The sequence below is a fragment of the Sphaerodactylus townsendi genome, linkage group LG05 (genome assembly GCF_021028975.2).
Source record: "Sphaerodactylus townsendi isolate TG3544 linkage group LG05, MPM_Stown_v2.3, whole genome shotgun sequence".
Lineage (NCBI taxonomy): Eukaryota > Metazoa > Chordata > Lepidosauria > Squamata > Sphaerodactylidae > Sphaerodactylus > Sphaerodactylus townsendi.
In genome coordinates this window covers 12,195,681-12,336,140 of record NC_059429.1, presented here as the reverse complement: position 1 = coordinate 12,336,140, position 140,460 = coordinate 12,195,681, and the positions used below count along the sequence as shown (strand labels likewise).

The 140,460-nt window shown below is 51.5% G+C and overlaps 5 protein-coding genes across 5 annotated transcripts; 2 read left to right on the top strand and 3 right to left on the bottom strand.

The window, feature by feature from the left end:
* Positions 1-6,177: 6,177 nt before the first annotated feature.
* Positions 6,178-55,219, top strand: CRLF1 (cytokine receptor like factor 1). The gene is made up of 8 exons (XM_048497776.1): positions 6,178-6,772; positions 32,078-32,356; positions 34,538-34,667; positions 44,018-44,061; positions 44,416-44,573; positions 45,631-45,799; positions 51,696-51,880; positions 54,586-55,219. The coding sequence occupies exons 1-8, from the start codon at positions 6,718-6,720 to the stop codon at positions 54,607-54,609; spliced, it is 1,044 nt and encodes a 347-aa protein (XP_048353733.1). The 5' UTR covers positions 6,178-6,717; the 3' UTR covers positions 54,610-55,219.
* An 11,358-nt stretch (positions 55,220-66,577) lies between these two features.
* On the bottom strand, positions 66,578-80,845 carry REX1BD (required for excision 1-B domain containing). Its single transcript, XM_048497628.1, has 5 exons — positions 80,730-80,845; positions 76,868-76,950; positions 71,020-71,224; positions 68,910-68,998; positions 66,578-67,367 (listed from the first exon to the last, which is right to left on the bottom strand). Exons 1-5 carry the CDS (start codon positions 80,730-80,732, stop codon positions 67,295-67,297), a joined length of 453 nt encoding a protein of 150 aa, XP_048353585.1. The 5' UTR covers positions 80,733-80,845; the 3' UTR covers positions 66,578-67,294.
* A 2,344-nt stretch (positions 80,846-83,189) lies between these two features.
* UBA52 (ubiquitin A-52 residue ribosomal protein fusion product 1) lies at positions 83,190-89,814 on the bottom strand. Its single transcript, XM_048497629.1, has 4 exons — positions 89,661-89,814; positions 87,274-87,360; positions 85,862-85,964; positions 83,190-83,422 (listed from the first exon to the last, which is right to left on the bottom strand). Exons 1-4 carry the CDS (start codon positions 89,761-89,763, stop codon positions 83,329-83,331), a joined length of 387 nt encoding a protein of 128 aa, XP_048353586.1. The 5' UTR covers positions 89,764-89,814; the 3' UTR covers positions 83,190-83,328.
* Positions 89,815-109,106: 19,292 nt separating this feature from the next.
* FKBP8 (FKBP prolyl isomerase 8) lies at positions 109,107-134,771 on the top strand. Its single transcript, XM_048497775.1, has 9 exons — positions 109,107-109,185; positions 110,366-110,416; positions 119,178-119,347; positions 121,753-121,841; positions 124,372-124,589; positions 125,752-125,924; positions 128,773-128,850; positions 132,186-132,323; positions 133,539-134,771. The coding sequence occupies exons 1-9, from the start codon at positions 109,107-109,109 to the stop codon at positions 133,623-133,625; spliced, it is 1,083 nt and encodes a 360-aa protein (XP_048353732.1). The 3' UTR covers positions 133,626-134,771.
* Positions 134,772-139,492: 4,721 nt separating this feature from the next.
* LOC125432602 (heat shock protein 30C-like) lies at positions 139,493-140,434 on the bottom strand. Its single transcript, XM_048496320.1, has one exon. It carries the CDS (start codon positions 140,350-140,352, stop codon positions 139,690-139,692), a length of 663 nt encoding a protein of 220 aa, XP_048352277.1. The 5' UTR covers positions 140,353-140,434; the 3' UTR covers positions 139,493-139,689.
* Positions 140,435-140,460: the final 26 nt, after the last annotated feature.

Genomic DNA, 140,460 nt, shown 5'->3' with positions numbered 1-140,460 from the left:
CCAAGAAGGGGAAGGCTACCGGTTTCTGTGCTGTCTTTCAGGCGCCAGGCTCCTTTCTGAACCCGTTCACACCCCCTCCCGACTCTTCCCTTCCGTAAGCCTCCTGTTCCAAACCACTCCCGAGAACAGCCCTTGTTCCGGCCGTGGATGATTCAGCCCACAAACAGGCCAGTGTCAAAGGGGGCCAGGAAAATAACCACCTCCTGATATTCCCGGCAAGCGGGTGACTCACACAGGACACAATGCCACCCTCCATGGATTGTATGTTTGTGTCTGGGTCGGCATTGCCAAGGTTTCTGATCCCACAAACAATTGTCGCCCCCACGGCCGGCAACTTCTTCATCATCTGTTTCCGGAAAGCTGGGGGCAGTGGGTCGGCTTTTAACATAAAAGGCATTCAAGTTGGCCTGGGCATCACGCTCTCCGGAGAAGAAATCCGGCTGCCTCATCCGCTTCCTGGACTCTCGTGGCTCAGCGGTCAGGGAAGTTGGCTCTGCACATGCTCAGAGGCATGAAAAACCAGTTGTGGAACTACGTTTGAATGAATTCAACGCCGATTAGGGCTTGGGTTAAGACAGAGGAGCGATTGAGGAAAAAGAAGAAGAAGAAGAAGAAGAAGAAGAAGAAGAAGAAGAAGAAGAAGAAGAAGAAGAAGAAGAAGAAGAAGTTCTACATGTTATAAGAAGGGTTTGATTCCCAGCTACATGTTATAAGAAGTGTTCTACATGATATAGAAGTGTTCTACATGAGTTTGGATTTATATCCCCCTTTTCTCTCCTGCAGGAGACTCAAAGAGGCTGACAATCTCCTTGCCCTTCCCCCCTCACAACAAACACCCTGTGAGGTGGGTGGGGCTGAGAGAGCTCCGAGAAGCTGTGACTCGCCCAAGGTCACCCAGCTGGCGTGTGTGGGAGTGCACAGGCTAATCTGAATTCCCCAGAGAAGCCTCCACAGCTCAGGCGGCAGAGCTGGGAATCAAACCCGGTTCCTCCAGATTAGATATGCGAGCTCTTAACCTCCTACGCCACTGCTGCTCCTGGTTCAAATCCCTGGTTCAAACCTCTCTCATTTATGCGGTGGCTCTAGTTCAGTTTTGGCTTCTCAAACTAATCTCCGATATGGATGTGGAGCTGTTAGCTAGACTTACAGGACTGTTGTGAGCAAGATAGTCGCCTTAGAGAGGGATTAGGCATAAAAGGACTGGTCAGTCCATGTCCATTAACTACGAAACCTCCCTGTTTAGGAGCAGTATATCTCTGAATAGCAGTTATGGGGGGACGACAACTAGGGGAGGCTTTGAAATCTGCGCTAACCCCTTGGCATGTCCCCTGGGGCAAGTCCAGAAAGGAGGTGGACCTTCATGGGTACTACTGCTGAAATGCTCCAGATAGACTGCACTTGTGCACAGCTGCCGTATGAAGAGCTTTCTAGCTGCAACAGGGTCCTGGTGTCCATCTGTTCTTTCCTTGCTGGCCGTATTCACTGGCTAAATGAGCTCCCCAGCACTGGACTGCAAATTGAAGGCCAAGGAGAAGCAAGCAGCTTTGCCTGACCTGCTGCCCACACTAAGGCTCCTTCCGCAAACATAAAATAATGCGTTTTCAAACCACTTTCACAACTGTTTGCAAGTGGATTTTGCTATTCCGCACAGCTTCAAGGAGCACTGAAAGCAGTTTGAAAGTGCATTATTCTGCATGTGCCGAATGAGCCTAAGCTTCTGAGTGAGTCGGCTTATATTTTTCAAAATTGGTCTCTTGCGAGTAGGTTTCCTTATTCCCTTGGCAAAAAGAGAACATTGGAGATGTGATCTTCTTGGTTGTTGTTGTTTTTTACCACACAGTCCTGGGCAGTTACTTCAGCCTTAAGCCCACTGATTTCCAGAGGCTTATACCGGAATAGCTGTAAATAAAGTTGCAGTGTTATTAACTCACTAATCAGCCTGTGGCCCCGATTCTAGTGTTGTGAAGGGTTGTGCTCACTGGATTGTGGCCACAGCCTGTGGATCATCTAAACTAGGGGTCTGCAGCCTGCGGCTCTCCAGATGTTCATGGACTACAATTCGCATCAGCCCCTGCAACCTGCGGCTCTCCAGATGTTTATGGACTACAATTCCCAATTGGCCATGCTGGCAGGGGCTGATGGGATTTGTAGTCCATGAACATCTGAAGAGCCGCAGGTTGCAGACCCCTGCACTCAAACATATACACACAGGCAGGAGGGTTAAACACATGTTCATGGTAATGCCATTAAGGAACAGATTTGTGTCAAAAAGTGTTTTAAAGTGTGCCTTGAAAAGCAGTTATTATCTCGGACTGTGCAGGAAGGTGTTCACTCTTGCAATTCAGTTTATGGGCTTCTGGAGCCCTTTTGGTGAACCGTTTTGTCCTGCGGAGACGAGGAAGCCAAGGGAACGATGAAACGAGATGGTATGGGAGGAAAAGAAAAAAGTCGCTCGTATATTTTCCCCAGCACGGATTCTCAGGGCCAGGTATCCGTTGGCTGCAATGCATTTTGCAAATTGCACTGCGTGCCTCTCCGCTTCCTGCCCAGACGGTTGTGCTCCTCGGAATCCTCAAGGAAACATCTCTTGCATCTCTTTTTCTCTCTCTCGGCTCTCTCATGTAGCGGCTCACTGCCGCTCTTCCTTCCAGCTTCAAGGTCTTAATTGAGAGATTCAAAACAGCCTGCCTGGAGAAACATGACAAAGACACATGTAAAGGTTTTTGCAATCCCAGAATCACCCCACCCCACCCTCACCCCTGCAGGTAATTATTCCCTGAAGAGGGTGCCTGTTGCAACTCTGGTGGTACCTCCCCCTGCTGACGTGCAGAGGCGTAACTAGGGAAAATGTAGCCTGGTGCAAAATCTGTTACCTGGCCCCGCCCCCGTATGGGCGGCCGCCCTCCCACACCAAAACCAAACAACTTTTTTTGCGCCAGGTCTTGAAGTCAGTGTGTGGACCCGGGTGGAAGGAGGAGGGGTGTGCGGGTGATTTTCCGCCCCCCGTGTGACTAAATGGCTGCAGCCCGGGGACATTTGGCCCCAAGGAGCAGCAGTGGCATAGGAGGTTAAGAGCTTGCGTATCTAATCTGGAGGAACCGGGTTTGATTCCCAGCTCTGCCTCCTGAGCTGTGGAGGCTTCTCTGGGGAATTCAGATTAGCCTGTGCACTCCCACACACGCCAGCTGGGTGACCTTGGGCTAGTCCCAGTTCTTCGGAGCTCTCTCAGCCCCACCTCCCTCACAGGGTGTTTGTTGTGAGGGGGGAAGGGCAAGGAGATTGTAAGCCCCTTTGAGTCTCCTGCAGGAGAGAAAGGGGGATATAAATCCAAACTCCTCCTCCTCCTCCTCCTCTTCTTCTTCTTCTTCCTCTTCTTCTTCTTCTTCCTCTTCTTCTTCTTCTTCTTCCTCTTCCTCTTCTTCCTCTTCTTCCTCTTCTTCTTCTTCTTCTTCTTCTTCTTCTTCTTCTTCTTCTTCTTCATATGTCTCCCTGGACTGTACGCCCCTGCCGAGGTGTGGAGGAGGGCAAGCATGGGAGAGGGCTTTTTCCGTGATGGCCCCCAGATTCTGGAATATTCTCCCCTTGGAGATTCGCCATTTGCCTACCCTTTATGGGTTTAGGCTCATGGGAAAGACCTTCCTCTTCATCCAGGGGTTTGGTTAGCCTCCCTGGGAATCCCCTCTACAGTTGCTGGTCTAGGGATGGGCGGGACTGGGGGCTATTTTAATGTTATTTTATTGCTGTTTTAATTGTTGTATTTTGCTCATGATGTTTTTATTGTGGTTCTTCTTGTTTTTTTAAATTATTTTGCCAACAATCTACAGAAAAGGAAAAAAAATTAAAAGGGTAACAGAGGAAGTAAACATAGACAAATGTAACGAAGTAAAAGAACTGGAAAAATAGAAAAGGAAAGAAGATATGAAAAAGAGGGAGGAGAGAGGGGAAGGCTACTTCTGGAAGTTCACGGCTCACACAGACTTCCTGATCAGTGGTGGGATCCAAAAATTTTAGCAACAGGTTCCCATGGTGGTGGGATTCAAACTGTGGCGTAGCGCCAATGGGGCTCGGCGGGGCATGACGGGGCGTGGCCGGGCATTCCGGGGGCGTGGCATTCCTGGGCGGGGCTGTGGCAAGGACGCAGCCACTGTGCCAGTTCTTGGGCAGGAAACGAATGCACGCAGGCGCAGGCTGCCACACACGTTGATGCACCTCCTACTAGACTGCTTCAAGTTCTGCGCGCTACTGCTGAGAGGAGGGGCATAACTAAGGCAAAAATCACATGGCAAAATCACCAATTAGTAACCCCCTCTCAGCACACACAAATAATTTGTAACCTACTCTCGGGAACCTGTGAGAACCTGCTGGATCCCACCTCTGTTCCTGATCCTAGGTTTTCTCAAAACTACTGGGTTTATAGCAAGCCGTTTCGAGTCCACCTGTCGAATTTTAGGTCCCCGGAGTCTGAGGAGGTGGCAGCTGAGAGAAAAAAAAACCCTCACTCTACAAGCCAGCAAAATTGCTCCTTCATCAAGAATGGTCAGGAGCACTCAGAAGTTGAACTGGAGTGAAGTCTGATTTTTATTGCTTTTTTAACCTTTGTAAACTGCCTGGAGGCACTAGTATGAGGCAGGGTATAAAAATTATAAATAAACTGCGCAGTTCTTGGATCTGACCTTAGCTCTGTCCAGTCGGGGGGGGAGGGGAAGGGGGACAGTAGCTCTGCATATATCTGTGACAGGTCTTGAGTAGTGGTTAGCATGTCAGACAAGGATTTGGGAGAGCTAAGTTTGAATCCCCGTTCTACCATGGAATCTTGCTGGCTGACCCTAAGCCAGTCACCCCCTTTCAGCCTAATCTAGCTCTCAATAGGGAGAAGGGCAGAATGTAAATGAAGCAAAGTTAAAACAACAACACGTCCACATGCAAAAGTACAGCAGAATGACCCATCCTCAGAGGGAGGTGCCCGCTGTGTCTCAGTATGACTTGCTGCACGTGTCATTCAGCCCACACTGGTGGCAATATTTCTACTGCCAAGAGGTGCAAGTGGATGATCTGGCAACTTGGGATGCAGATATGCAGCCGAATTGCCCACCTTCAGAGGAGATTGCCTGTGGCAACTCTGCATGACTCTGAACTAGCGCCTGGATTGGTGAGTGACTCCAGCAGAAACACAAGGCAATGGTTTCCCCCCAAACTAGCACTCGGGCACACTTTGGAGCAAATCCTTGAGGATCTAACTATGTAGCGTATGTCTTATTTCAAAGGCATGTTACAGTGATCAGCCTTTTGGGTCAAGGGCGTTAGGTTGCATGCAGTTTTAGTCCTTCACTGGGCTACCAGGACTGCTCTCTTCCAGGTACCTGAACCAAAATATATTTTTCTTTGCAAAGCAGGTGACTTTTGGCGTAAAAAATGTTCTGATTTTACACCAAAAACAAGCAAAAATGCATCATCATGTGAGGTCAGCTGCAAAATTGAACAACATGCTAATAATTCTGAAAAACTTAGATATAGTAAGTCACCCCAGCTCCGTCTTCAAGAATGCTCTTGGAAAAATCTCTTTTTGCCTGTACTTAGTCAAGAACAAATTGAATGCTCGTGACTACACGGGCTAAGGAGACTTGCAGAAATCAAGAAGCCTGTGGGACAAATGAAATGGCCGGGCATGCAAGCTTTTGACACACACTCAACCCTTTGGCGGCACTTGCTGAGAAGCCCTGTGTAACTCCCAAACTGGTGCAGCTGAGTCAGTCCCATTTTTAAAAACGATCTGGAGCTAGACATATGAATGCTATCATGCCCATAAAAGCTCTTGGCTCCTGGGCCAACTCCGGACGAGTCCAGACGCTTGGATCATCCGGCTGATTCAGGGGTGTGTGTGAGCTCCCCTCCATTGCTTCTACCCGCATGGAGAAAGTGGGTGGGGGAAACTTTTTAAAGTATTTTTTGAAAGAACATCATGACATCAGCCCCAAAAGCCAAAATGCAACCTACCCACTCAGGCAGTCAAAAAAAAAAAACATTTTTGAAAAAAAAAAGGGGGGGGGATTTTAAAAACAACATACACACACATACAAAAAAGAAACGATCCAGTAACAGCCCAGCCAAATAGCTGAGGAGGTATTTACTACCCTGAGTCAGAAGTGATCTTTTCAGAGTCGTGATTGAGTAACAGGCAAAAGGAGGTCAAAACTGGGAGTGGGGGGGGGATAAGGAATATTTTGGAGAAGGGGAGCTCTTAACTCTGGGGCTCCCCCCCCCCCAGCTAGCAAAGAGGAGCTGGATGGATGGATCACAAGAAGAAGGGAGGGGGTATCTCATTTGAGCAAAGACTTGTTAATTTCAACCTCATCCCCCCCCCCCCCACAAAGCCCAGAGGGGCGGGGAAGGGCAGGGCGGGGCGGGAAGAAAAAGAGGTATTAAGCAACTTGTCAAGTTTGAACAGCACAGACTTGCTTAGGAAATCCCTTGGTTAGTGCTTTCTATTGGAGGGGTTGTTTTTTTTTTGGAAGGGAAAGCTGAGGGACAAAAACCAACAGGAGATTCTGCCCCCCCCCCTCCCCAAATGCTCATGAGAACATACTTAACAGGAGCCTTTTTTGGGGGGAGGGTACAGCAAAGGACCATTGGGAAGGCAGAAGAGGGATCCCTTCTAGAAGAGAAAAAAAAGTATCACTCCCTTTTGGGGGAAAAAAAGGCTTTCTCTTTTTTTCCACTATGATGAAAGTGCTCTTGCTCGGTTTGGCATTGCTGCGGGTGGATTCTCTGATGTGTAAGTAGAACGCTTGGACTCTCTAATCTGTATCTAGATATATGTTTAAATGGGATTCTTTTTAAGAGGAGGGGAAAGGTGGCAAGCAGATGGTGGTGAGGACGGGATGGTGTGAAAGAGAGGATGGGGAGAGAGGCGGGGAGGATGCCAGCCATACGACCGCACGATGGGGATGGGGATTTTTATGGACGTTTTGGGGTGCCAAGAAGGGAAAGCCGTGGTAAAAAAAAGAAAGAAAAGAATTAAAATGATCTTTTAAATTTTAAAAACAAAAACAGCCAAAAAAAGAGAGGGCTCTCTTTTTTTGTTTATTTTTGGAGCAACACACACACACATACACAAAACCACTCAGAAGAAAACTGTTAATTTAAAAAGTTCCTAAAGAACCCAAAGGGGAAAAAGCTCTTTTAAAGAAGGGAGAAGGAGGTGGAAAGAAATCTCAGTCGTGCCCTCGAAACATTCCATAACAACGGGCCAAATAATTAAAATACTTTGCCACCAACAAAGAATGATGAGTGTCTCTCTAAACAAAACACACACACACACACACACACACACATATATACACACACCCATTTTTATTCCTTAAGTAGCTCTGCTTTCTCTTTTAAATGCCTGTAGGGATCGATTTAATCCTCCCGCACTCTTTTTAAAAACTGGAAACCATCTACAAAAATTAGAAAGTTGGGGGGGGGGGGGATGTCCAAAGATTTCGTCCAACTGCAAACATGATAGGCTCTGTATTGTTTAGTGGGAGAAGGGATATATTTTCAAAAGAAATAGATAAGAATGTTTTAAATCTAGAATGGTGTTTTTGGCAAGGGGGGTGCACCAAATCCAGTATGCCTCTCCCCCCCACCCCGGCCCCCAATGACCTATACATTTAATTTTGCTCTCTGGAGACAAACTTTCAAACTTTTTTTTTTTAATGTCAAATTTTGCATGCTGTGTTTTGGGCTTAAGACTGATTTAAGACTGGGCTTAAGACTGACTTGAAATCTGCCCTCCCCCCCCCCCCATTTAAGCATGGCAGAGTTTTGAAAAAGTAGGATTCAGGCATTAAAAGGAGAGACCCCTTTTAAAAAATGGCACTTCTTACATTCCCTTCCACACAATTTTTTTTAAGCAGACTTTGGAACTTTCTGGTGGTCTCAGCTAAAAAAGTTTACTTTGTAAATTAGTCAGGGGGGGGGGGCAGGGAGGTGTTAGTTTTTTAAAAGCAAATAATTTATCTTGGGGAGAAAAGTACTAAGAAAAATGTCCCAGATCCAAGGGAGGTGGGGGTTTGCTCCTGTAAAGCAGTATTTATATATAAAAGCAGAAAGCGAGAGAACAAAAGAATTCACAATTACATGTTACAATAAAACTAGGCACCCCTTCTAGGCAGAGAGAATGTTCTATTCTCTCCACAGATGACCCCCAGAGTATAGTGATGGGGGGTCAAATTCATAAGGGTTTGACTCTTCCTTATGAAGGCTGTAGAATTTATGAAACAAAGGTTGTGTCAATGCAAGTAAGTTGTGGTTTTCTTTGTTATGGGGGTGGGTGGGACGGTGTGTGCTTCAGAGCCAAATCCAAACTATCCTTTACAAACAAGAAATCTTTAATTCAGATTCTTGGGAGTTGATAGATCCCACATTTACTTGAAAGAAAGACATCCCTGGATGTAAGACGACTCCCTTGTAAAAGTTATACACAACAGCAACAAAATTATTGGATGCAGTTATGCCTTGTATGCAAACACAAAGCGACCCCCCCCCCTCTTTTTATACCTGTGAAAAAAACCTAGTCTTCAAAATGCTGTATATGGTGTGTTTTTTTAAGCCACCCTTTTCAAACCTACCCCTTTTTCCTCCAGTCCTTTTTGGAGAAAATTATCCGCCCCTTCGGTCTTTTCAGGTTTGATATCTGTGTTATCTTGTCACGCTTCCCAAAGCCCCACCCCCAAACATCTCTAAATTGGGACCTGCCCAGACTCTTTCATCAGCTGTGGTGGATCTGAGAAGGTGCCCAACGCATTTTCACGAACAGCTTTGAAAAGACTAGGCATTCCAGGGGTATAAAGCACTGTCTTCCCACCCAAACTTTTATTATTCTGCGCCCCCCTCCCGGCAATCGAGAAGGCAAAATAGAAAATAATTCCCTCTGGAAAGTGGACATTTCCCCAGGGATGAATAAAAACTCACATTAAACATCCAGATCATCAATTTTCTTTTTTTTATTACCAACTGAACCCCGTAAGAAAATCTATATCAGTTATCCCCCTGACTGCGGATTAATTCTTCTGTATGACTCCCTGTCCCCAAAGTTTAGATCCCAGTCCAGGACACATTTCTCCATAAAAGACCAAAGAGAAACTGCAGGTTCCGCCGTGTGACAGAGAACGGGGAATCTCCACACCCCAGCCTAAAGAGAGAACCAAACAGACAACCAGTCTCAAAGCCTTCCGTGGAAGAGGGTGTCGAGAATCTACATTCTTACCCCACAGAGGAAACAGCAAACCCATCCATTATTTGGCCTAGCCGGGATGGATGATTGACTTTCTCCTCCCTACTTTACTATTGTAAATGAAAAAATATATTGGAAATATCCTTGACTTTCAGTTTGCACTTTAAAGCAGAAGTAGTCTAACTAACACACACACACACACACACACACACACACACACACACACACACACACACACACACACACACACACACACACACACACCCCCACACACACCCAAACCCAAGTCCACAGTCTTTGCCAGTGGGGACTGAATGGAAAACTCTAGCTTTATGATGCTTTGTGTTGATGGCTGGAGTCTTTGTGGTGGGGCATATTCTACACCACATGGAGAACAAAGTCCAACCCCCCCCCCCCCAAACATCCCAACACAACCTCTCCTTTGTCTCAAGAACAATGGGATGCCTTGATCAAAAGTTTCCAAACAAACACTCCTGCTTTATTCTTCCGAACCCTTTTAAACAATTTTGGAGCTTGGTGATTTTTACCCTCTAAGGCACAGATTCTGTGCAGATAATTCTCTGGCCACAGAGAGAACGTGTCGAATTAGAAGTCAGACCTAATTGGGGCTGGCATTTTGGGGGCCTAACAGGTCTCGACTCGGGATACATTTTCATCTGGGGAAAGAGCTCCGGAGGGATCCGATCCCAGCTTGAGAATTGCTCCTCCCCGGCATCGGGAGTCCGCTTTTATTTGCCAGGGGTGAACATCTTGTGGAGAAAGTGAACATGTGCGTGAGTGCGTGGACCCTGCTCCCCTAAAGAGCTGTAAACACAAATTAGACGTTCGTTCCTGGAGTGAATTTCTTCCATTCCCAGAAGACAGGAGGTGATGGTTGCGAAGGAGATCTTTTTGCTGCCCCCCCCCCCCTCTTCTGGAACAGGAAGTTTATACTTCCTCTGCACGGTGAGAAATTTGTCCGAGGCAATGTTTTCAGAGAGCATGCGATGTGCCGCCAGGCCAAGAAAAACTCCTGCGGCTGCTGAGACGGCTGGACACCCCCCCCGCCCCCCGCCAACCCGGCTGAACAGTCTGTCCCAGGAACACAGTTTCCTAACACTTCACAATGCGGATCTGGAGTGAAACCCAACGCCCGGACAGTGTGGGCTCAGAAACAGCACCTGTGTCCAAATTTCCATGCGCGGCTGGGCCCCACCCGTGGGAATTCAGGCCGAAAGGAGCCTTCCCGCGCCTCTGTCCCTTTGGACCGACTTGTTCCCCTTTCTCCGAGGGGACAGAATAGGAAGCCTCTTTAAAATACGGTTGTGAAGAAACTCTTGTGCCGTGGAGATGCCTAGGCTGAGCAATGCCACGAGCCAGGATAGATTTTCCACCCTCAAGGTGCTTATAGCCTCAATTTCATTGGGAAGGGAAGATAATGCACATGGCAAGTGTACATTCTGAATCGCTGTAGGGGATCATGGCCTAGGCCCCTCCCGCACACGCAAAATAATGCGTTTTCAAACCAATTTCACAAATGTTTGCAAGTGGGTTTTGCCATTCCGCACAGCTTCAAAGAGCACTGAAAGCAGTTTGAAAGTGCATTATTCTGCATGTGCGGAATGAGCCGTTGGCCCTTTCCGCACGGGCCATATACGGCACCCTGGGGACGGCAAAAACGTGCGTTCCCGCCGGCGCGGTGCGAATGGCACCGCCGGGAACACGCTGTTTCCCACATCCCTCTCCCACTCACCTCGTCGCCTTCGTTGCTCTACTGGACTGCTGAGACCCTCCCTTGCTGTCCTTTGACCCCTGGAGGTTGAAGGGCAGCGTGGGCGGGTCTTAGGAATCCAGCAGGGCAACGAAGGTGACGAGGTGAGTGGGGGGGGGCCGCTCGCACGCTCCCGTGCGAATGGCCCCCACCCCTCCACCGGCAGAATTCCTTCCGGTGCAGGGGCGCCCTTTCCGCAGTGCGGAAAGCACTTAGATTCACCAAGGGGAACTATTACATTCTTGTTTTGAAGCTAGTGAGACAGGCCTGTGTTGAGTGCCTCCATCTTGCCAGTGACTATTCTTGCAGGGGTCTGCAACCTGCGGCTCTCCAGATGTTCATGGACTACAATTCCCATCAGCCCCTGCCAGCACGGCCAATTGTCATGCTGGCAGGGGTTGATGGGAATTGTAGTCCATGAACATCTGGAGAGCTGCAGGTTGCAGACCCCCATAGAGCTGTTGGGTCAACCTGCCCACTGGTGGAGGATGGGTGTGTGTGGTTAGGGTGGCCAGATCCAGACTGGGAATCTCCTGGAGATCTGGGGATGGAGCCAGGGGAGGATACAGAGATAAGTGGAGTGAAATGCCACAGAGTCCACCCTCCAAAGTGTTCATTTTCTCCAGGGAAACGGATCTATCTCTGCAGCCTGGAGATTGGCTGTGATTGTGGGGGATCCCCAGGTCCCACCTCGAGGTGCATCCCCAAGGCCCGGGTGTGCAAATCCGTCGTGGCCCCAATAATAAGCAGGGGCTGGGTGCATCAGAAAGACCTATGACATTTAACTCCAGCAGCAGTTTCCATGGACTAGTGCCCTCTTGGAATAAAATGTCATCAGGCTTTAAGACAGGGGCGGGGAATTGTGCCTGGGGCATGCCTTCACCCTTCACCCCTGCCACGCCCCTGCCTGCCCACCCTGGAACACCCCTTCCATGTCCCCGCACAGGCACGTGCCCAGGGTGTCGTGCCCCACCCTGTCCCGTTGGCGCTACGCCACTGCTTTAAGATGCAGCTGGGTTCTTGTTCATTTGATAGATGGGGACTGGGTGCAGAGTGAGTCTGTGACAGGGAGGCCAGATTTGAATGGTGGACGCACACACACACACACACCCGCAGCCGCACCCGCAGCCGCACCCCCGGTCATAGTTTAACTGCAGTGCAGGTGTGTGTATTTTTGCGACTTGTGCCTATACTTCAAGTGCATGTGCTTCGAACAGAAGCCAGCTTCAAGCTTCCAATGCTGTGGTCATTTAGTGTGGTAGTGGACAGTGCCTTCCGGGAGAATCTGAGGTTCTGTGACTGAGGTTTTCCAGGCAAGAGACTAAGAAAGGTAGTTTGTCCGCATAGCCACTCTGGGCTTCCTTGGTGGTCTCCCATGCCAGCTTGTGTAGTGGTTAAGAGCAGGTGGATTCTAATCTGGAGTACCGGGTTTGATTCCCTACTCCTGAGTGGCAGAGGCTTATCTGGTGAACCAGATGTGTTTCCACACTCCTACATTCCTGCTGGGTGACCTTGGGCCTAGTCACAGTTCTTCTCAGCCCCACCTACCTCACAAGGTGTCTGTGGTAGGAAGAGAAAGGAGCTTGTAAGCCACCTTAAGTCTCTTTACAGGAGAGAAAGGGGGATATAAATCCAAACTCCTCCTCCTCCTCCTCCTCCTCCTCCTCTTCTTCTTCTTCTTCTTCTTCTTCCTCTTCTTCTTCTTCTTCCAAATACTAACCAGGGCCGACCCTGCTTAGCTTCCAAGAGCTGACAAGACTATGCTAGCCTGGGCCTTCTAGGCTGGGGCCTGGGTCGTTTACTAGGATGTAAATCCCCTTTGAAACACATGGACTCCATAGGATCCAGCTGCAAAGGGGAAGCTGGCCTGCATTTCTGTTGCCTCAGCATCATAAAAATATCTTCGCATCCCAGACTTTTCAGAGGACAACCTGGGACAGCAACATTAGCCCAGCTGTGTTGCAAAAAAAGGAATGTTATATGCAGTGGTGGGATCCAAAAATTTTAGTAACAGGTTCCCATGGTGGTGGGATTCAAACTGTGGCGTAGTGCCAATGGGGCTGGGTGGGGCATTCCGGGGGCGGGGCATTCCTGGGCGGGGCTGTGGCAAGGACGCAGCCGCTGCGCCAGTCGGGCGGGAAATGAATGTACACAGGCGCAGGCTGCCACGCACGCCGGTGCACCTCCCGCTAGACTGCTTCAAGTTCTGCGTGCTACTGCTGAGAGGAGGGGCGTAACTAAGGCAAAAATCACGTGGCAAAATCACCAATTAGTAACCCCCTCTCGGCACACACAAATAATTAGTAACCTACTCTCGGGAACCTGTGAGAACCTGCTGGATCCCACCTCTGGAGAACTGTTTGTGGCCAGCCCATCCAATTAGGGGCATCTAGGTAACTGGCTAGGGCAGGGCCCCCTAACCCTTTGGAGTCTGTGCACACCTTTGGTATTGTGACACCACTCAATGAGCGCAACCACAAAAATGGCGGCCATAGGAGGCAGCACCAGTTATATGGTGGCCCAGGGAACGCTTTCCTCAAAGCTCTTCGTTTTGCAGTGGGGTTGCTGTGACGCCTCCTCATGTTTCCCTGTTTACACGTGAGGAAGTGCCCCACTGCCTGCTGTGCGGCTTGCCTGTCCCTGCTTTTGTCTTTAAAGATCTTATCGTTTCAACATCGATATTTCTGTGTTATAGCAATATTTCTGTGCTTCTTGCAAAAGCCATCTGTTGATCCTCCGGAAATGCCCCTGAGAAGCGTGTTTGTGTGTGTGTGGGAAACCCCAAAGCAGGGGAAAACATCAGGGTTTCCTTGCTCTCACTAACCGTGGGGTGTTCGGGATCCGCGGCACCATAATACAGAGCGTGCCAGTACAAAAATCTCTGCCCCGGAGGAACCTTTCCCATGCTATGGGGCCGATCAGCAGCGTATAATGGGCCAGGGACTGCCATGGTTTATCCTCAGTTGCGCTGTGAAGATCCCTGTGCTTCCCAAACAACATTTTAAAATATCTGCACAGCCGATCAAATCTCCAATGGGAGCAGCAGTGGCGTAGGAGGTTAAGAGCTCGTGTATCTAATCTGGAGGAACCGGGTTTGATTCCCCGCTCTGCTGCCTGAGCTGTGGTGTTTGTTGTGAGGGGGGAAGGGCAAGGAGATTGTCAGCCCCTTTGAGTCTCCTGCAGGAGAGAAAGGGGGGATATAAATCCAAACTCTTATTCTTGTTAATAACTGCTTTAATTAATCATTGCTTTTCAGTTTTGACAAACAGACAACACAAACTATCTCATTCAGGCGACGGACATGACCAAGTTTCTTCTTGGTCTTGTCAACATTTAACACACTGAGAAGTTCTTACTATACCCATAAAAGCCCCTTGGGGGAAAAAGCACTCCCCCCCCCCCCAATCCATTCCTTCTCCTCCCCACTGGCTATGTTTGGAACATAAAAGGTAGCCCCTTCGGAATATTTGAAGCCTTAATTAAGCATAACCTCCGGACAAGGTATTGCGGGCAGAGGTGGGATCCAGCAGGTTCTCACAGGTTCCCGAGAGTAGGTTACTAATTATTGGTGTGTGCCGAGAGGGGGTTACTAATGGGTGATTTTGCCGCGTGATTTTTGCCTTCGTTACGCCCCTCCTCTCAGCAGTAGCGCGCGGAACTTGAAGCAGTCTAGCAGGAGGTACACCGGCGTGCGTGGCAGCCTGTGCTTGCGTGCATTCGTTTCCCGCCCAAGGACTGGCGCAGCAGCTGCGTCCTTGCCACAGCCCCGCCCAGGAATGCCCCGCCCCCGGAATGCCCAGCCAAATGCTCCCAAAGATGCACTATGTCTTATTTTCAGGGGATGTCTTATTTTTCTGTGTTCTGTTTGTCGGGCATACTTCCAACAAAAACTTTGCTACCTCTTACTTTTGGGGGATGCCTTATATTTCACACTTCAGCAAAACCTCTACTACGTCTTATTTTCAGGGGACGTCTTATATTCGGGGAAACAGGGTACTAATGTTGTAATTCCTACATAAATTCCAGTGGATCATCTTGGCCACTGAGTTGTGTCTCTGGCTCATTTCGCACATGCAGAATAATGCCCTTTCAAACTGCTTTCAGTGCTCTTTGAAGCTGTGCGGAATAGCAAAATCCACTTGCAAACAGTTGTGAAAGTGGTTTGAAAACACATTATTTTGTGTGTGTGGAAGAGGCCTCTGTTTGTACTCAGTTTGGGTGATCTTTTTGCAGCAGCTGAGTACATGATCTACAGTTTTGTCAGCTTCCTTGCACAATCTTCACTTTGCGTCATCTGAGGATTTTTCGATTCTGACCTTAATCATATTTGTTCTAGTGGCTTGCTCTTGAGCAGCTAAAATCAGGAATGCAGTTTCCTTTTCAGAGTTCCAGTTGTTAACCACAGCCAGGTCTTTTCAACGTCCGCCTTGTCCTTGATCTTTTCCAGAAATTGGCCATGCAGAGCTTTGTTGTGCCAGCTTTCAGTTCTCATTTTAATCACGTTTATTCTGTATTCTTGTTTAGTTCTCTGGGCTTTCGGTAAATTCCTGTTCTTCACTTCAGTCAATGCCTGTTCTTGATTTTTCATTCACATAATCAGCCAGTGCGTGTTTCTCCTCCTCCACTGTTTGCTTTACTTGCAGTAAGCCTCTGCCACCAGCTCTCCGGGGAAGGTATAATCTATCAGTATCACTACGTGGGTGTAAGCCATAGTGCATTGTCATAAGCTTCTTTCTATCCAATGCATCTAAATCAGCCTGTGTTCAGTTGATGATTCCTGCAGTGTACCTGACGGCAGGTACGGCCCAGGTGTTGATGGCCTTGATGCGGTGGTGGGATCCAAAAATTTTAGTAACAGGTTCCCATGGTGGTGGGATTCAAACAGTGGCGTAGTGCCAATGGGGCAGGGCGGGGCACGACGGGGGCGTGGCCAGGCATTCCAGGGGCGGGGCATTAATAATTTCCCTGTTACTGTAAAAAACTCTTACTGTAAAAAAAAGTTCCTAATTTTCAGCTGGTATCTTTCTGTCCATAATTTAAACTCATCATAGCAAGTCCTATCGTCTACTGCCAACAGAAACAACTACTTCTCCTCTAATGGACAGCCTGTCAAATACTTAATACTTTCAAATACTTAATTTTGTTTCTAGAAATCAAAAGAAGGATACTTTCCTTAAACAAGGAACTTGACCATATTTCTAAAACATGTTTTTAAAACAGCCCAACAGGGAGAATTATCCCGTTTTCTACCTTCGCTAACCAGCCACATAGGAAACAACAGGACTTTATGATTTTTGGATCTAATGGAATTTCTAGCGGAAAAGCAGACCCAATTAGTAACCCCCTCTCGGCACATACAAATAATTAGTAACCCACTCTCGGGAACTGGTGAGAACCTGCTGGATCCCACCTCTGCCTTGATGGTATTCCCACCATTTAATTTGGATTTCAATATTTTCCTGACCCTCTGGGTGTATTTTCTAATTTTGGTTCCTAGTTGTGCCTGCCATTGGTGGGAACTGTGGAAGTCTTGTTTCAGTTTTTTTTTGCTTTGTGGGATATTCAAGTGGTTGTTTTTGATTTTTTCCTCCCCCTCCCCCCTTTAAAGTCTTAACACTTTTGTTTCTGTGAATCCTTAGCTCTGGAGGATTTACCCCGGTATATATTTGACTGCCCATTGTATTCGGAACTCCGGCTAAATGTTTTGCTGGGATTGTCTCTGGTTTATATCTCTACCCTGACACTGAGAAATTAATATTTTTGTTATCAGATTCCAATGAAGACGTTTCTTATAGAAGGTCTTTGTATAAGGTGACCAGATGGTCACCTTTGTGAACCGGGACCGGTGGGTAGACGGGCACGCGCGCAGCCGCAGGAGCACACGGCCTTCTGGGGCGCTCCCGTTTCCCGCCCTGTCACATGGGAGCGCCCCAGAAGGCCGTGCGCTCCTGCGGCCACGCTCGTGGGAGGCTGCCGCACTGCCTTGCACCCCAGAAGGCAGTGCGGCAGCCTTTCAAAAACCGGGAAACTTGAAAAACCCACAGGACGCGGGACAAATTGTTTTAAGGCGGGACTGTCCCGCCAAAAGCAGGACGTCTGGTCAGCCTATCTTTGTATGCCCTGGCCGCAAAGAAAATAAGGTCCAATGTGATTGCTAAGAGAGCCACTTTCTTAGAGTTGATTTTATTAGTTGTCATGCTTTATTGCTATAGGGAGCCGTGTGGCGTAGTGGTTAAGTGCTTGCACTGCCACTCACACGGCCAGGAGTTCGAGCCCCCTGTGGGTCAGATATCCTGGCAACTGGCTCATGGTCAACTCAGCCATCCCTCCGTTCCTTGGTCGGTAAATGAGTACCTAGCACATAGCTGGGGGGTAAAGAATAGCCAGGGAAAGCAATGGCAAACGACCCCACGAAAACGGTTTGCCTATGAAATCAGTGCTTGCAGTGGTACCCCAGGGTCGAACACGACTGAAGGGGAAACTTTTCCTTTTAATTGCTATATATTTTATTCAAGGTTGTATTTTTTTATTTTTCTATGTCTGCTTACGATGTTTTTTTAGTGTAGTTGTTGGTGTTTTGTAAGGGCCTACAGCGACATACAAACAAATTCATTTGCTCCTCAAAGTCACTGAAACGTAAATTGCTGGTGGGCGGTGGTGGAGAATGGGCCCAGGCACTAGCGCATATGCACTTCAATGCACGCTCAGCTTTCTACAAGTGTGAAGTCTGTTCTTTCACACCCGACAGCCTGAACTGTTGATTTCATCTTTATAGGATAAGTGTGTGTGTGTGTGTGTGTGTGTGTGTGTTTTCCTCTCTGTCTTAAACAGAAAAATAACCCTGTGTTCTGGCTTTGAAATTTGTGGGGGGCAACCTGTTGCCAAGTAAATTAATAAAACCTACCACCAGCAGATTGGAGCCTTCTGAAAAGAGAGAGCAGGCTTGTCATGAAAGCATGAATATGCTAAATTAGTGGTGGCGAACCTATGGTACGGGTGCCAGAGGTGGCACTCAGAGCCCTCTCTGTGGGCACGCTCAAACAGAGTGCCCCCCCCCCCCATGTCTAGGCTGGCTTGGGCCGCTGGGCTCGATTATTAGCATTAAACCTAAGACCTAGTTTTGGGGAAGCAGTGTAGGTAACCCTGTTAAGCGCTGTTAAACCTCTCTGATTTTCATGCGAAGAACTAAAGCGTGATCCTTTACCTAGGAGTAAGCTCGGTTGCTGGCAATGGGGCTTGCTTCTAAGTAAACCCTGCTAGGGTCGTGATTCACCCGTTGGAAGAGTTGCACGGTTGCTTCAAAGCAAAGCCACCAACTTCCACCAAGCTTACTCCCGAGTAACGCACGCCTCGGATCCAACTGTTTTTTCTAAACTAAAACCTCAGTATTCAGGTTAAATTGTCGGGTTGGCACTTTGTGATAAATAAGTGGGTTTTGGGTTGCAATTTGGGCACTCGGTCTCGAAAAGGTTCGCCACCACTGTGCTAAATGGACTCTTTGAGTGGCGTAAGTCTGAAGGCTCGGGTGGTGCGCTCCCGGCCCTAAACCCCAGCGTCGGTCTGTGACAATGTCAGCTTCCGGGTGTCGCCACCATAGAGCTAAGGGGTGGCCGGATACTGACGTGTTTGGTCCCTATGCAGGTGAGGCTGCCCCATTACGTGGCGGAGGGGCCAGCCCGAGGCCACGCCACTCCCTCAAGCTCATTTGCTCCCCCCCCCCCCGCCCAGATGGGGTGTCAGACATATTGGAGGAGATATTTAACTCAGAAGTAATGGCAAACAAGACAAGGCCTATTTTAGATGCCATTAAAGGTTGAATTGAATTGAATTGAATTGGACAAGGCCTATTTAGGCTTAGAAGCAAGGTCTTGGACATACAGGAGGAAACGTTTAGGATTAAAACAATAGGCTGTTAAACTGTGTTTTCAGTCGCTTTGATGTTATTGGCTCTTTCCAGCTGTCTGTGATGCGGAATAATGTTAAAAAACGCAGGGATTGTTACTGTAACTGTTTTTTTTTAAGCAGTGTGATGTTTAGTCTATTATGTTTAGTCCCCCCCCCCCATTTTTTGATCATTTATCAAGGTGCTCTCCCCCACACACAATTAACTGGAAAGATGTTTTGTTTGCAAAGATCTTGGTTAATTGTAACTTAATTGTAACCCTGCAACCACACACCCAAACACCAACTGTTTTCCATAGCTAGTCTTCCCAGCTTCAGGTTGGGAAATTCCCAGTGCTTTCGGGTTTTGGGAGGGGTGAAACCTCAGTGGGGTATAACGCCATACAGTCAGAGGTGGGATCCAGCAGGTTCTCACCAGTTCCCGAGAGTGGGTTACTAATTATTTGTGTGTGCCGAGAGGGGGTGACTAATTGGGTCTGCTTTTCCGTTAGAAATTCCATTAGGTCCAAAAATCATCAAGTCCTGTTGTTTCCTATGTGGCTGGTTAGCGAAGGTAGAAAACGGGACAATTCTCCCTGTTGGGCTGTTTTAAAAATATGTTTTAGTGATATGGTAAAGTTCCTTGTTTAAGGAAAGTATATTTCTTTGGATTTCTAGAAACAAAATTAAGTATTTGAAAGTATGAAGTATTTGACAGGCAGTCAATTAGAGGAGAAGTAGTTGTTTCTGTTGGCAGTAGACGATAGGACTTGCTATAATGAGTTTAAATTATGGACAGAAAGATACCAGCTGGAAATTAGGAACTTTTTTTTTTACAGTAAGAGTTTTTTACAGTAACAGAGAAATTATTAATGCCCTGCCCCCGGAATGCCCAGCCACGCCCCCGTCATGCCCCGCCCAGCCCCATTGGCGCTACGCCACTGTTTGAATCCCACCACCATGGGAACCTGTTACTAAAATGTTTGGATCCCACCACTGCATACAGTCCACTCACTAAAACAGCCATTTGCTCAAGGGGAATTGATCTCTGGAAGTCGTTTGTAATTTTCAGGGCATCTCCAGGCCCCACCTGGAGGTTGGCAAATCTAAGTCACACTGTCCTCTTTCAAGTGTCCTGCTTCCCGGTTCCACGCTCCATCGGCCACAACTTCAAAACCAAATCCTCTTGAAATGATTGTTTCAGTCATCTGCGGATTTAATTGATTTAAGCAATGGGCGCACTTAAATTGGCCGCGATTTCTTTAAACCAGGCAACGGCTTTCATGTTTCCGCCATTGTTTGAGAAGTAAACACAAATGTTATTGTTCTAATAACTGAGCGGTTGCTGAAGTCAAGCCTGTCACATTGTGGTCATGTGTTCCTGCAATCTGCCAAATAATTATTTTTTCTTGCGGGGGGGGGGAAGGAGAGAGAGAAAAAAGCAGGAGGAGAGAGAGAAAAAGTTTGCCATTTCAGTTGTTTGTTTAAAAATCAGGCTTTCTTCATCGCCCTTCCAGCTGTTTTAAACACCAATCATTAAAAAAATGCAATAAAACCCAGCCATTCAAAGGGACAGAATAAATGTTTCCAACACCTTGGAAATGTGGTTTTACTTTTCAGTATTACTTAACACCTGATCAGTAATTTTTTTTTTTTAAATCAGAAAGCCATAAAACGTCTTGCAGGTATACTGGGACAGACCAATATTCCACATCCTGGCTGTCTTTCTCTTTTACTCGCTCCATCCCCCCAAAGCCTCCTGCTTCTTCCTCTCCAATTTGAAAACTTCACACCTTTCCCTTTTAAAACACATGTTGGCTCGGCTGGGCGGATGGGGGGGGGAGGAGAAAGGAAGGGCCGTCACTTTAAAGACATCCAGCCCCTTTGCATGCTGAAGTCAGGGGAAGATGCCTGTTTTCTCGAGTCTCGTTTCCCCGATGGGTCGGATGGACGTGCTTTTCCAGGATCTTGGAATTTTGCACTCTTTGTAAAGCTTTGCGTTCCCTGGCTGTGCAAAACTTGTTTGGGGGCAAGCCCCGATCCCCGAAAACACCCCCTGGCTGCACAGATGCCGCCCTCAGAATGGCTATTGGCTTTCTTGAGGCCCAACGCAGGAACGGTATAACTCAAACGCTATACATACTTTAATATCACAAAGAAAATCACAAAACAAAGCCCGTAACGTGGCTTGCTTGTAATGTACAAACAAGAATCCAACTCAACATCCATCTGTAACAAGAGGCTAGAGAGATTTTTGAAAACATTCTGAACAGGAGAAGCAACTTAGATCCACCCACGTGGAACTAGTGGATATCGTCCTGGATTGGGTTCGGTGTATTTTGCATTTATATTAGGGTGGAATGGGATTCCCTCTCCTGCTGCTCCAGTGATTGCTGGGTCGGATATGCCGAACTGTAGCAATTCTAGGTTTGGTTCCAGGCCCCGTGGCAGCTACGCCATCCCTGTGTTTGTTTTTCCTTTCTTGTGCAAAATGCTCCGTATGCGGGAGGTTTGCGAGGCTGCGTTGGCAGGAGAGAGTTTCCCAAAGAGTTAGAAATATGCATTGAAGGATCCTTCTGAAAATACACTCTGGCCAGATTCCTACATGTTCCCCCATGTGCCTCTTGTTTATTTTTAGGATGCATGTGTATAGAGCTGGAAGTTAATGTCCAATGTGCTTGCGCATGCATAGGAGACAGGAAACGCCAAGGAGCTCATGAAAATTGGGGAGATGGTTTTCAGGACGTAGGCATGCCTGCTCTTGCGTCCGCCTCGAAAATCCAGGACATTTCAATGCACTTTTTTGCATGCGTGAAACACAAGGTGGCAGTTTTGAGAGAGCGCGCATTAGGTTTCTGCATCAGTGGCCGTCCACGCACAAAAGTCGATTTAATCCTGCGCCGCCTCCTTCCTTGCTTTACGTTGCATGTCTGATTTTGATCACGAGCCTTCTTTCCTTCATACTGTCGAAGGCTCGCGTGGCTGGAATCAGCTTGCTGTGGTGGGCAAAACATTAGGAGCCAAAACGATGAGCCACGGCTACTCAGCCTGGAAAGCCCACGACAGCCAGCTGATTCTGGCCATGGAACCCTTCAATCAGAGATGGGATCCAGCAGGTTCTCACAGGTTCCCGAGAGTAGGTTACCAATTATTTGTGTGTGCCGAGAGGGGGTTACTAATTGGTGATTTTGCCACGGGATTTTTGCCTTAGTGACGCCCCTCCTCTCAGCAGTAGCGCGCAGAACTTGAAGCAGTCTAGCAGGAGGTGCACCGGCGTGCGTGGCAGCCTGCGCTTGCGTGCGTTCGTTTCCTGCCCAAGGACTGGTGCAGTGGCTGCGTCCTTGCCACAGCCCCACTCAGGAATGCCCCACCCCCAGAATGCCTGGCCACACCCCCGTCGTGCCCCACCCAGCCCCATTGGTGCTACGCCACAGTTTGAATCCCACCACCATGGGAACCTGTTACTAAAATTTTTGGATCCCACCACTGCCTTCAATGATATGCCAGCCATCAGGGGCGCGCACCATGTTGCCACGTGCCGGCCGGGTCCTCGCGCCTGGCCTCACCCACGGCATGGCAACCTGGCCAGTGCCCAGTGGCTCCCACCAGTGCCAGGGCACCGCTCACCAGTTGAGTTGTTCGCCGCAGCCACAGGCCGGCTTCCGCCCCGCCTAGGGAGGTCGGGGAGGACAGGAGCTAGACTACCACTGCGGTGCCTGCCACAGAGTCCACCAGGTCTGCCCCCTACTGAGCTTCGTAGTCCGGAGGGGCGGGGCTTGGCGGCCTAGGTGGCCGCTGCAGCATCCATTTCAGCTGCTCCCGAGCACCGCTCTCCCCCAGCCTCCCTGCTGGCTCCCATAAGCAGGCAGTGGGAGGGGGGGCATGGGGAGCTGGGCAGGGGAGGGGCACGGGGAGTCGGTTATGTCCCCGGGTACAGTGGTGGGATCCAAAAATTTTAGTAACAGGTTCCCATGGTGGTGGGATTCAAACTGTGGCGTAGCACCAATGGGACTGGGTGGGGCATGGCGGGGGCGGGGGCGTGGCCGGGCATTCCGGGGGCGGGGCATTAATAATTTCTCTGTTACTGTAAAAAACTCTTACTGTAAAAAAAAAAGTTCCTAATTTCCAGCTGGTATCTTTCTGTCCAGAATTTAAACTCATTCTAGCAAGTCCTATCGTCTACTGCCAACAGAAACAACTACTTCTCCTCTAATTGACTGCCTGTCAAATACTTCATACTTTCAAATACTTAATTTTGTTTCTAGAAATCAAAAGAAAGAGACTTTCCTGAAACAAGGAACTTTACCATATTTCTAAAACATGCTTTTAAAACAGCCCAACAGGGAGAATTATCCCGTTTTCTACCTTCGCTAGCCAGCCACATAGGAAACAACAGGACTTTATGATTTTTGGACCTAATGGAATTTCTAACGGAAAAGCGGACCCAATTAGTGACCCCCTCTCGGCACACGCAAATAATTTGGAACCCATTCTCGGGAACTGGTGAGAACCGGCTGGATCCCACCTCTGCCCGGGTGCAATTTAGGCCTTTTACGCCACTGCCAGCCATAGATGTGGGTGAAACATTAGGGACAAAAATGACCAGACAGCCTGAAAAAAAGCAACAGCCCCTTCCTCCCTCCCTCCCAGATCACAAGTGTTGGGCATCTTACTGAATAACTGAAACAGATGCACTTAAAAATGCAAGGTCGCAGCCCACGCTGGCCCCGGTAGATCTTGTTCCCGCTGTTTCCCCTCCTCTCCGTGATCTTCGATAGCAAAGAATCTCAGCAACACAACCATGATTAGATGATGCAGAGAAGGATGAGTCAGGGAAATGTCAGCATTTTGTGGGCCTGGGGGCGAGGGGCGGGGGGAGAAATCTTGTCCTCTGGTGATACTGGAGTTACTCACAAACATTGAATGAACCAAAGGGTTCATTCTACCCCCTCTTCCTCTATGAACCTCCAGTAATCGTCTGAGGCCCTGTTTTATTTGTCCCTGCCATTTCGAGCCAGACAGGTGACGACCCAAGGAAGTAGGTTTCTCAATTAGTTTTGGAACTCTCTCCCCTGGGAGAACAGTCTGTTTCCTTCTATCAGTATCTTACGCAAGCATGTGAAAACTTTTTTGGTTTTGTTCCGCATGCCCCCAGTAATGGTTATTGGCCCTTCTCCATTATTCTGGTGTTATTTGCATCAAACAATCAATCCATCAACCAATCAATCAATCTTTGTTACGGTCATAGACCAGCCTAGACCATCATTAGGTAAATAAGATATTTAAAATTAAAAGGATAAAATATATTAAAACTGTGAATACGTACCTAAAGGTATCTATTGGTAGAAGGAAATTTGGAACACAAAAAAGTATGGGAACGTAATGGGGATGAGGTAAGAGCAGTGGTGGGATCCAGCCGGTTCGCACCACTTCGGCAGAACAGGTTGTTAAAATGGTAAACATTGTAAACAACCAGTTGTTAAATTATTTGAATCCCACCACCGGAACCGGTTGTTAGATTATTTGAATCCCATCACTGGATAAGAGTGTAAAATATTAAAAGGAAACAAGACATATAAGAACAATAAAACTGGCAGAGAAAAGACTATAACTATTAGGTCACAGTACACTCTAGTTGTATGACAACCTTACTATTCATTAAGCCTGTTTTGTAGCACAAACCATCCTGCGACGTGCTTCAAGTTCTGCCACACAAAACCAGGCAGCAATATGGTTTATCAGGATTGGTGTTTGTGGGTTTTTAGATAATTATTTTATCAGTGTGGTTTTTAATTCCTTGAAGGTTTTTACTTTTATGTGCGTTGCCCTGAGGACCCCGATCAAGTGGCAACACCAGAGGTGGGATCCAGCAGGTTCTCACAGGTTCCCGAGAGTAGGTTACTAATTATTTGTGTGTGCCGAGAGGGGGTTACTAATTGGTGATTTTGCCACGTGATTTTTGCCTCAATTACGCCCCTCCTCTCAGCAGTAGCGCGCAGAACTTGAAGAAGTCTAGCAGGAGGTGCACTGGCGTGCGTGGCAGCCTGCGCCTGCGTGCATTCGTTTCCCACCCAAGGACCGGCGCAGCGGCTGTGTCCTTGCCACAGCCCCGCCCCAGAATGCCCCGCCCCGGAATGCCTGGCCACGTCCCCGTTGTGCCCCATCCAGCCCCATTGGCGCTATGCCACAGTTTGAATCCCACCACCATGGGAGCCTGTTACTAAAATTTTTGGATCCCACCACTGGGCAACACAGCATACAAATGTTTTAAATAAATGAATTCCTTGGTGCTTCCGTCTTTGGCCCAGCTTTCTTTACCTGAATCTGATTTCAGTAGTCACTACTTCTGTCCAGTAGCAGTTCTGGGATAGGGAGGAGAGAAGCGGCTCTAGTAGGCGGTGGATTTCTTGTGACAAAGCAATGGCTATTCCTTTGGCCCGGTCTTCCAATCAACTGGCGTTAACAGCGCAATGCTGATAATTTATTTAGCTCTTCTAGAGATCCTCATGTGTTTTGCAATTTGCTTCATCAGGGGATCTAATACAAAATACAATAATAAATTTATTAAAATGCACGGCACGGTTAAAAAAAAGTACTGCATGCAGCCACAGGCCATAACAACACAAGAACGAAAGATATGTGAACAATGCTCACATGTATTGGCAGATAAATTGGTATAATATGTAATTTTAAAAATACAGAGAAAAATGCGAAAAACCCCAGCAATGCAACAATCGGGCGGTATATAAATCAAATAAATCAAATAAATCAAATACATCGGGATCGGGCGGTATATAAATCAAATAAATCAAATAAATCAAATACATCAAATACATCAAATCAATCAATCAATCAATCAATCAATCAATAAATAATAAGACCATCAAAAGTTGCTAATTTACAATGTGATTATTCTTGCTGGAGACATATTTCATGTTTTGATTGCTTGTTTAACTGGCAGTTTTCTAGCTGCCAAGGTGAAAAGGGATACTTTATCAGAGATAAGAAAAATCCGAAGAGAAGAAAAGTTTGGGTTTATAGCCTTCCTTTCTCTCCTGTAAGGAGACTCCAAGGGGTTTGCAAACTCCTCTCCCTTCCCCCCTCACAACAAACACCCTGTGAGGTAGGTGGGGCTGAGAGAGCTCCGAGAAGCTGTGACTAGCCCAAGGTCACCCAGGTGGCGTGTGTTGGAGTGGATCTTAAGGATCTTACGGAGCAGTCTTCAATGAGATTTTCTTTTGCCTGAGACCTTGGAGAGACCTTGCTGATCACAGGAGACAAGGTAGAGCAGTGTTGGTGAACCTATGGCACTCCAGGTGTTCATGGACTACAGTTCCCATCAGCCCCTGCCAGCATGGCCCATTGGGGGTGATGGGAATTGTAGTTCATTAACATCTGGAGTGCCATAGGTTCGCCACCACTGCCCTATGAGGTAGGTGGGGCTGAGAGAGCTCCGAAGAAATGTGACTAGCCCAAGGTCACTCAGCTGTTTCCCCAGATAAACCTCCGCAGCTCAAGTGGCAGAGCGGGGAATCAAACCTGGTTCTCCAGATTTGAGTGCACCAGCTCTTAACCACTACACCACGCTGGTAATGGTCAGAACAGATCCCCAACAAAGCAAATTGCAAAATGCGTAGAGATGTAGAAGAACTAAATAAACTGTCAATCTTGCACCTTACTCTCCTTTGTCTTTTTCTGCCACAACCTTATTTTCTCCTGTCAACAGCATAACTACATTCACCTTCAAAACCTGCCAAACCTGTTGACTAGAAAAGGAGTAGGTTTTTATATCCTGGTTTTCTCTACCTTAAGGAGTCTCACAGTGGCTTACAATCACCTTTCCACTGCACTTCGTGAGATAGGTGGGGCTGAGAGAGTTCTGAGAGAACCTTGGCCACCCCAATGCCACCCAGCAGACTTTATGTGGAGGAGTGTATGCCCTCTGCCCTATTAAAGGGTAGGTTCAGCAATTTAGATAACTCCACAAGGTTATGCAGTTGCAAACTTAATGTGGTTGAAACCCTGACTCACCAACTCTTGCACTGCACCAGATTTGATAACATCAGATCTAAATATACCAACCTACACTTTTTCTTTCAATCTGGGCTGCCTGATCTGATTAGGTTATCTCTATTGTTAGACAACTCGGACCCCGGTCTTTGTGAAGAGGTTGCCAATTTCATTGCGGAGATAGTTGAGAGTTCCCAGCGGAACGTATTTGTTGTGCTCCCCGTGGGGCCTTTTATCTATAAGGCCTTACGCGGCCTGGGGCCTCCATACCTACGGGACCGTCTTACCCCATATGTCCCAAACCGGTCTCTGCGTTCGGCAGAGGCCAATTTACTGGTGATCCCTGGCCCCTCCATAATACGGCTGGCCTCCACCCGGGCCAGAGCCTTTACAGCTCTGGCCCCGGCCTGGTGGAACGCTCTTCCTCCAGCTGTCCGGGCCCTGCGGGATCTCGTTGAGTTCCGCAGGGCCTGCAAGACTGATCTGTTCCACCGGGCCTTTGGGGAGACTAGCCGTTGATAGGGGCCCCCTCCCTCCCTGTTCTTCTCTGACATCATGAAGACCTATCAACCCCCTCTCTGGGGCTTCTGTGGGAATGATAGTAGGCACCATCTGGAATTAAATTATTAATGCTGCATTTTAATAGAGTAAGGTTTATTTTTATCAGAGCCATCCTATTTTATATTTATATTGTATTTTAATTGATTGTGCTCTCTATATTGTTCACCGCCCTGAGCCCTCCGGGGGAGGGCGGTCTATAAACCTAATAAACAAACAAACAAACAAACAAACAAACAAACAAACAAACAAACAAACAAACAAATAAAAAATGTATCCATGCAATTGTTCCTGATTTATGTAACTTTTTCTGACTACGCCAATAAAGGCTTATGGATATAAAGGTGGAGGAGTGGGGAATCGAACCCCATTCTCCAGATGAGAGTCTGCTGCTCTTAACCACCACACTACTGTAGGAAGGGGCAGAATGGGGCAGGCCAGAAGGAGTTATCCTTCCGACAGCTTTCTGGAAAACAAAAGATCCTCTTCATCCTTTCGGTCCCCCCTCTCTAAAACTCGAATTTGCACACCAAGGGAGCAAGAACTTGCCCCCACCTCTCCCCTGATGAGCTGCCTCGAGGGAATACCACGCAGAATTCAATCCAGGCGGCCGTCCTGGATACGTCCGCAGACCAAAGGAATTACCTTAATATTTGGTTGCCCTTTGGCTGAGTGGGACCAGATGTCCAGGATCTCAAGACTTCCCTTCCAACTGCTAGCTAGCGTGCATATTTGCTCGGAAGAGAGGAGGACTCCGTTGGCAGAACAAAGAAGCAAGATGGCCACCTTGCAGCCATTTATGGTGGGGTCTCGGGGGGGGGGGGAAATGGGTGGCTCTTCCCAAATCCTAGGTCAGTTGGTCACCGGTTTGATCAGGGGGTGGGATATCATCAGACTGCTTCTCAAGAGAGATTTGGAATGAAGATCCTACGTTCTCCTCTTATTTCATATGCTGCCACTCTGATTTCTTTCGTGCCCTTTCTCAGGCATTGATGCAAAAGTAAGGTGACCAAACTTTCACCTTTTTAAAGTGGGATGCGCGCGCACGCGGCTGCAGGAGCGCACTGCCTTCTGGGGCGCTCCCCGGTTTCACAGGGTGGGAAACGGGAGCACCCCAGAAGGCAGTGCGGCAGCCTTCCAAAAATCGGGACATTTAAAAAACCCCACGGGATGCGGGACAAATTGGTTAAAAGCGGGACTGTCCCGCCAAAAGCGGGATGTCTGGTCACACTATGCAAAAGCGATGTTGAGAAATGCATTTATTTAATAGGGGGAAATTGGCATGAGGAAAATATTGTGGAGATAAAAATGGTGGGGTTTGTTTCTCACGGGGGAGGGACTGAAATAGGGAATATTTGAATCAAAATAGACAAATTTTTCAAAATTATATCCTGCTGCCCCCTCATCAGGAACCCACAAAGTCATTTACAGCAGCTAAATCCAGCCTCCTCCATAATATTTGGCTCCAATGAGAGGTTTTCTTCTTCGTTTCTTCACGCAATATGAGCAATTCAGCTGTGGTTCATTTGCTGACAGGGATTGATTCCTAAAGCTGCCCTTTCTTTCCTGGCCACCTTATGTATGTCAGTGGTGCTAGATTAATAGTGTAGTTCAAAACGTGGCCATAAATCTTCTCCTGCGTTCATTCACATCTGACCAACCGATGTGTCAAAAGACTGCTTTGAGCCAATCCCTCCTGAACAAAATAAATTGGAATTTGCCCCTCTAGTGTGGGTGGGTGTTAGCGCCATCTGGTGGCAGCTGCTGAAAACACACCTACAATTCTTCTAACAATGGTTGGAATATTGAGGTCCGTTCATGCCAAATGCAATTCATGGTACTGGCAGAGGTGGGATCCAGCAGGTTCTCACCAGTTCCCGAGAGTGGGTTACTAATTATTTGTGTGTGCCGAGAGGGGGTTACTAATTGGGTCTGCTTTTCCGTTAGAAATTCCATTAGGTCCAAAAATCATAAAGTCCTGTTGTTTCCTATGTGGCTGGTTAGCGAAGGTAGAAAATGGGATAATTCTCCCCATTGGGCTGTTTTAAAAACATGTTTTAGAAATATGGTAAAGTTCCTTGTTCAAGGAAAGTATCCTTCTTTTGATTTCTAGAAACAAAATGAAGTATTTGAAAGTATTAAGTATTTGACAGGCAGTCAATTAGAGGAGAAGTAGTTGTTTCTGTTGGCAGTAGACGATAGGACTTGCTATAATGAGTTTAAATTATGGACAGAAAGATACTAGCTGGAAATTAGGAACTTTTTTTTACAGTAAGAGTTTTTTTACAGTAGAAGAGAAATTATTAATGTCCCGCCCCCAGAATGCCCAGCCACGCCTCCATCATGCCCCGCCCAGCCCCATTGGCGCTATACCACTGTTTGAATCCCACCACCATGGGAACCTGTTACTAAAATTTTTGGATTCCACCACTGGGTACTGGCATGGTACCTTGGGAAAAGTGGGATGCTGCACATCCCTGCCCCACCTCCCAAGCAATCCACACATTCAGTTCCGTGCCCCTAAGTCCACTTTCTCCAACAGTTTTCCCAAACCCCAGAAAGGCAACAAGCATCAGGCCTATTGAGGAATCAATCACAATGAAGCTTCCATGATTACAGGAGGAGGAGGAGAGTTACAAACTCCTTCCCTTCCTCTCTCCACAACAGACACCTTGTGAGGCAGGTGGAGTGGAGAGAGTTCAGAGAGAACTGTGACTGGCCCAAGGTCACCCAGCAGGCTTCATGTGTAGGAGCGGGGAAATAAATCCAGGTCGCCAGATTAGCGTCTACCACTTATGCGGAGAAGCAGGGAATCAAACCCAGTTCTCCAGATTAAAGTCCACTGCTCTAAACCATTATGTCATGCTGTTTTTAGAGGCCCCCTGCTTTGGACTGCTGGTTGCTTTGCTTCCCATGACAGCTGGTTGGATACAGTATGCTAGATGATGATGATCCATTAAGGGAGTTGTATACGGTCTTGAATTCCATGACAATCAGAGATCACATTTAATCTGTACCTTAGCTTCATGGACAACCCAAGGACAGTGGCGTAGCGCCAAGGGGACGGGGTGGGTGCGTGATGCACCAAGCACGTGCCAGTGCAGGGGCGTGGTGGGGGCGTTCCAGGGCATGGCGGGGGCATGGCAGGGGCTCAGGATGCGTGTTTGCCCCAGGCGTCATTCTACCTCGCTCTGGCCCTACCCAAGGGGCAAGCACGCATCCTGGGCAAACTACCCAAGGGGCAAACACGCCCGGGGCAAACACGCATCCTGCGCCCCTGCCATGCCCCCGCCATGCCCTGGAACGCCTACTGCTTTGGATATCCTGGTGTTACCAGAAATGGGTGATCCAAAAGCTGGACAGTGGAGCAGTCTTAAGGATTGCTCCTTTGCATGGTGGTTGTAATGAGCTGGTTCTTTCATCTGCCTTCCTCTATGGCATCAGTTTCTCAACCTTTCCATCCCTCTTTGCCCTCGAGCAGTGGCACATAAAAGGGAAGGGAACATATCCACCGAAGCGCACCTACAGCAAAGTAATCACAGAGTCTGCCTTTTCGAAAAAGTATCGTTATAGTCACAAACCTCTGTCCCCTATATTTTATTTTCGAACACTGTTGTGGAATTCTGTTGGCCATAGTTCTACAGACTTAATTCCAGGCAGAATTTTTTTTGCTGTTTGTACCATTATGTGAGTCACTCTACAGTGAATAAAAACAAGAATGTTAAAATGAATTTTAACACAGCTCTGTCCTCCTTGAAGACTTTTAGACATTTTCTTTCCTAGCCTGCTTGCAATTCTTATCCATTTCCATGATGCTATGCAGTAAATAAATTAAAAAGATCGAAGCTTACTGGTCACAGCTATACCCTTTCATCCCAGCCTCAGAAATGCTTACAGCTCTCTGCCTTCTGTGTCATTCCATGATTCCTAATTTAAGACGCTTGGCTTTTAAAAATTATCCTTCCTCTAAGAGAAAAGAAAACGCATCCCTTATCGCTAAGTATGTTACGAGCAGTGGTGGGATCCAAAAATTTTAGTAACAGGTTCCCTCGCCAGCCCCACCTCAGCAAAGGGGGCAGAGGCGTACCTAGGCAAACCTGAGTTGGATACCCCCCATGGGCAGCCACCCCACCACGACCCCCCAAATTTTTTTTGCACCAGGTCATTTCTAAATCATCATCACATTATAGAAAATGCCCCAACTCACAAATCTGAACACAGCAATGGTGAAACACACAGGTTCTTTGATAGAGACTGGTGAGATAAAAGGTACGAAAGGCTGAGAATCAATGAATTGCAGTACCTGAAAGGGATTAACCCAGTTCAGGGAGTTACATTATTAGTCGCAATTGCTATATGGAACCTTGACGTTCAAAGGCAGCAGGCCTCTTGGGGAGGCGAGGGCGTGGAGACGGAAAAGCGGGCCCAATTAGTAACCCCCTCTCGGCACACCCAAATAATTAGTAACCCACTCTTGGGAACTGGCGAGAACCAGCTGGATCCCACCTCTGCTTACGAGGGAGAAAGAGAGGACTGTTTTCAAAATTGCTGGCCACAGATCAGGTGTTGTTTCTTGGGTGCAGCCAAAGAGCAAAGCAAGACTGATCTCCCTTCTTATTTTCCTTTCTCCCTTGCAGACCCAGCGGCCATCTCTCCCCAAGATCCCACTCTCCTCATTGGCTCCTCTCTCACAGCTTCCTGTTCCGTCGCTGCTGACTCGAGCCTGAGAGCCGAGGATCTTTACTGGACTCTAAATGGCCGGCGGCTCCCGGCTGAGACCTATGAGGTCCGCAGCGCCAGGACGCTGAGTGTGACCATCTCCAGTTTGAATGGATCACAGCAGCAGTCGGGGGATAACTTGGTCTGCCACAGCAAGGATGGAGGCATCTTGGCTGGGTCGTGTCTCTATGTAGGATGTACGTTCCGACCGTCACACTCATTCCTTATTTCCTTTCAAAGGAGTAGCCCACCAGGTTTTGGGAGAGATGACCCTGTGGAACTCATTGCTCCAGGATGACGTGATAGCCCGTAGATTAGTGGTGGGAAGTGCCTTCCATTCGGAGCCAACTCGTGGTGACCCTGTACGTTTTTCAAGGCAAAACACTTTCAGAGGTGGTTTGTTCTTGACTTTTTCTCCATAGATTGCTGGGTGATCTCCCACGCAAACACTAACTAGGGCTGACCTGGCCGAGCTTGCAAGGTCTGATGAGGTCAAGCTATATAGGCTGTCTCAGAAAAAAATATGTTAGTAGGCTGTAAATCTCTCCACCACAGAACTCAACATACCAGACCTTCTTTGTTGTGGAATGCTCCGCTTGAGTCCTAGGCCGTTTCTGCAAGGCCAAAAAACAGCCAGAGGTGGGATCCAGCAGGTTCTCACAGGTTCCCGAGAGTAGGTTACTAATTATTTGTGTGTGCCGAGAGGGGGTTACTAATTGGTGATTTTGCCACGTGATTTTTTGCCTTAGTTATGCCCCTCCTCTCAGCAGTAGCGCACAGAACTTGAAGAAGTCTAGCAGGAGGTGCACTATCTGATGATAGTTGTCCAATGAACTCTAAATGCTCTTGTATCAAAGTACCAGGTTCAACAACTATATTCTAATTTATTTTATTTATTTATTTAGAATCAATTTTATATACCGCCGCTCCCCCGAAGGGCTCTGGGCGGTGAACAACATAATCATAACAGTAATAGCATTAAAATCCCAGTTAAAACAGCGAATGTGGAAGCATACCATTTTCTTAACCGCTGCACCTCAACTCACAGTACTCACATCTTTTTTCTGAGATAGAGTATACCCTTGGCCATCCAAGACAGGGGAACTATTAGATTAAATGGCTTTAAAAAAGCATTAGACAGGTTCAGAAATGGCATAATGATTACATGGGATCAGGGGTACTGTTCCATAGATTCTGGACTTAGCGGTCTTCTGCTCCCCCTCCCCCCCCCCGCATTTTAAATGGTAATATGTATGTCTAATGCAAAACTGCAACCTGATTTCCCAAGCCACAGGCTGCAAAGTCCACCCTGACAGCACCATTGAATGGAACCTCTCTGGTCAGAGGCAGTATAGCTTAGAATACGCCTTCGGCAACAGGAAGGGGCAACAGAGAGGGCCTCAAACAAACAAACAAACAAACAAACAAACAAACAAACAAACAAACAAACAAACAAACAAACAAACAAACAAACAAACAAACAAACAAACAAACAAACAAACAAACAAACACCATGCCTTTGGGGGGCATCTTTTTTTGGTTGCCGTGGGAAATGGTATCCTAGATTCAACAAACCTTTGTTCCGATCCAGCAAGATTTGGCCCTTACGCCACAGTAAACCGCAGACTGAATCGGACGATTGACATTGTAGAACTATCGCCTCCAATTGGCAGCAGAAGCCATTTCCAGACTTGAAAACCAAGCTCTGTTTCACTGGAGAAGCTGGGGCCTGGACTTGGGATTTGCTGAGCGGTGGACAATCACACCACGTGTAGGATACCGGGGGGGGGGGGGGGGGAGGGGGAGACATTGCCGTTGGGACTCTGCCACCTTGTTCCAGATCTTTTCGCCGCACTGGAACATTCCATGTGGTCGCCTCTCAGCATACTAGCCTTCCCGTCATTCTTTTCCCAAGCACGGCCCCTCGAGCAGCCCTCTCTGCTTCTGACATCTCTGCATTTACAGCTCATTCAAGGCCTTTAACCGATGAGAGCCCCCCCCGCCCCCCCCGGTCCTGAGTTTATTATGAGATACACCGTTGTAGTCAACAAGAACCCCTTTTTCCCCCAAGAGAAAAGCTATTTTGGCAAGACCCTGGCAAATCACAGTTGTCCGAATCGATAACCGTAAGATGTTTATTGCTGGTTATTTTTAAGACTTGCTTGGTGAAAGAGTCTCGGAATATGGAAACGCCAACTGGGAACGGCATTTTCTCCCGCCCGTCTTGACTGCCGTTCCCTGTAGGGTTGCATTTCAACGTCGGTGCCAAAGGAGTGTTTCTATTTTGAAAAAGCAAAGGGAGTGTTCATTCCATGGGTTTGGGGTTTTTCTCCTCACGCTCCGTTTCAGCGAATATGTTTATCCTTTCGTTCCTCTAGTGCCTCCGGAAAAGCCCACCAACATCTCTTGTTGGTCTAAGAACATGAAAGATCTCACCTGCAAATGGGCACCTGGGACGGAAGGCGAGACCTACCTGCACACGAATTATACCCTCAAGTACAAACTAAGGTGATGCCATGAGGGGAGAGCCAGACTACAGGGATGGAGGGGTGGGGGGTGGGTTTGTTATTAAAAAAGCAATTGATTTGTAAAAAGAGTTGCACCAGGATCCATGCCTGCCCAATAGGTCTATGTTACAAACACAGCCTGCTTTCAGCCTGGAGTGACTACCCCAAAGAAAGAACCGATTCTGCATGTTTAGTTGAAAGACCAGCAAATTGCAGCCAGAAATCTGGGACCTGATACAGAAGGGAGAATAATACAAACATAATACAAAAACAATGCCAAACATCCAAAGCGCTTCATTTGACCATCTTTGTCCAACAATTCTGTCCAGTAGGCTTTTGGGGGAAACTATGATAATCATCCAGTACGAACCAGTGTCTATTATTATTATTTGATTTCACAGCTGCCAGTTCTTTAGCTGGTTATTGACCTTCATTACAATTCGATCCTCACCCAGAGGCGTAGGAAGTTGTATTATTATACTTATACTTTAATAATAATAATAATAATAATAATAATAATAATAATAATAATAATAATAATAATAATAAATATCACAGCTGCCAGTTCTTTAGCTGGTTGTTTGCCTTTCATTACAACTCAAGCTCCACCCAGAGGCATAGGAAGTTGTATTATTATACTTATACTTTAATAATAATAATTAATAAATATCACAGCTGCCAGTTTTTAGCTGGTTGTTGGCCTTTCATTACAATTCGAGCCTCACCCAGAGGCGTATGAAGTTGTATTATTATACTTATACTTTAATAACAACAACAACAACAACAACAACAACAACAACAACAATAATAAATATCACAGCTGCCAGTTCTTTAGCTGGTTGTTGGCCTTTCATTATAAATCGAGCTCTACCCAGAGGTCTAGGATGTTGTAATGTATTAGCGTAGTATTCATGCAGATCCCAGCAGGGCTGCCTCCTGAATCTGACAGATGTTGATTTTACCAGTTTGAAGGGGTTTCAAGTGCTGCCCAGTGTTTTCGGAATGGGGCCCAGGGTGCCAATCACCAATGGGACAACCTCAGTCACTGAATCTCAATGTTCAAATCAAGGTATTTAGTAATCTTTTTATGTTCTTTTTCTAACGACCCTGCTGTCACCAGGTATTGGCTATGATGGTCAATGATGGTCACTTTCTTGTCCTCCATAACTATGATGTCTGGTGTGTTATGCACCAACACTTTGCTTGGATTCGAAAGTCCCACAAGATCGTGACCTTCTCATTTTCCGTGACTTTCTCTGGATAAAGTCCCACCAGTTTTTAGCTGTCCTGATTTGGTAATTTTTGCATACATTCCAGTGGATCATCTTGGCCACTGAGTTGTGCCTCTGTACTCAGTCTGGGTGATCTTTCTGCAGCAGTTTTGTCAGCTTCCTTGCACAATCTTCACTTTGCATCGTCTGAGGATTTTTCAATTCTGGCCTTGATCGTAATTTGCCCTAATTGCCTGATCTTGAGTGGCTAAATCAGCGTTTCAGTTTTCTTTTTCAAACTTCCAGTTGTTAACTTCAGCCTTTTCCACCTTGTCCTTGCTCTTTTCCAGAAATTGGCTATGCTGTGCTTTGTTGTGCCAGCTTTTAGTCCTCATTTTAATCACATTTTTTTCAGTACTCCTGTTTGGTTCTTTGGGTGTTCAGTAAATTCCTGTTCCTCACTTCAGTCAATGCCTGTTCTTGATTTTCATTCACATAATCAGCCAGTGCATGTTTCTCCTCCTCCACTGTTGGCTTTACTTGCAGTAACCCTCTGCCACCAGATTTCCGAGGTAGGTATAGTCCAGTGATGGCGAACCTTTTTGAGACCGAGTGCCCAAATTGCAACCCCAAACCCACTTATTTATCGCAAAGTGCCAACACGGCAATTTAACCTGAATACTGAGGTTTTAGTTTAGAAAAAACGGTTGGCTCCGAGGTGCATGTTACTCGGGAGTAAGCTTGGTGAAGCAACCATGCAACGCTTCAAATGGGTGAATCATGACCCTAGGAGGGTTTACTCAAAAGCAAGCCCCATTGCCCGCAACCAAGCTTACTCCCAGGTAAAGGATTGTGCCCAGGCCAGGCTAGATGTGTGTGTGTGTGTTTGGGTGATTTTCTGCCCCGCCCACATGATGAACGTGCACGTGCCCACAGAGAAGGCTCTGAGTTCCACCTCTGGCACCTGTGCCATAGGTTTGCCACCACTGGTATAGTCTATCAGTATCACTACATGGGCGTAAGACGTAGTGCACCGTCATAAGCTTCTGAGTTTTTCCATCCAATGCATCCAAATCACCCTGTGCCAAGTTTGTGATTCCAGCGGTGTACCTGATGAGAGATATGGCCCAGGTGTTGATGGCCTTGATGGTATTCCCACCATTAAATTTGGTTTTCAAAATTTTCCTGACTCTCTGGGTGTATTCTCTGCTGACCATAGTCTTCACTTGCCCATGCTTGATGTAATGCAGCTGCAAAATGCCCAGGTATTTATAGGCTGCCTCTTGAAGACGCCAACCACAGATGCAGGTGAAACGTCAGGAGAAAATGTTACTGGATCATGGCCGTACAGCCCAATCAGCTAAAGAACTGGCAGCAGTACGAACAAGTGTCTATTATTATTATTTGATTTCACAGCTGCCAGTTCTTTAGCTGGTTGTTGACCTTCATTACAATTCGAGCCTCACCCAGACACTCATACAATAACAACAACAACAACAACAACAACAACAACAACAACAACAACAACAACAACAACAACAACAACAACAACAACAACAACAACAACAACAACAACATCACAGCTGCCGGTTCTTTAGCTGGTTGCTGGCCTTTCATTACATTACATTACATAATAATGTATTTATCTATCTATCTATCTATCTATCTATTTATCTATTTATCTATCTATCTATTGTGGGGGGGGGGGGGGGTGGGGGGGGGGGGGGGTGGGGGGGGGGGGGGGTGGGGGGGGGGGGGGGTGGGGGGGGGGGGGGGTGGGGGGGGGGGGGGGTGGGGGGGGGGGGGGGTGGGGGGGGGGGGGGGTGGGGGGGGGGGGGGGTGGGGGGGGGGGGGGGTGGGGGGGGGGGGGGGTGGGGGGGGGGGGGGGTGGGGGGGGGGGGGGGTGGGGGGGGGGGGGGGTGGGGGGGGGGGGGGGTGGGGGGGGGGGGGGGTGGGGGGGGGGGGGGGTGGGGGGGGGGGGGGGTGGGGGGGGGGGGGGGTGGGGGGGGGGGGGGGTGGGGGGGGGGGGGGGTGGGGGGGGGGGGGGGTGGGGGGGGGGGGGGGTGGGGGGGGGGGGGGGTGGGGGGGGGGGGGGGTGGGGGGGGGGGGGGGTGGGGGGGGGGGGGGGTGGGGGGGGGGGGGGGTGGGGGGGGGGGGGGGTGGGGGGGGGGGGGGGTGGGGGGGGGGGGGGGTGGGGGGGGGGGGGGGTGGGGGGGGGGGGGGGTGGGGGGGGGGGGGGGTGGGGGGGGGGGGGGGTGGGGGGGGGGGGGGGTGGGGGGGGGGGGGGGTGGGGGGGGGGGGGGGTGGGGGGGGGGGGGGGTGGGGGGGGGGGGGGGTGGGGGGGGGGGGGGGTGGGGGGGGGGGGGGGTGGGGGGGGGGGGGGGTGGGGGGGGGGGGGGGTGGGGGGGGGGGGGGGTGGGGGGGGGGGGGGGTGGGGGGGGGGGGGGGTGGGGGGGGGGGGGGGTGGGGGGGGGGGGGGGTGGGGGGGGGGGGGGGTGGGGGGGGGGGGGGGTGGGGGGGGGGGGGGGTGGGGGGGGGGGGGGGTGGGGGGGGGGGGGGGTGGGGGGGGGGGGGGGTGGGGGGGGGGGGGGGTGGGGGGGGGGGGGGGTGGGGGGGGGGGGGGGTGGGGGGGGGGGGGGGTGGGGGGGGGGGGGGGTGGGGGGGGGGGGGGGTGGGGGGGGGGGGGGGTGGGGGGGGGGGGGGGTGGGGGGGGGGGGGGGTGGGGGGGGGGGGGGGTGGGGGGGGGGGGGGGTGGGGGGGGGGGGGGGTGGGGGGGGGGGGGGGTGGGGGGGGGGGGGGGTGGGGGGGGGGGGGGGTGGGGGGGGGGGGGGGTGGGGGGGGGGGGGGGTGGGGGGGGGGGGGGGTGGGGGGGGGGGGGGGTGGGGGGGGGGGGGGGTGGGGGGGGGGGGGGGTGGGGGGGGGGGGGGGTGGGGGGGGGGGGGGGTGGGGGGGGGGGGGGGTGGGGGGGGGGGGGGGTGGGGGGGGGGGGGGGTGGGGGGGGGGGGGGGTGGGGGGGGGGGGGGGTGGGGGGGGGGGGGGGTGGGGGGGGGGGGGGGTGGGGGGGGGGGGGGGTGGGGGGGGGGGGGGGTGGGGGGGGGGGGGGGTGGGGGGGGGGGGGGGTGGGGGGGGGGGGGGGTGGGGGGGGGGGGGGGTGGGGGGGGGGGGGGGTGGGGGGGGGGGGGGGTGGGGGGGGGGGGGGGTGGGGGGGGGGGGGGGTGGGGGGGGGGGGGGGTGGGGGGGGGGGGGGGTGGGGGGGGGGGGGGGTGGGGGGGGGGGGGGGTGGGGGGGGGGGGGGGTGGGGGGGGGGGGGGGTGGGGGGGGGGGGGGGTGGGGGGGGGGGGGGGTGGGGGGGGGGGGGGGTGGGGGGGGGGGGGGGTGGGGGGGGGGGGGGGTGGGGGGGGGGGGGGGTGGGGGGGGGGGGGGGTGGGGGGGGGGGGGGGTGGGGGGGGGGGGGGGTGGGGGGGGGGGGGGGTGGGGGGGGGGGGGGGTGGGGGGGGGGGGGGGTGGGGGGGGGGGGGGGTGGGGGGGGGGGGGGGTGGGGGGGGGGGGGGGTGGGGGGGGGGGGGGGTGGGGGGGGGGGGGGGTGGGGGGGGGGGGGGGTGGGGGGGGGGGGGGGTGGGGGGGGGGGGGGGTGGGGGGGGGGGGGGGTGGGGGGGGGGGGGGGTGGGGGGGGGGGGGGGTGGGGGGGGGGGGGGGTGGGGGGGGGGGGGGGTGGGGGGGGGGGGGGGTGGGGGGGGGGGGGGGTGGGGGGGGGGGGGGGTGGGGGGGGGGGGGGGTGGGGGGGGGGGGGGGTGGGGGGGGGGGGGGGTGGGGGGGGGGGGGGGTGGGGGGGGGGGGGGGTGGGGGGGGGGGGGGGTGGGGGGGGGGGGGGGTGGGGGGGGGGGGGGGTGGGGGGGGGGGGGGGTGGGGGGGGGGGGGGGTGGGGGGGGGGGGGGGTGGGGGGGGGGGGGGGTGGGGGGGGGGGGGGGTGGGGGGGGGGGGGGGTGGGGGGGGGGGGGGGTGGGGGGGGGGGGGGGTGGGGGGGGGGGGGGGTGGGGGGGGGGGGGGGTGGGGGGGGGGGGGGGTGGGGGGGGGGGGGGGTGGGGGGGGGGGGGGGTGGGGGGGGGGGGGGGTGGGGGGGGGGGGGGGTGGGGGGGGGGGGGGGTGGGGGGGGGGGGGGGTGGGGGGGGGGGGGGGTGGGGGGGGGGGGGGGTGGGGGGGGGGGGGGGTGGGGGGGGGGGGGGGTGGGGGGGGGGGGGGGTGGGGGGGGGGGGGGGTGGGGGGGGGGGGGGGTGGGGGGGGGGGGGGGTGGGGGGGGGGGGGGGTGGGGGGGGGGGGGGGTGGGGGGGGGGGGGGGTGGGGGGGGGGGGGGGTGGGGGGGGGGGGGGGTGGGGGGGGGGGGGGGTGGGGGGGGGGGGGGGTGGGGGGGGGGGGGGGTGGGGGGGGGGGGGGGTGGGGGGGGGGGGGGGTGGGGGGGGGGGGGGGTGGGGGGGGGGGGGGGTGGGGGGGGGGGGGGGTGGGGGGGGGGGGGGGTGGGGGGGGGGGGGGGTGGGGGGGGGGGGGGGTGGGGGGGGGGGGGGGTGGGGGGGGGGGGGGGTGGGGGGGGGGGGGGGTGGGGGGGGGGGGGGGTGGGGGGGGGGGGGGGTGGGGGGGGGGGGGGGTGGGGGGGGGGGGGGGTGGGGGGGGGGGGGGGTGGGGGGGGGGGGGGGTGGGGGGGGGGGGGGGTGGGGGGGGGGGGGGGTGGGGGGGGGGGGGGGTGGGGGGGGGGGGGGGTGGGGGGGGGGGGGGGTGGGGGGGGGGGGGGGTGGGGGGGGGGGGGGGTGGGGGGGGGGGGGGGTGGGGGGGGGGGGGGGTGGGGGGGGGGGGGGGTGGGGGGGGGGGGGGGTGGGGGGGGGGGGGGGTGGGGGGGGGGGGGGGTGGGGGGGGGGGGGGGTGGGGGGGGGGGGGGGTGGGGGGGGGGGGGGGTGGGGGGGGGGGGGGGTGGGGGGGGGGGGGGGTGGGGGGGGGGGGGGGTGGGGGGGGGGGGGGGTGGGGGGGGGGGGGGGTGGGGGGGGGGGGGGGTGGGGGGGGGGGGGGGTGGGGGGGGGGGGGGGTGGGGGGGGGGGGGGGTGGGGGGGGGGGGGGGTGGGGGGGGGGGGGGGTGGGGGGGGGGGGGGGTGGGGGGGGGGGGGGGTGGGGGGGGGGGGGGGTGGGGGGGGGGGGGGGTGGGGGGGGGGGGGGGTGGGGGGGGGGGGGGGTGGGGGGGGGGGGGGGTGGGGGGGGGGGGGGGTGGGGGGGGGGGGGGGTGGGGGGGGGGGGGGGTGGGGGGGGGGGGGGGTGGGGGGGGGGGGGGGTGGGGGGGGGGGGGGGTGGGGGGGGGGGGGGGTGGGGGGGGGGGGGGGTGGGGGGGGGGGGGGGTGGGGGGGGGGGGGGGTGGGGGGGGGGGGGGGTGGGGGGGGGGGGGGGTGGGGGGGGGGGGGGGTGGGGGGGGGGGGGGGTGGGGGGGGGGGGGGGTGGGGGGGGGGGGGGGTGGGGGGGGGGGGGGGTGGGGGGGGGGGGGGGTGGGGGGGGGGGGGGGTGGGGGGGGGGGGGGGTGGGGGGGGGGGGGGGTGGGGGGGGGGGGGGGTGGGGGGGGGGGGGGGTGGGGGGGGGGGGGGGTGGGGGGGGGGGGGGGTGGGGGGGGGGGGGGGTGGGGGGGGGGGGGGGTGGGGGGGGGGGGGGGTGGGGGGGGGGGGGGGTGGGGGGGGGGGGGGGTGGGGGGGGGGGGGGGTGGGGGGGGGGGGGGGTGGGGGGGGGGGGGGGTGGGGGGGGGGGGGGGTGGGGGGGGGGGGGGGTGGGGGGGGGGGGGGGTGGGGGGGGGGGGGGGTGGGGGGGGGGGGGGGTGGGGGGGGGGGGGGGTGGGGGGGGGGGGGGGTGGGGGGGGGGGGGGGTGGGGGGGGGGGGGGGTGGGGGGGGGGGGGGGTGGGGGGGGGGGGGGGTGGGGGGGGGGGGGGGTGGGGGGGGGGGGGGGTGGGGGGGGGGGGGGGTGGGGGGGGGGGGGGGTGGGGGGGGGGGGGGGTGGGGGGGGGGGGGGGTGGGGGGGGGGGGGGGTGGGGGGGGGGGGGGGTGGGGGGGGGGGGGGGTGGGGGGGGGGGGGGGTGGGGGGGGGGGGGGGTGGGGGGGGGGGGGGGTGGGGGGGGGGGGGGGTGGGGGGGGGGGGGGGTGGGGGGGGGGGGGGGTGGGGGGGGGGGGGGGTGGGGGGGGGGGGGGGTGGGGGGGGGGGGGGGTGGGGGGGGGGGGGGGTGGGGGGGGGGGGGGGTGGGGGGGGGGGGGGGTGGGGGGGGGGGGGGGTGGGGGGGGGGGGGGGTGGGGGGGGGGGGGGGTGGGGGGGGGGGGGGGTGGGGGGGGGGGGGGGTGGGGGGGGGGGGGGGTGGGGGGGGGGGGGGGTGGGGGGGGGGGGGGGTGGGGGGGGGGGGGGGTGGGGGGGGGGGGGGTTGGGGGGGGGGGGGTGTGGGGGGGGGGGGGGGTTTGGGGGGGGGGGGGTGGGGGGGGGGGGGGGGTGGGGGGGGGGGGGGGGGTGGGGCGGGGGGGGGGCGGGGGGGGGGGGAGGGGGGGGGGGGTGGGGGGGGGGGGGGGGGGGGGGGGGGTGGGGGGGGGAGGGGTGGGGGGGGGGGGGGGGGGGGGGGGGGGGGGGGGGGAGGGGGGGGGGGGGGGGGGGGGGGGGGGGGGGGGGGGGGGGGGGGGGGTGGGGGAGCAGCAGTGGCGTAGGAGGTTAAGAGCTCATGTATCTAATCTGGAGGAACCGGGATTGATTCCCAGCTCTGCCGCCTGAGCTGTGGAGGCTTCTCTGGGGAATTCAGATTAGCCTGTGCACTCCCACGCACGCCAGCTGGGTGACCTTGGGCTAGTCACAGCTTCTCGGAGCTCTCTCAGCCCCACCTACCTCACAGGGTGTTTGTTGTGAGGGGGGAAGGGCAAGGAGATTGTAAGCCCCTTTGAGTCTCCTGCAGGAGAGAAAGGGGGGATATAAATCCAAACTCTTCTTCTTCTTTATTGAGGAGTTCTGTCTTCTCTGGTGCATGGTAATAGGGCGTCACCCAGGATGGAGACACAGCCTCTCAATAATGTGGGGGGAAATTAGCTCAGAGCAGACTGCTTATTAGTATTGCAAGAGGCTGGGTAGGGAATCTTTAATACCATTGTACACGAAGATCAGCTCTTGGAAGAAACTCCACAGAGAGGACTATAATGCAAATTTGATCATCTTTATGGTAGGGATAAGAAGTTCGCAAGCACTTGACTCAAATGCTAGGGATGTGATGATGTTGAAATGTTAAAATGTTGTTGCTTCTGTTATAATTATCGACGCCTTGGTTATGTAACGTTTCGATGACATGATGTTGATGCTTTTGTCATAACCCTATGTTTAAAGGTTATGCTTATTGTAGTTAGATTGTTTCATTGTGATACGATTGATATTTTTTCATGTTGTTGATAGTACGTTCCTTGATGTTTGTTGCCTATTATGGTTATAGTATTGATATTGCAGCTGTTGTTCATTGCCCTGAGCCCTTCGGGGGAAAGAGGTATACAAATCTAATGAATGAATGAATGAATGAAACACACACACCCAGAGTTCCTAAGGTATAAATAGGTTGGAAAATAGGGTTGGAATACAAAGGAGTATGGATATATGTCTATATCTATACTTCCCATACTTGCCTGGTTTCAACCTCAGGTAGACTCCTGCTTACTCTCCACAGCTATTACCGTGTTTCCCCGAATATAAGACAGTGTCTTATATTAATTTTTGCTCCCATAGATGCGCTATGTCTTATTTTCAGGGGATGTCTTGTATTTCTGTATTCTGTTCGTCAGGCATGCTTCCAAACAAAAACTTTGCTACGTCTTACTTTGGGGGGGATGCCTTATATTTCGCACTTCAGCAAAACCTCTACTACGTCTTATTTTCCGGGGATGTCTTATATTCGGGGAAACAGGGTATCTGGGGTTTAATGTTTTCAGAAGCCAATTACCTGCCGGGGCTCTGGAACACGGTAGGGCCAGGAGCGTATCAGGGCAAGAAATCTTGTCTCAATGCCCTTCCTCTCGGCTGCGCACTGAGCGAGGAAGCGTGTCAAAGCAAGATTTCTTGTCCCAACGCAATTCCTCTTGCCCCGCTTGTGTGTCTCGCTTTCTCCAGGGAAAGCGAGAGCACTTCTGATGCGACTTTTCGTGCCAGAGTGGGTTAGTGGCGTAGTGGTTAAGTGCTTGCACTGCCACTCACAGGGTCAGGTGTTCGAGCCCCCTGTGGGTCAGATATCCTGGCAGCTGGCTCATGGTCAACTCAGCCATCCATCCATTCCTTGGTCAGTAAATGAGTACCTAGCTCATAGCTAGGGGGTAAAGATTAGCCGGGGAAAGCAATGGCAAACTACCCCATAAAAACGGCTTGCCTATAAAATCACTGCTTGCGGTGGTACCCCAGGGTCAAACACGACTGAAGGGGAAACTTTATTTTACTTTAATCAGCCAGAGAGTATCTGCTTCCCCAACACACGTGTCCAACCCAGTTTAACAACAGTTGTGCTCATCTTACAGTGACAACCGACCCCCCCTCGAATGTTCACGTGAGCCGCGTCGGAGATTTGGAGGACCAGCTCAGTGTCCGATGGAGCGCCCCGCCAGCCCTCAAAGACTTCCTCTTCCAAGCCAAATATCAGATCCAGTATCGAGTAGAGGACAGTTCAGAGTGGAAGGTGATATGTCCTGCAGTTGTGGATGGAAAATGTGTGTGTGTGTGTGTGGGGGGGTCCAATTGAGGAGGGTCAGTTGCTAGGCAGAGCAAGGTCACAGATCAAGGGACAAATTCTATTTTTGCCATCATCTGGTCGCCATTTTGGATTTTCTCCCAGGAGGCAATAAGCATTTTGATTGGTCAGCAAGGTTTTCTGCTCAGCGGCAATAAATTGAGTTTGTCCCTGGTGACCTACCTCAGGAATAAGTTCAGTGGTGGAATTCAAATTATGTAACAACCGGTTCTGGTGGTGGGATTCAAATAATTTAACAACTGGTTGTTTACAAGCACCATTTGAACAACCGGTTCAGCCGAAGTGGTGTGAGCCGGCTGAGTCCCACCACTGAATACCTTCCCCATTTGGAGGGAGTCTTTACAGATTTTATCTCAAGTGTTATACCAAGCTGTCAATTGGGACTGGCTGTCTGGGATGACCCGATTCCCATGAGCAGAAGGATTCCGGATGGAACCAACTGCCTCCAAAGGCCTACCATTTCCTCAGCTACCTCAGACAAGGAAATCTGTCCCCATTTTTCCAGGTTGCTGGTTTGAGCCCTGTGGGGCCTCACGCAGAGGTGGGATCCAGCAGGTTCTCACAGGTTCCCGAGAGTAGGTTACTAATTATTTGTGTGTGCCGAGAGGGGGTTACTAATTGGGGATTTTGCCACGTGATTTTTGCCTTAGTTACGCCCCTCCTCTCAGCAGTAGCGCGCAGAACTTGAAGCAGTCTAGCAGGAGGTGCACCGCGGGCAGCCTGCACCTCCGCGTGCATTCGCTTCCTCGCCCAAGGATCGGCGCGAGTGGCGCCCCTTGCCACAGCCCCTACCAGGGAATGCCTCCGCACTTCTGTCATCATGCCCCACCACTCTGTCGTGCCCCGCCCAGCCCCATTGGCGCTACGCCACAGTTTGAATCCCACCACCATGGGAACCTGTTACTAAAATTTTTGGAACCTCACGTGGGCTTGGGTCTTGATCTGATAATCGGGGGTTCTCAGCTCTGCCCCTCTTCCCCAGCAGGTGGTGGACAACGTGGGGAATCAGACTTCATGTCGACTGGCCGGGCTGAGACCGGGCACGGTCTACTTTGTCCAAGTGCGTTGCAATCCATTTGGAATCTACGGTTCCAAGAAGGCAGGAATATGGAGCGACTGGAGCAGCCCCACCGCAGCCTCAACACCTCGGAATGGTGAGTGTTTCCCATACAATATAAATGTATATCATATGAAATGCTGGCAGGGGACGATGGGAACTGTAGTCCATAACATCTGGAGGTACGTGAGTTTGCCACCTGTGAAATAATATCTGCTTTAAAAGGGGATTAGCAGATTCATGGAGGACGGGTCTGTCAATGGCTACTAGTCATGGTTACTAAAGGGAACCTTCAAATTTAAAGGCAGTGAGTGAGCCAGTGTGGGGTAGTGGTTAGGAGCAGTGGACTCTAACCTGGAGAACTGGGTTTGATTCCCCACTCCTCCAATGGCGTACTTTTATCTGGTGAACTGGGTTTGTTCCCCCACTCTTCCACAGGAAGCCTGCTGGGAGGCCTTGGGCTAGTCACAGTTCTCTCAGAACTCTCTCAGCCCCACCTGCCTCAAAAGGTGTTCGCTGTGGGGAGAGGAAGGGAAGGAGTTTGTAAGGCGCGTTGAGACTCCTTACGGTTAAGAGAAGTGGGGTATAAATCAAACTCTTCTTCAACACCAGTGCCGGGAGTCAATGTCAAGGGAAGGCCTTGACCTGTGTATCTTGTTTGTTGGCCCTCTAGGTCCAAGGGGGCAAACCTATGGCACTCCAGGTGTTCATGGTCTACAATTCCCATCAGCCCCTGCCAGAATGTCCAATTGGCCTGATGGGATTTTTAGTCCATGAACATCTGGAGTGCCATAGGTTCGCCACCACTGCTCTTGGTGCAGCAGTGGCGCAGCAGTGGCGTAGGAGGTTAAGAGCTCGTGTATCTAATCTGGAGGAACCGGGTTTGATTCCCAGCTCTGCTGCCTGAGCTGTGGCGGCTTATCTGGGGAATTCAGATTAGCCTGTACACTCCCACACACGCCAGCTGGGTGACCTTGGGCTAGTCACAGCTTCTCGGAGCTCTCTCAGCCCCACCTACCTCACAGGGTGTTTGTTGTGAGGGGGGAAGGGCAAGGAGATTGTAAGCCCCTTTGAGTCTCCTGCAGGAGAGAAAGGGGGGATAAAAATCCAAACTCCTCTTCTTCTTCTTCTTCTTCTTGGTTAACTGGTTGGCCTCTGTGTGAGGGTGCTGGACTAGACAGACCACTGCTCTGATCCAGCAGCGCTGTTCTGATGTTCTTAATATTTATAATAATAATGATAATAATGATAATGATAATAATGATAATAATGATAATAATGATAATAATGATAATAACGATAACGACAATGATAACGATGACGATGACGATGATGATGATGATGATGATGATGATGATGATGATGATACTCACCAACTTGCTAAAGTGGGCGTGGCCAAAACCAGAGCAAGCCAAATCAGGGAGTTTACACCATCCAAAGACGCAACGACAGCCTGTCGCTCAGCCGTCGGACCTCAGCAAGGACCATCAAAGGTCTGGGGTGCGGCCCACACTCTCCACCAGGTGCTTGGGCTCACAGTTCCCTCTTGGCGGGCTTTTTGGGCGCCCTTCCAGCTCGTCGTTCGGGGCGGCCGCCTCCCCCTGCTCCAGAAACCCGAGCAGATGTCAGCCCGGAGAAACCAGTTCCGTGCCAAAGGCAGACCTGTGCTGCCTTTGGGGAAGGAAGCAAAGAGCCCCCGGAGGAAGGCTGACCTCGCCGTATGCCCGGCACCTGGATTTCTTGCTCCGGAGCCAGGCTGAAGGTCTTATTTCCCAGCTGGGCGGGCCGTATGTTGCCGGCCCCAAAAGCCACGATAGGTTCTCCCTCTTTCCAAGTCGTGTAACGTCTTCCGTTCCCTTCTGGCCTCTGGGACGGTCGAGCGGGAGGGAGGGAAGGTTTATTTGCCACCTCAAGAAAGAGCAACTCTGTGCTTAATTGAGCACAAATTGCAAATTGGGCACATGATTTAACAACTGTGACTGGGTTAATAGGGGACCTAGCGGGGAGAGTAACCCTGCTGTCTTGGTAGAAAGAGGGGAAATGGTGACAAATTATCTGGCTTGCAGAAGAGGTCATCTGGCCACCCAGCATGTCTGCAGAAGGTAAATTGGTTGTTGTGAAAAGCAGACAAATGGACATTAAAAAGGTTTTTAAGAGGTTAGGTTGTTATCTCCTCCAGAGTGCTGTTTCCAGTGGTGGGAAGCCGGAGGCTTCTGGGAAGCTAACAGGCAGAGAGCGGAGGAAAACTCCTCCCATTTCTGGTCCCCAGCACTTGATATTCTGAGGCAGACTGCTCCTGAACACAGAGGCTCCATTTTTAGTTATCAAGGGCTAATCACTAAGCAGAAGAACTAAAGGAAATCTACACACTGGGAGGCAGCAAGCTCTGAATCCCAGCGCCGGGAGGAGAGGTGGGATCCAGCAGGTTCTCACCAGTTCCCGAGAGTGGATTACTAATTATTTGTGTGTGCCAAGAGGGTCTGCTAATTGGGTCTGCTTTTCCGTTAGAAATTCCATTAGGTGCAAAAATCATAAAGTCCTGTTGTTTCCTATGTGGCTGGTTAGCGAAGGTAGAAAATGGAATAATTCTCCCTGTTGGGCTGTTTTAAAAACATGTTTTAGAAATATGGTAAAGTTCCTTGTTGAAGGAAAGTATCCTTCTTTGGATTTCTAGAAACAAAATTAAGTATTTGAAAGTATGAAGTATTTGACAGGCAGTCAATTGAAGGAGAAGTAGTTGTTTCTGTTGGCAGTAGACGATAGGACTTGCCGTAATGAGTTTAAATTATGGACAGAAAGATACCAGCTGGAAGTTAGGAACTTTTTTTTACAGTAAGAGTTTTTGACAGTAACAGAAAAATTATTAATGCCCCGCCCCCAGAATGCCTGGCCACGCCCCCATCGTGCCCCGCCCAGCCCCACTGGCGGTACGCCACTGTTTGAATCCCTCCACCATGGGAACCTGTTACTAAGATTTTTGGATCCCACCACTGGGTGGGAGGCATCATCATCAGGGAAGACCAAGGCCTCTAAGCCCTGTTTTGCTTCCCAGAGGAACTGGTTGGCCACTGTGTGAGGCAGGATGCTGGGCTCGATGGACCAATGGTCTAATCCAGCAGGGCTGTTACGTTCTTCAGCACTTTGCTGAGCTAAAGGGAGAGAAGTCGAATGTGACCGCAGCTTGTAAAATCAACCGTTGGCATGGATCCAGGTCAGGGTTTCCGTGGTGCAAGGATTTCCTCACCCCGTGAAGCATGACTTTCTTGCCTCCCCATTTCCCATAGAAGCCTGAACTTCCAGGATTTGGGGAGGGGGCTTGTCCGGCTGCTGTTGGAGAAGGAAGGTGAGAGAGTCACACTCCGCAGGTGGAAATCCTTGCACGTGTAGAAACTGTGCTTTGGATCCAAGCCTCGACACGAACGGTGCAGAGAGAGAACTTTTTTCTGCTTCTCCCATAATTCCAGAATCTGTGGTCACCTGATGGGCAGTTGATTCAGAGCAGGCAAAAGGAAATGCTTCTCTGCAATAATGCCCTTGTGGAAGTCATGGCCGCAAGACGCGGCAACGGCTACTGAGCTTGTGTGTGTATCCGTGTGTTTAAAGTCGCCTCAAGTTGCAAATGATCGCCCTGTGGTGTTTTCAAGGCAAGAGATGAACAGAGGCTGTTTGCCATTCCTTTCCTCTGCAACCCTGGATGATGATGATGATGATGATGATGATGATTCTTCTTCTTCTTCTTCTTCTTCTTCTTCTTCTTCTTCTTCTTCTTCTTCTTCTTCTTCTTCTTCTTCTTCTTCTTCTTCTTCTTCTTCTTCTTCTTCTTCTTCTTCTTCTTCTTCTTCTTCTTCTTCTTCTTCTTCTTCTTCTTCTTCTTCTTCTTCTTCTTCTTCTTCTTCTTCTTCTTCTTCTTCTTCTTCTTCTTCTTCTTCTTCTTCTTCTTCTTCTTCTTCTTCATCATCATCATCATCATCATTAAATTTAATAGACCGCCCTACCCCCGATGGGCTCAGGACGGTTCACAAACCAATCAACATTTGAATACAACAAATAGTTTCAGTTAAAACAATAAATAAATTAAACATTAAAACACTAGCAGCAGTGATTTAGTGGGTACCCACTCAAGTACTATCTGAAGCCGATCTTGCATAGTTTACAAGATCTGACATTAGGAGAGGCTTGGCTATGGATAATTAGCCATGATAGGCAGAACCTCCATGTTTCCAGACAGTTTACCTGCCAATACCAGAAGATGGGGAACAAATAGCAAGGAAAGGCTTTCAGGTCCCGTTTGTTGGTCAACTGGACCACCTGGCTAGGCCAGAAGGTGCTGAACATCTTATGTTTTGTTACTGAACATACGCTCTTCAAAGCTAGGCTGTTGCTACCTATGGAGGTTCCACAGGAAGAAGAAGAGTTGGATTTATATCCCCCCTTTCTCTCCTGGAAAGAGACTCAAGGGGGCTTATGAAACTCTTCCTTTTCCTTCCTTCACAACAAACACCATGTGAGGTAGGTGGGGCTGAGAGAGCTCCGAAGAACTGTGACTAGCCTAAGCCTGTCACCCAGCTGGCGTGTGTTGGAGTGCACAAGCTAATCTGGTTCACCAGATAAGCCTCCACAACTGAAGTGGCAGAGCGGGGAATCAAACCCGGTTCTCCAGATTAGAGTGCACCCTTTCTTAGCCACGGCTGTTTGGCTGTAGCCATGATAGGCAGAACCTCCAGCTGTTTCCGCACATCATTCTACCTGTGGAATGCCGAAGATGGGGGGAACAAATAGCAAGGAAAGGCTTTCAGGTCCCGTTTGTTGGTCAACTGGACCACCTGGCTAGGCCAGAAGGTGCTGAACATCTTATGTTTTGTTACTGAACATACGCTCGTCAAAGCTAGGCTGTTGCTACCTATGGAGGTTCCACAGGAAGACGAAGAGTTGGATTTATATCCCCCCTTTCTCTCCTGGAAAGAGACTCAAGGGGGCTTATGAACTCCTTTCCCTTCCCCCTTCACAACAAACACCATGTGAGGTAGGTGGGGCTGGCGGTGCAGAGCTCCGAAGAACTGTGACTAGCCCAAAGTCACCCAGCTGGCGTGTGTTGGAGTGCACAAGCTAATCTGGTTCACCAGATAAGCCTCCACAACTGAAGTGGCAGAGCGGGGAATCAAACCCGGTTCTCCAGATTAGAGTGCACCCTTTCTTAACCATTGCTGCTTGGCTGTGGCCATGATAGGCAGAACCTCCATGTTTCCAGACAATTTACCTGTGAATGCCGGAAGATGGGGAACAAATAGCAAGGAAAGGCTTTCAGGTCCCGTTTGTTGGTCAACTGGACCACCTGGCTAGGCCAGAAGGTGCTGAACATCTTATGTTTTGTTACTGAACATACGCTCTTCAAAGCTAGGCTGTTGCTACCTATGGAGGTTCCACAGGAAGAAGAAGAGTTGGATTTATATCCCCCCTTTCTCTCCTGGAAAGAGACTCAAGGGGGCTTATGAACTCCTTTCCCTTCCCCCTTCACAACAAACACCATGTGAGGTAGGTGGGGCTGAGAGAGCTCCGAAGAACTGTGACTAGCCCAAAGTCACCCAGCTGGCGTGTGTTGGAGTGCACAAGCTAATCTGGTTCACCAGATAAGCCTCCACAACTGAAGTGGCAGAGCGGGGAATCAAACCCGGTTCTCCAGATTAGAGTGCACCCTTTCTTAACCACTGCTGCTTGGCTGTGGCCATGATAGGCAGAACCTCCATGTTTCCAGACAATTTACCTGTGAATGCCGGAAGATGGGGAACAAATAGCAAGGAAAGGTGTCAGCTTTCAGGTCCCGTTTGTTGGTTAACTGGACCATCTGGCTAGGCCAGAAGGTGCTGAACATCCTATGTTTTGTTACTAAGCATACGCTCTTCAAAGCTAGAATGTTGCTACATGTGGAGATTCCACAGGAACCAACCTCCTCTTTGTAGCGAGCCCTTCCTCAGCCATCTTTTGCTCTTCCTCAGGGCGGGCCGCTGCCGTCTGCGAGCCGAAGAACGGTGAGCACAACAACACGCTCCGGAGGGAACTCAAGCAGTTCTTCGGGTGGATGCGCAAGCACGGAAGTTCGTACGGCTGCGCCAACCTGAGCATCAAAATGTACGACCAGTGGCGCGTCTCACTGCAAAAGTCACACAAAACGCGGAACCAGGTAGGTAAGGAGATCCCTAATTCTCCTTCTTTACGAGGCGGGAGGGAGATTCACGCTGCCCGTTTGGGCTTGCAAAAGAACAGAAAGGCCTGAGATTATTTCCCCCCCTGGATAGATGGCTGGTATTTGGCTCTATGGTTTTGTCAGAAATGACTTGTGTAACAAGTCCCTGCTGGATACAAGCATGAAGAAGAAGAAGAAGAAGAGTTTGGATTTATATCCCCCCTTTCTCTCCTGTAGGAGACTTAAAAGGGGCTGACAATCTCCTTTCCCTTCCTCCCTCACAACAAACACCCTGTGAGGTGGGTGGGGCTGAGAGAGCTCCGAGAAGCTGTGACTAGCCCAAGGTCACCCAGCTGGCATGTGTGGGAGTGCACAGGCCAATCTGAATTCCCCAGATAAGCCTCCACAGTTCAGGCGGCAGAGCGGGGAATCAAACCCGGTTCCTCCAGATTAGATACACAAGCTCTTAACCTCCTACGCCACTGCGTAGGGTAAGGGGGTAAGGTTGCCAGATCCAGGGTGGGAAACCCCTGGAGAGTCGGGGATGGAGCCTGGGGAAGGCAGTGGGGTACAATGGCAGAGTCCCCCCCACCCCCAAAGAATCCATTTTCTCCAGGGGTACTGATTTCTGTAGTCTGGAGATGAGCTATAATTCTGGGGCAATCACCAAATCCCACTTGAAGGCTGGCATCTCTACTCAGAACCATAGAGTTGGAAGAGCCCCCAAGGGCCATCAAGTCCAACCTCCTGCAACGCAGGAACACAAGATCAAAGCACTCCTGACAGATGGCCGTTGAGTCTCTCTTTACAAAACCCCAAAGAAGGAGACTCCACCACTCTCCAAGGTAGTGCATTCCGCAGTCGAACAGCCCTGACTGTCAGGAAGTTCTTCCTGATGTTTAGGTGAAAACACTTTTACTTCACCTTGAACCAGAGGTGGGATCCAGCAGGTCCTCACAGGTTCCCGAGAGTAGGTTACTAATTATTTGTGTGTGCCGAGAGGGGGTTACTAATTGGTGATTTTGCCACGTGATTTTTGCCTTAGTTACACCCCTCCTCTCAGCAGTAGCGCGCGGAACTTGAAGCAGTCTAGCAGGAGGTGCACCAGCGTGCGTGGCAGCCTGCGCCTGCATGCATTCGTTACCCGCCCAAGGACCGGGCGCAGCGGCTGCGTCCTTGCCACAGCCCCGCCCCAGAATGCCCCGCCCTGGAATGCCCGGCCACGTCCCCGTCGTGCCCCGCCCAGCCCCATTGGCGCTACGCCACAGTTTGAATCCCACCACCATGGGAACCTGTTACTAAAATTTTTGGATCCCACCACTGCCTTGAACATGTTACTCCTGGTCTTTGTCTCCGGAGCAGCAGAAAACAAGCTTTTCTCCCTCACCAACATGACATCCCTTTAAATATCTAAACATGGCTATCATGTCACCTCTTAACCTTCTCTTCGCCAGACTAAACATACCCAACTCCGTAAGTCTCTCCTTGTAGGGCATGGATTCTTGTATTTGGTGGGTTGCAAAGAGAGTCGCAAACACTGAGGGCTGGTAACTCTTGCTAACTGCTTTTCAGGACCAAGTTCTTACAAACTATCTGCAAGTGTTACTAGCCCACAACGTTGATCATTCACTTTACAACAGGCCCAAATACTAGACGCTTTTGGTGACTCAGAGTCCACCATGAAGTCCTGCCCTTAAAATAAAATGTAGGAGCAGCAGTGGCGTAGGAGGTTAAGAGCTCGTGTATCTAATCTGGAGGAACCGGGTTTGATTCCCCGCTCTGCCGCCTGAGCTGTGGAGGCTTATCTGGGGAATTCAGATTAGCCTGTGCACTCCCTCACACATGCCAGCTGGGTGACCTTGGGCTAGTCACAGCTTCTCGGAGCTCTCTCAGCCCCACGTACCTCACAGGGTGTTTGTTGTGAGGGGGGAAGGGCAAGGAGATTGTCAGCCCCTTTGAGTCTCCTGCAGGAGAGAAAGCAGGGATATAAATCCAAACTCCTCTTCTTCTAGATCATGGGTTGGCAAAGGAGACAAAACACTATACGTCCTCAGAGACACTCTTGTCCTTTTGGATCACGTGTCTTCTAGGAACAGGAGTCACCATTGAAAGCCTGAATTTAGTTTTGCCACAAATTCAAAAAACAAACAAACCCAAACCCAGCTTGTGTAGGCCAGACCCACAAATAGCTCTCTGGATTCATTCTGATTTGCGCGCTCCCTGCTGAATCCATGCTCAGTCATGTGGCCAGGATTCAGGGCTGGAGCTAGGGGAAACTGCGCCTGGGGGCACTGTCAGGATTCGAACCCTGAACCGTCTGGCCTGTACATGGGAGCCTATCCTCCTGCAGGCCCAGGAGGGAACGTCTGTACGTAAGATTCGCTCCTGTCACCGTTCGGTATGCTCACCACTGGCGAGTCAAAAAAGGTCTTTCTGGGAAGCCACGAGTGGGCTGTGCAGCTGTCGTCTCCTGACACTTGTTTACCGCTCTGATATACTGTCTCTGGGCATGGAGGTTCTATAGTGGCAAACGGAGCCGCAGTCTTCTCTCTCAGAAGACTGTATGGATTGTCTCACCAAAGATGAGCCAGGAAAAGCCGGATACAGAGCCAGGAACAACCGCTCAGTGGTACCACTGCTGTATTTTTTCCCCCTTGTTTTCCAACGTGCCAATATTAATGTTGTGTCTCTTCTCTTCCCAGGTCCTATCCGGCGATAAATCGTAGCGAAGTTTGAAGGAGCCTAAACAATAAGGACTCTCCAGAAGTTCCAGGGGCGGTTCCAGCTTCTCGGAGCTCTCTCAGCCCCACCTACCTCACAGGGTGTTTGTTGTGAGGGGGGAAGGGCAAGGAGATTGCAAGCCCTTTTGAGTCTCCTGCAGGAGAGAAAGGGGGGATACAAATCCAAACTCTTCCTCTTTTTCTTCTTCCTTCCTGGTGAGACAGAGACTTGCCAAGGGATCGTCATATCACAAGCAGCCGGCAGAAGAGGCTTGCTTTTGTGTCCGTGGGCTCTGAAAATGGGCCAAGGGCTGACCTTCCCTCCTGCCACCGTCGTGACTGATTCCTCCCCGCCAAGCGGCAAGGAGCAGCACCATGAACTCGCTTCTCCCTCCAAGTTAATCTTTTCCCATCTATGTCTCCCCCGATCAGCCCTCAGGAGAACGTTAATAGCCCCAACTCTTTCCAATGTTTGCCTTATAGGTATTTGCCAATAGCTCAGTGGTTCTCAACCTCCCTTATGCCGCGACCCTTTCATACCGTTCCTCGTGTTGTGGTGACCCCCAACCCTAACATTTATCCATTTTACAGATGGAGAACACTGATGCAGAGAGTCTTAGGCAGTGGTTCTCAACCTTCCTAATGCCGCGACCCTTTAATACAGTTCCTCATGTTGTGGTGACCCCCAACCCTAACACTGATCCACTTTACAGATGGAGAACACTGATGCAGAGAGTCTTAGGCAGCGGTTCTCAACCTTCCTAATGCCGCGACCCTTTAATACAGTTCCTCATGTTGTGGTGACCCCCAACCCTAACATTTATCCACTTACAGATGGAGAACACTGATGCAGAGACTCTTAGGCAGTGGTTCTAAACCTTCCTAATGCCACGACCCTTCAATACAGTCCCTCATGTTGTGGTGCCCCCCAACCCTAACACTGATCCATTTTACAGATGGAGAACACTGATGCAGAGAGTCTTAGGCAGTGGTTCTCAACCTTCCTAATGCCGCGACCCTTTAATACAGTTCCTCATGTTGTGGTGACCCCCAACCCTAACATTTATCCACTTTACAGATGGAGAACACTGATGCAGAGAGTCTTAGGCAGTGGTTCTCAACCTTCCTAATGCTGCGACCATTTAATACAGTTCCTCATGTTGTGGTGACCCCCAACCCTAACACTGATCCACTTTACAGATGGAGAACACTGATGCAGAGAGTCTTAGGCAGTGGTTCTCAACCTTCCTAATGCTGTGACCCTTTAATACAGTTCCTCATGTTGTGGTGACCCCCCAACCCTAACACTGATCCATTTTACAGATGGAGAACACTGATGCAGAGAGTCTTAGGCAGTGGTTCTCAACCTTCCTAATGCTGCGACCCTTTAATACAGATCCTCATGTCGTGGTGACCCCCAACCCTAACATTTATCCATTTTACAGATGGAGAACGCTGATGCAGAGAGTCTTAGGCGACCCCTGTAAAAGGGTTGTTCGACCCTCAAAGGGGTCCCGACCCCCAGGTTGAGAACCACTGCACTAGAGGGTACTCTTGATGGAAGGGCTGATCCCCCCACTCCAGCAATCCCTGTCCCCCCACACTCTGGATTCAGGATCCTGGCCAGTGAGATCAAGAGGGTTTGGGACCTGACGATCCGGAGGTCTGGGGCCTGACATTTAAGCCAGGTAGGAGGGGGAATCTTCTGACACTTCAAGAGGATTTCTTTTCTTTTTACAATAAACACAATTTTTTAAAAAATCTTGTGTCGTAAATTTTGTGAATGCACATGACCTGCTTTTTCGGGGAGGCTTGTGGTAATTTTAGTCTGTTGGACTCCAAAAAAACCCAGTGTCAGGAATTAAAACTAGAAGGCTTCCTCTCTTCCAGAGGAGGCCACGGAAATTCTAGTCCAGGGGTCTGCAACCTGTGGCTCTCCTGATGTTCATGGACTACAATTCCCATCAGCCCCTTGCCAGCATGGCCAATTGACAAATTGTCAATTGGCCAAATTGTCAAACAACAGCTCAGCTGGTTCAGGCCAAGCAGGATTCTGGACTACACGCTAAGCCTGAGGAACTCACCAACACAGGATATGATGACTAGACGAGTTTAAAGGGAGGCGAGACAAATTCAAGGGATGTGGAATAGTATAGTAATAGTCCAATCTTGCCCAATTTCAGAAGTTAAGCAGGAAAGGTACTTAGAAGGGAAACCACCAAGAAAGACTTTGCAGAGGAGGGCAATGCCAAATCACCTCTGCTCAATCTATGAGGCTGTTATAAATAGACTACATCTTGACAGCACTTTACGTACACAAGCACAAATGTGTTTGTGGGGGTCCACTTATGACAATTGGCCATCGATGGAACCTTCATGTTTACGACTAGTGTACCCTTAAGAACATAAGAGCGAGCCTGCTGGATCAGACCAAAGTCCATCTAGTCCAGCACTCTGCTACTTGCAGTGGCCCACCAGGTGCCTTTGGGTGCTCACATGTAGGATGTGAAAGCAATGGCCTGCTGCTGCTGCTGCTGCTCCCCAGCACCTGGTCTTCTGAGGCATTTGCAACCTCAGATCAAGGAGGATCATGATTGGGAGCCATAGATCGACTTCTCCTCCATAAATCTGTCCAAGCTCCTTTTAAAGTGGCCATCACCACCTCCTGTGGCAGCATATTCCAAACACCAATCATGTGTTGCGTGAAGAAGTGTTTCCTTTTATTAGTCTGAATTCTTCCCCTCAGCATTTTCAATGGATGCCCCCTGGTTTTAGTATTGTGTGAGAGAAAAAATTCTCTCTGTCAACATTTTCTACCCCATGCATAATTTTATAGACTTCAATCATATCCCCCCTCAGACGTCTCCTCTCCAAACGAAAGAGTCCAAAATGCTGCAGCCTCTCCCCATAAGGAAGGTGCTCCAATCCTTCAATCATCCTCGTTGCCCTTCTCTGCACCTTTTCTATCTCCTTTTTGAGATGTGGCGACCAGAACTGAACACAGTACTCCAAGTGCGGTCGCACCATTGCTTTATATACGGGCATGACAATCCTTGCAGTTTTATTATCAACTCCTTTCCTAATTATCCCCAGCATTGCCTTTTTCACAGCTGCCATGCATTGAGTTAATATTCCCATGGAACTGTCAACTAAGACGCCCAAATCCCTTTCCTGGTCTGTGACTGATAGCACTGACCCCTGTAGCGTGTATGTGAAGTTTGGATTTTTTGCCTTGAATACTAGTTATTGAGGGGCACCAACATACTTTGGCCCTATGAAGCTTTGCAGCTATTTCGCCATTCTGGGAAGCAAGAAGCTCTGATACAGCAGGATTAGCCTTTTTTCTGTCTAAAGATGTCCAACCAGGTTCTCCTGGGAAGCCTACATGAAGCCATGAAAGCCACAACCCACAACTCTCTTCTGACGCTCCCCGCCCCAGGTTGAATGCTGCTTTCCATGGAGGTTCCATCTGTTTCTGACTCCTGATGCTTCAAACCAGAGTTCTACCTAATCCAGCATCCCGTGTCCTGCAGTGACCAAAGAACCACTAGCACAGTGGCGTAGGAGGTTAAGAGCTCGTGTATCTAATCTGGAGGAACCGGGTTTGATTCCCAGCTCTGCCGCCTGAGCTGTGGAGGCTTATCTGGGGAATTCAGATGAGCCTGTGCACTCCCACACACGCCAGCTGGGTGACCTTGGGCTAGTCACAGCTTCTTGGAGCTCTCTCAGCCCCACCCACCTCACAGGGTGTTTGTTTTGAGGGGGGAAGGGCAAGGAGATTGTAAGCCCCTTTGAGTCTCCTGCAGGAGAGAAAGGGGGGGGGATATAAAACCAAACTCTTCTTCTTCTCTTGTTCCCTCCTCTGCCTCGAAATTATCGGGGGATTTACCAGAGCATACAATCTTCTTTAGGAAAACATCCAGAAACATCCAGAGGTAGGTTTTTAAATTGGGGCCAGACGCCTTCTATTTATTTATTATGTATTATGGTTACTCGCTGTTTTTATGAGTTTTAAGCTATTTTATGGGATGGAGCCTATGTATTTATATTTGTATGATTGCTCCTGTTGTTCACCGCCCGGAGCCCCCCGGGGATCGGGCGGTATATAAATTGAAAAAATAAATAAATAAAATAAATAAATGTATTTGACCGGGGTTGTCCACCCTACCACGTACAAGATGAATGGAGGAAATAGGCACACGTCAAAACGCCTCACGCATTAACAAGCGTTTTTGAATATTCTCTTCATCAGTGAACTACTTCCTCAACAGACGCCAAGCTTGGTTACGTTTCAGGTGTGTCATAAAGCCTACATGTGTATTGGGACAGTCTCAAGGGTATATTAGTCCTGGCTGAGGAGATGCCAAAAAATTTGATGAAATGTTCTAGTTTGGCAGGATGTTTTACCTCTCCCGTGAAGACAGTTTCAGAATGCAGATGTGTTTGAAGACTGTGTATTCTTCTGCCACAGAACTCAATATAGAATCATAGAGTTGGAAGAGACCACAAGGGCCATCAAGTCCAACCCCCTGCAATGCAGGAACACACAATCAAAGCACTCCTGACATATGATCATCCAGCCTCTCTTTAAAAACTTCCAAAGGAGGAGACTCCACCACTCTCGGAGGCAGTGAATTCCACTGTCGAACAGCCCTGACGGTCAGGAAGGTCTTCCTAATGTTTAGGTGGAATCTCTTTTCCTTCACCTTGAATCCATTACTCCGTGTCCTAGTCTCTGAGGCAGCAGAAAACAAGTTTGCTTCCTCTTCGACATGACATCCCTTCAAATATTGAAACATAGCTATCATGTTCCCCCTTAATCTTCGTTTCTCCAAACTAAACATCCCCAGCTCCCTAAGTCTCTCTTCGTAGGGTATGGATTCCAGACCTTTCACCATTTTGGTTGCCCTCCTCTGGACACGTTCCAGGTGGTCAATATCCTTCTTAAATTGTGGTGTCCAGAACTGAACACAGTCTAGGTGAAGTCTAACCAATGCAGAGTAGAGTAGTATAATTACTTCCCTCGATCGAGACACTATACTCCTATTGATGCATCCCAGAATTCCATTGGCTTTCTTGGCTGCCATATCACACTGCTGACATGTTCAGTTTGTGGTCTACTAAGACTCCCAGAATCCTTTCACATGTACTGTTGGGTCACCCATCCTACACCTGTGCATTTCATTTTTTCTGCCTAAGTGTAGAATCTTACATTTGTCTCTGTTGAAATGCCTGACCTTCTTTGTTATAGAATGCTCCACCAGGGTCCTAGGACCTACCTAGCCCTGCTCCACCCATCCATGTGAAAATCTGATGACAGTCATTCAATAAATGCTCATGTATCAAAATAGTATGTTCAATAATGCACAGAATAACAGTTTTGACAAAGGCAGAAGAAAATGTTGAAAGTCCAAAGGGTTAACATGGAACTCCGCATGATTGGCCAAAGAGAACTGGCCAAAGAGCACTGAGAGTTTTGAAGGGAGAACTGATTTGAACATCAGAGAATGGTTGTTCTTTTGTAGCTCCATTCTCTGGAGGCCAAGAGCCAGTTCTGAGATACTTTGATTTAGTGCCAGGAAGGACAGATTTAAGTTAGGGAATCTGTGCCAAGGTCCTGGAGTTAACCATAACACAGTATCACTCTATTTTTCTAATCTGTTCAATGCTAGCCTAACTGAATACCCTGATTCCACTTCAATACCAGAGGAGCTACCAGATTGGCCTGAGGTTAATCCTCAAGAAGTGAGTAAACTAATCAGTGGTTTGAAAAGCGGTAAGGCCCCAGGTCCTGATGCAATAATACCAGAAATACTTAAATCCTCACCCGAGTGGTGGGCTACAACTCTGGCTTCCTTATTTACCCATGTAAATAACACGGGCCGCATCCCAAAGATGTGGCTGGCGTCTATAGTTGTCCCAATCTACAAAAAGGGTGACATTACAAATCCTTCAAACTACCGTCCTATAAGCTTCCATTATCTGTAATTGGCAAACTATATGCAAAACTACTCCTTAGGAGAGTGGAAGATTGGGTCAAGCAAGCAGAAGTAATAGGACCGGAGCAAATTGGATTCACTAAAAATAAATCAACACTGGAGCATGTAACAGTTTTTTAGCAATAACTTAGCTAACAAAAAAGTATAACGTCATAATAACCGTGAAACTGTTTGCAGCCTTCCTGGATTTAAAAGGGGCATTTGACTCCATATCTAGAGCTCCTACTGTGGAGAAAATTGACGCGGCCAGCACATGGACTCCCAGACTACTGTTTCTTATAAACAGCTACACACTTGCACTAGCTGCAGAATAAGAGTCAGAACAAAAGGACCGGGCCACAGAAAAAATATCAGCACAACCAGGGGTGTCAAACAAGGCTGTACATTGGCCCCCCACTTTGTTCAATATATTCCTTAGTGATCTAGTGCCAACCCTCCAGAAGGCCAATGGGCAGGTTCCCAAATCCACACTTCAAACACGCGTCTCGCTGCTACTGTATGCCGATCGATTAATCGCTTCTTCTTTTCCCACACTAAAGTTGGTCTCTCACTCTCGCCTCTTTAAATTGCTGTGCTGAATATTGTAAGAGGAACTAACTCGGTAATTAACTATGAAAAAAACTGAAAATAATGGTCTTCGCTTAGAAGACCCCTAGTCATACATGGACCATCAATAACAGACCCATAGAACAAGCAATCCAGTTCAAATATTTGGGGCATAACTCTTTACTAGCAACCTTAATTGGGCAGTACATAGGAAATTATCACGCGCTGCAGCTAACAACCGTGCCCTAGCCATAATTCAGCCGCTTTTTTCACTGTGGGCCACCAGTATATACCATCCTCAAGATTGAAGGTGTTCAATGCTAAAATGCTGCTCCTCAGCTCTTTCTATGGAGCACCTATTTTGGATCGAGCTATAAACAAAAAATATAAACACAGCCCAGTCCCGCTTCTTCCACAAAATTCATGGGCTTACCAAATTGTGCTTCATATGCAGCCCTATGTTTAGAACTCGGGCAAATATCATATGCCACGATGGCCTGGCTGAGAACTGTCAGATACTGGCTACGTATCCACTATCTGCAGGATCACTCCAGTTTGTTACACCTCATGCTTTCCGACTATGCAAATTCTAGGTTGCTGAAACTAGTTGAGGGAAAAATCAACACTCTCGGCTTTTCATTAGAGTCGTTAGTCCCTCTTTCCCTCATCAGAAGCTATTATAGCTGCTTGAAAACTAAGCTATTAGAACAAGAGTATCGGGATATGATAACAGCTGCGAGGAAAACGTGTTCCCCCCTGACCCTGCTTATTCCAATTGAACAAGGACACATGGCCAATTATTTACAGTGGATCACCAACCCTAAATTAAGAAGAGCTTTAACACTGGCCAGATTCAATCTAATGCCTTCTATGCTGCTCTATGGCAGATATCAACACAGTATCACTGATTAATCACACCAGTGGCTTGGCTAATTTCTCTGAGGAGAACTCACTCAGATAAGGGATAGCGAAGCTCCTGGAAGTGGTTTAGTTGGTAGATAAAGGATTGGGTTTCCTGAGGGAAAGCTGACAGCAAGTCCTTCTCTTTAGAGGATAGCGTTGAAAAGAATTCAGGGATATGAGCTTTCGAGAGTCAAAACTCAGTTCATCAGATATGAGGAGGAATGGAGATCTCTGAATCTTTATATCCCAGATGGGAAGGGTGTTATAAAGAAGGAACTCAAGATCCATACTTTTCAACACCCCTCCCAGCTTCTGACTGCAATACAGACTCAGAAATCTCCATTCCTATTTGTATCAGAGGAAGGAAGTTTGGACTCTTGAAAGCTTATACCTTCAAAATCAGGTTGGCGTCTAAGGTACTCCTGGACTTGAGTCTTACTTCCCTTGTGGTTTGGGACCTGTCCTGGGGATAGTTCATAGGCCAGTGATGGCGAACCTTTTTGAGACCGAGTACCCAAATTGCAACCCAAACCCCACTTATTTATCGCAAAGTGCCAACCCGGCAATTTAACCTGAATACTGAGGTTTTAGTTTAGAAAAAACGGTTGGCTCCGAGGCATGCATTACTGAGGAGTAAGCTTGGTAGTAGCCGGAGGCTTTGCTTTGAAGCAACAGTGCAACTCTTCCAACAGGTGAATCACGGCCCTAGGAGGGTTTACTCAGAAGCAAGCCCCATCTCCCAGCAACCGAGCTTACTCCCAGGTAAAGGATCGCGCTTTCGTTCTTCGCATTAAAATCAGTGAGGTTTAACAGTGCTTAACAGGGTTACCTCCACTGCTTCTCCAAAACTAGGTCTTAGGTTTAATGCTCATAATCGAGCCCAGTGGCCCAGGCCAGCCTAGATGTGTCGGGGGGACTCTGTTTGTGCGTAACCACAGAGGGGGCTCTGAGTGCCACCTCTGGCACCCGTGCCAAAGGTTCGCCATCACTGTCATAGGCCATACACCCATTCTTAAAAACTCTGACAGCAAACTGCAAAACAGAATTTCGCCACATCTAAGGCACAGTTTTGATTCAGACTGTTAAGAAGCAACCTTAATTTTACAACATCAGGAAAGGGGGCAAATTTAGCTATCCATTTAGTCAGAAAATTTTCCCTTTCTGCTTCATATTCAGATAGTCAAAAAAACACCTGCACGGATGAATCTAGTATAGTCATTTGACAATCCCAGAATCTTTGATTCGAAGGAGTTTGTGAATAACAGCCCTTCATCCTGACTGCTGGGAACGCATTACAATGGGCAATCATATATGTTCGTTTTAATTTAGGGCAGTGGTTCTCAACCTTCCTAATGCCGCGACCCTTTAATACAGTTCCTCATGTTGTGGTGACCCCCAACCCTAACATTTATCCATTTTACAGATGGAGAACACTGATGCAGAGAGTCTTAGGCAGTGGTTCTCAACCTTCCTAATGCCGTGACCCTTTAATACAGTTCCTCATGTTGTGGTGACCCCCAACCCTAACATTTATCCATTTTACAGATGGAGAACACTGATGCAGAGAGTCTTAGGCAGTGGTTCTCAACCTTCCTAATGCCAGTGGACCACTTTAATGTAGTTCCCCTCATGTTGTGGTGACCCCCCAACCCTAACATTTATCCACATTAATTTTACAGATGGAGAACACTGATGCAGAGAGTCTTAGGCAGTGTGTTCTCAACCTTCCTAGTGCCACTGAATTCTCTTAATATCATAGTTCCTCAAGTGTTGTGGTGACCCCAACCCTAATATATTTATCCGCATTTTAGACATGGAGAACACTGATACAGAGAGTCTTAGGGCAGTGGGTTCTCAATCCTTTCCTAATGCTGTACCCTTTAATATAGTTCCCTCATGTTGTGGCAGGACTTCCTAACCCCACATTTATCCATTTTTACAGATGGAGAACACTGATGCAGAGAGTCTTAGGCAGTGGTTCTCAATCTTCCTAGTGCCGCGACCATTTAATGTAGAAGTTCCTGTTGTGGTGACCCCAACCCTGACATATTACTTGGTCCATATTATTTACAGATGGAGAACACTCGATGCAGAGAGCTCCAGCAGGGTTCAATCTTCCTAGTGCCGCTAATTCTTTAATACAGTTCCCATGTTGTGTGACCCCTAACCCTAACATTTATTCCATTTTATGATGAGAACACTGATGAGAGTCTTAGGCAGTGGTTCTCAACCTTCCCATAGTGTCACACCTCTTTATCATGTAGTTCCTCATGCTGTGGTGGACCCCCCAACCCTGACATTTATCCATCTTTACAGATGGAGAACACTGATGCAGAGAGTCTTATAGGGCAGTGGTTCTCAACCATCCTAATGTCACGACCCTTTAACTGTAGTTCCTCATGTTGTGGTGACCCCCCAACCCTTAACATTATTTTATCCATTTTGTACAGGATGGAGGTAAACACTGATGCAGAGAGTCTCTAGGCAGTGGTTCTCAACCTTCCTAATGCCGCTGACTCTTTAATGACAGTTCCTCATGTTGTGGTGACCTCTAACCCTGACATTTATCCCATTTTACAGATGGAGAAAACACTTGATGCAGAGAGTCTTAGGCAGTGGTTCTCAACCTTCCTAATGTCAAGTGACCTCTTTAATGCAGTTCCTGCTAGTACCCTAACCCTAACATTTATCCACTATGATGGGAGGAATTGATGCAGAGAGTTCTGTACTCAACCCCAGTGTCACACCCTTTAATACAGTTCCTCACATGTTGTGGTGATTCTCCCTAACTCCTGGAACATTTATCCATTTTACAGATGGAGAACACTGATGCAGAGAGAGTCTTAGGCAGTGGTTCTCTAATCTTCCTAGTGTCACACCATTTAATGCAGTTCCTCATGTTGTAGTGACCCCCAACCCCTAACATTTATCCACATTTTACAGATGGAGAACACTGATGCAGACAGAGTCTTAGGCAGTGGTTCCCTCAACCTTCCTAGTGCCAAGGAATCCCTTTAATACAGTTCCCTCATGTTGTGGTGACCCCTTAACCCTGGACATTTTATCCATTTGGTTACAGATGGAGAAACACTGATGCAGAGAGTCTGTGGCAGTGGTTCTCAATCTTCCTAATGTCAGCTGACTCCCTTTACATGTGTTCCTCATGCTGTGGTGGACCCCCAACCCTAACATTTATCCATATATTTTACAGATGGAGGAACACTGATGCAAAGAGTCTTAGGCAGGAATGGTTCTCAACCTTCCCAATGTCGTGGATTCATTTAATACAGTGTCTTTTCCTCATGTTGTGGTGACTCCCTAACCCTGACATTTAGTATCCATTTTTGCACAGATGGAGAACACTGATGCAGTGAGAGTCTTAGGCAGTGGTTCTCAACCTTCCTAATGCCGTGACAATTCCTTTAATGCAGCCCTCATGTTGTGGTGACCCCTCTTAACCCTAACATTTATCCATTTTACAGGATGGAGAACACTGATGGTAGAGAGAGAGTTCCTAGGCAGTGGTTCTCAACCCTTCCTGTAATGTCAGTGATCCCTCTAATTAATACAGTTCCTCATGTTGTGGTGACTCTCAACCCTAACATTTCATCCATTTTTACAGATGGAGAACCCTACGGCAGAGAGTCTTAGGGTATGGTTCTCTAACCTTCCTAATGCTGTGACCCTTTTAATGCAGTTCCTCGCGTTGGGGACTCCTAACTCCTAACATTTATCCATTTCTCTTACAGATGGAGAACACCGATGCAGAGAGTCTTAGACAGTGGTTCTCAACCTTCCTATAATGTCAGTGTGACCCTTTAATACAGTTCCTCAAGTGTTGTGGTGACTCCTAACCCTAACATTTATCCATTTCCATAGATGGAGAACAATCTGATGCAGAGAAAGTCTCAGGCAGTGGTTCTCGAACCTTCCTAATGTCATGGACTCCTTTAATGTAGTTCCTCATGTTGTGGTGTGACCCCCCCCAACCCTGACATTTATCCATTTTACAGATGGAGAACACTGATGGCAGAGAGTCTTAGGTAGTGGTTCCTAACCTCTCCCAATGTCATGGACCCTTTAATACAGTTCCTCAAGTGCTGTGGGTGGGATTCTAACCCTAACATTTATCCATTTTTACAGATGTGGAGAACACTGATGCAGAGAGTCTGTGCTAGGCAGTGGTTCTCAACCTTCCTAATGCCGTGACCCTTTAATGTGCAGTTCCTCATGTTGTGGTGACCCCCAACCCTGACATTTATCCATTTTACAGATGGAGAACCCTGATGCAGAGAGTCTTAGGCAGTGGTTCTCAACCTTCCTAATGCCGTGACCCTTTAATGCAGTTCCTCATGTTGTGGTGACTCCCAACCCTAACATTTATCCATTTTACAGATGGAGAACACTGATGCAGAGAGGCGACCTCTGTGAAAGGGCCGTTCGACCCCCAAAGGGTGCCCGGCCCACAGGTTGAGAACCACTGATTTAGGGACTGTTCACATACAGAAATACAAACGTAAACAGCATTAGCAGCAGGTTCAATACCTAAATTTAATGGAGAACGCTTTCTCATGGCATTTCAGTATCATGGGCATCATTCCAGTCACATTCAACTAGTAAATGAAATCGTTGCTTTGTTAACCCAATAGATGAACAGTACCTAACTACTTCATTCCATCCTCGCCTGCGCTGTGCCACCGTAACCAACTACGCTCCCATATTGCTAGCACTGCAAAAACAGGAACATTATTTGCACTGGATAAGCGACACATATAATCTAGAAGTTTTCCATATCCATGTCCCGGGAATCGTGGACCGGACGCTCCCTCCTTCAAAACTGACAGCCGTTTGGAGAAAACGGATTCCTCAGAAATACATTCACAAAAAGATACTGATTTATTGAAAGAGGAATGACCAACTCCCACCACCCACTGCCCCTTTCATTAGATGGGAAGCTAAAGTACAGCTCTGTACCCCCCCCCCCCTTCTCCCCAGTTTGGATCCAGTGCAAAGACAGATCTATTCTGAAAGTGGTTGGCGTGGGTTCTGAAAAAGAAAGAACCGCCCTTCCCACGGCATCCGTGTTATGTGCGAATTGGCACAATCAAAGGTCGGTACAAAAGGGTAGGCGGGGGCATGGAGAACTTGGGCCTTGGTAGAGTCTGCCCCCGCCCCCTCCCCCGGCCAACGTGCAAACATCCCTCTCCCCAGCTTCGCCGCAGCCGATCCCTGGGGACGCCCCGTCAACCGCTCTCTTCCGAATCGTACTTGAAGTCCTGGAGAATTTCGCTGATTGCCTCGATGGTTTGAATTAGCCTGCGTGAGCCGGATGGAAACGATAAATAAAGCCACATATGGAGGCGATTAGTTGCACTCGGGACTCCCCCCCCCCACCTCCGTCCCACCACCCTCACAGCTCCGACGCTTGTTTATGAAACGCTACAAGAGGCAAGCTAAGCGAGGGGGTGATGGGGGGGGGGTAGGGTGGGGGAGCTGACAGATTGAATAACCGACGATGATGAAGGATCTGGGGAATGGGGAAAGTGAGGCAGTCTTTGAAGGCTTTCTGAAGGCCCCCCTCTCCAAAAGGCGGAGGGAATCCTTTCCCTACCTCCTCGTCGCAAACTGGTGCCCCTAAATAGGGTGTGTGGGGGGAGGGGCTCTGGTTTGGGGGCAGGAGGGGGTTGTTTCTCATTTACACGACTCTCCAAATCCCCAAGAACCAACTCTTGTTACTCAAGACAGCTTTCCAAAATGGTCCTCGGTGCTATGCATTGTGGGAAATTCAGTGAGGCGGCCAAGATGGCTTACAGGAGGGCTTGGTTTCCATGCCATCTTCCATTCCCGAAAAGTTCATAGCTGCCTTATGGGGCCAAAAGAACACCAACATTGTTTCCCCACTTTTCCCCACCCTACATGTGGGAGGGTTTAAAAATGGCCCCCCACCTCAAAACAGGGGACTCGCCTGATGGAACATCACCTCTCTAAAAAGTTCACCTATCCTTCCTGTATAGAATCTTCCAGAGGGAATATCCCCTCCCCCCATTCTCTTTATCCTTTATTACACAAAATCTTTGCATATCTTGTGCATCTTTGCATATCTCTGGCATAGTATGAAAAAGTACCAGCAATTCTACACCCTGCAGTTTACACCCCCAAAGTTTCCCAAGTATGCTTGAGGATCATGTGTCCCTCCAGTGGTGGGATCCAAAAATTTTAGTAACAGGTTCCCATGGTAGTGGGATTCAAACTGTGGTGTAGCGCCAATGGGGCTGGGTGGGGCATGACGGGGGTGTGGCTGGGCATTCCGGGGACGGGGCATTGCTGGGCAGGGCTGTGGCAAGGACGCAGCCGCTGCGCAGGTCCTTGGGTAGGAAACGAATGCACGCAGGCGCAGGCTGCCACGCACGCCGGTGCACCTCCTGTTAGACTGCTTCAAGTTCTGCGCGCTACTGCTGAGAGGAGGGGCATCACTAAGGCAAAAATGACGTGGCAAAATCACCAATTAGTAACCCCCTCTCGGCACACACAAATAATTAGTAACCTACTCTTGGGGACCTGTGAGAACCTGCTGGATCCCACCGCTGTGTCCCTCCACCCACCCCTACCAGACTGCACAGAGGAGGCCTGGTCTTCTCAGAGCGCAATCCTTTTGGCAACTTGTCCGATGCGCCGCTTTGCTCCTACAGAATATCCAGGCTAGTTCTGTGTGTGTGGTCGACTCACCCGGATGAGGACTGCCCATTGTCCCCTACCGAACAGGAGTCGGGAAACCTTTTCAAAGCATGACCCAACCCCGTGGAAAAGAACAGAAGCGGCGGAAAGGCCCGGAAACCCACAGGGCCTGGCTCTGCTTACTTCTGCTTCAGCTCTCGCACTTCCTGCTCACAGGCATCGGTGCCAGGATGGTCTTGCGCATTTTGCTTGGCAAGCTGCAGCTCTGCTGTCTGGGAAGGACAAAGAAGCACATGAGGGGTCAGGAGGGAATTAAGGGAGACTTCCACACACGCACCCCCCTCCAAGGGAGCAACTGTGCAAATAAAGAAACTCAAGACTCTGTGCCCCGTTTGGTGAATTCTGCCCCTACCAAAATCAAGCTTGGGGGATTACAAACTTATACGTACAATGCAAATTAAAAAGCACCTGCTTGTTTATTTGTGGGCTGGTTTATATTTTCAAAGGCGCTTTCATACCGTGTTTCCCCGAAAATAAGGCAGTGTCTTATATTAATCTTTGCTCCCAAAGATGCGCTCTGTCTTATTTTCAGGGGATGTCTTATTTTTCTGTGTTCTGTTCGTCGGGCATGCTTCCAAACAAGAACTTGGCTACGTCTTACTTTCGGGGGATGCTTATATTTCGCACTTCAGCAAAACCTCTACTGCGTCTTCTTTTCAGGGGATGTCTTATATTTGGGGAAACAGGGTACCAAACACAACGCAGACATTTAGAAGCCTGGGATGTTGCGGGTTTTGACGCCTCCAGTTTCAGAAAGCAAATGGACTCAAGCCTGACTGGAATTTAGGGACGGGAATGGGTGCACGCATGCACAAAGGTCCCAATTTACACTTGCAATCCAACAGTTTGGGAAGGGAATACTCAGTGGCCAAATGGGGGTCTCGCGCTTGCAGAATGCAAGCTTAATAAGTAATACGTTTATACAAGCGGGAGATCCGTTTGGAATCACTTCACTGCGCCGCTTGCATCTGAAGATCTCTGGGCAGAATTCTCCATGAATTCCCCCACCCCTTTCTTTCTCCCTTGAACCACCTCCCAATGGCTGTCGGCGTTCTCCCAGGTCATGCTCTGCCTTGGCTGACCCATTATTTATTTATCTGCACTATTTATACCCTGCTTTTCTCACTGAGACTCAAGGCAGATAACACAGTGTAAGCAATAAGGTTTGGGCTGCAGAAACCTGAAGAAAGCAGAAACCTGTAAACAGAGAAGAAACAAAACTAAAACAAAACTAAAACTAAACTAAAACAAACCTAATTCATGCGACAAGTTCAACAATGCAGAAATTACATCAGGATCATAACAAGAACCTGCCTTATGGGGCCAAAAGAACACCAATCACACGTTGCGTGAAGAAGTGTTTCCTTTTATTCGTTTTAATTCCCCCCCCCCCTCCCCGCCCAGCATTTTCAATGGATGCCCCCTGGTTCTAGTATTGTGAGAAAGAGAGAAAAAATTCTCTCTGTCAATCCCATGCATAATTTTATAGACTTCAAATTACGGTGGTTAATTTACAATCACATTCTGTCTGCCAGAGGTCTCCCTGCAAATATGAAGTCACCTTGACTTTGTCTACAGGTGGCTGGGTTTTGAGGCACCTGTGATTGGAATGAGTGTCAGCAATGGTACTATTAACAACACCGGCATTTTTTAAAATTAGATTTTACAGAGCTGGTAAAGGAACAGCTTTTCCCCCCACCCAGGGGCTGGGAAAGTTCACAGAGGCATCTTTACCTCACAACCAAACACTCAATGCCTCATCTCTCCCGCACTTCTGAATGCGAAAGTTACATTAAGCTACCACGAGGTACCATGAAATTGTCCAACCCTCCTTTAAAGTGACCAGCGGCACCGCTAGGTCAAGTGGTCATGAGTTCCACCAGCTGATTCTGTGATTAGCTCTTTCCTGGTAGAGCATAGGTGTCAAACTCGCGGCCCTCCAGATGTCATGGACTACAGTTCCCATAATCCTCTGCCAGCATGATGGGAACTGTAGTCCATAACATCTGGAGGGCCGCGAGTTTGACACCTGTGTGGTAGAGAAAGAGAACGCACAGCAATGCCGTGTTAGAATTAAGGGCGGATTCTCCAGAATTCACAGCGGCCTCTCCCGAAAGCAGTCTCTTACGTGTGATGTCAAGAGGACAAAACTGGAATCGAACCGGTTTGCATTGGCAGCAGAGGGAAAAGATCACATAGCACCCTCCCCAATTCTCTTTCTCTCCCCCCTCACCAGCTCGAGTTTCTCTTTCTCCTTCTCTTGGAGACGTCTCAAGTGCTGGGCGAGGTCTGCCCGCCCGTGGGGACCCTCCAGTTGTCCTTTGATCTGCAGGATTTCCTGAGAGATCCCACTGAAGGCCTGTGTGATCTCATGGACCAGCTGACGGTAGCGGATGAAGTCATAGGAGGGGCTGCTTCTCAGGTATGCTCGGTGGCCTCTGCGGACAGAAAAGGATGGAGGAAGGGGAATGTAGCTGTCACCCTCCCGGGTTGGACGACATGGTAAACTCCACCGATACAGTTCTTTGATCAGCAGTGGGGTAGGAGGTTAACAGCTCGTGTATCTAATCTGGAGGAACCAGGTTTGATTCCCAGCTCTGCCGCCTGAGCTGTGGAGGCTTATCTGGGGAATGCAGATTAGCCTGAGAACTCCCACACTCCCAGTTGGGTGACCTTGGGCTAGTCACAGCTTCTCGGAGCTCTCTCAGCCCCACCCACCTCACAGGGTGTTTGTTGTGAGGGGGGAAGGGCAAGGAGATTGTCAGCCCCTTTGAGTCTCCTGCAGGAGAGAAAAGGGGGATATAAATCCAAACTCTTCTTCTTCATCAGGCCAGTGGCCAAGAGTTCCAAAGGTCAAGTATGTCCTGCGAGTGCAGCGGGGGTCAGATCGGATAGCCTTTCCTGATCCCCTCCCGGCACACAAACACCAGCCCAAATGAGCAGGAAACGGGCTTGTAAACAATGGGAGCTGACAGCTGGACAGTCCAATTATGCCTGCCCAGCAGCTCACCGGGCAGGCGGAGAGATGAAGCCTCTCCGCTCCGTGACCTTCCTGGGCCGCTCTTTAGAAAGGCATTATTAAATTAGCAGCATTTCCCCTTTTGAAGGGGCGGTTGCCGAGGGAGGGCTTGTCACCCGCATCCCCCGCGGCGCTCGCTCGGAAACGCGGAAGGGTTGCCGGGGTTGGGCACTTGATGCTTGATCCCGAGTAACAGTATCCACGCACCTCACCGGCCCGCGCTTGCTTTGGTGCAAAATGGGAAATAGGTGTCTGGGCAGAGCCGCTCCCTGTTCTCCAAGAAGGCTCCCATCTGGAGTTCATCAAGCACCCGGAGAGAAGGCCCTGGGTGGGGAGGAGAAAGCAGACGCCTCCGGCTGGGCCCCTCTCCCAGCAGGATGGGATAGCCCAGGAATAAAAAGGGCGCTGGCGTGGACGAAGGGGCGAGCCACAACTAAGGATCCACCACGGGACTATCTCACGGGTACCCTGCAGAATACTTGCTGGTAACCTGTAAGGGTGGTGGTTAGTGTGTGTTTCTGCTCCACCATCCTGACCTTGGCACATTCCACGCTCTGGGCTCTGCGCCCAGGATGGTTAACCTTGCTACGCTTATCGTGTGTGATTTCAGCTTGTGTGTTTGAAACTTGTTTTCGCTCTGTTGTGGGAATTGTGCTTGGGAGTTCGGGGAGGGGGGCCACCGTGTCCATAAAAGCGACACGTTGAGTCTGGGAAGGTCAGAATCCGCATTGCGTGTATTGCGATCATTGAAGTTTATGGAATAAAAGAACTGAACTCAGTTGCTTTGTTTCAAGTCCTTTGAGGTTCCTTACATAACCTCTGGATAGGATCTTCCTATTTTGACAAAAGCAAGGTCAACTTAATGTCTCTAACCCTGGGGTAGGGAACCTTTAACACTCAAAGAGCCATTTGGACCCGTTTTCCATGGGAAAAGAAAACACTTGGAGCCGCAAATAATTTTTTACATTTAAAATAAAGATAAAATTGTATATATTGGGGTTTTTTTTAGCTTTTACTCCACTCATTCTGAGAAGCGCATGGATGCGTCTGCCCTGCTGCTTGCAGGGCGGGCAAGGATGAGGCCAGCGGCTCGGCCTCGCCGGCCGCCGGGAAAGCACCCGCCCTGCTCCAACGGGGTAGGCGAGAGGGGAAGCCCGTAGCGCGGCCCAGCCGGCAGCAGGTAGCAGGTGCACTCAGCCTGCTTGCCTGCAGTGGCTGGGCCAAGGATGGGGTCGCTGCCTCGCCTCATGGGAGCCGCAGTGCAAGGGCAGAAGAGCCGCATGCGGCTCTCGAGCCGCAGGTTCCCTACCCCTGCTCTAAACTTTATCTAGAACGGGGGGGGGGGGTTCCCCAACTCTTTTGACTCTGTGGGCACCTTTGGAATTCTGACACAGTGTGGTGGCCCCAGCCACAAAATACCTGCCACAGCTCCATCAGACACAGTGACAATCTGCCAATAATGGCGGCAGCTTCTGGCAAAGCAACATTTTTAACAATCTGTACAGTCTATCAAATCTCCAGTGGGCAATCAAAGGCCCTACTGGGCAGAAGTCCCGCCTGGCCCTGGTCACTTTCTATAACAGTGATGGCGAACCTTTTCGAGACCGAATTGCCCAAATTCGAGACCGAATTGCCCAAATTCGAGACCGAATTGCCCAAATTGCAACCCAAAACCCACTTATTTATTGCAAAGTGCCAACGTGGCAATTTAAGCTGAATAACCCCCTCGAGCAGGGGCCAGCCTGCTGTAGCCCCCAGCAAGTCCCACATCTGCCACTCTGCGCCTCTCTAGCATCTCTGCCAGCCAGGTAGCAGCCACCTGGAGCATTAAGTACCAGGGGCCCACCAGCCGAAGTCCCTCTCTGTCATCATTGACATGGCATGCACATCAAGTCCAGCGGCCCAGGCCAGCCTAGATGTGTGTGTGTGTGTGTGTGTGGGGGGGGATTTCAAGACAAACTCTGTGTGTGCGTGCCCACAGAGAGGGCTCTGAGTGCCACCTTTGGCACCTGTGCCATAGGTTCGCCATCACTGTTCTATAAACACTCGACGGGGACCAGGAAAGGTACCCACGAGTGCCATGATACCCATTGGAGACCCTTGATTGAGAACCATTTCTAGCCTTTCTCCAAGGAGCACAGGACACAGTACATCAATTGTGTTCTTCTAAAACCTTTTGAGGTAAGTTGTGGTGAGTGGATACCCCCAAGTCACCAGGGACACCTCAAGACAGACCCCAAATTCCCGCTTTGATTCTGCCACTTCCTTACGCTAATCAAATCCCTCCAGATCATTTCTGACACCTCAAACTGATTTGTTTTTGTTGGAATGCATGCATTTCAGCAGTGGCGTAGGAGGTTAAGAGCTCGTGTATCTAATCTGGAGGAACCGGGTTTGATTCCCAGCTCTGCCGCCTGAGCTGTGGAGGCTTATCTGGGGAATTCAGATTAGCCTGTGCACTCCCACTAATAATCTTCAGCTGGGTGACCTTACAATAAGCAGTTCTTCTGAGTTCTCCTTGGCTCCCACCCACCTCACAGGGTGTTTGTTGTGAGGGGGGAAGGGCAAGGAGACTTTAAGCCCCTTTGAGTCTCCTGCAGGAGAGAAAGGGGGGATATAAATCCAAACTCTTCTTCTTCTTCTTCTTCTTCTTCTTCTTCTTCTTCTTCTTCTTCTTCTTCTTCTTCTTCTTCTTTTTCTTCTTCTTCAGTGTTCTCTGTGCATCAACAACAAAACATTTTATGTATACCGTACAAACGATACACGCATAAACTTTGTCTAAATTGTGTATAACTGTGTCTGTGATGCAAACAGAGAATAGAAACCAGTGGCCAAAACATAGATGGAAAGAGAGACAGAGATCGTTTGTTTGTCTCAGTCCTGGGTGGATTAAAGTTATTCCTGTTTGGTTATTGTGGGCTTTCTGGGTTATGTGGCCGTGGTCTGGTAGATCTTATTCCTAACGTTTGAAGATGCCAGCCACAGATGCAGGCAAAACATTAGGAACAAGATCTACCAGACCACAGCCACATAGCCCAGAAAGCCCACAACAACCAGTTGAGTCTGGCCATGAAAGCCATTATTCCTGTTTCTATTTAAATATGAGAAACGTACAAGAACCTGGAATGAGAGCTCTGATAATTTTCTCCCATTTTTAATAAAAAACGGCAGTCCTAGAAGTACAGAAGCATTCCCAAATGGAGTAAAGTTAGCTCCAGCTTAGGCCAGAATGAGCTAACACAGTACCGGATACATTAAGATTAGTTCTCAGTTAGTGCCAAATGTATATAGTTCTGAGTTATTCCTGGATGGATTAAGACAGTCCTGGGTGTATTAAGCTTTGTTCCAAGTTAGTTCCAGGTGTCTTAAGATAGCCCCGGATACAGAAGAGCTAGGTCTGTGCTGGTCCCAAATCTATTAAGACAATCCAGAACGTAGTATGGTTAGATTTGAATTAATAATACATTGGTTGTTGTAGGTTTTCCGGGCTGTGTGGCCGTGGTCTGGTAGATCTTGTTCCTAACGTTTCGCCTGCATCGGTGGCTGGCATTTTCAGAGCTGTATTTATTTATTTATTTATTTTATTTCTCAGTCTTATAGACTGCCCAACCCCCGAAGGGTATCAGATGCCAGCCACAGATGCAGGCGAAACGTTAGGAACAAGATCGATCAGACCACGGCCACACAGCCTGGAAAACCCACAACAACCAGTTGAATCGGGCCATGAAAGCCTTCGACAATACATTAATAATACATTAATTAAGACAGTTCTGGATGCAGTAGGGCTAGTTCTTTGTTAGTCCCAGGTATATGAAGACAGTCCTAGACCAGTAAGGTTAGCTCCCAGTCTACAATCCCCGTAATCTATATGGCTGCAGAGACACCATATTGGTGCTGTGCAGATTGGACAGCTGCCAGTAGGGGGAGCTCTCATAGGCAGCTCAGCGGTAGGGAACTTCCACCCAGTTCCCCTCCATGGTTAGAGGGACTATTGCTCCCAGTTAGTTCTAGATGCATTACGATAGTTCCGGATACAGCACAACTAATTCTGCATTGGTCTTGGATGTAGTAAGACAGTCTTGGATGTATGAGGGTTAATTCTGAGTTAATAATACGTGAACTAAGACAATCCCGGATAAAGCAGGGCTAGTTCTGCATAAGTCCCAGATGTTTTAAGACAATCCTGGATGGATTAAGCCTAGTTCTGAGTTAATACATGAATTGACAGTTCCAGATATGTTAAGCTTAATATTCTGATGCTCCCAGATGTGTTAAGACTAATTCCAAGTTGGACAGGCCTAAATTAAGAAGGTCAGTTCCGGGTTTGGCCCTAGTGTCTTGAGAGAATTCTAGATGTATTAAACTGGTAGTTGTGAGTTAGTACTAGATGTAGTAACTCCAAGTTAGCTGCAGATACATTAAGACAGACCCAGATGTATTTAGTATCCAGAAAGATATTGACAAGCTGGAACGGGTCCAGAGGAGGGCAACCAAAATGGTAAAAGGTCTGGAATCCATGCCCTACAAGGAGAGAGTTAGGGAGCTGGGAATGTTTAGTCTGGAGAAGCGAAGGTCAAGGGGGGACATGTTAGCTATGTTTAAATATTTGAAGGGATGTCTTGTCGAAGAGGGAGCAAGCTTGTTTTCTGCTGCCTCAGAGACTAGGACACGGAGTAATGGATTCAAGGTGCAGGACAAGAGATCCCACGTAAACATTAGGAAGAACTTCCTGACCGTCAGGGCTGTTCGACAGTGGAATTCACTGCCTCAGAGAGTGGTGGAGTCTCCTTCTTTGTAGGTTTTTAAAGAGAGGCTGGCTGGCCATCTGTCAGGAGTGCTTTGATTGTGTGTTCCTGCATGGCAGGGGGTTGGACGAGATGGCCCTTGTGGTCTCTTCCAACTCTATGATTCTATCATTCTACACCCTGAGCTCATTAAAACAGCTCCGGAAAAATTAAGATCAATTTTAAGTCCTTCCCAGATAAATTTCACCAAACCTAGATGCAGAAAGGCGCAGCAGAGGTGGCCTGAAGAGAACCCGCCTCCTATGATGGATACTCACTCCTCAAAGAGGCGATAGGCTTCCACACGTTCACTTTGTAGACTGTAGAAGCGACGGACCAAGGCCTGCAAGTCACCTTCCGCCTGAGGGAAAAAGGAGAGACACAACTACAGAACACAGACAACACTGATCTTCGCCATTCTCCACAGACAGCAGAATTCAGGCCACAAACTCAATGGGCAGTTTAGCCTTTCTTGTCATAGAACAGTGGTGGCGAACTTTTGGCACTCCAGATGTTATGGACTACAATTCGCATCAGCCCCTGCCAGCCTGGCCAATTGGCCATGCTGGCAGGGGCTGATGGGAATTGTAGTCCATAACATCTGGAGTGCCAAAGGTTCACCACCACGGTCATAGAAACTGGGGATAATGGAGCAGAAAAGCCGCTAGGATACAATCCAACCGAACCTCCTGCCTCCAGGGCAGTCTACCTCCATTGGCCACGGCGGGGAGACAAACCACAAGACGCAGCCCTCTCCGCTTCGACCGTCTCTTGGTGAGCGTTCCAGAAACATTGGCTGGAAACACAGCCTAGAAAGAGCTGGACCTTTGGCCTGTAAAGTTCTTGGGGAACGTTTGTTCGTTTTCCAGGAAAGAAAAGGCATTCTTCTCCACGACCAAAACCTGGCTATTCGTTTGGTTTGTTCCAAGCGCCTTTTTGAAACAACAGCTCAAAGTCTTGGAAACGTTCCTAGGCAATTGCTCAACAATTGGACGTGTTCTTCAAATGCCTCATTTCAATATATATGCACATATATATACACACACACACACACGCACGCATAAAACATTGAAAGAGGGTTCAAAACCCCTCCAGCTGGCAGGCCCACAATCCCCTTCTCCACCTCCCACCCCCCCCTCCCCACCAAAACCCCCGCTCTGTTTGGAACAGAGGGCGTCCGCTTTGGCTTCCTTGCCAAGATCCCATGTTCTCTCACACTCCATAAGAAATTTCCACTGGGCCTTTGAAGACTCGCTTTGCCTGGAATCACAGCCCTTTGGCAGCATTGCAGGGGCGGCGTGCCAGTTGCGGAGTCGACCCGAGCCAGCGTCTGCGTGGCTCGAACCGGGGCAGGGACGTCGGTGAAAGGCAGAGACGCGAACGCAGCAGCTGCGTCTTCTAACTTGGCAGCTCGAGTCCCCAAATGCCGTTCCCCGTGGGTGAAATCCCCCACCCCCGCCCAGTTCGGGCGGCTGCAAAGCTCACTGGATCGTGGCGCCAGTGGACTCCATCTTGCACCCCCCCCCCCAATTCACCCTTTAGTGAAGGAACTCCTGTTGCTAATATCCACCGGTACGGCGAACCTTTGACCTTGTGACAGATTGAATCTTTTCCAAAACACCTCTACAGCACGGTTCTGGCACACGCACGCACCCTTTTCCCTTTCCAAATGGGGAGGGAGAAAGCCCCCCTAGTGCAGGGGAGGGAACGCAAGCCCGAGGGGTGGGCGGCTGGCTCTCCCCTTCCCTATATTTCACCCAATTAAACTGACAATTTCCATGTGGTCTTGGGGCTTTTAAAAAAAAACCCCTCTCTTTCTTTATGGCAAAGATCCCACCCCACCCGCCGGCATTGGAAGGTAAGTCATTTAGTGGCAAGTTGCAAAACGGGCCCCGTTCCCTGCCCTAGAAATCCAGGACAGCGTCCCACCAAAGCTCAGCTGGTGGAGAGTGCGGTCAAGTGACAGTCGACTTGTGGCACCTTCATAGGGTTTTCAAGGAAAGAGATGAATAGAACTGGTTTGCCGCTGCCTGCCTCTGCATAGCAACCCTGGACTTCCTTGGAGGTCTCCCATCCAGGAATTAACCAGGGTCGACCCTGCTTAGCTTCCAAGATCTGAAAAGTGGCTAAATGAGAGCTACATTGGTGGAAAGTTGAGACCGTGATTTGCCAGGCCCTTCATTCAAATCTCCCACAGCTACGCCAGCTGCAAGCACAGAAAAGAGCTCCCTCTGTTCAAATCTTGTTTCCAGCCAGGGCTTGAAGGCAGTGGTCATCCTCTGTGCAGCAGTGGCGTAGGAGGTTAAGAGCTCGTGTATCTAATCTGGAGGAACCGGGGTTGATTCCCCGCTCTGCCGCCTGAGCTGTGGAGGCTTATCTGGGGAATTCAGATTAGCCTGTCCGCTCCAACACACGCCAGCTGGGTGACCTTGGGCTGGGGCTGGGCAGCTTCTTGGAGCTCTCTCAGCCCCACCCACCTCACAGGGTGTTTGTTGTGAGGGGGAAAGGGCAAGGAGATTGTAAGCCCCTCTGAGTCTCCTGCAGGAGAGAAAGGGGGGATATAAATCCAAACTCCTCCTCCTCCTCCTCCTCCTTGTTGTTCCCAGTTCTTTGTATGCAGAGATAGACAGCCACTGAATGTGGAAGCTCCTTTTTTTCAGCCATCACAGTTAATAGTCATCTATGGGCTTGTCCTCTTTGGATGCACCTAATCCTGCATGCAAGTGAATGACATGCAGGGCAAGGTAGTGTCTTGCTGGAGTTGCAAAAGCCCATTTAGGGCAGGAGTCTGTTTGCAGCAGCGGACCACAGCAAGCCTAAAGGCAGAGAACAGCACGAAATAACAGCCTTCCTTGCATATGGGCATCTTTTGCAGGTCTTTGCAAGAGATGGGGCAAACAGAAGCCATGGAGCAGCAGTGGCCATGGGGGAGCAGTAGTTGCGTAGTGGTTAGAGCAGGTGTACTCTTCATCTGGAGGAACCGGGTTTGATTCCCTGCTCTGCTGCCTGAGGTGTGGAGGCTTATCTGGGGAATTCAGATTAGCCTGTACACTCCCACACACGTCAGCAGGGTGACCTTGGGCTAGTCACAGTTCTTCGGAGCTCTCTCAGCCCCACCAACCTCACAGGGTGCTTGTTGTGAGGGGGGAAGGGCAAGGAGATTGTAAGCCCCTTTGAGTCTCCTACAGGAGAGAAAGGGGGGATATAAATCCAACTCTTCTTCTTCTTCTCCGACTCCAAGCCTACAATCCTCGGCTGGCTGACTTCCCTTCAGGGCCGTTGTGTCAGTCCACAAAAGGACAGCAGCCGCATCACAGCAGCTCACCCAGCAAATCTACATAAGCTTTTCAGAGTGGGGAGGTAAGTCCCAAAGGCTGTAACTTATGCATTATTGAGGGCTTACTTCTGAGTAAGCTTGCCTAGGACTGCAGGATCAAGGCCTGACAGAGAAAGTCCCCAGTTGGGTGCTGGTGCCTGCTATAAAACTCCAAAACTGTCTTTATTGGCAGGTCTCTGACTCTTGCCCCATCTGAATAGTAAAAAAATGACACCCGCCTACCTTACAGGCCTGGGTTTGTTTGTGTTTTTTAAAGCAGGCTGCATTTTACCCAGCCTTTCTTTTGCTACAGTATTCTGGGCCTGAGCCAGAGTTGCTTATTTAACTTTTAGCAAAGCCTGGCAGTTTACAGCCTTTAAAGCCCCGTTAATTATTTTGAACTCCCAAAGGCCATGCCCCCAAAACGATGGCCCCTGCCCAGTCCGGCTTCCTCACCTCCCCCAGGCGTTTGAGAGATTATTATTCTTTAAAAAATGCTGCTGATAAAAATAAATGGATCATTAATAATTAAGGAGCCAGTTATTACTTTCATCAACAACAATGATCTTTTTTTTAAAAAAAAATCCCTTGCAAAAGAATTATTCTGGGCTCGGGCGCCCTCTAGCGGTTTCTGGGCGTGTTGCACTCGGTTGCCACTTTTTGGTATTTAATTTTGCAATTTCATTTCTGCTCCCACCTCCTCGCCAATCCGTGCAAGGAGAGGCTGGGCAGGAGGACAATCCCAGCACTCTCCCTGGTATTTTCCTGGGCACCAGTTTCCCTCCCCCCCCCTCCCGCCCCCCACCCCCCACCCCTTTGCTCACCATCGTTCAAGAACCTCCTCTGCAAAACAGCAGCCCTGTCGCTTCCTGCTGCAGCAAACTCTACTCGCGCACCTGGTTGCGCTTGCGCCGCCCGAGCGGGGCCCTCTGCTGCCACCTGCAGGCGGAACGAGTGCATTGCAGAACAAGAAAACACGCACTCTCCCCCCTCCCCTTTTCAAAATATTCTAATTATCGCATAGGTGTCAAAAGGAAAGGATTTAATATTAGGTTACCGGGCGCCACCTACACCTATACTTATAAGTATTAATGCTATAGTTAGTTTTTCGCTGCTTTTATAGGTTTTAGCTAATTTATGATGGTTTTATGATTGTATTTTATTATATGCTGTACACCGTCCTGAGCCCTTTGGGGACGGGGCGGTATAAAAGCCTAAAGTATAAATAAATAAATAAACTCGCGGCCCTCCAGATGTTATGGACTACAGTTCCCATCATCCCCTGCCAGCATCATGCAGGCAGGGGATGATGGGAACTGTAGTTCATAAGATCTGGAGGGCCGCGCGTTGGACACCTGTGTAATTATTGTATTGCTGAAGGCTTTCACGGCTGGATTCAACTGGTTCTGGTGGGTTTTCCGGGCTGGGTGGCCGTGGTCTGGTGGATCTTGTTCCTAATGTTTCACCTGCATCTGTGGCTGGCGTCTTCAGAGGTGTGTCGCAGAGGGAAGTCACAATGTGTAACAGACTGAAGATGCCAGCCACAGACGCAGGCGAAACGTTAGGAACAAAATCCACCGGGCCACGGCCACGCAGCCCGGAAAACCCACCAGAACCAGTGTTCTATTATTGCTTCCCTCGAATGTTCCCTTTAATAATCATTATGTACTAAAATAGATTGTGGGGATCCTTACAACATGTCTGTAAGGTACGGCTGGTCTTGGCTAAATAACTGAAAGTCAGTGGGGTTGGGTTCAAAGGGTCAGACTGGGGAATTCAGGTTCAAATCTACACATATAAAATTTGCTACGTTATTTGTTCTGTTTTTGCAGGGTTACTGCAGAGATAAAACAGTAGGGTTTTTGGCTGTTTGTGCAAAAGGCCTGCTGGCATGAATGAAGCTCTTGCAGAGGAAGAGAGGCAGCCCAGAAAATAAGTGGGACCTAGGCTTTGTATCTGGCTTAAATTCAGCCCCTAATAAATGAGCAAAGACCTCATGGCGCAGAGTGGTAAGCTGCAGTCCTCAGTGGTTAAACCTCTGCTCACGATCTGAGTTGAATTCCAATCAAAGTTGGTTTCAGGTAGCTGGCTCAAGATTGACTTATTTATTTATATTTATAAGCCATGCTCCCCTGAAGGGCTCAGGGCAAATTGGTGTCCCCCCCCCCCCCATTTTGCATCGCCTGCCTTGCAGGGCTCCGACAGGCGATAACTTGGATCAGAACCCTCGATGGCTCCCCTCAGCCTCTTCATGCAAGGGCAGGATGAACGCCCAAAGGCTGATTCCACTCTCTGGCTCCTTCCAAAGATTTCTCCTTTCCTGAATCCACCCCGCCACTCCCCAGACACTTCCCATGTGCATAAGGAACAGCACCTCTGGAGAGCAGAGGCCGCCGTTCTTGAGACTTCACACTGAGAAACGGTCATTTCAAAGAGGCGCGTGTCATGATCGCTCCACGTCTGGCTTGATCCCACCTATCCTCATTTCCCGCTCCCTTCTCATTACTGTGGATGGGTGTACTTTCTCACTCTTTTGTGCTTTTGTTTTTCGAGCAGCGCCTTAGGAGTTCATTAGGTACCTTCAGTTGTAGTTCTTACGTAGGTTGTTTTGACCCTGGGAAAGACTGCCTTGCCTCTGGATCTTGTCTCTGGACTTTGGGACTAATTAGGGGCCATTCCCCCCTTGGGAACGGGTAGTCGGGGTGGTGCCATGCAGAGGCGGGATCCAGCAGGTTCTCACAGGTTCCCGAGTAGGTTACTAATTATTTGTGTGTGCCGAGAGGGGGCTACTAAATGGTGATTTTGCCCAGTGATTTTTGCCTTAGTTACGCCCCTCCTCTCAGCAGTAGCGCGCAGAACTTGAAGCAGTCTAGCAGGAGGTGCACCGGCGTGCGTGGCAGCCTGCGCCTGCGTGCATTCGTTTTCCGCCCAAGGACAGCTGCGCCCTTGCCACAGCCCCACCCCGTCCCATTGGCGCTACGCCACAGTTTGAATCCCACCACCATGGGAACCTGTTACTAATTTTTTTGGATCCCACCACTGGTGCCATGTGACATGTCATGTGACGTGGGGCAGCTTCAGTTCTGACAACAGAAATCTAAATGCTTCTTCCTGATGCTGTTTCTTCATAAAGATCTCATCTGAACACAGAGTCCCGTTGCTGAATAGTCCAGGACAGAAAAGTGTGGCGGCGGAGCGGTGACGCTCCACAAAAACCAGAGATCCCTTTGACAGGACAAGGCCGCATTAGAAACAAAACAAACTAAACCAGGTGACACAAATTGTTTGGTGCGTGAACTAGTTTTATTCAATCAAGCGGGAAAGGCCATGCGCCACGAGAGGAGGAAACGGAATGTTTTGCCTCCAGAGGACTGAAACCAGATGGGGAAAAGGAAGCGTCCGTTCCGTAAACCTTCCCACTCTTTACTTGACCTTCTTCTTTGGGCGCAGGTTGTTGGTGTGGCCGCACTTCTTCTTGCGGCAGTTCACGGCCCGGGGGTGCAGGCGGGCATAGCATCTGAAAGGGAAGGAAGGGGTAGTTTGACACACGACCGGCAAAGGATCCTTTCTACAAGACACTGAGCCACCAAGGGACACGGTACAAATTGCCTCCTGGGTTGAAAAGGCCTCAGTGACCCATTTTAGAACTGAAATGGTCACAGCCTGGAGGGAGAACCAGCACGAATTCTCTGCCAAGGATCATCTAGGAGCCCTATCACCTGTCTTGGACGGAGATGCTGTGGGCAAAGAACAAAGTATATGCTTTGCCAAATCTTATACCTCCTCATCCTAATACAGTGGAACCTTGGTTTTCATTGCCTTTGGTTTTCATTGGTTTCGGTTTTCCTCAATTTTTTCAGTGAAAAATTTGTCTCGGTTTTCATCGATTTGCAGTAAGGTGCAGGGGTTTGTGGAGAAAAATTACCCGGACAAAGCTGTTGCAGGTCGTGTCTGCAACTCATTTAATGACAATGTCTTGCCCCATTTCAGACAAATCTTAAAGAGGCGTCAGAAACAGACCTTTTTGGACAGCTTTTGGTGCGACATTGGTCCACTGGCTCTGAAGCCGGTCCTAGTGTTATTGTTTGTTACTGTATGTTTTTTGGAGTGCCGAGAACGGATTAATTGGATATACATTGATTCCTATGAAAAAGTTTGCCTCAGTATTCATCGGTTTCGGTTTTCATCGATTCTTTTCGGATGGATTACCTACCAAAACTGAGGTTCCACTGTATTTTTATAAAGGGAATATGCGACAAGATGGGGTTGAAAACAGACTAGGCTGCAAGGGTCCTTTGGATGCCCATCAAATGGCCATCGTTTATTATTAGGTTTTACAGGTTAAGTTTCTTCGCTTCTCGGCGTTTTGGCTAAGATCAAGTGTAGTAGTAATTGTGACTATGTTTGATGTTTTTACGCTGTGTGTGAAAGCCACCCTGAGTCAGGCTTAGGATGGGAAGGGCAGGATATAAATATAATAAAACTAAACTTTTCCTGGGAATCTGCAGAGTGGCTGCCAGGCAGAGCAGGCCAAGGGTCTGACTCTTTTCATAAGCATAAGCATTTTATTGTCATTGTGCACGCACAACGAAATTAACAGCAGCATTCCTCGATGCACACAATTTCAGACTCATACATCATCCTCACTTTCCCCTTCCTCCACCCATCCCTGCACAGCCCCAAATACATCAATATGAAGCAGCGGAGTTTAGCATAGCCACAGCTCTAGAGTAGAAGCTGTCTCTAAGCCTCTTTGTCCTAGTTCTGAGGGCCCTGTATCGTCTGCCAGATGGTAACAGTTTAAAAAGAGAGTGTGCTGGATGAGACGGGTCCCTCAGAATATTTTGGGTCATTTTATTTAGGCTTCGGGAATTATAGATTTCTTCCAAGGAGGGAAGAGGGCAGCCGATAATCCTTTGTGCAGTAGTGATCACCCTTTGGAGCGCCTTCCTATTCGCCACTGTGCAACTGGAGAACCATACACAGATGCAGTAGGTTAGAGGACACTCTCTATAGCACAGCAAAGTGAGGAAACCAGAAGTTTTCCATCCAGTTGTTGCTTCCTTAAAAGTCTCAGAAAGTACAGTCTTTGCTGGGCTTTCTTAACCACCGCGGCAGTCTGTACGCCCCAGGTCAAGTCCTCTTTAATCATAACGCCCAGAAATTTAAAACTAGCCACCTGACTCTTAACAGGGCACCCTCAACCATCAGCTTTACCAGCACCCTCCTGTGATCTGGTAAGCTGAGACCACCAGCATGCACAACAGGTGCTCTGCTGCCGCTTTTCCTGTCCCACAGACATGAGGCAACAGGATTTGAGAGCCCAGCTATCCTCCCATAGGGTCTGGGCCCGTTCGCAGCCTTGGAGCTGCATATCTAAAGGACCGTCTCTCCCTGTATCGCCCCTCTAGGCCCCTCCGCTCCTCGGAGGCGGACCTGCTGGTGATCCCTGGCCCTAAAGCGATCCGGCTGGCCTCTACAAGGGCCAGGGCTTTTACAGTCCTGGCCCCTACCTGGTGGAACAGGCTCCCAGGTGAGATCAGGGCCCTGCGGGACATACAGAGTTTCCGCAGGGCCTGTAAAACAGACCTGCACCGCCAGGTGTTTGGCCAGCCGGGGTAACATCGATATCCTGCTATATAGTGAACATCTGACCTCCCGTGGGCACAAGAAAGGGGAAGGGGGGAGTTGAAGCCGTCTGCCACTTATATGTGGCTCTTTTAATTATGGGCAGTGATTGTTTTAACTGATTTTAATGTATGATTGATGTTGGACACCGCCCTGAGCCCTTCGGGGAAGGGCGGTATATACATTCGAAAAATAAATAAAATAAGTCTCTATCAACCTGGTGCTGCCCTATGCGGCATTTGTGCTGCTTCATCCCCCTGGATCACAGGGGATACATTATCCTGACCTGCCCGTTTCCTCCCCCTCCCCTCATGGTGGCAGTGCATACTTGCGACAGATCATCTTGTCACAGTTGTACTTCTGGGCGAGCTGGCGTAGGGAAGGTTCGATGATTCCTCCGCGGAGGCGCAGCACCAAGTGGAGGGTGGATTCTGAGAGAGAGGAGAAAAGGTTCGTGAGAGCAGAAGGTGCTGGGAAAGCTGGAGCATAAATCTCACAGGACAATCATGCAAGGGAAGTTCAGATCCCCCCCCCCCAAATTCACATGCTTTACAGCTCAGGGATGTTGTGCCTCTGGATGGGGTTAAAGGTGGGTAAACGCAGTCTGGAAAGGTTGGTGATTTGCCCTATGGCAGGGGTAGGGAACCTGCGGCTCCCCAGATGTTCAGGAACTACAATTCCCATCAGCCTCTGTCAGCATGGCCAATTGGCCATGATGGTAGGGGCTGATGGGAATTGTAGTTCCTGAACATCTGGAGAGCCGCAGGTTCCCTACCCCTGCCCTATGGGATCCCGTACAGCAGCTTGCTCCTTGCTCTGAAGGATAGGCCACTACTGTAGGAAATGATACTGTTTGTGCACACTGTTGCATTTCCTCTAATGGCTCCAACTGCTGAAACACCTCATAAGTATCAACACTCCTGCGAGGTAGGCCATGATTAGAAGAAGAGTTGGGATTTACATCCCCCCTTTCTCTCCTGCAAGGAGACTCGAAGGGGCTTCCAAACTCCTTTCCCTTCCCCTCTCACAACAAACACCCCGTGAGGTAGGTGGGGCTGAGAGAGCTCAGAAGAACTGTGACTAACCCAAGGTCACCCAGCTGGCGTGTGTTAAGAGTGTACAGCCTAATCTGAATTCCCCAGATAAGCCTCCACAGCTCAGGCGGCAGAGCGGGGAATCAAACCCAGTTCCTCCAGATTAGAATGCACCTGCTCTTAACCACTACACCACTGCTGCTCAAGCTATTATCATTTTCAAGGTAACTTCGCAATAGCCAGCAACTTTACAAGTACAGATAAAACAATCATAGTGACTGAACGTAGCAACATTTACAGAGACAAAATCCTCAGTGCCTCTCCAAGGCAGATCCTAGCAAACAGGCCCCAGATAGGAGTACACCTGCTCTTAACCACTACACCACTGCTGACCCCACCCCCAGTATTACTGATGGTGGAGTTTATAAAGGAGGACCTGCCTGGTTCATAATGCTCAGATTAGCTAGCTGTGTCTGATCACCCACTACCCCACCTATACACAAACTGCTTTGGTCATGTGTGAACCCAATTCAGGTGAGATGCTCTCTTTGGCAACTGGACCTTGCCTCTCCCTCTTCATCAGGGTGTGCCTCTGAGATCTCCCCCGCCACCTACTGGCAAGGACAATGCACAAAGGAAATGAGAAACCAAATGCCAGTGGGCGACCTGGCTACAATAACGTGCCCTGCCCCTTATATCTGGGTACCTTTCTGGATGTTGTAGTCGGACAGCGTGCGACCATCTTCCAGCTGCTTCCCTGCAAAGATCAGACGTTGCTGGTCGGGAGGGATACCTGCCAAGCAAATGAGCATAGATGTTGGGATAAACATTCTCTGACTATGCAAATACTGCTAGTGCTTTTCTTGTTTATGTGCATTTACCATTAGAATTAAATGTTCCCCTAGAGCAGGGGTAGGGAACCTTTAACACTTAAAGAGCCATTTGGACCTGTTTTCCACAGGAAAAGAAACACTGGGAGCCGCAAATAATTTTTGACTTTTAAAATAAAGATAACACTGGATATATTGGGGTTTTTTACCTTTTACTCTGCTCATTCTGAGAAGCGCATGGATGCGGCAAGGATGGGACCAGCGGCTCGGCCTTGCCAGCCACCGGGAAAGCGCCTGCCCCGCTCCAACGGGGCAGGCGAGAGGGAAAGCCCGCAGCGCGGCCCAGCCAGCCGCGGGCAGTTGGTCCGCCCGCCCTGCTGCCTGCAGGGTGGGCAAGGATGGGGCCAGCGGCTCAGCTTGTGGAGCCACAGTGCAAGGGCAGAAGAGCCGCATGCAGCTCTCGAGCCACAGGTTCCCTACCCCTGCCCTAGAGGCAGGCAGAGAATCCAGAGCGTCCTGTGACCCTCATGAGTGGTTCCTAGACATTTGCAATGACCCAGTATTCTCTCTCTTGCACTGGGGCAGCCAGTTATTTGGTATCTGCACTTTCTTGACATCAAGAAAAAATAGTTTTTATACCCCATGGTCTCAAGGCAGATTAAGAAGAGTAGAAGAAGAGTTTGGATTTATATCCCCCCTTTCTCTCCTGCAGGAGACTCAAAGGGGCTGACAATTTCCATGCCCTTCCCCCCTCACAACAAACACCCTGTGAGGTGGGTGGGGCTGAGAGAGCTCTGAAAAGCTGTGACTAGCCCAATGTCACCCAGCTGGCGTGTGTGGGAGTGCACAGGCTAATCTGAATTCCTCAGATAAGACTCCACAACTCAAGCGGCAGAGCTGGGAATCAAACCCGGTTCCTCCAGATCAGAGTTACAATAACATTCATACAGATTACAATAACATTCTCTTCCTCTCCCTACAACAGGCACCTTCGGAAGCAGGTGAGACCGCGAGAGTTCTGACAGAACTGTGACTAGCCAAGGGGTCTGCAACCTGCCAATTGGCCATGCTGACAGGGACTGATGGGAATTGTACTCCATGAACATCTGAAGAGCCGCAGGTTGCAGACCCCTGGACTAGCTCACTCAGCAGGCTTCTTGTCGAGAAGGGAATCAAACCTGGTTCTCCAGATTACAGGCTGGTGCTCTTTACCACAACATCAGACTGGCCTGAGGAACAAATCTGGGGTAGATGACAACTCTCTCCCTCAAGCAGACTACCAGTTCTCCTCCACTCCTTGTGCCTCTGGAGTTTGAAGTTGGGGGAAAGCAGTTTCCCAATGGGCTACATTTAGCTCAGCTGCCAATCTCTAGGTCCAGAACTTGGGGAGGGGGAAAAAATCCTGACACAGGCCAGTCCAAGGTAGCAGCTGTGCTTCAAGAGTCTAAGCAGCATTGATCGCAACAGTACGTTTCCTTTGCATTTACTCTCAAACCTAAACGCCAGAAAAGGGGGGTGGTCAAGCTGAGCTAAACTTCTGCACTGGAGAATTGTTGTCTTAATCCTCAGTTACAATGCAAACAATGGAATCATAGCTATGGAAGGACCCGCACATCTAGTTCCTGCTCAGCACAGAATCAGCCTAAGTGCCCTTGACAGTGTATGTTCAGCAACTACTCTAAGGCTCATTCCGCACATGCAGAATAATGCACTTTCAAACTGCTTTCAGTGCTCTTTGAAGCTGTGCGGAATAGGAAAATCTACTTGCAAACAGTTCTGAAAGTGGTTTGAAAACGCATTATTTTGCGTGTGCGGAAGGGGCCATAGACTGTGAAAGCAAGCTCACAACCTCCCCAGGGAATCAATTCCACTGACGGTCTTTCCCATAATACTATGGAAGGGGATCGAGGAGACGCTACTTCACAGAGCTGACAGAATTCACTGCCATAAAATGTAGTGACTGTGCTTAGACTTTTCAAAATGCATTTGACAAATGCACTGATGTAAATTTCAATAGTCAAGATAAGTAAACAGGTTTTTGAACACTACTTGCTGGGAGAGGACTTTGGCCCTTGTGACCTTTTCAGGAGATGCCCGATTGTCCAATGTGTAAAAGAGAACAGATTGTGGTTGTGATCTAGCAGTGCTCAAGGATTTAAAACGCTATACCTATCAGTCACACCACCCTGTTTCTGTGCCACAGATGCTTCCTTCCCCTGCCCACTTTTGAGCAAAATTATTGATGGACTGCGGCAATGCTCACCTTCCTTATCCTGAATTTTTGCTTTTACATTCTCAATTGTGTCACTGGGTTCCACCTCAAGGGTGATCGTTTTCCCAGTCAGGGTTTTCACAAAAATCTGCATGGTGTCGGCCGAGTATCACCTGGCAGCGGGGGGAAAAAGACAGTCAGAACAACAACCTGTTAGGATTCAGAACACAGACATCCGACTTCAATGCTCCACTCAGCCAGACGACTTAGTTTTTCTCCCCAAGTGGCGATGAGCTACCATGCGATGTTGACAGATAAAGACTGCCAGGAAAGAAACAAGCGACTGCCTAGCATTTTGAGCACCTGGGGAAAAGTGGTAGTTATTACAAGCACTACTGCTAAATTTTACATGAGACAGTTGTGATGGAATTGTACTGTAAATCTAGCAGCATCACACCTACATGTTAAAAGGGTCTTTGATAGCCGGATGGAGAAACTACAAAGGCCATGGAAACTCACCCACGGCAGGAAGCTAGCCAAAAAGGAGCTTCAAAGACTTTGGGGGACCGCATGGTAGGGGGGGGGGAAGTTTTCTTGGACAGTAAAGGTCAAAGACCAGGGTGACTCTATCATGGGCTAGGCTAAGAGAAGCATCTCTTGCCTGGAGGTCCCAACAGAACCATAAGAATGTATTCAGCTGAGAAATCTCTGTAACTGCTTTTATGTTTCATTTCTTCGATTTCTGTTTTTCAATAAATCTCTGAGAACTCAGCTGGCCTGGAGTATTTGGAGGGGAAAGAACCCGGGGTTGTGGTGAGATAAGCGTGGCTCTCCCAAGCTTGATCTCAGCCTCAATCATGGCGCCGATTGGGGGGTGGGGGCATGACAAATGATTGATGGGGACAACCCCCGCCTTCTGCCCCACCGTAGCTACAGACTTACTTACCTACCTACCTACCTCCCACCCCCACCCCCCAATGCATATAAAAGGGCAACTGGAAGCTCCTGAAGACAAAACAAGCAGAGGAAGAGAAAGGCGTCGTGGACTGGGAAAGAAGGAGGGGGAGAAGAAGCGTCCTAACTAAGTCCAATGGAGCTGAGACGAAAATAGGTGTAAATACGTAGCTCCACAGGCCTCCCTCCTCTTCTTCCCTGGCTTCCCAAAGTCCAATTGTTCTCTACCCACCCGCTACTGCAAGCTCCTTCCAGCCTCCTGCTGAATGGAAGAGTGGAATGGCTCCTGGTGGGAAGTGGAAGAGGCACCCTGCTTCCTGCTTCCCCTGCGCTGATCTCTCCTCTCCGTCGCCTCCGCTGACAAGCCACAGTTGTCTCCTGGCCTCCTAGAAGCAATCAAGCTGCATCGTCGGGGTGGTATTATCACGTTGTTAAAGGTCCTCCTCAGAGGAAACCAGAGGTACATACTGTAGTACAAACTTCCGTCCTAAATTAGAAGGCAGTAGAGGAGTTGTGGCTGATGGTCCCAGGACGCTGATAGATCTCCTATGATTATGGAGGTGCTCACCTCTCATGATTCTTGGTAGATTACATATCACAGCCTGAAGGACATCACAAATTGCCACGCCTCCCAAGTTTTTCATGTCCTGCGTCTGCCTCCTACTGCAGCAGCAGCCAGCCCTCAACAGCAGTTTCCTGCCCTACCCAAAGTCCCCAAACCTTTGCAAAATAGTAAAATAAAGTTCACTGTCCCTCGACCTGCTGGAGGTCGGACTAAAAACTATGGAACAAATTCCTACACAAACATTGTAAAATGTTTCACTACCCCAGCCTTCACAGTCTATTTGTTGAAAGACCAAAGCATTTATTTCTATTTATCATTTCATTTATTGATTTTTATACTGGCCCCATCCCTAAGGGTTCTGTAATGTCAAGTACAGGGTGGGCTCCAACATGGTTTTGTTCCTCTGCATAGTATAGAACTTTCCCACGAAACATCTCCATCTAATCCCAGGATCAGTAAAACATCTGGTTCCCAGGAAGTCAGATAGGGGTTGCAATGGGACGGGCACAGCCATATTGATGCCATACTGGAGCAGTGAGGTTGAAATAGGAAAGCCTGAGAGCAACATAAGGGAGTAGCTGAGAGAGGAGTGGGGGGGCTGAAACAGGCATGGTGGCCAGAATCTATGAGATTTGGGGTGCCATCATCAAGTGTAATCCAGTAATTCTAATGGAGCTGTCTGAATAGTTCTTCCTCCTCCTTCTGAGCCTCAGCCTGCAACATATTTGTCTAACACGCCATACCACAGTTCTGAGTAAATGTTTTTCCCAGTAGCCTGCCATTTCAAATTCTAGTTTCAAAATCTCCTGCCTCACTGTATGAATAATTATGTGGCACACTGTACAACTAGTGGACTTAGGGGGAATTTAAAATTTTAAAATACTTCCTGCTCCCATTCTCAGGCTTCTAGCTTCCAAATCAGCCAAGATATGTTCATGTCATTTCACTTAACATACTTAATTCAGATGTTTAGAAGTACTTAAGGTCTTAGGAGCAAAGGAAAGCCCACATCAGAGAATACCTGAAATTCTCCTATATATTATTTAGATTTATTCTAAGCCCTATACCCATCCAGGCATGGGCAATGGGAAAGTTTAGTACAAAATCCCACAGAAACCAACCCTAAAGGTTCTGTGGCACCCAAATCATTCCTGTAGCTGGACTTGAACAGAAGCCCCAAATGGCCACCAACTTAAAGCCACGGAGACTAAATACTCCCAAGTCCACTTGGGAAGCTGGAGCTGGCAACCTTTGCAGCATCAGGAGCGAGATGGCCCAAAGCTGCAAATCTTGAATGATTCATTCCCATGAAATTGTATATTGTAAGCATCCTCCCTCCCATGTTTACTGAAAAGTTTCCAAAGATCCTTTTAAAGTCACACCAAAGTATGTTCAGGCATCTGCTAATCTCTTTATATAGAAAGAAAATAGCAAGATCAGCAGCAGGAACCATTGAAGAACACACAGCGGAAGCAGCAGCCTTGCGGTGAACGTTTTGGGCATTTGTGTTACTAGGCCCTGTTTGCTAGGATCTGCCTTGGAGAAGCACTGTGGATTTTATCTCTGCAAATGTTGCTAAGTTCAGTCACTATGATTGTTTTACCTGTACTTTGTGCAAGTTGTTGGCCATGGGTTACCTTGAAATGATATAGCTTGAGTAGCAGTGGTAGTGGCAGAGCAGGCATTCTAATCTGGGAGGAACTGGTTTGATCTCCTGGGCCTTTGGGTTAAGCCTGAGCTGTGGGAGGCTTATCTAAATCTGAATAGTCTAAGCACTCCCACACACGCCAGCTAGTGACCGTGGCTAGTCAAGGTTTTGAGCCTTCCTCCTCTAGCCCCACCCACCTCACAGGGTGTTTGTTGTGAGGGGGGAAGAGCAAGGAGACTAAAGCCCCTTTGAGTCTCCTACAGGAGAGAAAGGGGGGATATAAATCCAAACTCTTCTCTTCTTCTTGAATGTTTTCTTTTTGACGCCAGCTGGCCAAGCTACAGAGGGGCTGACATTTATTGGTTCTTAAACATATCTCCCTGAATGGAGAAGATAGTTTAACCAGGGTTCTTGCAACTTGTGTTTATGTAATTTCATGCTGTATAAGCCAAGGAAAGAATAAGAGTGGCTCTCAAAGCATCTGAGTAAAATGCTCAAGGAGCACACTCTGTCAGCTCTCACACCTCTAAACGTAACATCCTCTAATTTCCCAAAACATAAAGACACTGCCTCCAGACATGTATTGAGTGGCTTATCCCCAGTGGGGGAAACTCCCCCTCCCCTTCCGCTTTCTCCACAAAGAATTGCTGGGTCCCATGCAGAACAAAGCTTTCCCCTCCCCCTGTACACCTGCCTCTGAAATATATATGATTTTTCTTACACAATTAAAGCCTCCTCCTTTGATAACAGGCTGATGCAATTCTTGTCTCTTGGGAACCCGAGCGGCATCCACCTCCCTAGCTTTATCAGCTAGTGGAGCAAGTCTAAACACTGCCCTGAGCCTGGGAGATGGTGATAGAATGCAGGTTAACTGGTGTCTTCCAGAAGCAGGACTTAGTTCCCATCATCCCCTGCCAACATCATGCTGGCAGGGGATGATGGGAACTGTAGTCCATAACATCTGGAGGGCCGCGAGTTTGATACCTGTGGCATAGAAGTTTAATAAATAAATACATAAATACATAAATAAAAATAATAAACTCAATGGACTGGTGTCGCCTCTGACTCTAATCAACAAGGCAACTTGCCAATTAATTGCTTTTATTAGTTATCGCCTCTTTATTAGTCTCTGTAAACTTGTAGCAGTACAAAAATATTTCTTCTTTGATTTTTGCATCTCATGAGATTACTTCAGAGGGAGGGGGTGCTCACACTTCCCCAGACACAAATGCTGTCATTCTGTAATTGAACTCAAGTAAAGGAACAGTTAATACAGAACCGAGCTGCCGCGAGTAACGAGGACTCCACGTGGGACTAAAAAAAACGGGCAAAGAACACGGACACTCTTTGCAGTGCTGTAACAGAAGACGGGGGTTGTCAAACAAGGGTCTACATGGAACAGAAAGCAATCTGATTGTTAAAACCGGTGAGCAGCAGTCAGTCAAGGTGAATGCTCGGATGCACAGTGACACCTTCTTTAGTTATAGTGTGAATCGCTAGAGAACAGGAGCGCGGGACAAAACATTTACTTCTACACCGAGTTCGAGGAAGCAGCTGTGGAAATGACGGAGCCCTTACACCGTGTGAAGCAGGCCTGTATGGAATTGGGATCACACCTCGACTAAAGCAACAGAGGTCTTTGGAAATAACCGACGGGGCAAGGGCACTGTGTGAACAGGAGTTTCATGCTGAACAGAGGCGGAAGCTGGGGCCACGGGGACACGTAGTCACATGCCCCCGGATGTAAAAGCCACGCTGGTCACGCGATGGGGGAATGAGGAGAATCACTTCCCACACCCCTCCCCTCGGGCCCACCCCACCAGGCTGCTCCATTAGCTGGTGGAGCCTCCGCTGGCCAAAGGAACAGCCTGGTGGGGCGGGACCAAGGGACGCCCGGCAGCGGCCCAGCCAGGTTAAGGTAAATAGGGCGCGAGGGTCAGAGCAGGTAGTGTGGAAACATGGCAGCCTCTGGCCTGGAAACATGGCTTGTTGGAAAGGGGGCATGAGCAGCTGCTGCTTCTAAATAATTTAGCTAACAGTGAGGCAGAGCCAGGGGGACGTCTGCATGATGAGTCATCTGTTCTCACTTAGTCTCTTTAGGAAGGGGCTTTCTAACCATTTCCTGCTGTTTAGCTGGGGGCTACAAATTTGAGAGACTGGCTTTGTACATCCTGCCCAAGATAACGTATGGACCAGGACACAGCGAACGGGAGAGGGCGGGCTGCGTAATTTGTCGCTGGTCTGAAGGGCTCCGTGCTCGAACTTACAGCGAGAGTAGCGGCTGTTGTCGTGGCGCCCCTTCAGTAGCAATGAAGCGCATACAGCCGGCCAACCTCTGCAATCATACGTTCGCCATCGTACAACGCGTTCTCTATGTTTTAACGGCTTATTTGGCATGTGAGGGATCTGTGCCATCAGGGAGATGACAGTCCATGTGTGCCCCGACCCCACGCTGGACTCCTGCCTTCCGGGCACGTAAAGAAATCGGCCAAGAGCGACACCCCCCCATTGCCAGAAAACGGGGTAAAGTTTGCAGTCCTGATGGTGGGCAAGCGCCAGTCGATGACAAGTTGAGCCTCTACCACCTAAGTCCGCTCCTCGCTGCTGCCGCCATCTGTGACGCTTCCGTCCGCTCACCGCTGGCGAAGCCGAGGGGAGCCCTGGGAGGTCTTCGAAGTCGTGGCTCATGGTAGGGGAGATGATGTCGGGGCTGGTGTCGCAGGATTCAGTGCTCTGCTCCGAGGTAGCGATGGTCGTGGCGGTGCTTTTGGGGATGGGGTCGAAGTCGTCATCTTCCAGGATCGGAGATTCGTGGATATCTACGAAGAGGAAGGGAGAGGCAACCGGAGACACGGGACTCGTTTCACCTCCTTGCATGCATCCGCCTACTGAATGAAACACGGCAGGCATTTCTGATTGCTTTTTTTTTTTGCAGTCAAGTTGTGTCAGGTATGGCTGAACCATATCCCATTATGGGTTTTCTCAAGGCATAGAGACCAATAGAGTGTGGTTTGCCATTGCCTCCTCTGCATAGCTGCAATTCCCTTATACCGACTCGGAAATGGCCAAGTTTCAGCCAATTTTTTGTGGTAAAATTAGGGTTTAGCCCATTTATATCTGGTCGGCTTATACTCTCAGTACAGTGGGTGGCGTAACTCCATGGGTATGGGTGCCAGAGGGTGGTGCACTCGGAGAGCCCTCTGTGGGCGCCACACACACAGGTTTGGCTGCGTGAAGTGGCGAAACCACCCCCCACACACACATCATCTAGGCTGGCCTGCCACTGAGCACGATGTGTGTACATCAGCAGTAATCAAGGGAGGACTCCGGCCAGGGCCTAGTGCCTTCCGTGTTCCAGGTGGCTGCTGCCCGAGGGGGGCGAGAGGAGGCAAAGATGCTAGAGAGGCATAGAGGAAGCTGTGGGACTTGCTGGGAGGCTATTAGAGTAGGCTGCCCTTGCTTGAGCAGGTGGGGTGGAGGAAGAGGGAGCCAGCCATTTTTTTCGCTAAACTAAAACCTCAACATTCAGGTTTATTTATTTATTTATTTATTTATTTTATTCGATTTTTTGAGTAATTTCATCCTCGCTAGAGGGCTCTAAGCTGTGTACAGTATTTAAAACAGTGTAATTAAATAACATTTAAAAAAGCAGCTATAAACTCCCAATACATTTCTCAGTTTAAAGCTCCAAGATTAAATTTAGATAAAAATTCAAGATACAAAGATATCATAAGTTCATAAAGTGGCTGCCCAAATTGGCCTTTAATATTGTCAAAAAACCTCCCCCCTCCCTAAGGCTGGAGAGGGGGGCATGGCGTAGTCTCAATGATGAAGTTGTAGCCCAGATGTTCGAGGGCACGGGTGACGTGGGCACCCATTTGGCGTTGGTCCTCCAAAGTCCAAGTGGAACAGCTCATCGCCTCCTGCAGGCCCCTTCCTGAACTCCCCTAAGGATCCCAGAGGGCCCGGACCAGCCTGGGAGGAAGTTACGCTGCCCACCAGGCCAGGGCCAGGGCAGTCAAAGGTCCTGGCCTCAAGCGTGGGAGGCCAGCCACAGATTGCCGAGGGGCCAGGGACTACTCCAGTAGATTGGCCTCCGCTGGGATCAAGAGGCTCTAGGGACGTATGGGTGTCAGATGGCCCTCAAGGTTAAATTGTTGAGTTTGGCACTTTGCAAATAAAATGAGTGGGGTTTGCTGTAATTTAAACTCGGTCTCAAAAAAGACCGGCCATCACTGCTCCCAGTATATAATGCACCTTCCTTTGATGTGGGCTTTTCCCTCAATGATCCCTCTTCTATTGTTCATGGATTTCCAAACCATTCAGGAGTTTAACTGCTTTTATAAATAAGCCATGCTTAAAAGTCACTTTATTTATTTTGTTTGGTACAGCACCTTGAGGACGATTGCTGTATAGATGGGTACTGCTATGTCACTAAATCACAGAATGGTTCAAACTATGGCTCTCCAGATGTCTATGTGGACTACAATTCCCATGAGCCCTACCACTTGGCTATGCTGGCAGTGGGGGTTGATGGGAATTCCAGTCCTATGAACACCTGGAGGGCCATAGCCTGGAAGACCCCTGCTCTGGCATATAACGTTTCAAAGTTAAGAATTACTTCCTTTCAGTGCATTCATTTTAATGCTGGTTCTGCACTGGGAGAAAATGCCATTTGCCACGCTGTAGCCCACTGCACCCAATTCGAGAGAGAGAGTCCCCTAAGATTCTTCACAATGCTAACACTTAGTTTTTGCAATTCTGTGTCCACTTGGTACTGCCCAACTTGGCTGTAACTGCTGCTTGACTCCCCCGTCCGGAAAACACAAATAATGTCATTGAGATAGCACTCCAGCCCAAATCCTCTGATCCCTTGCCCGTGACCCTATGTTTCCTCCACTCCCTTCCTGGGATCTGTCTTCCATTTTATTCCCACTCCTCTCCTTCTGGCTGTTCTCAGGTACAACAAGAGAATGTAGGTTCTGTGGGGCACAGAAAGGGTGTCTTTGCCAATGTTTAATCCACCTCCCCACTCTTTGGAGTCAGCCCTATAAATTCACATAACAAAAAATAAGGAAGGAAAGATCTTGGATTTGTCACATATTTTGTCATAAGTGAGAAGGATTGACAGATCACCTGATGCTCACACTAGCAGGCCCTTCTGCGTATTCCCACTTGTCATTTGACTAGCTCAGGGGTCTGTAACCTGCGGCTTTCCAGATGTTAATGGACTACACCCATTCCCAGCCACCGTCATTTGATCATGGACTACTAATTCGCTGTGGATTATACTGCAGTTTTCCAGATGTTCTTCAAATGGATCTACAATTCCCAATCAGCCATTATTCACATGCTGGCAGGGTGATGGGATTTATCAGAATCCATGAACATCTGAGTATTTTAGGTTGCTGGACTCCTCAGGACTAGCTTTTAATCGAGCATGAAACAAACTCATCCCTCTTATTTTTAAGCAACTGCTGTTTACTCCAGAGTTCTAGGTTTACCTCTGTCCAAGTCTGTACTAACGCTTCTTGGCCTTCAATGCTAAAGATTAAGTGGAGATACCACATGCACATGTCTGAAAACAGCACAGACATCTCCATCAGCCTCCCCAGTGTAGTGACTAAGAATTAGAACTGCAGCCAAGGCTACACTGGGGGGGCTTAAAACAGCTTTATTCCTAGGCGTGTATTGTGGTCATGCCAGGTCACACCATCCTAATGCCACTGAGGGGCCTTTTGGCAGTTCCCACAAGAAATGGAGAAGCCATTCTATGCAAATCCGAGATTGCAAATGCCTCCTAATAACTAGGTGCCTCACAGGGCCAGCAAGCAGGAAGAAGGCCATTACTACATCCTGCAGGGTGAGTCTCTGAGCAGCACCCAGGTGGGCACTCAAGTAGTAGCAGAGAGCTGGACTGACACCTAATGGGCTCAATGCAGTCCCAGCTGGTTTGTTCTGTTCTTAAGCTTCCTTTGTTATGACATTTTGTTAAGCTTCCTCAGCTCCCCTCGGGCTACTGCATTTAGGGATTATCACTGTATCCAATTGTTAAAATTGTGCTCCAGTCTCAGGAGTCTCAAAGTAGGAAGTAGGACACCCATGCAGAAAGTCTGCACCTACTTTCAGGATAGTTTCAGTTGGGCCCAGGCTAAAAGGCAGAGCTAAGCTTGGACCTATGGAGCACCCTGTTAATTCAACAACAACGCTTTGGGTCTGAGGCTCTTGAAACGAAAGCTCCAAATGATAAAACAATACTTGTGGTACAGGTAAATTACTTTAGTCCAATTTCCTGCAGTGGGGTATATATTTATTTATAGGAGCAGCAGTGGCGTAGTGGCTAAGAGCAGGTGGCTAAGAACAGGTGTAGTAATTTGATCTGCAGGAACAGGGTTTGATTCCCCAGCTCTGCCAGCTTGAGCTGGGTGGGAGGCTTGTATCTGGGGACATTCCAGGAGATTAGCCCAAATTAATCTGTGCCCCACATGCCAGCCAAGTGACCTTGGGCTAGTCATGCAGCTTTTCGAGTTCTCTCAGCCCCAACCCACCCTTGCTACAGGGTGTTTGTTGTGAGCCAAGGGAAGGAAGGAGATTGTAAGCCCCTTTGAGTCTCTTTCCAGGAGAGAAAGGGGGGATATAAATCCAAACTCTTCTTCTTCTTCTTCTTCTATTTATTTATTATGTTAGAGCACCGCCTCTTCCCTGAGGGGTCAGAGCTAGGGAACAACAAAATACACAGATAGAGTACAAGATAAAATCAATGGATAAATCCAGAATTAATTAAATAAATAGTTACACTCTGTACATATTAAGAACCAAACCCCATTAAAACACAGCCGCTCTAGGCACCAAACACAACAGGATGGTAAACTCCACTACTAAATCCCCCCTAAGAGGGGAGGGACGGTAGGATTCACTGGATGTTATAAAGGAGGGGGGCTACTTCAAATGCCTGGCCTCCCAAAGGTCTGGTGGAACAGCTCAGATCTTTCTGGCAGGCTCCCATGGAACCTATTAAGACCGCGATGGGGTCTGGATAGCTGAGGGAGGGAGCTGCCTTCCACTGGGCAGGGGCTAGGAAGTTGTAAAGTGCAATTTGGCCTCAAGTGGGAGGCTAGCCGTGATATATGCCTTTTTTTAGGTAGACTTCTTTGGTTGCAGACAGCGTTTTCTTCCCTCTCAAACTGATTCTGTCCACAGTTCCCACGGTTCCAGAAGCGGTGAAAGAGCAAAGATCTCCCCTGCCTGCAATCTGAGAAATGCGGGCAGTCCAGCATCCCTCTCCACTCCCATCGGGAAGGGCTCCACCCACTCCCACAGGCAATTCTGAGAGAGATCACTCCGATGGGAGGATCTTTTTTGAAAACAAATGTTAATGCTAGTGTTTCATTGCTACTGGAATGGAACATTACAACAGTTTAAAAAGTATAAAAGCCTGAGAACAAGGCAGCAATCACTATAGCGATCTTAAGTGACCTGGAAGTGGGGGGAGGGGGGGCTGTAAATGGTGCATTAATGCAAAGAAAGAGGGGGTGGACTTCCTTGCACGTAGCCAGAGAAATGTGGGGTGTCCCCACTGCAGAAGAGGCATATTCGGGGTAAAGCTCAAAAGCTCGTACTACAAACAATGAATTAATTTGTTGATCTCTAAGTGCTGCTGGACTGGAACCTAATCAAGGAACTCCCAAAGCATGTGGAAAAACGGAACTTTGAAACTACCTCCAAAAAAGGTCTTCAAAAGGCCTGAGCGTGCTTTAGAAGGCTGTGGAAAGCAGCTCAAAGCTCCTTAAAGGAAAAAATGGACTGGGCAAAGGGTCTAAGGAGCCTCCACTGAAAAAAGAAACTTGGGGAATGGGATTTCCAAATGGTGATTTTTCTACTCCACAATTCTCCCAGGCCTCCAATGTGTGACCACTAAGCGTAAAGCAACACTTGGCGTCAGGGACTAAGATTCTCATACAAGATTCAGGAACAGAATTGGAGAGAACATACAGTATGCTCGTACTCACTGCTAAAGGCCTCTGGATACTGTTTTGCTAGCTTCCCTTTCAGCGTCCTGCAAGAAACAGAAAGCAAACTGTGAACAGGATGAAAGTCATGGGAAGGCAACAACACATTAAGCTATAAAAGCACCTATTTCCATACTTCATTCAAAGTGGTCCTGTTAGGCTGTGGAAACCACAGGGCCGAATCCGCTGCCCAAGAATCTCAGCGGCAGATATACAGGTTGGTCTCCAAGTGCTCCTGGACCCCTCAGGAGCCAGGTGAAGGGCCAAGCAGAGGGTCCTGTAGCCAAGGGGCAGGTGACCCACCAACCTGATTCTGCGGAAGATGCTGTCCAGGTCTTTCTTCATCTCCACCAGCGTCCGGGTGTGGTGGAGGAAGCGTTCGTTCATCTGCTGCATCCTCACGCAGGACAAGTTGTTGAAGTTAAGCAGCATTTCATTGGTCTTTTCAAACCGGTCAAGCCTGGGCAGGAAGGCAAACCGTTTTTATTGTGGGGGCTCAAAAATATACATGTGAACCTCCTCTATTCTTGCTTCTTGGGCTTGAGGACCCATTCTTGGGAGACAACACAGAAGCAGGGCAAAGGGAAAGCTAAGCTCTTTCTCTCTTTTGAAGGATCTCAAGTCAGCTTTCTGCTCAAAGAGGGGAAAGACTACTCCCTTGTGGGTATCTCTGTGGTCAAGTTTCTGGCTGGGAATGCAGCCTTCCCAGGGTTCAAAAGAAAGTAAGGACTTCCTCCACTGACCAGAACTCCCTAAGCCAGTGATGGCGAACCTATGGCACGGGTGCCAGAGGTGGCACACAAAGCCCTCTCTTTGGGCACGTGCAAACAGAGTCAACTCCCCCCCCCATCCTGGGCCGCTGGGATCGATTATTAGCATTAATAATAATATTATTAGCATTATTAGCATTAATAATAATAGGTAACCCTGTTAAGCGCTGTTAAACCCCACTGATTTTCATGCGAAGAACTAAAGTGTGATCCTTTACCTGGGAGTAAGCTCAGTTGCTGGCAATGGGGCTTGCTTTTGAGCAAACCCTCCCAGGTGATTCACCCGTTGGAAGAGTTGCACGGTTGCTTCAAAGCAAAGCCACTACCACCAAACTTACTCCTGAGTAACGCACGTCTCGGAGCCAACTGTTTTTTCTGAACTAAAACCTCAGTACTCAGGTTAAATTGCCGTGTTGGCACTTTGCGATAAATAAGTGGTTTTTGGGTTGCAATTTGGGCACTTGGTCTTGAAAAGGTTCGCCATCACTGCCCTAAGCTCTTAAATTTCTACCCTGCCCTATCTTAGCCAAAGACTGGGCTCAGGATGGCTTAAAACCCATCAAGTCAACATTCACAATTCAAAGTACAAACGTATTTATTTATTTATTTATTTATTTATTTATTATTTTGATTTTTATACCGCCTTATAATACAATAAAACAGTTTTAAAACTGTTAAGAAAATAAACAATTGACATTATACATATGCAAAAAATTACGCTCCATCATTCTCCGTTCTATGCCCAAACAGCAATACAATCTGACAATTCCAGCTACATCAAGTGCAGCTCATCCAACCTCTAAGCTCAGTTCAATAATAAAAGGGAGGGGAGCGGAGGGAAATTACAAAAGAAGAAGAAGAAAAGAGTTTGGATTTATACCACACCTTTCTCTCCTGTAAGGACTCAAGGTGGCTTACAAACCCCTTTCCCTTCCTCTCCCCACAACAAACCCTTTGTGAGGCAGGTGGGGCTGAGAGAGTTCTGAAGAACTGTGACTAGCCCAAGGTCGCCCAGCAGGAATGTAGGAGTGCTGAAACACACCTGGTTCACCAGATAAGCCTCTGCCACTCAGGTGGAGGAGTGGGGAATCAAACCCGGTTCTCCAGATTAGAACCCACCTGCTGTTAACCATTACACAAGACCAAAGGGGAGGAGAGGAACGAAGGGAAGGAGTAGGTAAGGGGGAAGAAAGACATTTTGAAAAAGAGGGTCGAGGGGGAAAGTTGGTAGAACCAACCGCCTCAACCACATGCTCTGCTCTCACCTGGAAAGAGACTGTCATTTCACAATCCTGTCCAGCTCCTCTTGGGCCACAAAAGCTGGACCTTTGCCACTCATTCCCTACTTCAGCCAGCTTAAGGTACATTCAAGCCTTGGGCAAACTATCACACAACAGGTACTCTAGCCTTGGACAAGCCATCACTCACATGTTCTTTTGAGCCAGGATGATAGCATTCACATCTTCTGAGTTCACCATGCTGAGCACCCGGCTGCAGAAAACACCAGAGGCAGAAGGCTCCATCTTACTGCAAAGGGAGAAACACAGACAAAAGAAGGCTGAGAGACAGCAGGAGGTAGGGGTTAGCAATACACAAGACAACCCGGTTCAAATACCCATACCAACATGAACATGATACTGAGCCATAGCAGTCTTTCTGTCTCTCCCTTTGCTTTATCTACCTCCTAAGGTTGTTGTGAAAATAACATGGGGGAAGGGGAGCCATAGACACCATTCTGGACTTTGTGAAGAAAGGGGGAGGATAAAAATCTAACTTGAACAGTTAAGCAGGTGAGACAACAAAGTTGTCTTCCTACACTAGCACAATTTTGCAAGAGACAGGAGGTGCTATGTTCTGATAACAAACCTCGCCCAATACTTTGTCGAAATGAGCCCAGCTGCTGCAGAAGGTAAGAAAAAATACCCAACCCAACTGTATCGCTACCGATCAGACTCCGAAAGAAACCAGGATTATCCAAAACATTTGACTTTGTTTTGCAGTCACCCTACGGTTGCCAGTTCCAGGTTGGGAACTTCCTGGAGTTTTGTGGGTGGAGCCTGATGAAGGGGAGGATTTTAGGGAGAGACCTCAGCAGGGTATAATGCTGTAGGGTCCATTCTTTGAAGGTACCATGTTTTCCAGGGAAACCGATCTCTGCCACTTGGAGATTGGCCTACTCACTATCAGCCCACCACTGGCATCACCACCAACCACCTAGGAAAGGCCACACCCCCACTAAGTGGGGGCTCTGTGAAATGCCCCACCCTCACACCAACTTTGGGCCCACTGACACAGCAGGTCTAGCCCCGCCCCTCGCCCAACAGGCCCCGCCCCTTGCGATCGCACCTGAGCGAATCTCCCCGGCCACGGCTCACATGCCGCGTGCTCAAGGGAGGCGGCGGCGCGCACGCGAACGCGCGGGAGAGCGCGCCCTTCTTTCACCGCCGGAGAGACAGCGCAAGAAGTAGCTCTCCGGCCATAGACACAGCGGAGCCACGCTCGCTTCCGGGTTGGCGCTGGTCACGTGGGACGTGACCTCGTGCGTAAGTGCGTCGCGTCGAGTTGGGCGGGTTTCCTTGGAAACGCGGCGCCTTTCGCGTTCCTCAGGCCACGCCCTCTTAGAATCAGGGGGCGGGGAATGAGTCGCAGAAAGGTCTCTGGGCTTGTGCTGAGTGTGTTTTTTTTGCCATCAGGGAAGGCGGAGCTCAGGGACAGCGTCTCCTTGCTCGTGCCTCTGGGCGTGCGAAGAGGGTTTTTTCAACCTCAAGGCAGCAGAGTCCAAAGTCTGTCTTTGGGCATGCATTTTTCCTGAGAGACACCATAGCAGCAACCACCAGCTTTTCAAGGGTTCTATGGAGTCCACATTTTTTATACAGGTTTAGCTCCCTACGGAGATAAAAGAAGTGAGATAATGGAGCATCTGCGGATGTGCAGAGTTCATTTCCATTTGTCAATCAAAGACAACTGCAACTAGCCATTCCAGTCAAAAACACACATGAACTAGTAAAAAACACACATGAACTAGTCAAAAACTCAATCAGGCTCCCTTCACCACCATGGGACCCTTGAACAAAAGAGTGTTTCTGGGCACGTTCAGAATAGGTATCCAGTTGGCAGAGGTGCCGCAAGCATCTTTCTCATGCGCAGTGAAAGAGATGCCCTTGCAGCTCAGATTCATAGAAAGCCTAGATATAGTTGGAAGGGATCTCCAAGGTCTTCTAGTCTAACCCTCAATTCATTAGTGACTATGAGGTTTTTATTTAAAAAACAGCTTCCTGTTTCTCATATTAGTGCAGCCAGGTACTCCAAACAAGGCTGATATTTCAGTTTTTCTGGCAAAGTTGCCAGAATTCAGCTGGAGATACACCCTGGTAGTGGTGGGAGGCTATATTTACTGAGTGCTTCATGTATAGGAGCCGTGCCATGCCAGATAGCTTTACAAAAACCTGAAAAATCACCTCTACTTCTCTCAGAATCCTCAAAGCTGTCAAGTGCAGTTGATGTTTTAGGATGAGTAATCAGGACAACAGGGGAAAATAGGATTTCCCCCTCCACTTTTCCAGGTCAAACCATTCAAGTGAACATTGTTTTCCTTAGGCCCGTTCGTGGTCATTCCCCACTTATATATTGAGTAATATGAAGATGACGATTTGGTTTGAAAAGGTTTTTTAGATTTTTGGTTTGAGCATGGTGTTAGGCACATGAAAAAACACATTAAACACATGTAGCTAGAACAGCATGCATAGAATATGTGTGTGTGTATATACTATAGCAGTGATGGCGAACCTTTTCGAGACCGAGTGCCCAAATTGAAACTCCAAACCCACTTACTCATCGCAAAGTGCCAACACGGCAATTTAACCTGAATACTGAGGTTTTAGTTTAGAAAAACGGTTGGCTCCGAGGCATGCATTACTTGGGAGTAAGCTTGATGGTAGTCGGTATTTGTCTTGAAGCAACCGCAGTAACTCTTCCAACAGGTGAATTCCACCACCACCCTAGCAAGCCCCATTTTCAGCAGCAAAACTAGACTACTCCCAGGTAAAGGATCAAGCACTTTAGTTTTTCGCATGAAAATCAGTGGGGTTTAACAGCACTTAACAGGGTTACCCACACTGCCTCCCCTTGTGTCTAGGGACTGACTCCGCATGGGCCAAAGCTCTGTGTGAAAACGGTGTGAAAATGGTGTAAAAGGGTTTAAAACAGTGTAAAAGGGTTTATACTATTTTCACACTGTTTTCACACCGCTGTTTTTGGCCCATGCAGAATCAGCTTAGGTCTTAGGTTTAATGCTAATAATTGAGCCCAGTGGCCCAGGCCAGCCTAGATATGTGTGTGTGTGTGTGGGGGGGCAACTCTGTTTGTGCGTGCCCACAGAGAGGGCTCTGAGTGCCACCTCTGGCACCCGTGCCATAGGTTCGCCATCACTGTACTATAGGTATACATATATGTGTGTATACATACACACACTTACATACATATTATATATACGTGCGTGCGCATGTTTGTGTGTATTGGGAGAGCTAACTGGTAATGTGATATACCAGATTGAGAGACTGTGTTTTAAGTCTCCAGAAGCCTCATAAGAACTTGCATGTTCTGAAAACAGTGAGGATAAATTCCACTGTATGGGTGTAATAGTTTTCTGTACTTGGCATGGTACATCAAAGAGGTTGTTAAATGGTCCAAGATAACTTTGAGTCTTCTTAATGAGAGTGGTACCAAGGATTCCAGGAAGTAACATGTACTACCTTAGGTACTGACAGATAACGATTTCATGTAGAACCATTAGAAAAGAACACAGTGTTTAATTTGCACAAGCTTTTCCCATAAAAGAAGACTTTATATTGCGTGCTTTGCAGTTCAGGTCCTTTGTACCTAATTCCCTTCCTTAAGCAATAAAGCTGTGCTATAACTTCTGTCAGATTCACCCACGGTCTCTTGATTGGATGGGATCCATGGGGTATGCCTGTACCCACAGATTTATCTGGCACGCACCATGCCATCCCATTGGAATCCTCACAGGCCTTGGGATTTGGGGGTTCACCTCACTTTGTTGCCAAAGTAGTTATCAATTTCATCAACCCCCTCCCTGCTTTTGCAAAGCAGAGAAATGAATATTTGACAGCTTTGAAGAAGAAGAAGAGTTTGGATTTATATCCCCCCTTTCTCTCCTGTAGGAGACTCAAAGAGGCTTACAATCTCCTTGCTCTTCCCCCCTCACAACAAACACCCTGTGAGGTGGGTGGGGCTGAGAGAGCTCCGAGAAGCTGTGACTAGCCCAAGGTCACCCAGCTGGCGTGTGTGGGAGTGCACAGGTAAGCCTCCACAGCTTAGGCGGCAGAGCTGGGAATCAAACCGGGTTCCTCCAGATTAGATACACAAGCTCTTAACCTCCTACGCCACTGCTGCTCAAGTTTAAGAGACTTTTAAGAAAACAACAACTGAATGAAAAACTGCTGGTGACCTTGTAACCGCCGTGCCATAGAGAGTGTCCTGACATACTGCATCTGTGCATGGTTCGCCAGTTGCACAGTGGCAGAGAGGAAGGCGCTCCAAAGGGTGATCACCACTGCCCAGAGGATTATTGGCTCCCCTCTCCCCTCTTTGGAAGAACTCTATAATTCCTGCTGCATAAAGAAAGTTCAGAATATTCTGAAAGACCCGTCTCACCCTGCATACTCTCTTTTTGAAATATTACCCTCTGGCAGACGATATAGGGTCATAAAAATAAGGACAACTAGGCTTAGAGACAGCTTCTATTCTAGAGCCGTGGCTATGCTGAACTCCGTGGTGTTGCGTTGACGTGGCCGTGGTTGTGTAGGGATGGCTGGAAGGGGGATTGTGGAAGATGGGGTGTGAGGACTGCAGAAATGTGCATCGGGGGATGTTTGCATTTTCGTTGTGCGTGCACAATGACATTAAAGTTTATCTTATCTTATCTTTTGAAAATCCTCAGATGGAGGATGCATGGGAGTTTTTATGCATATTTCCTAAAACAAGAGGCATTCAGAGGTGGTTAGCCATTGCCTGCCTCCGCATAGCAACTCTGGGCTCCCTTGGGGGTCTTGCCCTGAAAACTCTCTGGCGTCATCATAAGTGGACTGTGATCCTATACAGAATTACTCCAGCCTAAGCCTATTAATTTCAATGGGTTTAGATTGGAGTAACTTTGCATAGGATTGCGCTGTTGTTGCAGAACAAAAGCATGCAATTGGACACAGAAATCTGATCGGAAGTTCTAATAAAATCAGTTTCCATAGATATTTGTTGTAAATTGTTTGGGTTGTTAAAATAATTTTTGCTGTTTATTTATTAGGAGGGGAAGTTTTTAAAAAGTTTTTTTTTTTGGCAGAGAGGAGAAAGCAGCCAATTGGTGCTTCAAATCCATTCATGTGCATTAACTCAGCTATTACAACAACCCGGCAAGAGAAGCCAGTAAGATGACTCCTGCCTCTATTTCAGAGGTGCTTAATTGGTTAAAACATAAAATGCATTTTTATTAAAAAAAATCCAGTAATAAACCCCAAAGAAATGGATCCAGTGCTTCCTGAATGCATTATGAGTGCTGTGTGTTTATCCCCTTTATTAGAATGTTCCAGTTCTAGCAACTGCATTTAGTAGCATAAAGACGATCTTATTTAAAACAAACGCAACCTTTTCTTGAGCTCGCCCTTTGGAAAAAAAAATACAGCAACCCTTTGATGCCCCTTTAAGAATCTGCTGTTGCCAAAGAATTTGAGGGAGGGCTTAGACTGGCAAGCATTGAGAAACAGGCCAACCAGCCAGTCATGTTGGTTCCCTGTGGTCAGCTGAGCAAATGTAGGAAGCTGAAGGGGGCGGGGCTGGGAAAAGACTCATTTCTGGGGCCAGGTGAGTGTTGCCAGCTACCTGGCTCTGGGGGGAGGGGGGGGGGAGAGAATCCAGAGGGGGTTTCTTGTCACTGCTGTGAATTGCTAAAATGCTACAGGAGGGGTTGTTTTCCCCAAATTCTGATCAAGTGGGATCTTGGGGTTTTACAGGGGGGGGGGGTGTCCTACCCAGTTTAGTCCCCCCCTATGAAATAGGGACTGATCTCTATTTATCTTGAATACAGGGTGGAGATTCTCTAAGCCGCGACCACAGTGAATTGGGCAGGCTGTAAGGGAGTGGGGGAGCGGAAGGAGCAGTGTTTTTTGTTGTTGTTGTTGATGATGGTCAAGTGAAGCAGGTAGGTTTAAAGATTAAAATCTGAGTTTGCGCGGGGGGAGTAGGGTTTAAGGATACGTTTAGTTCCCCACCACCAACACCGCCACCTGCTTTCCTGTAAATCCACTCCAAAATCTCCTTTCATTCCTCCCGTCGCCTTTCTCTCCCTTTCCTTGCCTATATTATTGCTAAAGTCTCCCGGTGCCTTTTAAAGATTAACAGGTCATTCCTGGTGGCGTCAGTTGCCAGCTACCTGGGGGCTGGCGTTCCTTTTGGTCTGCTGTGACTTTGGCCCGCATAAAGCCACAACAACCCTGTTACAGATCACCTCTCGCTTTTTGCTGCCAGAGATTCGCCGTCACTATGGAAATAGTTCGGGCTGCCTGGAGGTCTTCTCAGGAGTCAGCCTGGATTCGAAATCCATTTGGTCGAACTAAGTCCCGTAAAGCCTCGTAGGATTTACTTAATCTCTGCATGTTGCCACAATCCTAAAACTAGAAAGTGAACCCTGCTGGCTTTCTTCAAAATGAATGGACTTTGGATCAGGAGACCATATCTTAGTGTGCCATTTTTATTCTGTGTGCATGTGTTGCAACAACTCTGCATACATATAGAACAGTGATGGCGAACCTTTTCGAGACCGAGTGCCCAAACTGCAACCCAAAACCCACTTATTTATCGCAAAGTGCCAACACGGCAATTTTACCTGAATACTGAGGTTTTAGTATAGAGAAAATGGTTGGCTCCAAGGCGCGCGTTACTCGGGGGTAAGCTTGGTGGTAGTCAGTGGCATTGCTTTGAAGCAACTGTGCAACGCTTCGAACGGGTGAATCGTGACCCTAGGAGGGTTTACTCAGAAGCAAACCCCATTGCCAGCAACCAAGCTTACTCCCAGGTAAAGGATCACGCTTTAGTTCTTCGCATGAAAATCAGTGGGGTTTAACAGCGCTTAACAGGGTTACCTACACTGCTTCCCCAAAACTAGGTCTTAGGTTTAATGCTAATAATCTCCCTGGAATAATTACACTATTATCACATGACGAACTCTGTGCATGCGTGCCCACAGAGAGGGCTCTGAGTGCCACCTCTGGCACCCGTGCCATAGGTTCGCCACCACTGATACAGAAGTTTTGAGCATTCATACACGGGTACATATATCTTGTTTTATGACTTTTTAAATTTGCACTGGAGGGTAGTCACCTGTTGAGTTTTTTGCCAGTGGCGAACTTCAAATACAGTGTGGCTTAATCTCCCTGTCATCTTTTTGAGACATTTTTATGATAGATGCTTTTTAAATAAGTGTGTAAAAGCTGCCAGCTCTCGCTAATGGGTACGGTCTGGGTGCTCATCAGGTGCCTTTTGCTAAGCGGGCTGCTGGCCAGAATGTTTGTCAAGTTTTCTTGGCCCTTGAGAGAATTGCCTTCTTGCAGGTGATCTTGGGAGCAACTGTTTCAGATTGCTTGTTTACCTCTGAGGAATTTGGGCAGTACTGAGCGATGTCCTTCCACCCTTTACCATTCTAAATAATTTTAAACTGGGGGGCGCAGGAACAGCAGGAGAAGAGATTTGTTGGGACTGAAGATCCACCTGGACCTGTGTTCTTTGTTTTGGTTTCTTGGAAGTTTGCAAGCGGACCCCGGAAAAGGCAGCTATCCCTGTGATGCTGGTGAAACGTTAGGAGCAAAAACTACCAGACCATGGCCAAACAGCCCAGAAAACTCACAACAAGCCAGCCACCCCCTGTAGTTTGATCCCAGTGTATAGTAGTGGAAGGTGTATTACTCTTTTACAACATGTGCATTAGGCTAAATTCTTCTTTGTTTTTTGGAAAGCCATGTAAACTCGTGAACTCTGCCCCACTTTGTGGCAAGGAATTCCGTAAGCTAATTCCACCTTACAGGAAGACCGGCTTCCTGCTGCTCGTTCTGAATCACCCAGCATGTGAGTTTGCATAGATGATTCTGAAAGGATGGAAGGCAGGGCCAAAGAGAGGGTGGATCAGCATGGGCTGATTCTGGCTTGCGTGTAGAAACTGTTGTGTGCAGACGACGTGTGTAAAAAAGCTGATGTTTGTGTCTCTTTTGGTTTGACGTGGGAATCGAGCTTGGCCGCTCAGTTTGAATCTGTGGCCAGTGTTAGTTGAAGTGTCGAGGGTCGTTTACTCTCTTGTGGTCTCCTTCGCATTAAGCGTACGTTCCCTTTGGGTTTGATTTTCAGTCACTTGCACGTTTCCAGCTCTTTGGCAGTCAACCCGACTCCAGATCCAAGAATCCCCGAGATTTCCTAAAGCTCAAAGACTGTGACTTTTCCACGCCCTTCGCAGGGAAAGCAAAGCTCAGCCCGTGTTTATCTTTCTTGGTTTTTTCCACTCTTCCCGCCCCCCTTCCCCTGCCCACACAGCAGCATTTCGTCCCACTCTTTGGGCTACCGTTTCGGAAGGGCTTTATTTTTGTAAAAAAAAATTGACGGGAAGTAGGCATGGCCTAGCAAACTAACACAAGACCAAAGATGGCAGGGGGAGAAAAGGCAATGGAGATTGCACAGAAACAATGTGTTCAGTTCTGGTCGTCACGGGGGTGGGGGGGGGGGGGGGTGGGGGGGGGGGGGGGTGGGGGGGGGGGGGGGTGGGGGGGGGGGGGGGTGGGGGGGGGGGGGGGTGGGGGGGGGGGGGGGTGGGGGGGGGGGGGGGTGGGGGGGGGGGGGGGTGGGGGGGGGGGGGGGTGGGGGGGGGGGGGGGTGGGGGGGGGGGGGGGTGGGGGGGGGGGGGGGTGGGGGGGGGGGGGGGTGGGGGGGGGGGGGGGTGGGGGGGGGGGGGGGTGGGGGGGGGGGGGGGTGGGGGGGGGGGGGGGTGGGGGGGGGGGGGGGTGGGGGGGGGGGGGGGTGGGGGGGGGGGGGGGTGGGGGGGGGGGGGGGTGGGGGGGGGGGGGGGTGGGGGGGGGGGGGGGTGGGGGGGGGGGGGGGTGGGGGGGGGGGGGGGTGGGGGGGGGGGGGGGTGGGGGGGGGGGGGGGTGGGGGGGGGGGGGGGTGGGGGGGGGGGGGGGTGGGGGGGGGGGGGGGTGGGGGGGGGGGGGGGTGGGGGGGGGGGGGGGTGGGGGGGGGGGGGGGTGGGGGGGGGGGGGGGTGGGGGGGGGGGGGGGTGGGGGGGGGGGGGGGTGGGGGGGGGGGGGGGTGGGGGGGGGGGGGGGTGGGGGGGGGGGGGGGTGGGGGGGGGGGGGGGTGGGGGGGGGGGGGGGTGGGGGGGGGGGGGGGTGGGGGGGGGGGGGGGTGGGGGGGGGGGGGGGTGGGGGGGGGGGGGGGTGGGGGGGGGGGGGGGTGGGGGGGGGGGGGGGTGGGGGGGGGGGGGGGTGGGGGGGGGGGGGGGTGGGGGGGGGGGGGGGTGGGGGGGGGGGGGGGTGGGGGGGGGGGGGGGTGGGGGGGGGGGGGGGTGGGGGGGGGGGGGGGTGGGGGGGGGGGGGGGTGGGGGGGGGGGGGGGTGGGGGGGGGGGGGGGTGGGGGGGGGGGGGGGTGGGGGGGGGGGGGGGTGGGGGGGGGGGGGGGTGGGGGGGGGGGGGGGTGGGGGGGGGGGGGGGTGGGGGGGGGGGGGGGTGGGGGGGGGGGGGGGTGGGGGGGGGGGGGGGTGGGGGGGGGGGGGGGTGGGGGGGGGGGGGGGTGGGGGGGGGGGGGGGTGGGGGGGGGGGGGGGTGGGGGGGGGGGGGGGTGGGGGGGGGGGGGGGTGGGGGGGGGGGGGGGTGGGGGGGGGGGGGGGTGGGGGGGGGGGGGGGTGGGGGGGGGGGGGGGTGGGGGGGGGGGGGGGTGGGGGGGGGGGGGGGTGGGGGGGGGGGGGGGTGGGGGGGGGGGGGGGTGGGGGGGGGGGGGGGTGGGGGGGGGGGGGGGTGGGGGGGGGGGGGGGTGGGGGGGGGGGGGGGTGGGGGGGGGGGGGGGTGGGGGGGGGGGGGGGTGGGGGGGGGGGGGGGTGGGGGGGGGGGGGGGTGGGGGGGGGGGGGGGTGGGGGGGGGGGGGGGTGGGGGGGGGGGGGGGTGGGGGGGGGGGGGGGTGGGGGGGGGGGGGGGTGGGGGGGGGGGGGGGTGGGGGGGGGGGGGGGTGGGGGGGGGGGGGGGTGGGGGGGGGGGGGGGTGGGGGGGGGGGGGGGTGGGGGGGGGGGGGGGTGGGGGGGGGGGGGGGTGGGGGGGGGGGGGGGTGGGGGGGGGGGGGGGTGGGGGGGGGGGGGGGTGGGGGGGGGGGGGGGTGGGGGGGGGGGGGGGTGGGGGGGGGGGGGGGTGGGGGGGGGGGGGGGTGGGGGGGGGGGGGGGTGGGGGGGGGGGGGGGTGGGGGGGGGGGGGGGTGGGGGGGGGGGGGGGTGGGGGGGGGGGGGGGTGGGGGGGGGGGGGGGTGGGGGGGGGGGGGGGTGGGGGGGGGGGGGGGTGGGGGGGGGGGGGGGTGGGGGGGGGGGGGGGTGGGGGGGGGGGGGGGTGGGGGGGGGGGGGGGTGGGGGGGGGGGGGGGTGGGGGGGGGGGGGGGTGGGGGGGGGGGGGGGTGGGGGGGGGGGGGGGTGGGGGGGGGGGGGGGTGGGGGGGGGGGGGGGTGGGGGGGGGGGGGGGTGGGGGGGGGGGGGGGTGGGGGGGGGGGGGGGTGGGGGGGGGGGGGGGTGGGGGGGGGGGGGGGTGGGGGGGGGGGGGGGTGGGGGGGGGGGGGGGTGGGGGGGGGGGGGGGTGGGGGGGGGGGGGGGTGGGGGGGGGGGGGGGTGGGGGGGGGGGGGGGTGGGGGGGGGGGGGGGTGGGGGGGGGGGGGGGTGGGGGGGGGGGGGGGTGGGGGGGGGGGGGGGTGGGGGGGGGGGGGGGTGGGGGGGGGGGGGGGTGGGGGGGGGGGGGGGTGGGGGGGGGGGGGGGTGGGGGGGGGGGGGGGTGGGGGGGGGGGGGGGTGGGGGGGGGGGGGGGTGGGGGGGGGGGGGGGTGGGGGGGGGGGGGGGTGGGGGGGGGGGGGGGTGGGGGGGGGGGGGGGTGGGGGGGGGGGGGGGTGGGGGGGGGGGGGGGTGGGGGGGGGGGGGGGTGGGGGGGGGGGGGGGTGGGGGGGGGGGGGGGTGGGGGGGGGGGGGGGTGGGGGGGGGGGGGGGTGGGGGGGGGGGGGGGTGGGGGGGGGGGGGGGTGGGGGGGGGGGGGGGTGGGGGGGGGGGGGGGTGGGGGGGGGGGGGGGTGGGGGGGGGGGGGGGTGGGGGGGGGGGGGGGTGGGGGGGGGGGGGGGTGGGGGGGGGGGGGGGTGGGGGGGGGGGGGGGTGGGGGGGGGGGGGGGTGGGGGGGGGGGGGGGTGGGGGGGGGGGGGGGTGGGGGGGGGGGGGGGTGGGGGGGGGGGGGGGTGGGGGGGGGGGGGGGTGGGGGGGGGGGGGGGTGGGGGGGGGGGGGGGTGGGGGGGGGGGGGGGTGGGGGGGGGGGGGGGTGGGGGGGGGGGGGGGTGGGGGGGGGGGGGGGTGGGGGGGGGGGGGGGTGGGGGGGGGGGGGGGTGGGGGGGGGGGGGGGTGGGGGGGGGGGGGGGTGGGGGGGGGGGGGGGTGGGGGGGGGGGGGGGTGGGGGGGGGGGGGGGTGGGGGGGGGGGGGGGTGGGGGGGGGGGGGGGTGGGGGGGGGGGGGGGTGGGGGGGGGGGGGGGTGGGGGGGGGGGGGGGTGGGGGGGGGGGGGGGTGGGGGGGGGGGGGGGTGGGGGGGGGGGGGGGTGGGGGGGGGGGGGGGTGGGGGGGGGGGGGGGTGGGGGGGGGGGGGGGTGGGGGGGGGGGGGGGTGGGGGGGGGGGGGGGTGGGGGGGGGGGGGGGTGGGGGGGGGGGGGGGTGGGGGGGGGGGGGGGTGGGGGGGGGGGGGGGTGGGGGGGGGGGGGGGTGGGGGGGGGGGGGGGTGGGGGGGGGGGGGGGTGGGGGGGGGGGGGGGTGGGGGGGGGGGGGGGTGGGGGGGGGGGGGGGTGGGGGGGGGGGGGGGTGGGGGGGGGGGGGGGTGGGGGGGGGGGGGGGTGGGGGGGGGGGGGGGTGGGGGGGGGGGGGGGTGGGGGGGGGGGGGGGTGGGGGGGGGGGGGGGTGGGGGGGGGGGGGGGTGGGGGGGGGGGGGGGTGGGGGGGGGGGGGGGTGGGGGGGGGGGGGGGTGGGGGGGGGGGGGGGTGGGGGGGGGGGGGGGTGGGGGGGGGGGGGGGTGGGGGGGGGGGGGGGTGGGGGGGGGGGGGGGTGGGGGGGGGGGGGGGTGGGGGGGGGGGGGGGTGGGGGGGGGGGGGGGTGGGGGGGGGGGGGGGTGGGGGGGGGGGGGGGTGGGGGGGGGGGGGGGTGGGGGGGGGGGGGGGTGGGGGGGGGGGGGGGTGGGGGGGGGGGGGGGTGGGGGGGGGGGGGGGTGGGGGGGGGGGGGGGTGGGGGGGGGGGGGGGTGGGGGGGGGGGGGGGTGGGGGGGGGGGGGGGTGGGGGGGGGGGGGGGTGGGGGGGGGGGGGGGTGGGGGGGGGGGGGGGTGGGGGGGGGGGGGGGTGGGGGGGGGGGGGGGTGGGGGGGGGGGGGGGTGGGGGGGGGGGGGGGTGGGGGGGGGGGGGGGTGGGGGGGGGGGGGGGTGGGGGGGGGGGGGGGTGGGGGGGGGGGGGGGTGGGGGGGGGGGGGGGTGGGGGGGGGGGGGGGTGGGGGGGGGGGGGGGTGGGGGGGGGGGGGGGTGGGGGGGGGGGGGGGTGGGGGGGGGGGGGGGTGGGGGGGGGGGGGGGTGGGGGGGGGGGGGGGTGGGGGGGGGGGGGGGTGGGGGGGGGGGGGGGTGGGGGGGGGGGGGGGTGGGGGGGGGGGGGGGTGGGGGGGGGGGGGGGTGGGGGGGGGGGGGGGTGGGGGGGGGGGGGGGTGGGGGGGGGGGGGGGTGGGGGGGGGGGGGGGTGGGGGGGGGGGGGGGTGGGGGGGGGGGGGGGTGGGGGGGGGGGGGGGTGGGGGGGGGGGGGGGTGGGGGGGGGGGGGGGTGGGGGGGGGGGGGGGTGGGGGGGGGGGGGGGTGGGGGGGGGGGGGGGTGGGGGGGGGGGGGGGTGGGGGGGGGGGGGGGTGGGGGGGGGGGGGGGTGGGGGGGGGGGGGGGTGGGGGGGGGGGGGGGTGGGGGGGGGGGGGGGTGGGGGGGGGGGGGGGTGGGGGGGGGGGGGGGTGGGGGGGGGGGGGGGTGGGGGGGGGGGGGGGTGGGGGGGGGGGGGGGTGGGGGGGGGGGGGGGTGGGGGGGGGGGGGGGTGGGGGGGGGGGGGGGTGGGGGGGGGGGGGGGTGGGGGGGGGGGGGGGTGGGGGGGGGGGGGGGTGGGGGGGGGGGGGGGTGGGGGGGGGGGGGGGTGGGGGGGGGGGGGGGTGGGGGGGGGGGGGGGTGGGGGGGGGGGGGGGTGGGGGGGGGGGGGGGTGGGGGGGGGGGGGGGTGGGGGGGGGGGGGGGTGGGGGGGGGGGGGGGTGGGGGGGGGGGGGGGTGGGGGGGGGGGGGGGTGGGGGGGGGGGGGGGTGGGGGGGGGGGGGGGTGGGGGGGGGGGGGGGGGGGGGGGGGGGGGGGGGGGCGGGGGGGGGGGGGGGGGGGGGGGGGGGAGGGGGGGGGAGGGGGTGGGGGGGGGGGGGGGTTGGGGGGGGGGGGGGTGCAATCATCCTCGTTGCCCTTCTCTGCACTTTTTCTATCTCTTCGATATTCTTTTTGAGATGTGGCGACCAGAACTGAACACAGTACTCCACAAGCGGACGCACCACTGCTTTATATAAGGGCATGACAATCTTTGCAGTTTTATTATCAATTCCTTTCCTAATGATCCCTAGCATAGAGGTTGCCTTTTTCACAGCTGCCATGCATTGAGTTGACATTCCCATGGAACTATCAACTAAGATGCCCAAATCCCTTTCCTGGTCTGTGACTGATAGCACTGACCCCTGCAGCGTGTAAGTGAAGTTTGGATTTTTTGCCCCTATGTGCATCACTTTACATTTTGCTACATTGAAGTGCATTTGCCATTTCTTAGCCCACTCACCTAATTTATCAAGGTCCGCTTGGAGCTCTTCGCAATCAATATGTCTAATTCTTAACATGGCCAGATTTCTGGATACCATGGAGCCAGGAACAGACAAAATGAACACAACCTGATAAAACACCCTAGATTTGCAGAAAAATCTGAAATCTGAAACAAAACATCGAGGCTTAACCACTCTGAATAATAGAAGCAGTGCCTGTGACTTTAAGAAATGAATGCCCTCAGGGGCTATTGCTAAGCAACCAAAACAGTACTGCTAGCCTTCAAGCCTTCATTTCTGTCAGTAAAAACTAAAGGGGAGGGGGCAGGGCTGTTTTGGTCTTTGAGAGGGAACTCGGGCCAGGCCTGACAGCAACCACCGGGAAGCTAGCTTGACTGTTCAGCAGCAGCCACGGCACGAATGCTGTGTGATGTAGTGGTTAGAATTTCAAACTTGTATTTGGGGGACCCAGGTTCAAATCTTGGCTCATCTGTAGGAACTCAAAGGCTGACATGGGCCAGTCCCACCTGCTCAATTGAACTTACTTCACAGGGTTGTTGTGAGGAGAGGAGAATGACGTGAGCTGCTTTCGGTCCCCATTGTGGAGAAAGTGAAGTAAATAAATGTAGTGAAGGTTAAGGTAGATAACAGGCAGGTGGTGAGTAGGGGGGGGGGGAAGGAGGGAGGAAAAAGTGAGGATATAGAGGTTGCCAGGAGGGAGAAATTAAAACTAGTGGGAAAGAGGATCCAGGTGATTGTCAGGTGTCCCCTACAAATCCTTTTGAGCAGCAGTGGCATAGGAGGTTAAGAGCAGGTATACTCTAATCTGGAGGAACCGGGTTTGATTCCCCGCTCTGCCGCCTGAGCTGTGGAGGCTTATCTGGGGAATTCAGATTAGCCTGTGCACTCCCACACACGCCAGCTGGGTGACCTTGGGCTAGTCACAGCTTCTCTGAGCTCTCTCAGCCCCACCTACCTCACAGGGTGTTTGTTGTGAGGGGGGAAGGGCAAGGAGATTGTCAGCCCCTTTGAGTCTCCTGCAGGAGAGAAAGGGGGATATAAATCCAAACTCCTCCTCCTCCTCCTCCTCCTCCTCCTCTTCTTCTTCTTCTTCTTCTTCTTCTTTCAGTTTTCTCTCTGTACAGCTGGGCAACTAGGTACAATCATGTGAACAGCACCATACACCTGGGCCATATTTTGCCTAGTAGAGCCTGGCACAAAAAAAGAACCAATGGCAGGGAGGTAGATTGGCAGTGGGCGGAAAGAAGAGAAGAACGCAGGCAAAAGTGAGAGGCTATGGGGGCTTTCAGGGGAGGAAAAGAAGAAATCGTGAGGGAGAAAAGTTGCCTATTGTAAGTTCCTGTGGGTCACCCCTCATGGACCCCCGCTTGTAAATTTCCCATTGTTTTTGCTTTTCCGTTGAGGAAAAAGTTCCTAATCCTATAGCCCTGTAGTTTCCAATCTATGGCCCTTCAGATGTTCATGGACTGCGATTCCCATCAGCTCTGCCAATTGGTCATGCTGGCCAGGGCTGATGGGAATTGTAGTCCATGAACAGCTGGAGAGCCATAGGTTGGAGACCTCTTTGCTTCATCGACCACCTCTTGATTATTTGGGCTCTTTTTTGCCGCTCCTTTTCTGACTTTACAATGTTGCTCTAGTGGCATTTGGGACAGCTGACAGCATTCTGATCATGACGGTTCTATCGAAAACCATTCTTCTCTCTTGTTGTCCATGTGGTGTAGTGGTTAAGAGCAGGTGCCCACTAATCTGGAGAACCGGGTTTGATTCCCTACTCTACCACTTGAGCTATGGAGGCTTATCTGATGAACCAGATTAGCTTGTGCGCATGCCAGCTGGGTGACCTGGAATCATAAATGACCTGGAAGTAGGGGTGGGTAGCATGGTGGCCAAGTTTGCAGATGATACCAAATTATGTAGGGTGGTGAGAACCACAAAGGATTGCGAAGAGCTCCAAGCGGACCTTGATAAATTAGGTGAGTGGGCTCAGAAATGGCAAATGCAGTTCAGTGTAGCAAAATGTAAAGTGATGCACATAGGGGCAAAAAATCCAAACTTCACATACACGCTACAGGGGTCAATGCTGTCAGTCACAGACCAGGAAAGGGATTTAGGCGTCTTAGTTGATAGTTCCATGGGAATGTCAACTCAATGCATGGCAGCTGTGAAAAAGGCAAACTCTATGCTGGGGATCATTAGAAAAGGAATTGATAATAAAACTGCAAAGATTGTCATGCCCTTATATAAAGCAGTGGTGCGACCGCACTTGGAGTACTGTGTCCAGTTCTGGTCGCCGCATCTCAAAAAGGATATTGAGGAGATAGAAAAAGTGCAGAGAAGGGCAACGAGGATGATTGAGGGACTGGAGTACCTTCCCTATGAGGAGAGGCTGCAGCTTTCACAGGGAAAGCTCCTTTGAGTCTCCTTACAGGAGAGAAAGGGGAATATAAATCCAAACTCTTGTTCTTCTTCTTCTTTCAGGGAGTGGCTTGCTGAAGAAGAAAGTCCTAGTGGCCGGTCAAGGTAGGGAGACCCGGCCAGTGAAGAATCAGGATGTTACAATTCGATTAAAAGCAACGCTAGAGGATGGCACAGTGGTGGAAGAGGACCCTAGCCTCACCTTCACGCTGGGTGATTGCGATGTCATTCAGGTAGGTATGCATGCAGGCACTATGGAATTCGTTATTGCCTAGTCCCCCAGCAGAAACAGTCTAGCTATCTACATGGTATCACTGATAAACAGGACTACAAACATCTCTTTTTTGCTAGTTCAGTTTCAGCAAATGGAAAGATGGACTTGGTGACTGGTTGGCACGGTGCAGCGGTCAGAATGTCGGGCTAGAATGTCGAGGCCCAGCCATGCCCCTTCTCCTTTCTAGAAGTGGCTGGGCCTTGGCCCCTCCCGCAAAACAAAGGAAATGGACCTCCCTGCAACGGCCAGGCAATGGTGCGTGGCTTCTCCCTGACCGTGGAGGTCAGGATGGAAAGAAGGGAAATAAAGCGCCTCCTGCCTGGCCATTCGCTCAAGAGCGGCTCCAACTGGGGATTTTTTTCAAAAGGATCGCCTGTTTAGCGATATTCAAAAAACCAGGTTGGGGAAATAAAACGGGGCAGACTTGTTTTGGAGGCGGGACCTGTGCGAAGCCCCCCCCCCCCCCCCGGCAAAAAAAAAAGAAACACGGGTGTAGGACGTTATATAGCCGTGGTGGCAAACCTATGGTGCTCCAGATGTTCATGGACTACAATTCCCATCAGTCCCTGCCAGCATGGCGCCAGCATGCTGGGGACAGTCAATCTGGAGCACCATGTCAATGCTGGGGACAGTCAATCTGGAGCACAATCAAAGTGGGACAGTCAATCTGGAGCACCATGGGTTCACCACACCACAGCTATATAGCGTCCTACACCCATGTTTCTGGGCCTGTGAGGAATGGGCCACACAAAACGTCTTCCCACCAAGCCAACCTCCAGGGGGGACCTGGGGATCTCCCAGAATTGCAGCTCATCTCCAGACTACAGAGATCAGTTTCCCTGGAGAAAATGGTGGACTCTACGGGAGGGGTCTGCAACCTGTGGCTCTCCAGATGTTCATGGACTACAATAGGGTCTGCAACCTGTGACTCTCCAGATGTTCACTCCAGATGTTCATGGACTACAACAGGGTCTGCAACCTGTGACTCTCCAGATGTTCACTCCAGATGTTCATGGACTACAACAGGGTCTGCAACCTGTGACTCTCCAGATGTTCACTCCAGATGTTCATGGACTACAACAGGGTCTGCAACCTGTGGCTCTCCAAATGTTCATAAACTACAACAGGGGTCTGCAACCTGTGGCTCTCCAGATGTTCATAAACTACAACAGGGGTCTGCAACCTGCGGCTCTCCAGATGTTCATGGACTACAACAGGGGTCTGCAACCTGTGGCTCTCCAGGTGTTCATAACCTACAACAGGGGTCTGCAACTTGCGGCTCTCCAGATGTTCATGGACTACAAATCCCATGGGAATTGTAGTCCATGAACATCTGGAGAGCCGCAGGTTGCAGACCCCTGGATTACAAATTCCCATCAGCAGGGGCTGATAGGAATTGTAGTCCATGAACATCTGAAGCACCAGAGTTGGACACCTCTGCTCTATGGCACGATGCCCTACTGAGGTCCTTCTCAGGCTGCACCCCAAATCTCCAGTAGTGTCTCAACATGAATTGGGCAACATGAACTGGGCATGAACCCCCCAGGCCCCACTGCCAATGACCAAGGGGGACCCAGCAATGCTCACGGCCAATCAAAATTCCAGGGGCCAGTAGTCTCCCCTGGCCCCACCTACTTCCTAAGAACACTTGGTAGGTGCCAGGAAAGGTGTCCGCAGCAGTATGATGCCCATGTGCACTTCATGTGGAACCCCAGACTTAGCATAACAATAGTCATAACAATATTGCCAGCCAGGGCCATAGTGTTTATTAGCTTTCCAGGGACTCAAGTAGAGATGTGTCTTTCCCAGCGTCTGCTCTCTGTTTTCTGTGGCCTAGAGATGCTGGGAATGTGACCCAGGGACCTTCTGAGAGCCAGCTGGCCGTAGTGGTTTTAGAGCAGGTGCATTGTAATCTGGAAAACCGGGTTTGATTCCCTGCTCTGCCATTTGAACTGTAGAGGCTTATCCGGTGAACCAGATTAGCTTGTGCACTCCAACACATGCCAGCTGGGTGACCTTGGGCTAGTCACAGTTCTTTGGAGCTCTCTCAGCCCCACCCACCTCACAGGGTGTTTGTTGTGGGGTGGGGGGGAAGGGAAAGGAGTTTGTAAGCCCCTTGGAGTCTCCTTACAGGAGAGAAAGGGGGGATATCAATCCAACTCTTCTTCTTTTTCTTCTTCATCATCATCATCATGCCAAACTTGAGTGCTTAGCCACAATTTGGGGGGCTTTCTCCCTCCATGCCTTGGGGTTTTTTTTTCCCTTTTCTCTATGGTTTTGACTTTTGCGGGAATCTTAAACAACTATCTCCAGTAAAAAAATGTTTTGTAATCAACTTTGGAATGTCCATTATTTTTCCTGCAGGCCCTGGACTTGTGTGTGCAGCTGATGGAAACAGGGGAGACGGCCCTAATTCAGTCAGATTCCAAATATTGCTATGGCTCACAGGGCAGGTGTGTGGGGATTTGTGGGGCAAGGCTGATGGGAGGGTCTGTTCACATAGGCATGTGTGCAGAGGTGGGATCCAGCAGGTTCTCACCAGTTCCCGAGAGTGGGTTACTAATTATTTGTGTGTGCCGAGAGGGGGTTACTAATTGGGTCTGCTTTTCCGTTAGAAATTCCATTAGGTCCCAAAATCATAAAGTCCTGTTGTTTCCTATGTGGCTGGTTAGCGAAGGTAGAAAACGGGATAATTCTCCCCGTTGGGCTGTTTTAAAAACATGTTTTAGAAATATGGTAAAGTTCCTTGTTTAAGGAAAGTCTCCTTCTTTTGATTTCTAAAAACAAAATTAAGTATTTGAAAGTATTAAGTATTTAACATGCAGTCAATTAGAGGAGAAGTAGTTGTTTCCGTTGGCAGTAGACGATAGGACTTGCTATAATGAGTTTAAATTATGGACAGAAAGATACCAGCTAGAAATTAGGAACTTTTTTTTACAGTAAGAGTTTTTTACAGTAACAGAGAAATTATTAATGCCCCGCCCTCGGAATGCCCGGCCACGCCTCCGCCGTGCCCCACCCAGCCCCATTGGCACTACGCCACTGTTTGAATCCCACCACCATGGGAACCTGTTACTAAAATTTTTGGATCCCACCACTGCATGGGTGGGGGGACTGTTTTGCCAAGGGATGCCGGTTCATTCCATCCTATTATGTAATTTTTGTACTGCTTAATTTGCCATGTTCATACTTATGCCGTGCTTCAGTTCTCTTGGTGGTTCAAGACCTCTGAAATCCTAATACATTGGTTTTGAATGTCCCGTTTTGTAGACTCTCTCAAAGTGGGACAGTCAATAACCAGTGCATTAGGATTTTAGACCACTTGAAGGATCTGAAGCATATTAACTCACTCCTGACCTGGATAGCCCCAGGCTAGCCTGATCTCATCAGATCTCATAAGCTAAGCAAGGTCAGCCCTGGCAATTATTTGGATGGGAGGCCTCCAAGGAATGCCAGAGCTGTGATGCAGAGACAGGCAGTGGCAAACCACCTGTGAATGTGTCATGCCTTGAAAACGTCACCAGGGGTCGCCACAGGCAGCTGTGTCTTGATGGAACCCCCCCCCCCCAACTGGCTCAGTGTGTGTAATCTGCCTTGAGTTCCAGTGAAAAAGGCAGACTGTGAATAACATAAATAAAATAAACACATAAGTTTCTTGATGCTGACTCAGATCCTTGGTCCATCTGGGCTGGTGCTGTGTGCTCAGACGGGCAGCAGCACTCCAGATTCCCAAGCAAGGGTCTTTCACGTCACCTGCCGCCTGCTCCTTTTTAACTAGATGTGCTGGGAATTGAACTTGGTACCCTTTGCATCCCATGCTCTGTCACTTAGCCACAGGTCCTCCCCTTGGATCGGACGCATATCAAAGTTTCCCCTCTCTCCTGATGCTAAAATTCAGCCAGGCAAAAAGCAGTAAATTCAGGAGAGGCGAAAGAAAGTACTTGCCTGTCTTGTTGTAAGGGTCTGGTACTCCAGTCAATAATAAGTCTCAAGAAAGGTCCAAGAGCTTTATTGGAACTGTGTTAAGCCCAATGGCCAGGTAGCTGAATCTGAGATCCAAGCTCCCTGGCCCCAGTATATGCCTTAAGGTTACAGTTTGGTTCAACCCTAAGGTGACCAGATAGTCACCTTTGTGAACCGGGATGGGCGGGTAGGCTGCGTCTTGTGCCTTATCAGCCACAGGCGCGCCGCGGCCTTCTGCAGGGCACTCCCATTTCCACGCCACTGTGACAGACCCGAAGGGAAACTGGAGCACAGAAGGCACGTGCTCTCTGTCAATAACGCGTAGCGCAGGGGCGTGTTAAGCGCTGCCTTGCGCCCCAGAAGGCAGTGCAGCAGCCTTTCAAAAACTGGGACACTTGAAAAAACCTGCAGGACGCAGGACAAATTGTTTTAAGGCAGGACTGTCCCACCAAAAGCGGGACGTCTGGTCAGCCTATTCAATCCACATCAGCATGAGAAAGGACAGTAATGCAGTTACATTGTTTTGAGAATAGAGGAGTTACTCCCTGCGAAAGAAAGATTAGAAGTACTTGGCAAGCTCTATTGAACTAGGTACTTGCGAAACAAGAAACAGAGGCCCCGTGGTCTTGGGGCAAAGAGATAGTGAGCCCAGCTGCAGCTGGGCTGGTGGCATGCACATTGGCAGGCCAAGAATGGCGTGGCCTGACACTTGTGGAACTACCTGCCACTGGACATGGCGGTGGTTACTGAAACCGTTTTAAAGAAAGAGGCACATTCATAGAAGATAATTCTATTAGTGGCTAATAGCCATCATGTCTAATGAAACCTCCGTGATTCAAGGCAGTGTAGCTGAATGCCAACTGCCAGAGGGGAAAGCCGGCTACATGCCCAGCTTGTGAGATACCCAGAAGCACCAGGGCTGGGCGCTGTTGGAAACAGGACCTTTGACTAAAGAGACTGTTGGTTTGATCCTGCCGAAGACTTCCTCCATGATGGCATGTTGTTGATATGTTTGAACAGAAGCCCGGACGTCCCGCCCGATGCTGCCCTTACCCTCGAAGTGGAGTTACTGACAGCCCAGGATGCCCCGGACTTGGAGCTGCTCAGCGGGAAAGAGAAAGTGAAGCTAGCCAACAACAAGAGGGAGCGGGGCAACTTCCACTACCAGCGAGCAGATTACGTGCTGGCCATAAACTCCTACGACATTGCCCTGAAAGTTATTGGCTCCAATTCCAAAGGTACCCAGGGCCCACTTATGGTCTGTTGCTGCCTTGCCTACCAAACTGGAAGTCCTGAAAAGCAGCTTTTCTCTATGTTATTTGTTGTCAGTCGCGGAGCTACAAGGGGGGTGCGCCTTGCACTGGGCGCACACCTGGGGGGCGTGAAAAATTGCCCCAGGCCCCTCCCCCTTTCCCCCACCCCCCGCGGTGCATCCCCCGCAGTGGTGCATCCCCCGTGGCGCCCCCCATCCCCTTCCCACACTTACCTTAGTTCCTTTCCTTTTCCATAACTTTTTCAGGCTGCAAAAGGCCTGTTTGCAGTAAAAACGGCCTGAGGAACTACAGTTCCCAGGAGACCTTGGGGATCACAAGGTCTCCCGGGAAGTATAGTTCCCATCCCATGAAAGTGCAGGCTGGAAAGCGGCCTGTTCACTTTTGGCTAAAAATGGCTTGGTGGGAACGACACTTTCCAGGTCCCAAGTGCAGGTCCCAAGGTCTCCTGGGAAGTGTCGTCCCCGCCAGGCCGTTTTCAGCCCTCAAGTGAACAGGCTGCTTTTTCCAGCCTGCATTTTCAGGTTGAACTAAGGTAAGTGTGTGTGTTGGGGGGGGGGGGGCGTTTCGGAGTGGTGGGGGGCGGAAAACACAGAGTGTGCACCGGGAACAGTATGGCCCAGCTATGCCTCTGGTGGCATCTGATTGACTGTGCATAGCTTTTAGAAGGTCCTTAGGAAACCTTTACTTAGAGAAAGTGAGTGTGGCCAAGCATCTGAGGATTGGACACTCGGTTTGGGTTGGAAAAAGGTTTTCAAGCAACCTGATTCTCTGCAAGGTGTGAAATTGCCTGTCCCACCTCCCCCTCAACTTCTCTTCCAGTGGTGGCGAACCTTTGGCACTCCAGATGTTATGGACTACAATTCCCATCAACCCCTGTCAGCATGGCCAATTGACCATGCTGGCAGGGGCTGATGGGAATTGTAGTCCATAACATCTGGAGTGCCAAAGGTTCGCCACCACGGTACTTAAACGCTAAATTTGAAGCAGTGGTGATTTTCACAGTGGATGCTGGATTGAGGGGGTTGCATTTTCTCGTAAAATGGAGACAAAAGGTTATTCAAACTATCCTGATCACAGAACCCGGCCCTTATTCGGGGCTGTAACTTTTCCTCTTTGCTTGCTGCAGTCGAGTTCAGCCCAGAGGAGGAGGCCGAGCTGCTGGACGTGAAGGTGAAGTGTCTGAACAACTTAGCAGCCTCTCAGTTAAAACTCGACCATTACGAAGCGGCCTTGAGATCCTGCAATCAGGTGCTGGAGCAGCAGCCGGACAACATAAAAGCCCTCTTCCGGAAAGGAAAGGTAGAGCTCGGGCCTGGGTGGGGGGAGGGGGGTGATTCTGAACCTCTTTTCAGGGAGGAGGGGGTAGCGTAGCATCCTGGGTGCAAGTGTGCCTATTTTACACAGGAGCAGCAGTGGCATAGTAATTCAGAGCAGGTGTACTCTAATCTGGAGGAACCAGGTTTGATTCCCAGCTCTGCCGCCTGAGCTGTGGAGGCTTATTTGGGGAATTTAGATTAGCCTGTACACTCCCACACACGCCAGCTGGGTGACCTTGGGCTAGTCACAGTTCTTCGGAGCTCTCTCGGCCCCACCACAACAGGGTGCTTTTTGTGAGGGGGGAAGGGAAAGGAGATTGCAAGCCCCTTTGAGTCTTCTTGCAGGAGAGAAAGGGGGGATATAAATCCTCCTCCTCCTCCTCCTCCTCCTCCTCCTCCTCTTCCTCTTCCTCTTCCTCTTCCTCCTCCTCCTCCTCCTCCTCCTCCTCCTCCTCCTCCTCCTCCTCCTCCTCCTCCTCCTCTTCTTCTTCTTCTTCTTCTTCTTCTTCTTCTTCTTCTTCTTCTTCTTCTTCTTCTTCTTCTTCTTCTTCTTCTTCTTCTGACTTTGTTTTACAAGATAAGCCATCTTGCCTGTCAGTTGTAGGCTCCTGTGTCAGATGTAAATCTAAAATGAATGAAAAAGTAAAGGTAGTTCCCTCTGAAAGCACCAGGTCCGGAGGTGGGATCCAGCAGGTTCTCACAGGTTCCCGAGAGTAGGTTACTAATTATTTGTGTGTGCCGAGAGGAAGTTACTTATGGGTGATTTGCCACATGATTTTTGCCTTAGTTACGCCCCTCCTCTCAGCAGTAGCGCGCAGAACTTGAAGCAGTCTAGCAGGAGGTGCACCGGCGTGCGTGGCAGCCTGCGCCTGCGTGCATTCGTTTCCTGCCCAAGGACCGGCGCAGCGGCTGTGTCCTTGCCACAGCCCCGCCCAGGAATGCCCCGCCCCCAGAATGCCCAGCCACGACCCCATCGTGCCCCGCACAGCCCCATTGGCGCTAAGCCACAGTTTGAATCCCACCACCTTGTCACTAAATTTTTTGGATCCCACCACTGACTGGGTCATTACTGGTCCATGGGGTCACAACGTTTACTATGCAGAATATGTTTGTGGAGTGGTTCGGCCTTGCCTTCCCCAGCTATCTACACTTTACCCCCAGCTTATTACTCATATTATCGACCTCGGAAAGATGGAAGGCTGAGTTAACCTTGAGCCGGATACCTAAACCGACTTGGTCAGACTCGAACTCAGGTTGAGAGCAGAACTTTGACTTCAGTACTGCAGCTTACCACTCTGTGCCACGGAGCTCATACAGAATTAATCAACCATGACTACAATCAAGCAGACAACTATGTATATATTTATTGGTGGGTGGGCAAGCAGGTAGCCGATCCCCAACAACAGAAAGGTTAACCAACAGCCTGGGTAAAACTGAAAAGTTTCTTAGCTTGGGTGCTGTGTGGTTTCCGGGCTGTATGGCCGTGTTCTAGCAGCATTCTCTCCTGACGTTTCGCCTGCATCTGTGGCTGGCATCTTCAGAGGATCATGTAAGCCTTCGACAATACATTTCTTAGCTTGGCTGATGCAACTGACCAACAAAAAGCAAAAACCCCAGGTGCTAGCAATGAGACGAGCATTGCACCACGGGAAAGGGCCTCTCTTGGATTGGGACCTTGGACTGGCCTCCTGAGATGGAATTTTAGGCATGTTTATACCGGTAGTTTCATATTTTTTTTATTACCGTATTTACTCAAAAGAAGGACCACTGCCTGAAAATGTTATTATTGGACATAACTGTAACTTGCATGTAAATGTAAGATGACCCCTTTTTTTATTTCATACCTGTGAAAGAATTCCAGTCTTGCATTTGAGTAAATACTGTATTATTAATATTATTGCTGTGCTATTGCATCATGCTGAAATCCATTCAGTGACCCTAGGACACAGGTGTCAAACTCTGCCCCCCCAGATGTTCATGGACTATGATTCCCATCAGCCCCTGCGTTGGCCATGCTGGCAGGGGCTGATGGGAATAGTAGTCCATGAACATCTGGAGGGCCTGAGTTTGACACCACTGCCCTAGGACATAGGTGTCAAACTCGTGGCCCTCCAGATGTTATGGACTACAGTTCCCATGATGCTGGCAGGGGATGATGGGCACTGTAGTCCATAACATCTGGAGGGCCATGAGTTTGTAACCTGTGCCCTAGGATGTCAAGTAGAAACAGTTGTACAGCCATATTAGTCCCTTCAAAATCCCCAAAGAGTAAAATGTACAAAATGGCTTTCATTGAGTCAAGTAACCACACTCTGCCTTTTATTTTATTAGATTTAAACCCTGCTCTTCCCAATTGACTTCGGGCTCAGGATGGCTTACACACAAGGTTAAACATCGAATAATGCAATACAAACTTCACACTAAAGACTAATACTGAAAACTAAAATCCACAGATGGCGAACAAAAAACAGCAGGCACCCCGGTCCTACAATCTTTTGTCCCCCATTCCGACGCAGTCTTTTTACCAGAGAGTTGTTGGGTGTGGAGAAAAAAGGGAAGAGGGGTGCACAATTTAAAATGCACATGTTGGAATCTGGGAGGCCGGCAGGATGGGATGAGTCGGACGAACGGGTGGCCTCAACGGAAAGCCCAGTGGAACATTTCTGGCTTGCAGGCCCTGCGGGGCTGATTAAGGCCATGCAGGGCCCTGGTGTCAGCTGACAGGGAGTTCAGCCAGTTTAGCACCCAGGTTCTTGTTCCTAGAGCCTGCTCACCCAGCCGTTCGCTCGGTGGAACCACCTGCAGTTCTGTTTTGCCTGCTTCCCTCCTAGGTCCTGGCTCAGCAGGGGGAATACAGTGAGGCTATCCCGATCTTGAAAGCTGCGTTGAAGCTGGAACCTTCCAATAAGGTACGCGAAGGAACTGTTGCACCCAGGTCATGGGTAGGGCACAGGTCTTCAGATAGTGGGGAGCACCCAGTAACACTTCTCTTGGTGCTGAGTGCTTTAAAAAAATGGGTGCATGCTGGGTGGGGTTTTTTGCCCTGATGGGCCCATAGAGATTTGATTGGCTGTGCATTTTTAAAATGTTGCTTTGGCAGCAGCTGCCGCCACAGAGATCTTCACTGTATGACCGAAGGTAAGCTGCAGCAACCGTTTTGTGGCTGCATCCACCAGACTGTGTCGGAAGGTAGCCTCAGGCTTAAAAAGGTTTGGGGGTGGCAGTTGTAGGGGGAGGGTACCAACGGATGCCAGGTGGCTAATAGACCTGACCTGGAGGAGGGGACTTTCCACTTGACCTGACATCCTGATCAGAAAAGAAGAACTGTGTCACAAAGTTCTTAGTTAACTTTTGGAACTCCCTGCCACTGGAAGTGGCGATGGCCATAGGCTTAGGGGTTTTTTGTGGGTTAAAACAATTTTATTAGTCACAGTAATTAACTGGAGCCTTCTGTGTTAAGCAGAGGCATAGCTGGGCCAAACTGCGCCCGGTGCGCATTCTATAATTTCCACCCCCCCCTTCCCTCCTTCCCCCCTTCCCACACTTACCTTGGTTCCTTTCCTTTTTCTAGAACTTTTTCAGGCTGCAAAAGGCCTGTTCACAGTAAAAACAGCCTGATGGGAACTATACTTCCCAGGAGACCTTGTGAGCCCCAAGGTCTCCTGGGAACTGTAGTTCCTCAGGCTGTTTTTACTGCGAACAGGCCTTTTGCAGCCTGAAAAAGTTCAAGAAAAAGGAAAGGAACTAAGGTAAGTGTGGGAAGGAGGAAGGGGGGGGTGCCACTGGGGGGGGTGCTGCGGGGGGAGGGGGAGGGGCCTGGGGCAATTTTCTGCGCCCTCAGGCATGCGCCGGGTGCATGGCGCCCCCCCTGTCCCCTTGTAGCTCCGCCACTGGCATTTAGTGTATCACTAGATGCTAGTTGCTGAGCCAAGGTGGGACCTACATTCAGAGACAACTTTTCCCTTTGTTCTCTACTTCGGAGCTTCTCGGAGGCATCCCACTGGCTACTGCTGGAAACAAGAACCTAGGCTATCTGCGTTTTTATGGTCTGATCCAGCTGAGTATTTCAAACACAGTCATAAATATACTAGGCGCTGCTGGTCTGGCCAAATGTCCCTCTTGTCCTACCTTATTCTTTCCATGGTGGCTTCCATATTCCCTGCCAGGAAAATGAAGACCTTTTTCCCATCCTGTATTTTCAACACCTGGAACTCAAAGGCTGCCTGAACAGTGAAATTCCACTGAGCCCTCATTGGTCATAGCTCACGTTCCCTGTAAGCCGTGCCACCGTGCAGACACCGTATTAGTGCCGCGCCGATTGGGCAGCTGCCCACCAGTCTGACTGGTGGCTCAGTTCCACTCAGTGAGAGTCAGCTTCCGTGCAGTGGTGTAGAAGCCTTACAGCGCAGCGTGATGCTGGCAGGGGATGATGGGAACTGTAGTCCATCACATCTGGAGGGCCGCGAGTTTGACACCTATGCCTTACAGGGACTTAGACCTAGGAGAATTCGTCCAACCCCCTTTTTTTCCGTTAAAGCGAATGGCTTTTGGGACAGCAGGGAGATTTTTCTTTCTCTTCTTGGAGGCCTGGCCTAGTCCTGACCTGAGGTGCTTGCAGAACTGTGGCTGTAAAGCCCTGTTTGGGTGGTTCAAAAGTCTTGGGGGTTCAGCGTTTGAAGCAGGGGTGTCGAAGACATGTGTTACGAGGGCTGGATATGACATAAATATGACTCGGTCAGGCTGGGCCCTGTGGCGGGGTGATGGCGGCGGCTGCCTCAGCTGGCCCCAGAACGGCACTGGGGGTGATGCCTGGGCTGGCAAGCCCACAGCAGGATTGGCTGTCTGCCTTGAGAGGGCTTATCAGGTCCACGAGCCAACTGAGCCAACCTCTACCTCACTCGGGAGGTAAGCGAGATGGGGGTTACCTCAGCTGGCTGGTGTCCTGATAAATCCCCTTGGCCTGGATCCAGCCCCTGGGCCACATGTTTGACACCCCTGGTTTAAAGGCTGGCTTGATTGATGGACTGAAAGCAATTTCCAAGAGGAAGAAGGAAAAGAAGAGTTTGGATTTACTCTCCTGAAGGAGACTCAGGTTGATTCCCCACTGCAGAGTCGACTAGATTTGACCCGGTTCCCTGAAAAGGAACTGACCTAGGTCGACTCCATTGTTACTCCCCACAGCAGCTGAGTTCGTCCCACCAGAGCTGAGCTCAGAGGGCGGAATCACCTCAGCGCCTCTTCTGTTCTTTGTTCCCAATTGGCTGTCGTGTTACCATGGGAACGTGAACATGCATCTGTTTTTTTTTTTACATAACGGCAACATAGCCACAAATCAGTGCTCTATGTAGCTGCTAAAAAGCAGGCGATGTAAGCGTGTGCTTTGTTTAGATGTATGGCCATCGCTTCATATACAAGAAGGATTTTTTTAAAAAGGGTGCGCTTTTCCCGCTGCGAGTCTTTCGTTCTGAGCATGCCCAAAACACTGAACTGTGATTGGCTGACCGGAGGGAACAGTTCCTCGATGATTCCCCACTTTACCGGCTTCGACCTGAGTTCGACCTAGGTTCGCTGAAAAAGTTGTACCTCCCTGATGGAGTCGGAATTTGACAGTTTGATGGGGCGAAGCTGGGACGGAACCGTGTCGAACTCAGCGGCTGTGGGGAATACCTAAGTCAAACCTGGGTTGAACCTAGGTCAAACCTGCCAGTGGGGAATCGACCTCACATAAGGGGCTGACAATCTCCTTTCCCTTCCCCCCTCACCACAAACACCCTGTGAGGCGAGTGGGGCTGAGAGAGCTCCGAAGAACTGTGACTAGCCAGCTGGTGTGTGTTGGAGCGCACAAGCTAATCTGGTTCGCCAGATCAGCCTCCACAGCTCAAGCGGCCGAGCGGGGAATCCAACCCGGTTCTCAAGATTAGAGTGCACCTGCTCTTAACCATTACACCACGCTGGCTCTTCCGAGGACGTGTTTTGAACTCTGCCCCAATTCCCTAATCAGCAAATTTTAGACTCAGTGGTCATGCACGGCCGAGACCTTTAAGAGGGCTGCCTGTCCAGTAAGTCCCTGTCGACCCGTGGGAGCCGCCCCCATCAATCCCACCATATGAGATCCTGGCCAGGTACAAAGTCCCAGGAATATGGAGAGCCTCCGAAGGTGGTGTGTTCTTTCTGGGGGAAAAAAAATCTACCCCCCCGAGTTTGGAGAGTTGGTCATGTCTCCCTCTCTTCTGTTGGCCTCCAGACCATCCACATGGAGCTCTCAAAGCTGGCAAAGAAGCACGCCGACCAAAAAAGCGTGGAGACTGAGATGTACCGCAAGATGCTGGGGACTGCTGGCTCCAGCGGACCCCCTGATAAGTGTAAAGATAAGTCCTCCCGGGTAGGTGGAGAAAAGGAGCCCTATCCCACGGGACCCAGAGAGAGAAGGGCTTTTCCGTTGAGTCACCCGTTTCCAGTTGGGGAAAAGCCGGTGTCGTTGTCTCGCCTGACCCGAAGGCACGGCATGCTCACAAACACTCCAGCTGCTGAGGGCCCGAAAGTTTCCGAGTTCTTGCAGCCCTTCTGAGAAGGCTGGCGTACTTTTGTTAAAGGGCTGGTGTTGAAGCGGAAGGGCGTGCCAGGTTCGAGTCCGCCCAGTGTTCTGATCAGGCATTGCGAGGACTTGGCGGCTGGCGAGCATCGGGAGGAGCTGCGGGGAGAGGGTGAAATTTCGTTCGAACAGCTCTTTGGTTCTTGGCTTCGTGTTCGTAAGCAGGGGTCTGCAACCTGCGGCTCTCCAGACGTTCACGAACCTACAATTCCCATCAGCCCCTGTCAGCATGGCCAATTGGCTGGCAGGGGTCTGATGGGAATTGGAGTTCATGAACACCTGGAGAGCCGCAGGTTGCAGACCCCTATGGAGTCAGCAGAAAGGGCTTTAAAGGAAATTTATTTTAACAAAACAAAAAGGGGGCTGCCCCTGAGGAAAGTAAAATTTAGATCCCAGCTTAAGCAAAGGGAAGGCTGAAGCTTTTAGCGTTGTGGCTCTTCGTGTTTTTATGTTGCGTGTCATGTGTATGTTCTGCTCCTCGCATCCAGCTTTTTTTAGTCCTCTGTTGTTGCGTAGACTAAAATACCCCTCCCAAACTCTGCTTTTTTCTGTAGAAAAGGTGTTCCGAGCCTTTTGCTCACCTATGTTTGCAGTTTGTTTGCAGCTCTGCCTTCTTGGATTGAGAGTTTCTGTTAGTACCTGGCGTGTATATGTGTGTTCCTGTCTTCCGAGTACTTATCGCATGTTATTTCATAACCACAACATCCCTGTAAGGTTCGGACGGGTGTTTGGGTGGAGTGATGTGTCTAAGGCCCACCAGCAAGCGTGTGACAGAGACAGGATCTCAACTGGCCACCTTTGGGATCACAGCTTGCTCTCTTCACCTCCACGCACCCCCAGCTCCAGCTCCAACCCATCCACGTTATTCCAAATATGGGCGTACCATAGATGTTGTGATTTAAAAAAAAATATTGGGAAACAAATGTGAACGCAATGTGTATTTCCTGCCCTCCACAGTCTGGCTTCCAATGTGGAAAACTGTTTTTCTTTTTCTCTTCCTCCTAGGCTATTCCTTGGAAGTGGTTGTTTGGTGCCACGGCCGTGGCGCTGGGAGGCGTGGCCTTGTCAGTTGTCATAGCCGCCAGGAACTAGCGCCGTTGCCAGCAGCCCATTTTGGCGAACGGAGCCCCGAGATCAGCTCTTCCCCCCAAAACCTTTTTCTCCCCGTATCTGGCCCTCGATGATCACTACACAGCCCGGACTGTTAGGCAGGCTGGGGAAGGGGGGCGGGGCTCTGCTACTCCCACCCGGAAATGTCACTGAACCATTCCATGGGAGCTGCCCCCTCCTGGTGGCGGTGAAGGCCTGCCGCTGGCTGTGTGGCTGGCGGGTGGGAAGCCAGGGGTGAGAAAAAGTCTGGAAGCCCTGGGAGTATTTTCGGGGTGGTGCGGGAAAACTGGACCTACGTCTCTCAGCACCTTCCTGCCTTGGCCACGCTGCAGAAATCTCTTTTGGAGTGCGCATACATGTGTCTCATTTCCCTCCCGTTCTTTCCCGGGCTCCCTGGATTCTTATTTTTTGCTGAAATTGTCCTTTTGTGATCTGCTCTGTAGAGAGAGAGAGAGAGAGAGAAGAGTGCTGCGAAAATTGAGCCAATGGGGAGATTGTGAAACCTAAGAGAAGGGAGAAGCTAGTGGCTGCCGGGAGGGGGAGGCAGAAAGGAGCTGGTGGGTGCATCGGCTTTATTTCTGGAAAGGGCACCTTCAGGGGCTGTTCAGGCCTGCTTTGGGCTACTAGGATAACTCAGGGCTGACTAACAGCTCATGCCAATACCCTTTTTGTGTGGGGGTGTGTGTGTGATTTTTGGTACGCTATCTTACAGGAGAAAACAAATTGATGCTGGAGGAGGGTCTCGCCCTGTCTTGGTCACCTCCCTGACCTGCAAGACAAGCAGTCTCCCTCCCCCCCCCACGGGCATAACAATCTCCTGGAGTGTGCCTGTTGCCTCTCTGTTGAATGTCGTCACCGAGATCAAAAATCTGATTGATCCCTCCTTCACCCTCTCGAATCCCTGCCCTGCCAAGATCACCCAGCCGCATTTTCCCCCCTCTGTTTCCACAACTTCCCCATCATGCTTTGCACTGGCAACTCTCAGTGCCAACTGGAGCTAGCCCTGCGTTACCTGGATAAACAGATATATATATATATATATTTTTCAAAGAGTTGGCCTTCTTTCAGATGTAAAATGTGAACCGGCAACTTCCCGGCTGCCTCCAATAAAACTGCCACCTCTCAACAGTCTTGGCTTCTTATATTCCTCTTTTTTTTTTTTTTACTCCCAGGTCCTTTCCGCACACGCAGAATAATGCGTTTTCAAACCACTTTCACAACTGTTTGCAAGTGGATTTTGCTATTCCGCACAGCTTCAAAGAGCACCGAAAGCAGTTTGAAAGGGCATTATTCTGCATGTGCGGAAGGAGCCTCAGAGACGGCATGGTGTTCTTTAAACTAGGAAAAGGTTAGCGTCATCAGTTAATATATAAAGGGCACACAACTAAAGCTCTTCAGGAGATCCTGGCCGGCTTATTCTAACTGCCGCTTCTGATGCAATGTTGATAGCTCTGTGAGGTGATTTTTCTTTTTCCTCCAAAAACGGATTGCTCTTATCAGTCTGGGTTGGGCACTCTCAAATGGCTCCTTGAGGCTGGATTGGGCACTCTCAGGTCGATTCCGCACTTGCATTATCGACCTAAGTTCGAGCTGCATTCGACCTAAGTGCTCCGCACAACCACTGGGATCGATGTGGTTTTGTACCAGCTTTGCCCCGTGTAATGGTCAAATTTCCGACAACAGTTGGGAACTACTACTTTTTCAGGGAACCACGCTCGAACTCAGCTCGATTCCAGTAAAGTGCGGAATCTCTGGTGCCAGGAGTCCCCCATTCAGCCAATCACAGCTGAGTGTTTCGGGCATGCGTACAGCTGGCCAATCAAAAAACGCCACCTTCGTCCCTCCATTCCTGTGGCAGTTTTTTAAATAACGTGTGTGGGGATAGACAGAACATGGCTGTAGAACAGCAGCCAATCGGAACGGAGCAGCGAAGAGGCACAGGATGATTCTGCCCTCCGAGCTGGGATCAAGCTGGTTGCAGTGGGGAACAACAATGGCTTCAATCTAGGTCAGTACCCTTCTCAGGGAACTGGGTCGAACCTATTTTACTCGTGTACGGAATCGCCCTCAAATGGCTCCTTGAGGCTGGGTTGGGCACTCTCAAATGGCTCTTGAGGCTGATTAACAAGCAAATAAAGATGAAATGTTTATTCGCAGGTTTACAAGAATATATAGCCCACCTTGTATAGCCCATGGCCACTTTTGGAATTCTGGCTCTGCGTGGTGGGCCCAGGCACAAAATGGCTGCCTCAGGAGGTGGGCCCAGGCACAAAATGGCTGCCTCAGGTTCCCTTCAGGGACACAGTGAAGATCCTTGTGTTGGAATGGCAGTTGCTGCCAAAGCAACATTTTAAAAATCTGTTGCCCCTGTCAGAAGCCCTGCTGGCAACAGCTTCACATGGCCATGCTTTCTTTAAAAAAAAAAAAAAAACCTGGCCAGTACCTGGAATAGTCTTGCCGTGTGCTGGGGTGCCCATTGGGCGCCATGTTGGGGACCTTCGCCTAAGACCGATACATCCTTTTTGCATACGATATGTTTATTCCATCTTTATTTCTTTGGGAAATGTATATGCAGCCTCCCAGTGACCTGCTCAAGGTAGCGTACGACTGAAACAAAACCACCAAAACAGTTATCACGATTTATATACTTTGTTAACACATTTGGATCCTGCCTTTCCTCGTGGTTCAGGGAGGCTTACAATAACAGTTCAAAACATCCCCAGCTATGCTCTGTCCCACAGAAAGGTGATAGTCGGGTTCTATATTCCTCTGCTACAGAACAAAGCATGCTGGGCCTTCTTCGTTGCAGGAATGTTCTTCTTGGGTCCTTGTGCCTACCTAGCCCTGTTCCCCCTGTCTGTTTTTTTAAAGTAAAAGATACATTTTGGCATAAATGCTCTTGTATCAAAGTACCGTGTTCAATAATTATCAAAATAACGGTTTTGACAAAGGCAGCGCGTAAAAATGATAATTTTCATATTCATTCAGGACTACATTCAGGAGCAGCCGTGGCGTAGGAGGTTAAGAGCTCGCGTATCTAATCTGGAGGAACCGGGTTTGATTCCCAGCTCTTGCTGCCTGAGCTGTGGAGGCTTATCTGCGGAATTCAGATTAGCCTGTGCACTCCCACACACGCCAGCTGGGTGACCTTGGGCTAGTCACAGCTTCTCGGAGCTCTCTCAGCCCCACCCACCTCACAGGGTGTTTGTTGTGAGGGGGGAAGGGCAAGGAGATTGTCAGCCCCTTTGAGTCTCCTGCAGGAGAGAAAGGGGGGATATAAATCCAAACTCTGCTTCTTCTCTTCTACATTCTAATGCGTGAGCATGCAGTTTTCACAACCGCTGCACCTCGACTGACCGAAGGATCGTCTTTCTGCGGAACAGAATAGAACAGAAAATAAAACAGCAAGTGCTAAATCTCTCCCCTCTTCTTTGGAAGATTCCTGCCAATTGAGACTCCCTCCAAAGGCCTGGCAGCGCCTCCTGAAAGTCTCCAAGGAGGGGCCCCCTCACATCTTCAGGAGCCAAAGTCGTGATGGAAAAGGCCGGGGTTCTGGGTGATGCCAGACAAGCCACCCTGGAGCAGTATGGCCGACAGACGGCTGCCGGATGACTGTGAAAATAGGATAGGGCAGGAGCAGAGCATAAAATAGCTAAAAAACATAAAACCCTGACAGGGTTCAAAAGGAATGATTTGACCCGGCACCTAAAAGGAAGTGAAGTAGGTGCCAAGCGAGCCACAAAGGGGAGAGCATTCCGAAAGTCCAGTGCCCCCACCAGAGAAGCCTTGTCTCTAGTTGCTGCCTGCCTCACCTCAGGGGCACAAAGAAGAGGGCTTCTGAGGAAGATCTTGGTTGGCAGGCTGGACGTTATGGGAACAGGTGGGCCTTCATATACCTCAGTCCAGGGGCATAACATCCATTGGGCAGTTTGGGCAATTGCCCAGGGCATCAGAATCTTGAGTCACATGGCATGGGAGCGATCCGTTTTTATTTTTTGTTGTTTTTCACATTTTGGCCTACAGGGGGTGCATTTTTTAATGTATCGGCACCAAAATTGCAGGGTATCATCAGGAGACTGTTCTGATGATAACCCCCAAGTTTGGTGCAGTTTGGTTTGGGAGGGGGCAAAGTTATGGACCTTCAAAGGGGGTGCCTCATCCTCCATTCTTTCCAATAAGAACTAAGGAGATGGGGGCTGCCCATTTGAGGGTACATAACTTTGGCCCCCCTGAACCAAACTGCACCAAACTTGGGGGTTATCATCAGAACAGTCTCTGGATGATACCCTGAAAGTTTGGTGCCGATATGTCTAAAAATGCACCCCCTGCAGGCACCAATGACCTGGTACAAAAATTTTTTTTGGGTCATGGAGGGGCGGCCGCCTGGGGGGGGGCATCCAACTCAGGTTTTGCCCAGGGCTCCAGTTTGCCTTGTTACGCCCCTGCCTCAGTCCCAGTCTTCAATAAAGCAGCACCTTGAATCGTGCCTGGAAATGGATAGGTACCCAATGCAGATCTTTCAGCCCAGATCCAGTCCCTGAAAATGACCCGGTTGCTGCATTTTAGGCCAGGTGAAGTTTCCGGCAATTTGCAAAGGCAGCTCGGCAGAGGACATATTTAAGGTTGCCAGCCCTGGGTTGGGAAATACCTGGAGAGTTTGGCAGGGGCCTGAGGAGGGTTTGGTTTGGGGTGGGAGGCAGTGGTGGGATTCAGCCGGTTCGCACCCCTTCGGCAGAACCGATTGTTCAAATGGTGCTTGTAAACAACCAGTTGATAACTTATTTGAATCCCACCACCGGAACCGGTTGTTAAATTATTTGAATCCCACTGCTGGTGGGAGGGACTTCAATGGGGTATAATCCCACAGAGTTTGTCTCCCAAAGCAGGCAATATAGATCTCCAGGGAAACTGTCACGTGAAGACTAATTGTAATATCAGGGGATCTCCAGTCACCACCTAGAGCAGTGATGGCGAACCTATAGCACGGGTGGCAGAGGTGGCACTCAGAACCCTCTCTGTGGGCATGTGTAAACAGAGTGCCCCCCCCCCCCCACATCTAGGCTGGCTGGGGCCGCTGGGGTTGATTGTTAGCATTAAACCTAAGACCTAGTTTTGGGGGAGCAGTGTAGGTAACCCTGTTAAGCACTGTTAAAACGACTGATTTTCATGCGAAGAACTAAAGCGCGATCCTTTACCTGGGAGTAAGCTCGGTTTCTGGCAATGGGTCTTGCTTCTGAGTAAACCCTCCTAGGGTCGTGATTCACCCATTGGAAGAGTTGCATGGTTGCTTCAAAGCAAAGCCACCAACTACCACCAAGATTACTCCTGAGTAAAGCATGCCTCGAAGTCAACTGTTTTTTCTAAACTAAAACCTCAGTATTCAGGTTAAATTGCTGTGTTGACACTTTGCGATAAATAAGTGAGTTTTGGGTTGCAATTTGGGCACTTGGCCTCAAAAAGGTTCGCCATCACTGACCTAGAGGTTGGCAACACATTATATATTAGAGTAATCTAGCCTAGATGTGATCAGAGCCTGGGTCACCATGGGTTCGCTGAGAAGTTTAGGATGATGCACATGGTTTTTCTCTTCCATTTCATCCTCACAACAACCCTGAGAGGCAGTAGGACTACTGTTCAAAAAGCTGCTTCCCGGACTCTGTAACAACACATAAGTACAACCTCCCAATAATCATCCAATCTGTTAAATTCCACCTGGTCCACCTCCTAATGTACACATTCTTTCCTGGTATTCCAATCCCACCCAATCCCCACCTCCTCTTTTCCCTTAACTCCAAAAAGAAAAGAAAAGAAAAAAAACTCCATTCAACAATCCAACCAGGAGAATGTCGTTGTTGAAAAATAAATGGTTTATTACATAGACGGAAACAAGTAAATAAGGGCCCTGGATGAGCCTGATACAGAAAAGAGTCCAAACTGGTGAAAAGTCAAAAGGTGAGTCTCCAGTGCATGCAAAGTCTTGTCTGCACTGCAAGTCTGGTTTTCCATGCCGTGGCTGGGGGATGGTCCGCAGGTATCAGGCAGGGTTTCAGGTATCTTTTGGCTTGACCTCTTGGTCACTCCCCAGTTCTTTCTCTTCCCCATTGGGCTTCTTTGATGCTGCCGACTGGACATCGATCGGGATGGCTTTCTCCGTGGCCGTGGACGAAGCCACCCGCGGTGCCTCGACACACAGCTGCCCCTCCGGGGTCAAAGAGCACGAGACGGCCTGAAGATCCACGTCGAGAGGAAGGAGGGTCTCCCGCCTCAGCTCTTGGTGCTCCTGCCAGTAGCTGCCCTCCTCACTTTCGCTCTCCCTCTGGCGCTTGGCGGTCACGGTGACTTTTCTGCCATCCAGTTTCACGGTCACCTCCTCTGGGGAAAAACCCGCCACGTCCACAGAAAAACGGTAATCCCCTTCTGGCGCCCCCTTCGCCGCGGCCTCCGTGGCACACTCCTTGCGTGGCTCCCTTTGCTCCTCGCGCTCCCACGTCAGCAGAGGCGAGGCCTGGAAGAAGGCCCGGGTCATCCTTTCCATGTCCTGCATCTGCCTCTCCACATCGGCCACGACTCGGTCCACGAGGCCGTGGCCAGACGGCCACAGGACCCGGCAGGCTGGCTGGGGATCGCTCAACCAAACAGGGCCCAGGGTTGGCAACGGCCAACGGCGCAGCGGGAGCATCCGCAGCAAGACACGACTGTAGCTGGCCATGGTGACAGACAGCACTGCTGGGTGGAAAAATCCCTCGCTTGCTGGCTCGCTGGCTCGCAGTTCTGGCTGGCTTGGCAGCTGCGTCGGCCTTTTATATTCCCTCCGCCC

What these genes read in the sequence shown, in the direction of transcription:
- CRLF1 (XM_048497776.1), top strand. Translation starts at nt 6,718, where the DNA reads ATGATGAAAGTGCTCTTGCTCGGTTTGGCATTGCTGCGGGTGGATTCT. An exon ending in GACTTTTCGTGCCAGAGTGG is followed by an intron (nt 44,062 to 44,415) that starts GTTAGTGGCGTA and finishes CTCATCTTACAG; the next exon opens with TGACAACCGACCCCCCCTCG. An exon ending in CACACAAAACGCGGAACCAG is followed by an intron (nt 51,881 to 54,585) that starts GTAGGTAAGGAG and finishes TTCTCTTCCCAG; the next exon opens with GTCCTATCCGGCGATAAATC.
- REX1BD (XM_048497628.1), bottom strand. An exon ending in GCCTATCGCCTCTTTGAGGA is followed by an intron (nt 71,225 to 76,867) that starts GTGAGTATCCAT and finishes TTCTGTCCGCAG; the next exon opens with AGGCCACCGAGCATACCTGA. An exon ending in AGAAAGAGAAACTCGAGCTG is followed by an intron (nt 68,999 to 71,019) that starts GTGAGGGGGGAG and finishes TGTCCTTCCCAG; the next exon opens with ACAGCAGAGCTGCAGCTTGC.
- LOC125432602 (XM_048496320.1), bottom strand. Translation starts at nt 140,352, where the DNA reads ATGGCCAGCTACAGTCGTGTCTTGCTGCGGATGCTCCCGCTGCGCCGT.
- FKBP8 (XM_048497775.1), top strand. Translation starts at nt 109,107, where the DNA reads ATGGAAATAGTTCGGGCTGCCTGGAGGTCTTCTCAGGAGTCAGCCTGG. An exon ending in GTGATTGCGATGTCATTCAG is followed by an intron (nt 119,348 to 121,752) that starts GTAGGTATGCAT and finishes TTTTTCCTGCAG; the next exon opens with GCCCTGGACTTGTGTGTGCA. An exon ending in GTAAAGATAAGTCCTCCCGG is followed by an intron (nt 132,324 to 133,538) that starts GTAGGTGGAGAA and finishes TCTTCCTCCTAG; the next exon opens with GCTATTCCTTGGAAGTGGTT.
- UBA52 (XM_048497629.1), bottom strand. Translation starts at nt 89,763, where the DNA reads ATGCAGATTTTTGTGAAAACCCTGACTGGGAAAACGATCACCCTTGAG. An exon ending in AAAAATTCAGGATAAGGAAG is followed by an intron (nt 87,361 to 89,660) that starts GTGAGCATTGCC and finishes TTTGCTTGGCAG; the next exon opens with GTATCCCTCCCGACCAGCAA. An exon ending in CGACTACAACATCCAGAAAG is followed by an intron (nt 85,965 to 87,273) that starts GTACCCAGATAT and finishes CCTCTCTCTCAG; the next exon opens with AATCCACCCTCCACTTGGTG.